At 40.2% G+C, this 119,677-nt stretch overlaps 11 protein-coding genes and 1 non-coding gene across 20 annotated transcripts; 6 read left to right on the plus strand and 6 right to left on the minus strand.

Moving 5' to 3' along the window:
* Window positions 1-7,124: 7,124 nt before the first annotated feature.
* Window positions 7,125-7,919, minus strand: LOC115674473 (uncharacterized). Its single transcript, XM_030596862.1, has 2 exons — window positions 7,767-7,919; window positions 7,125-7,715 (listed from the first exon to the last, which is right to left on the minus strand). Exons 1-2 carry the CDS (start codon window positions 7,917-7,919, stop codon window positions 7,125-7,127), a joined length of 744 nt encoding a protein of 247 aa, XP_030452722.1.
* An 8,951-nt stretch (window positions 7,920-16,870) lies between these two features.
* Window positions 16,871-23,831, plus strand: LOC115674472 (carotenoid 9,10(9',10')-cleavage dioxygenase 1-like). Its single transcript, XM_030596861.2, has 11 exons — window positions 16,871-16,975; window positions 17,081-17,224; window positions 18,946-19,048; window positions 19,382-19,641; window positions 20,768-20,947; window positions 21,065-21,143; window positions 22,373-22,454; window positions 22,912-22,974; window positions 23,059-23,197; window positions 23,354-23,669; window positions 23,776-23,831. Exons 1-11 carry the CDS (start codon window positions 16,871-16,873, stop codon window positions 23,829-23,831), a joined length of 1,527 nt encoding a protein of 508 aa, XP_030452721.2.
* A 5,604-nt stretch (window positions 23,832-29,435) lies between these two features.
* On the plus strand, window positions 29,436-30,698 carry LOC115674440 (E3 ubiquitin-protein ligase ATL42-like). Its single transcript, XM_030596835.2, has one exon. The coding sequence runs from the start codon at window positions 29,436-29,438 to the stop codon at window positions 30,696-30,698; it is 1,263 nt and encodes a 420-aa protein (XP_030452695.2).
* Window positions 30,699-39,979: 9,281 nt separating this feature from the next.
* Window positions 39,980-41,607, minus strand: LOC115674395 (aquaporin TIP4-1). Its single transcript, XM_030596779.2, has 3 exons — window positions 41,404-41,607; window positions 40,961-41,199; window positions 39,980-40,487 (listed from the first exon to the last, which is right to left on the minus strand). Exons 1-3 carry the CDS (start codon window positions 41,570-41,572, stop codon window positions 40,110-40,112), a joined length of 786 nt encoding a protein of 261 aa, XP_030452639.1. The 5' UTR covers window positions 41,573-41,607; the 3' UTR covers window positions 39,980-40,109.
* A 2,784-nt stretch (window positions 41,608-44,391) lies between these two features.
* LOC115674393 (bark storage protein A-like) lies at window positions 44,392-57,474 on the minus strand. Of its 4 annotated transcripts, none has more exons than XM_030596778.2 (5): window positions 57,045-57,376; window positions 46,785-46,852; window positions 46,477-46,632; window positions 45,436-45,687; window positions 44,392-44,965 (listed from the first exon to the last, which is right to left on the minus strand). In XM_030596778.2, the coding sequence occupies exons 1-5, from the start codon at window positions 57,259-57,261 to the stop codon at window positions 44,615-44,617; spliced, it is 1,044 nt and encodes a 347-aa protein (XP_030452638.1). In that variant the 5' UTR covers window positions 57,262-57,376; the 3' UTR covers window positions 44,392-44,614. The 4 variants fall into 4 exon arrangements, with proteins under 4 accessions (XP_030452638.1, XP_056166552.1, XP_030452637.1 ...); XM_056310577.1 differs by lacking the exon at window positions 57,045-57,376 and adding an exon at window positions 47,379-47,955 and having other exon boundaries at window positions 44,392-44,830; XM_030596777.2 differs by lacking the exon at window positions 57,045-57,376 and adding an exon at window positions 47,379-47,943.
* Window positions 57,475-59,135: 1,661 nt separating this feature from the next.
* LOC115674392 (tocopherol cyclase, chloroplastic) lies at window positions 59,136-66,153 on the minus strand. The gene is made up of 10 exons (XM_030596776.2): window positions 65,690-66,153; window positions 65,137-65,381; window positions 64,195-64,274; window positions 63,618-63,694; window positions 62,959-63,128; window positions 61,992-62,089; window positions 61,424-61,531; window positions 60,891-61,007; window positions 60,451-60,600; window positions 59,136-59,729 (listed from the first exon to the last, which is right to left on the minus strand). Exons 1-10 carry the CDS (start codon window positions 66,028-66,030, stop codon window positions 59,553-59,555), a joined length of 1,563 nt encoding a protein of 520 aa, XP_030452636.1. The 5' UTR covers window positions 66,031-66,153; the 3' UTR covers window positions 59,136-59,552.
* A 5,816-nt stretch (window positions 66,154-71,969) lies between these two features.
* TRNAS-CGA (transfer RNA serine (anticodon CGA)) lies at window positions 71,970-72,051 on the minus strand. The gene has a single exon. It is a non-coding gene; the product is annotated as a tRNA-Ser (tRNA).
* Window positions 72,052-73,272: 1,221 nt separating this feature from the next.
* On the plus strand, window positions 73,273-80,778 carry LOC115674391 (uncharacterized). The gene is made up of 12 exons (XM_030596775.2): window positions 73,273-73,457; window positions 74,052-74,179; window positions 74,387-74,449; window positions 75,210-75,331; window positions 75,812-75,927; window positions 76,016-76,823; window positions 77,190-77,921; window positions 78,437-78,658; window positions 78,736-78,831; window positions 78,919-79,113; window positions 79,239-79,352; window positions 80,323-80,778. Exons 1-12 carry the CDS (start codon window positions 73,360-73,362, stop codon window positions 80,581-80,583), a joined length of 2,955 nt encoding a protein of 984 aa, XP_030452635.1. The 5' UTR covers window positions 73,273-73,359; the 3' UTR covers window positions 80,584-80,778.
* Window positions 80,779-81,567: 789 nt separating this feature from the next.
* Window positions 81,568-83,035, plus strand: LOC115674470 (actin cytoskeleton-regulatory complex protein pan1). Its single transcript, XM_056310846.1, has one exon. It carries the CDS (start codon window positions 81,627-81,629, stop codon window positions 82,926-82,928), a length of 1,302 nt encoding a protein of 433 aa, XP_056166821.1. The 5' UTR covers window positions 81,568-81,626; the 3' UTR covers window positions 82,929-83,035.
* Window positions 83,036-86,968: 3,933 nt separating this feature from the next.
* LOC115674303 (L-gulonolactone oxidase 3-like) lies at window positions 86,969-89,229 on the plus strand. Its single transcript, XM_056310940.1, has 2 exons — window positions 86,969-87,720; window positions 88,015-89,229. The coding sequence occupies exons 1-2, from the start codon at window positions 87,007-87,009 to the stop codon at window positions 89,167-89,169; spliced, it is 1,869 nt and encodes a 622-aa protein (XP_056166915.1). The 5' UTR covers window positions 86,969-87,006; the 3' UTR covers window positions 89,170-89,229.
* A 648-nt stretch (window positions 89,230-89,877) lies between these two features.
* LOC115674300 (protein EMBRYONIC FLOWER 1) lies at window positions 89,878-110,880 on the minus strand. 6 transcript variants are annotated; one of them, XM_056310613.1, is made up of 7 exons: window positions 110,442-110,880; window positions 109,299-109,472; window positions 108,318-108,739; window positions 108,155-108,199; window positions 106,655-107,997; window positions 104,600-106,363; window positions 89,878-90,398 (listed from the first exon to the last, which is right to left on the minus strand). In XM_056310613.1, exons 2-6 carry the CDS (start codon window positions 109,388-109,390, stop codon window positions 104,621-104,623), a joined length of 3,645 nt encoding a protein of 1,214 aa, XP_056166588.1. In that variant the 5' UTR covers window positions 109,391-109,472; window positions 110,442-110,880; the 3' UTR covers window positions 89,878-90,398; window positions 104,600-104,620. The 6 variants fall into 6 exon arrangements, with proteins under 6 accessions (XP_056166588.1, XP_030452517.1, XP_030452518.1 ...); XM_030596657.2 differs by lacking the exon at window positions 89,878-90,398 and adding an exon at window positions 103,809-104,418; XM_030596658.2 differs by lacking the exon at window positions 89,878-90,398 and adding an exon at window positions 103,809-104,444.
* LOC115674301 (L-gulonolactone oxidase 3-like) lies at window positions 101,070-103,465 on the plus strand. The gene is made up of 3 exons (XM_030596660.2): window positions 101,070-101,887; window positions 102,180-102,435; window positions 102,550-103,465. Exons 1-3 carry the CDS (start codon window positions 101,183-101,185, stop codon window positions 103,362-103,364), a joined length of 1,776 nt encoding a protein of 591 aa, XP_030452520.1. The 5' UTR covers window positions 101,070-101,182; the 3' UTR covers window positions 103,365-103,465.
* Window positions 110,881-119,677: the final 8,797 nt, after the last annotated feature.

Raw genomic sequence — 119,677 nt, forward strand, 5'->3', positions numbered from 1 at the left:
TCAACTCTTACCTTGGACTAACCGAGATGAGGAGATGCTGAGGGAGAAGGAAATGCTGGGAGCTAAGAGAAGGATGTGGCCGAGTAAGAGCAAGTCTCGGCCTTGGCCGAGAGAGAGAAGTGAGGGTGAGTTGGGAGAGATGGAACAATGGCCTAGCTCCCCTTCTTTTTACCTCACTTTAGCTTCAAATACCTATCTTTGTGGCTCACTCTACATACTGGTTAATAGGGTACATGGGGGTCCCTATCCAAGCTCATAATGGTGAAGCCTATTCTCCAATGGTTTTTCCTATGCATGGGAAGGCAGCCGATCAAAACGGAGTAGTCTATTGCCCATTGGTTTATAACATGCTTGAGAAAGTATTTTCTCCAATGGCGTATACCATGCTTGAGGAAGCATTTTGTCCCTTGGTTTGTACAATGTATGCATGTTCAAGTGAAGCCTTTTATTAATTGGATTTTCAGATGCATGGCCGGCCAAGTATTCCTCCAATCTTGACCAATTTGGTTGGGATCTAACCGTACCAAGAATGTCCAAAAATATCCCCATATGCTTGCCCATTCTTTCCCTATTCAATTATCAACACATAGACAATTTAAAGAGTTAATAACAATGTATAAATTATGAACAAAAGTGGGTGATTGGAGGGTGGCCACAAGGTTGAACGAATCTTGAAAAATTAACCGATGAGAGGGAACAAAACTAAGAAGTGTGAATGTAGGTTTATGCAATAATGCTGATTTTTCTGTTAGGGGTTAAATTCAATTGTTATCGATGAATCCAATCCCAATTTTCTTATGAAATGCATGAGAAGTCGACAAGAAAAAATTCAGGTGTCAACATCTTTGAAAGTTCATAACGAACTCGCACGTGAAATTTAGGTCTCAATAGTTACGTGGCTGAGAAATTAAACATATGTTGGTGTTATGACTTAGACAAACAGTGGAAAGTTCAGTTCGGTAAAATTTTCAGAGAAATCATGGAGATTGTAGACCTGATTCACTTGGATGTTCGCAAGCTATCATGATTTCTTTCCGGGATGAGTGCTAGATTTATGCTAATGGTTGTGAATGACTTCTCGAGAAGGACCTCAGTCTTTGTGTTGAGACACAAGTTTGATGTTGTTATCAGGATTATACAGCTGAGAGCTTTAATCGAAAAGAAGATTGATAAAATGATTAAGTATGTGCAAACTAACGGTAGTATCGAGATATGTTCGAAGTTGTTAAATGAATTCTACATGAAAGAAGGAATAGTGAGATCAAGCACTAGTGCTAGTGAAAAACAATAAAATGTAAAATTGATGAGCAGAACATTACTAGAGACAGTCCATAAAATGCTCTCTAGTGATGGTATGACTAGAAAGTTCCTGACGGATGCGCTTAGCCACTTGGTGAATAGATCCCATCAATTGCGATTAGTTGTCAGACTCCCAAGGAAGTATTATCTTTGCTGATTATTCTATTTTTAGAATATTTGATTGTTTGTATTATGTCCGAGTGTGTGGTAATAAGCTCAATGGAAGGGCAAAAAAGTGCATATTCCTAGGCTATACATAAGGTAAGCAGGGCTATTGTTGGTGGTGCCTGGAATTCACTTGTTACCAACAGAGAAGTTATATTTAACAAGTCTTGAAAAATTCTCAGTAGGAGTGTTATTAGCGGTGTTTATACGGATCTAGACGATGTTCTACTCGAGATGAAGTTTCAACTAGAAACTCTTAAGGTAGTGGGTGCTAGCATGGTAATAAACATAGATGATGGTTATAGCGAGATGGAGCTTATAGAACTGTTGCTATTGCTACTAAGTTTGACAATGTACGTGTGCGATCTCCTAAATGACTTGGATGCAACAATGGTTTTGATTTTTCCGTGATAGATAAGGTTATGTATAAAAATCTTAATGGAGTACCTAAAGGTGCAGGTAGAGTTGGTGTATTGATGAGGTCCACAGTTCTAGTGATGTTCAAGCGAAGCTTGGACTTGGTAAACCTCAGAATAAGTTTGTGGCGATTGAGCCCACAAAGAGTTGTGGGAAGAGTAGCAGTAAAGTTTAGATTCCAACGTAGAGATTGTTGGAAATATTTCTCGAGTTTGAGCTTGAAAAGGAAATAGTAAAACTGATCCGAGTAGGTTTCCCAAATTTGAATAGGTTTCCTAGTGGGAGTAGGTTTCTTGAAAAGATGTCCTATTTTGGATCCAATTCTCTTCTATATGAAAAGTGGGTCTTCTTGATGAAGAGAATCTAAGAGACCGCTTCGTCGTGAACTTAACCCTAAAGTAATCCATGAATGTTGAAGCCGAATAAATTTTGTGATAGGATTTGTTTGATTCGTTTGTGGGATTGAGAGATTATTTCGTAAGGAATTGTGAAAGCTAAACACCGTGTGAGGTATTGGTTGTAATTTGGGGCTAAGAAGCACTGAGAATGTCTGAGCTACTCGAATGTAGTTGTATATTTGATTTACAATGGAATTATGTGCCGCTCTCCATATGAAGCAAGTCTTACCGACTAAGCAACATAAAACCAGAGTCCGATTTATGTTCTCATTTTGTTCATTTTATTGTTCAATCACTTGTTTTCCGCAGCACGTTAACAGAATTACCCCTTCAGCAATCATTTTAACATACTAAAGCTCGAGCATTCAGCAACGAAGATAAAATTCATGATTGGAGATCCAGTTCGTTTAGCGACGAAAACTCGAGCTTGTCCCTGATTGTCCTATATTTTACTATGAAACAGCAGTTGCATCGCTAACAGCTCCAAAAAGCCGCATGTCGCCCTCCACATGAGAGGCGACCGTTCGAATTTGCATACTCATGTCCTCTCGACCTCCCTAGTCACCCTTTTACTCTATAAGATACTATCGAATTTGCGTACCTATCTACCTGCGCATCAAAGTTTTCTCTTAAGTCGGCCCAAAACACGCCTCACACATGAAGTGAATTTTTCTTTATGGAATATGTTTGGAGGATTTGCGTTCTTGTAAATTGAAGAGATCCTAAGAGTGAAACACACATCTAGCACATTCGTTTCTCTGTCTCTTTTGGGGAAGGCTTCATGCATGCATCTGCAGGAATATTCCAACAGTAGTCGAGGGACAGTTCGATTTTGTCAGTTTTCAAGCGGCCAGTTCTTTATTGATTAGACCGTTTGTCATTGCGTATGTCGTCATAGTCACTTACGCAAGGTTATATTTGAGTATGACACTTAATATCTTAACCTCAATATGTGTATCTGAAACCTACAAAGGTATTCTACAGCTTTTTAGCCATTTTGCTTAGTTAGCAACGTAAGAAAGTTATGTGCTCTAGCAATGCTTGGTAGAATCATTCAAAAAACACATATTGAGGTTAGGTAGGTAGGGATTCTAATGCATCGAAAATAGTGATGAACTTCTTGAACTTGACTAAGATTGGCTATTTAATCCTGCCCCCTTCGCCATCCTAGAAGCCTGCTAGGATTCGATCCTTGCTCAGGCCCTTTGGCCCCGGTGACCACTCCCCGCCCTCCTCGGATCGGGTCGTTACAGTTCCACCAGCTTACCTCTGGTTTGCCTCCAAACCTACACACCTACTAGAGAGTTCCATTCTCATGTGGATTCATTTATAGAGGTATCATCCACATCTGAGCACCTCAGATACGCAAAAGTTTTCTCTAGCTTGTCAATCCATGAGGTCGCTTCCTTGAGATCACCCATCAACACTTGAAATACGCATAAGTTTGCACGTTCCTTCGACTCATCAGCCTTGATAGAGCCTTGAAAATGATCAGTGGACCGAAAGCTCTTTAGTGATGTAAAATGGTAATACGACGAAATCAGGTTCATGAGGTAATTCATTATTTTGAAGCTGTTCATGCTTGCTCTTGAGATAGACTTTAATTTACTATGTCAACTTTCTATGGCAATGATGGTTTTTGTTGATTCTTGAATGTTAATTATTTTTGCTGATTGCTAGATGTCTTCATCGACGGATTCTAGCCTCACAAATAGAAGGAAGAGATCCATTATGTGGGATCACTTTAAAAGGATTCCATGTACATATAAGAATCAAGAAAAGGCTGAATGTCTATATTGCGGGGTCCACATTGGTTGTTCTAGTACTCAAGGGACTAGTTCAATGCATCATCATTTATATAGATGTAACGAATATTCATATGCAAACATCGAGAAAAGGCAAAAAAAATGCCTCGGGTCAACCTGTTGGGGTTGGTACTTCACCATGAAAATTTGACCAAGATGCTAGTAGAAAAGAACTAGCGATCATGTTCATTCTTGATGAATTGCCCTTTAAGTTTGTAGAAAATGAGGATTTTCGGCGATTTGTGTATAGAATCCAGCCAAAGTTCTCAATCCCTACGTGTAACACGTTGAGGAGTGATTGTTATGCATTATACGTGGAGGAAAGAACAAAATTGATGAAATATTTTGCCGACACATGTCTTAGAGTTTGTTTGACGACCGACACATGGACCTCTTGTAAAAATTTGACTTATATGTCTCTCACTGCTCATTTTGTTGATGCTGATTGGAAGTTGCAGAAGAAAATTCTAATTTTTTGTCAAATCCCCGGTCATTCTGCCGAGATAATAGGAAAGGCGGTTGAGAAATGTTTGACTAATTGGGGGATTCAAAGTATTTTTTCCATCATCGTGGATAATGCAAGTTCAAATGATTTAGGAATTCAATACTTGAAAAGAAGACTTAATTCTTAGAACACTCTGATAATGAGAGGTGAGTTACTCCACATGAGGTGTTTTGCTCATATATTGAGTTTGATTGTGAGAGAGGGGTTAAAAGACATAAATGCTTCCATTGTTAGAATACGTTCGGCTGTACGGTATGTGAGGTCTTCTCCTGGGAGGTTGAGACAGTTTAAAGATTGTGTTGAACTAGAGAATATTGAGTCCAAGAGTCTTGTATGTTTGGATGTGGAGACTCGTTGGAACTCGACATATATGATGTTGGAGGCGGCTTTGAAGTTTCAAATTTTTTTTTTCTTATTGGAAATTCAAGATAGCAAATTTGTTGAAGAACTGTCCAAGGCGAAAGGATTGTCTACTGGTGATGATTGGGATTATGCTCGTCACCTTCTTCCTTTCCTGAAGTTCTTATTTGATACGACTTCAAAAGTTTCGGGTTCTTTTATGTCACTAGTAATGATTTGGCAAAGGATGTCTATGAGCTTTTTGGGATGATCAATGAATAATGTGAGAATGAGGATAAAAGTTTGCAGGAAATGGCTAAAAGAATGAAGACCAAATTCAATAAGTATTATGGCAATGTGAACAACATCAATCTTAATTTGTTCATTGCTTGCATATTTGACTCTCGATATAAGTGGGAATATGTGAAATGGTTGATTAATGATGTTTATGAGAGCGAGCAAGCAAGCAGAAATTTTACATGATAAAGTAACATCATCGCTGACATCATTGTACGAGCAATACCGCACCGGTAAATGCTCCCAAGGCAATTTTAGATTAAAGGGTACAAGAACAGTAAATGTGTCAAAGTCTCCCATGGTTGGTGCGGACTTTATGACTGCAAAGTATCTTAGCCAAACGGGACAATAAATTTTGGAAGAAAAATCAGAATTGGATAAATATTTGGAGGAAGGATGTGAACGTTATAGCCCCGACTTTGATATCTTAACTTAGTGGAAAGTTAATTCTTCGAGATATCCTATCCTCTCTTCCATCGCTCGAGATATTTTGGCTGTGCCCATCTCGACTGTAGCATCAGAGGCCGCATGCAGCACAGGAGGTCGTGTACCTGATGTCTTTCGTAGCTCCTTGACCCCAAGTATGGTGGAGGGTCTTATATGTGCTCAAGATTGCCTACAATCCTCGTCACTTTCACTTTCAATTGAGGCTGACTTAGAAGAACAAGAAAAATTTGAGTCAAGTCAGAAAACATAATCATGGAATATTTATTCTTTTCTATATTACAATGGATACTTAAGTTCTCATTTTGATTGTGAATTTAATGCAGAGTGTTCAACTACAATTATGGAGCCGAACTCGATATCGATTTCTCTTGATGATTCACGAAGTTGGAAATTGGTACTTGCTAAACCAATTTTTTTTATTTATTGCAAATTTACTTTTTCATATTCAGATTAGGCATTTAGTAATTGCGGTCTTCTTCATTTCTTACTTGCAGGTTGACCTTACTGAAGAATGGTTTCCTTTCTTTCCAAATCTCTGATGTGGGGTTATTTTCACCTGCTTTACTTTTTATGCTTTTGGTCGGGGCAATTAGGAATTCTGCCATTACACTTTTGTGATTGATCATTCCTAAGTTGTGATCGGGCCCGAGCAGTCGTGTACTGCAACTACAATGGTGTGATGGTGTATAGTCATTGGATTTTTCTCGTTTGGCCTTTAGTTTAGTTGTTTGATGTTTGTCACATGCTATGCCGCTGATCCGTAGATACGAGATATTACATGTGGGGTTTAGGAGTCAGATGCCCCTCTGTTCAGCTTTTTCCCTTTTTGCTATATCACTTGACAGTATCTCTTTGGGCTTCTTAACTCTTGTTATCCATAAAAGAAGAAGAAAGGAATGTGTTTGTTGTTCTGCATTCTTGTGTTTGACAATTCAAAGGCCAGATATTAATCCCATGGTCAGGATGAGTTTAAAACTTGTTTATAAATTCACAAACTATTTGTGAATCTATCAGAAAAGTCAAAATGCCTGTTTGCATGTCATATGGATCCATGCCACTTAACAGGGAACTTGACTGTTTATATAGAAAACCCTTGAGGTACGCCATATTATGAATCTTCGAGGTTTTTGGAGATGTGGGACTCCTAAGCGATTGTGGGTGTAACTTAACCTTAATTTATAATAAAAATCCAAAACACGAACCCGACCCGATCGTGTAGCTATATCATGTTCGGATTTTGTTTCGGGTCAGGTCAAGCACACATATTCATTGTTTCAGGTTGGGTTAGGTATCATGAAAACTCGACCCGACCCGACCTGACCCATTGACACCCCTACTAGTTACAACATACACTCTTTCCTATGCCTGTAGTCGGTTCAGATTATTCGGCGGAGTGTTCCTAGCCTGTGGTCCCACTCGTGGTTGTTGCGGTTGCCTTTGTGGCCTAGTTGGTCAGTTCGAGCAATCTCTCACTTGATGACCATGCTGGCCACATCCATAGCAAGCTCCAGTCCTACTTGGGCAAGGGCTATTCCCATGCCTCCTCCCACAGAATCGGCACACGTTACTTGGGTTGTATGCCGGCTTCCCAATGTCGTTCTTCCTGTTGGGAGGGATGTGGTGTTTTCCTCTAGTCATCGGCTCTTTCTTAAACCAATGGTTACCTCGACTTGGGGCATACCACGATCCAGATGCAGTTGCCCTCTCAACCATATCCCTCTCAATCAGTTGGGCATTCTCATATAGCTCATTGTAGTCCTTAAGGTTCAGGGGCACCAACTGACTTCGGATTTCCAGTTTAAGACCATCCCGGAATCTCCTTGCCCTATCCACTGGGTCCTTGGTCATTCTTGGCGCGTACTTTGATTGCTTTGCGGACTCAGCCTCATACTGATCGACTAACAAATGATTCTGGCGAAGTCGCAGAAATTCCGCCATCTTTTGCTCTCGAGCACACTCGGAGAAGTACTTACCATTAAAGACTTCAACAAAGGCATCCCAGCTCGGGACTGTGCCTTCAGGAAAGATCCTTCCTCGAGTGGCCTCCCACCAGTCACTAGCATTACCCTATAGTTGATACATCGCCAGTGTTACCTTGTCCTCCTCTGAGCACCTCAGGAGTGCAAAAGCTTTCTCCAGCTCCTTGACCCAAAGGGTTGCAGCCTCAGGATCACCCGTCCCACCAAACTTAGACGGTTTCAGCTTTAGAAACTGCTCAACCAGCTTGTGCAACAGCAACAGCAGCATTGGCAGCAGCCTCAGCAGCAGCAGCAGCTCGTTCCTGAGCCTACTGACCCATCAAGTTTCCCATCGCTTCAAGAGCTCGCAGAAACCCATCCACACGAGGGTCCTCTTGGGCTCTCACCTGCGAACTAGACTAACCTCGAGCTCCTCTTCCTAGGCTGTTCATCTTACAGGATTCTTACGAAACCTGTTTTATAATTCCCTCAAGGAATTAGAGACCTAAATCGCCTACTCAAGTCAATTAACCTTAAGCAGCGAATCACAAACAAACACCTTATATAACATAAGACGTAATCCAATCACAAACAGCCAAACAATCACAATACAGGCATTACATTCTAAACTTGCGATCAAAGAAGGTTTTCTTTACTAACTATCCCAATACCATTTGCACCTTATCACTCCAGGTATCGACCAAATTCTGATCGAGCTGACCTTGTTCTGATACTAATTCAACATGGATGTCACGCCCCGAACCCTCGAGCACGCGAACATCGTTCCTTGGTCGTGGAATTGCGACGTCTCAAGACGCGCCGCCGATCCATTCATTTTAACTTTGAGTTAAACGCAAGCAAAAGCAATCATAATCCACCCAATCACAACAACATGGATAGTCAGAAAAACATACCTCAATATATACAACATCATCAGTAATACATCGGGTTAACATATTACAAGTCCGCTATGCAGACCTTCTCGATTACAATCACAAAAGGTAGGGGGTTAACCTAGCTCATCTATCTACGATGGCAACCTCAAAAGATGTTCCCCCTCAAAACAGCCGGTTCCCATGGAACGCAACGCGTACTCATAGCTGAGCACTTGAAAAATGGTTAACAACAACAAGTGAGATAAATCTCAGTAAGTTAACAACCTAAGCCTCGGTTAGGAAGTCAACTCGCCTCGGGCGCTCCTAAACATGCAGCAACCTATCGATGGCAGATCAATAGCAAAGCAACCCCTACTTTGCCTTAACTATAAACACAAGCAGATTACCTGGCCCAGCATAAACAAACGTGCCATTAAACAATCGCAGGCATTCTTACCTTACCTTGGCACACACACGCACTGTACATAATAAACAAACATGTGCAATCATAATGCAACAAGCACATAATACAATCAGAACACGCTTAGCAATTCTCATGTACAAGGTATCCACACGAGTCCTAATTATGAAGTGAAACCATTTTGACCCGTCACATACCATACCTCACAATTTCATCCCATAATCAGGTGCAATGCAACATACTCTTTCACGCGAGTTTCGATTACTACGACCTTACAGGGCCACGGCACAACCCGCGTTACTCGCATCAGGTTGGCTCTCTACTAACCATCATAACTCTACAATCGCTCCAATGAGCATATAACAAGATCACATAATTGCATAAACCAGAGGCATATCATAGTGCATAAGCAATCACAACATTAATTTAATAATCCAGACACATATAATTATCACTTTCAGGCACAATGCATTCATCCATGCACGTTGCACTCATAATAGTCCTCTATTAAACGACCACTCAGGGCCACAACTCAACCCCCGCCGGTGTCTTCCGGCATAACCGGGCATCGTCCCGCTCCATCGGGCACGGCAATGTCTGAAACCCCCGCCTAGACGGCATTCCATAAGGAGTATCGGTTCGGCCTCAACCGCAACACGGCATCGTCTAGAACTCCCGCCTAGACGAACTTTCATGTGACCATGTAGGCATACCATCCACTCAAACCAATTCTTTATCTTTGAATTTAGCCAATGTAAAAAGTATATGATGTGCTATTCTCTTATGCACAATGTCACATATTGCACTCACTTTTCGCACAATGTCACGCATTGCATCCCCAAACCCCCGCTGGGTGACAGGTTTCTTTATGTGATCACACGAGCACAACAAACACACAATTTATTTATATCTCAGCATTTAGCCAAATGCAAACATGGTTCGTGCTCACACAACAAATTACTGTAACTTCCACACATAAAAATGCAGTAATAAATTCACATGTGATCACATACACACAATCAACCCATCAAACTTTGTACGATTTCCTTTTTAAACATCCTTGCTCCATTTAATTCATAAAACCGGACATATAAACCCGACACCTTGGGTTTTTCCACTTATATGTGCTTAAAAACCCTTGTAAAAATTAGTAAACAAGGTTTATAAAATGAGCAAGTATTTTTCAAGGCATCACAAGCTTGAAAGCACATAAAACATGCATAGAATCACCACAATTCACTATCACTTATTGCCTAGTTGCGATAACTCATTAAATAATAATCGATAACTTATCGCTCCCCTCGCGATAACTTATCATCCAATTCTCGATAGCCTATTCGGCGATAACTTATCATGAAATTCCTGATAGCTTATCATCCCTTTGGTGATAGCTTATCAACATTTCTTCGATAGCTTATCACCCCTTTGGTGATAGCTTATCACCAAATGCCCGATAGCCTATCACCCCTTTGGTGATAGCTTATCAATCATTTTCTCAATAACTTATCGTCCATTTGACGATAGCTTATCACATTTTCTCGATAACCTATCAAGTCCACTTATCACCTATCGCAATAGCTTATCACTTCTGCCTATCACTTATCGCGGTAGCTTATCAACTAATCCCTCATTAATTAGCACTAAACAAGATTAACTTAGTCTAATCTAACCCTAAGCAAGTTTAACATACTAATCAAGGGATTAGAGCGTTAACTCACCTGGAAACGATTCCGACGACACGAGCGCGAAGGCGGCGACGAGGGCTACGTGTGGCTTGGTCCGGAAACGACATGGGATGACGATGGACAGCTTGGACAGCAGCCAACAGCTTCGGTGAGGGCTGGTTGGCTTGCGGTTTAGGCGGATCGGCGACGGGAACAGCCCGGACGGACGGCACACGGCGACGGGCGATCACGGCGCACGGCTGGTGGCTCGGTGGTGGTTCCACGGTGACAAAACCAGCTGCTAGAGGGGCGGTGATGGTGGTGGCCGAAGGTGGAAGCAAAGAAGAGAGGGAGAGAAAAACGTGAGAGAGAGAAAATGAGAGAAATGAGGAGGAGCGTCTTGCAACAAAAATCAAGAATGGATGGCCAAGATTAACTCTTGCTCACCAAGCCAAGATCGATGGCTAGGATTCCATCTTGCAAAAGCTTCTAGAATGGGTAATTTGGTAATTAAGAGAAGATGAGAGGGGTATTTTGGTAATTTCAGCCCTTGACCTATTCATGGCACTATTCATGTGCACTATTCACACAGGCTTGGGTTGGGCCAACAAACTTGGGCTTGGGCTTGAACGGACCAAATTTGAAGAGAAATGGGCTTGAAAAGGTTAATGGACTTCAAAGGCTTAATGGGCTTAAACTTGGGCTAAGCCCATTCTTCTTGGGCCGAAATCCTCCTTGGGCCCTGTCATTGGGCTTAGTTCCTTGTGAGCTTCTCGTCTCGGGCTTTTCTGGCACAAATTCTCAAAACTTCTTAATTTGGGCCCAAAAGGGCAAAATCGTAATTTCCCTTCCATTGGACCCTCGTGGCAGACTATATAGTCCATGAGGTCCATTGGGCTCTTAGAAATTCGTGGGCCCCCTTGCGGGCCCCAATTTCCGGCCCGAATTTCACTTTTCCAAGGTTTCTCAGTTTACTGATAAATAAGCGATTCCCAGAATTTTTCCAATAATTGTCTTTTAATCGTCTAGAGTCCAATACCCTCAACTGGATTAGAATTCGTGATTAAAATCATTCAAATGCGTCTTTCACATAATTAGAACAATGGGCGGCTTTTAAGGGTTTTGTGTGTTTAACCCGTAGTTGATTCCAAATCAATTCACGTTTAAGCATTCTCAATCCATGGATGACCCTTGGTTGTCATGTAATCGTGAGGGGTCAATAGCCCATTTCGAAGCATACGATCATTAAGGATTGGTCTAGTGTCATTTGGAATCAATATAGTAATCGTACGGAATCACTCGCAATCCGATTCTATACTATTGTCGAATCGATCTATAACCATTCCTGGATCGACTTGAAATGGTTTATGGTTGTTTTTCAACGATCTTTATGGTCGAACTGTCAATCCATGATTGAGTGCTTTGGTTGCACGCAACGAAGTCTTAATTCGCCTTTCCCAAAGCTTGGAATACTCTTGAATGATTCAAGAATCAATTCAGAGCCTAATTCTACTCATTATGCATTGATGAAATAATCATTCATTACATCCTGAATAGGGTTGAAATTTGAGGTTGTCACACATGTTATTGGTTTTTTTTTTTCAAATTAAAAATTTAAGTAACAATAAAGATGTAGGGGATATGCATCCAACTTCTTGGGGCTGGAGATCCTTCTCTATCTCATACAGTGTCGCAATTTGCATCTATAGGTGTATAACTATTAGTCTAAGGAATACAACCATTCCTTACATCAAGGCCAGATGCTTCGAGATCCATCAACACACACAAAAATGGGCAAAAGTACATCACAAGTGCCATAACTTGTGTACGGCAATCACTTTGGTGCCATAACTTTTTTTCGGATCACTTTGGTGCCAAGTCGGAGGAAAATAGTTCACTTTGGTGCCAATTTAGTCGGAAATCCGACGTGACATTTTTTATTCATTTTTTACGCCGACGTGGCTCGCCGGAGGCTGAGTAAGCATGTACAGTCAGCATTTTTTAATTTTAAATAATTTTTTCCTTTTTTTTTCTTTCCTTTTTCTTTTCTTTTCTTTTTTTTCTTTTCTCCCCTCGCCGGCCGGTTGCGGTGGCCGGCCGCCCACCGGTGAAGCCTGGGAAGGGCCGGGCGAGGGCGGCCTTGCCCATGGCCGGCGAGGGGCGACCGACCTCGCCGGCGACAGCGAGGCCGGCCCCGCCGGCGTCGGGCGAGGGAAGCCCTCGCCGGCCCAGAGAGGTCGCCCTCGCGGCTGTCGGGCGAGGGTCGCCCACGCCCGACTTAGGCGAGGGCGACCTCGCCCACCCGAGGCGAGGGCGCCTCGCCCGACACCGGCGAGGTCGCCTCGCCGGATCCGGCGAGGGCAACCTCGCCCGGGCCGGCGAGGTCACCCTCGCCCGAGTCGGGTGTTGGGCGAGGAAGCCCTCGCCCGGGCGGGCGAGGGTCGCCCTCGCCGCATCCGGCGTCGGGCGAGGAAGCCTCGCCGGCGTCCGGCGAGGTCGCCCGCGTCCGACTCGGGCGAGGCGACCCGCCCGCCCGGGCGAGGGCGCCTCGCCCGACTCAGCGAGGGCGACCTCGCCCGCCCGAGCGAGGGCTACCCTCGCCCGACGCCGGCGAGGATCGCCCTCGCCGTATCCGGCGAGGGCGACCCCGCCGGCGTCGGGCGACCCTCGCCCGGCGTCGGGCGAGGGAAGCCCTCGCCCGGGCGGGCGAGGTCACCCTCGCCCGATCGGGCGTGGGCGACCCTCGCTCGACGCCGGCGAGGGTCGCCTCGCGGATCCGGCGAGGGCGACCCTGCCGCCGGGCGGCGAGGGCCGGCCTCGCCTGTTGCCGGTGAGGGTCGGCCACCCCTCGCCGGCCATGGGCAAGGCTGCCCTCGCCCAGCCCTTCCCGGGCTTCGCCGGTGGCCGGCCGGCGAGGGGAGAAAAGAAAAAAAAGAAAAGAAAAGAAAAAGAAAATAAAAAAAGGAAAAAAATATTTAAAATTAAAAATGCTGACTGTACATGCTAAAAAAATTTATTTAAAATAAAAAATGCTGACTGTACACGCTGAGTCAGCCTCCGGCGAGCCACGTCAGCGTAAAAAATGAATAAAAAATGCCACGTCGGATTTCCGGCCAAATTGGCACCAAAGTGATCTCTTTTCCTCCGACTTGACACCAAAGTGATCCGAAAAAAAGTTATGGCACCAAAGTGATCGCCGTACACAAGTTATGGCACTTGTGGTGTACTTTTGCCCACAAAAATGCTAGGGTATAGCGACGAAAAATAGGCGACGAGTATCAACAAAGGTAATTAATTTGTAGCTACATAACATTCATCCCTAAAGGAAAAAAAAAAAGATAATGACACCTTCGATAAGAATTGACTTCTGCTGCCAGAATAACCCCTTTGGGAATGAATTTAACATCGGTACCTGAACAGAAACCTCGTAGCAACGAACTTAAAAAAATTCAATGCTGAAGGTCGAGCATTCCACAACAAAAAATGAAATTCGTCATTGGAGATCCAGTTCCTTTGCGGACGAGAACTTGAGTTTTTCCCCGACGACGGCCTTGTAGTTTTTCATCGCTAAAAGCTCCAAAGGGCAGCATGTCGACCTTCGCATGAGATGCGAGGCATTTGTCGAAGTCCTCTCGACCTCCCGAGTCTCACTCTCACTCCATCAGATATTATCGAACCTGCCTACCTATCTGCCCGCCCGCACAGAGTTTCCTCTTAAGTGGGCCAAAAACGTGCCTCGCACGTGAAGTGGATCTTTCTTTAGTTCACTTTGGAGGACCGTGAAGATTCTCATGGTGACTGCAGATTATTTTGCTGGTTTTTGTGAGATATAACACGTCCGCATGGATCACGTTTGGAGGACTCCGTGTTCTCATATATTGAAGAGAGCCTAACAGCGAAGCACACATCTGGGGTTTTCGTTTCTCTTTGTCTCTTATGGGGAAGGCTTCATGCATGTATTTGCAGGAATATTCCAACACCAATCTAGGGCAAGTTGGGTTTTGTCGTTTTTTATCGGCCAGTTCTTTATTGATTAGAGCGTATGTCACTTTCCATGTCATCATAGTCACTTATGCAAGGTTATATTTGAGTAGTACCCTTGATATCTTAGCCATATATATGTGTATCTGAAATCTGTATAGGTATTCTTCAACATATTAGCCATTTTGCTTAGTTGGCATAGTAAGAAAGTTATGCTTGGGCAATGCTTAGTAGAATCAATCGAAAAAAACATTCTGTTGACGTTAGACAGGTAGCGATTTGAATGCATGAAAGTAGTTGTAAACTTCTTCGACTTGACTAGGCTAGCTATCTGATTTACTCTTGAACTAATTAAACATCGTACCACCTTGATATCTCTGCGAAGGAGGTGATGTTGATAAGCGAATATCTAGTATGTATATCGCTCTCTCTACCCTCCAGCGAAGGATGTATGATATAAAAAGAGTGAAATGAGAACGCGAATCTTGTTAACAATATATTAACAGCTTAATAGACGAGCCAAGTGCAAGGTAGATATATGGTGTGATTTCAAATTCTTTTTTGTGGACCGCCTACTCTTTTGGTCATTCTTTAATATATAGATGAGAATGGGGAAAATTACCAAAAAAGTCCTAAACCTTTTGCAATTGTGTCAATTCAGTCCTAAACCTTTTTTTTTAATCAATTCAGTCCTAAACCTTTTGCAATTGTGCCAATTCAGTCCATCCGGCCACTTTTGGCCGGCCGGCGCTGACGTGGACTCCGGCCAGAGCCGGCCGGCTACGTGGCAATTTTTAATAATTTTTTTATTATTTTTCGAATTTTATTTTTATTTTTTTCTCTTTTTTTTTTTTTCCTATCTTCTTCCCCGGTCGCCTGAGTCCGGCGACTCAGCCGATAGAACTAAGGCCAGCCGAGGTCCACCTCGCTTTGCCATGGGCGAGGCCGGCCCTCGCCGGACCGGGCGAGGGCCGGCCTCGCCGTCGCCGGCAAGGTCCACCTCGCCATGGCCGGGCGAGGTCGAGCTCGCCCGGCGACGGCGAGGCCTCGCCAGATCCGGGCGAGGCCTCGCCGTCGGCCGGGCGAGCTCGACCTCACCCGGCGACGGCGAGGTTGACCTCGCCCGGCCATGGCGAGGCTCGACCTCGCCAGAAGACGGCGAGGCCTCGCCCGGTCATGGCAAGGTCGGCCTCGCCCGGCGACAGCGAAGCCGCCTAGATCTGGCGAGACCTCGCCGTCGCCATGGCCGGGCAAGGTCGACCTTCCCAGGCCATGGCAACGGCGAGGTCTCGCCGTCGCCAGGCGAGGTCGAACTTGCCCAGCGACGGTGAGGCCTCGCCCAGATCTGGCGAGGCCTTGCCGTCGCTGGGCGAGCTCGACCTCGCCCTAGCCATGGCGAGGTCGACCTCGCCCGGCGACGGGGAGGCTGGCCCTCGCTGGCCTCAGCCTCTCGCCGGACCGGCTACTGGGGAAGAAGATAGGAAAAAAAAAAAAAAAAGAGAAAAAAATAAAAAAAGAGAAAAAAATAAAAAAAAATTCGAAAAATAATAAAAAAAAATTATTAAAAATTGCCACGTCAGCCGGCCGGCGTCCACGTTAGCGCCGGCCGGCCAAAAGTGACCGGATGGACTGAATTGGTACAATTGCAAAAGGTTTAGGACTGAATTGGCAAAAAAAAAATGTTTAGGACTGAATTGGCACAATTGCAAAAGGTTTAAGACTTTTTTGGTAATTTTCCTGATGAGAATGCGGACAGAAAAGTGAATATGGACAGGTGCTTTGAGATGTCGCCGAGAGAGGGTTGGTGGGGATTCCTCGCACAAGACTACAACTTTATAGCTAATCAAATCCACATTACTTTTCCGACCAAAAAATTCAACATTACTGTATTTTCTAGAGTAATGCAAAACATATGAAGATTGATTAATATAGATCATATCTGTAAAATGAGCTTGTATTTTGCTCTTACTGTGTTTCTTGATACGTATTGAATATGGTCCGAAAAAATATGAAAGTAAACAAAATCTTTTTCCAATTCAAGATTCTATATTAAGGACCACCTAATCTGTCGGACGATTCGTTTTTTATTTTACACTAGATCGGACGACATAGAATGTAAAATATAGATGCGTGAGCAGTTGGAGAAAGGGTTCTGATGATACCTCGTACACAACTACAGTTGTCTCGAATATGTAGGACAAAGAGATTGATTACGTCATTGGATTTAACTTAGTCACATGCCTAGGTCGTCTATATAAAGGACATGAAACCATGCAACTTGTGCATAGAGAAGCGAAAAATGGCAGTCTCTCCTTTCGCTTTGCATGTGAATGCGTCCGCCAACAGGCACTCTGTTTCTCCTACCTTTGATCACCTTACAAAGTCCATTTCTCCAGCCCTAAAGGTACGCTACACGAAATCCAAATCCCGGAAAAGAAATGAGCATGTGTTTTTCGTCAATTCAAATAATCACCGGTTTGATTTGGATCTGGAATAATTGCATGGGCAGCCTATTTGGAAGGAGTTGCAGCAACAACTGCCGTTGAAGAAGATAGATGTATCCAACGCAGTGAAGAAAGCTTCAGGGATGGTGTTGGATGTCTTAGTGGATGGCTTATACCGGTTTGTGGATCAACCTTATCCACCCTCTCAGGTACTTAGAAACGAGGTTCTCTCTTAACTCATTTGCTCCATCTAAAAGTTTCCAGTTTCGGGATCGGCGTGTGGACGAGTTGACACACACTCCAGAAAATTTCATAGTAAATTTCATAGTTATTTCATCGACAAAATTTCTGATGCGCGAAGATAAGCTAAAAATGAACAGTTTTTTTTTGTCCATTCTTGGTGCGGTTGATAAAACCGCTATGTAACGCAGCAAGCAATAGGTAAACACGAGTTCATCGATCAACAAACACGCACCCAGGCGCACATAATCACATCTAAACCTGTCAAAATGGGTCATAAACCCATTTCTTAATCCATATTTGATGGGTTGGGTTATTATGTGGGTTAATTATATTTAATAAATGGGTTTAGAATAGCGAAACTCAAAATAATATGGGTGTTAAATGGATTCACAACTTACTTAGACCCAACCAACTTCTATAACTCTCTTCACTCTCTCTCACCCTCATTTGATCTCGCGCTCGTTCACTCCGTGTTCTCACCTTAATCTTGGTATGAATTTTTCTAGATTTGGTTAAATATAGATAAGTTTTAGCAATATGGGTCAAGTCATGTATGAGTTGGGTATGGGTTGAATCGGGTATGGGTCACTAGATTTATATTGCAAGAAAATGGGACAAAACATATTAAATTGGTTAATTTGGGTGGGACCATTTTTTACCTAACCTGGTCCACCCATTTGACGGGTCTATGCACACCCACAACAAATAGAGAGAAATCTCTTTTTAATATTTTGTAAAATATGACAAAAGCTGTCTGATCTATGGAAAAGATCAAATGAATACCCTGCTAACTCCAGGTGGCGCTGGAAAACCCAAAAACAACCTTAAGCACTGTAGAATTCGGAAATTAAACCAAATCCTAAAATAACGCGAAAAAATTGACATAACAATACAAAAGTGGCCCAAAACACGCCTAAACAATGGATTTTGAGCTCCAAAACAGTTGCCAACAGGGATTCCAATTTGACTACATCACAATGCTCGGGAATGAACTTTCCATATTGGTATTATGGGCCCTGTAACTCTTTTTGGTTCAAAAGTTATGGCCATTTTCTTGTGCCCCGCAAATTATAGTCCTGAGCCCACCTATTGGATTTATGTCTGTCCAAAGGCTTAGAAAGTTATTAGTAGCCACGTCCGCGTTACTATCGAAGAGAGGAAAAAAATATAGTAGATAATTAATTCGATATCCGGTAGTAATAGGCCACCCTAAGGATACTACTCTTTCAAACATTCACGAACCTTAGATAGAAAAATGGCTAAGAACGGGTTCTCAATAGGCAACTCTATTCAATTCAAAGTTCTATCATCCGATGAAATCATAAATGGAATTTATAACCATATATATCTAACTGAAATCCTAGTTGGTATCTTCCAAATTAGTGATGGTGAAATCCTAACTAGAAACATATAAATATGAAATGACGGTAATATTTAATCTGAATATCTTATATATTGACTATATCAAGAAGGAATGTACCATAATCTAATATAATTGTAACTCTAGAAGTAATCAATTGCGCTGTAGCTCTGCGGAAAACTTGATGGTGTCTTAATTATCCCGCGCCATTGTCGCTGCGCACTGAATCAACATTCTAGCACTACATATGAAAACTATAAGGATGCGCAAGGAAGTACTATATTCTTTTGTGTATGTCTGATTTTTCTGAAATAATGACTTGAGCAGAAGAACTTTGCACCGGTTCAAGAAATTGGAGAGGCAGTTGAAGTTGCTTGCTTGGAAGGGGAATTACCAGCTGATTTCCCTGAAGGAGTATTTGTTAGAAATGGTACATATCCATTCTGAATTTATGTGAAATTTAAGTTTCCCATGTATAAGACTTCAAAACTTAGGTATGCACATATGATGCATATTGTGTGTCAATTTAAGCTTTTTACGAGTAGGATAGCAGCCGTAATAATGTAGATCGGATATAGATCTTGGCAAACGATATTCATTTTGCAGTAGATATACTTACGAAGGTACAGAAGTGTCATGCAATATGCGAGTTGTGCACATGATGTCATATATCCTAGATCATGCTTATATATCTTTTGGATAGAAAAATTTGAAGTCTTATGTCATATTTCAGTTATTAAAGCGGTTCATCAAATTCTTTCAGGTCCAAATCCTCAATTTGGATGTCTACAAACCACAGTGTCACCGTTAGGAATAACGAATGAAACTTGGGTAGAAGGAGAAGGAATGCTTCATGCATTGTTGTTTAAGAAGACTGGTGATTCAGATTGGAGCATCTCTTACAAGAACAGGTACGTCGAGTCCGAGACATTCAAGCTTGAAAAGCAAAGAAATAAACCCGCCTTCATCCCTGCCATTGAAGGAGATCCTTTAGCTATCTCAGCTGCACTTTCTCTGAATCAGGTAAATTGCGAGATGCCTTTTGATATGGAAGTTTGTCTATTTAATTAGTCTATCATTTTGATCAATCCGCAATTGCTTGAAATTCAGATGCCCTTTAGGGTTCTACGGAAGAGTTTTTCTTGTTACATTTGAATAGTCCATGAGGACTTATAAATCATTTGACTCACTTCTACGTTGCAGAAGACCGTGGTGCGACCACGTCACACAGTGCACAACGAAAATAATATAACACTAGGAAATTCTTTTCCCCCTCTTTGTGTGATCAAATGAACACAAACACTAAAGTAGTATAATCGACTAGACAATGCAAAACTGGGACACACAAGATTGAACGTGGAAAACCCCAACTGAGATATAGTCCCGCAGCAAGCTCACTGAAAAACTGCACCACTATGTAAAACAGGATTACCGCACTTCTTCTCTAGTATCACCAGAGGCTACACAATATCACCAAAACAATAATCTCGATTTACAGCAATAGATGCTCTGCACTCTAAGTAGAATACAATAATACAGAGAAAATTGTGGTCAGATCTCATCGAGCCAGGATGCTGAAAATACACTAAGGGAGGAGACTTGTCAACGACTGACACCATCAACTCATAGCACACACCGACATGAACAACACACTAGAATTTCACGAGAATGAAAATAAGTTCGTCATACGAATTTCGGATCTCTCTCGCGATTCTGTCTCACCTCACACTCGGTTTTTCCCTCAACAGCTTTGCTCACAGCACACACCTCCGAATGGGCCACTGTAGAGGCCATGCTGAAGCAAATTCACCTGCCACCAGCATGCTTCAACATGAAGCATCTTTGACTGCCTGAAGTTTAACCGCCTGACTCTTTTTGTATTGAGAATTTTTTACACTTGTGTCCCACTCCAAGTGAGGTTAGACTTACCAACAACTTTAAGCATGGTTGTGATATAAGATAGTTTTCCATGAAATGTGAAATGAAATACTATTAGCCCCAGAGCTCGAGAAGTTCTCTCTTATCGTTTTTCATGAATTAATCAGATAAAATGGGTAAAGCTGATTTAGACAAAATTTTGTAAAGATCCTTTTGTTAAGGGAACTGAAGTGTTTAAAGACCTGAAAATTAAGACTCGGTGCTTCAACAGATTAGACTCGACACTGGTAACAAGTTCTTGTGCAACACAAGCGTGTTTGAGCACTCGGGGAAGCTCTATGCAATATCGGAGAATTACTTGCCTCACGAGGTCGATTCACAAACCCTAGAAACATTCGGTGTTTGGGACTTCAATGGAGATTGGGGTCGACCTTGCACTAGCCATCCAAAGGTTCTTTATTATTCTAATATCTTACCTTAATTTGTTATTAAATCGTTCATGTTTAGAGCACTGATGGATCTTTTTGAGGTTTGTTTGCAAAAAAAAAAAATTATATTTATTAAACAGAAAGCTCCGGGGAGTGGCGAACTTGTAATAATGGGCATTGATGTCAAAAAACCTTTCCTTGTGGTAGGAGTGGTATCTGGTAATATTCTTTCTCTTCTTAGTCCCATGGAAGTGGTAAAATAATTGGTATTACGAGTCTGTTTGAAGAAGTTTCGTATGATTCGAATGACATTTTAATTAGCATTAACGACAACATTTTATGCAAATTTACTACCCAAGTGGTTGATGATTGGAAAACCAAAATTTCAAAAGGATTTTTTCATTTCTCTAGGGTCGTAGGTAGAATTCTACTATTATGAGCCCAAAGTAGAAATTTTTTTCATGTCGGTAAATTGTAATAAGTGTTGGTTATTATAAAAAGCCGTTGATGATAAAAGAATAGACCGATGACTTTTACGATTTGTAAAAATTACCGAAACCAACTTTTGTATTGATTTACCAACTTTTATTTTTTAACTCACTAACTCTTTGAATGTGCTAGCTCTTAAATGAAATTACTAACCTAAATTAGAGAAACTTACCAACTTTTGGCATATTAAATTACCAACTAATTTTGAATTATCTACTATTCAATAGAATTTAATTTTTAATATTTTCCTTGGCTAGTAAATCTTAAATTCACCAACTTTTTTAAGAGATTACCAGCCTAAGTTAGTGTGGCTCTCCAAATTTTCTCCCATTAAATTAACATTGGGTTAGTATCTCTTTTTAGAAACTTCTAACCTTAGTTAAAGGTTAATGAATTCATATAAGAGTTGGCCAATTTAGATCGTTGATAAGAAAAAGCAAACAAAAGTTGGTAAAAGACAAGAATAGTTAGTAAATAAAAAAAACAAATAAATGTAAGTAAGTAAGTAGCTCAAATGAAAGTTGATAATCTAAAACTAATGGGTAATTTAATCTAGAAAAAGTTAGTAAGTCACTCAAATAAAGGTTAGTATTTTTCTATAATAGTTGGTAAACTTAGATGTCGGCAAGAGTAGAGGTAAATGGCAAAAGATAACAGAATTTATTTCTAATTAGACAAAAGAGAAGTTAGCAATAAAAAAAAAACCCGAAAAAGAGTTGATGAAACTGAAATAAGAATTCGTAACATAAAATTAGTTGTTAACTTGATTGGAAAATAGTTGGTGATCACTCTAATTAGGGTTAGTAATCTCTAAAAAGAGTTTAGTAACTTTAACAGTTCGTAAGTACGTCTAATATCTAAAAAGAGTTGATAATTACAATACAGTCGGTTATTTGGTATAGCTATTTTTTATTGAAAATTAGTAGCTTCTAATTGTTCGTCATTTGACCTGTTTTCAGCTGATGGAAAGGAACTGCTTCATAAAGTGGATGTCCAATTACGCAAATGTGTCCTCAGCCATGAGATTGCGGTCTCACAAAGGTTTAAGCAATTTCGTTAACAACCTACATTGACACATAATAGGGAGAAATTTCGAACTACACAAATGCATGTCCAATAAAAACATGTTGAGAAAAATGGCATTGATTGAATATATGCGTAATTTTTCTCCATTTCTATTAAGTTGCAAACACTATTTTAGTAACTATTCATAGCTAACTAAGGTAGTTTAATTACCATTCTATTAAATTTGACCAGTTAGGGAAATTTCTACATCGCAATTGACAATGTGAAGGATCAAATGAAACTATTTTCTTCCTGTTTTCTTCCGCATAAGCCTTCCCAACAAATTTTTCTTTAGGGAATTTTTTACAAATGTGACCAAGAAAGGTTGGCTTTTTTCCCCCTTTTCCTGCAATCTATTTTTCTTCCCGTTATCAATATTATTGTAGTTTCCTGACGAGCATATTTGAGATCGAATCATGTTCTCCTCATTCAGGTACAATATCATAGTGGATCATCCCCTTTCATTGGACGTATCAAGACTCGCCAAGGGAGGCCAGTGAGTATACATCTCATTCAAAAATAATTTTCCCAAATGATTAATTGTTCTTAAAATAGTGTTGTTGTTATTTTCGCAAAATAGATTGTTGAAGTATGATAAAGAAGGAATGACGAGATTCGGAGTAATGCCACGATACGGCGATGCCAATTCTGTCCGGTGGTTCGAAGTAGAAACATGTTGCACACTTCACATCCTCAATACATTCGAGGATGGAGACGAGGTACTAATTGCCTTCACGTCATAATAGTAAAGAGTCCAATGTTAGCATTTTCTTTGAAATTACGAAAGACTGATGATCAAGTGTTATTTATCACTTTGACTTATGAGCACAACCCTTCATTTTCTCCATTTCTCACCAATTAGTTAAGAAAAACAGGTTGTGGTACGGGGTTGTAGGGCCATGACATCCATATTGCCAGGTCCAGATTGGGGTGAAAACAAGTTTGACTGGTACTCAAGAGGATTCAAATTACCTCCAAAAAAGAGGGAAAATGGCAATGAAGAAGAAGGTTTTCTTTTTCATTGTGTGTATGAGTGGAGATTGAACATGGAAACTGGAGAGGTCCAGGAGAGAAATCTCAGTGGCACTCACACCTCCATGGATTTTCCATTTAGCAATGGTAATTTCATAGGATTGAAGAACAAATTTGGCTTCACTCAAGTCGTCGATTCAGCGGCAAGTTCAAGCTGTGGTAATGAATAATGACGGATTTATCCAGTGAAATCGCTAGTGTTTGTTATTGATACCATGTACAATATGTATTATTCTAACTAATTTTCCATTCTTTTACATCTCAGGATTAGCTAAATATGGAGGTGTGGCCAAATTATACTTTGACGAACCACAGGTTTGAGTTATGTACCGTATGAATAGTTAGATCTCTCTAATTTCAATAAATCACTCTTCATCACTCTTCTTGTTGTTGAATCATTCTATATTCGTTTCTTAATAATCTTAGACGTCCGTTAGAATAAGCTAAGATGGGAATAATTTGTTTCATCAACCAGGCTGTACCAGAAAAGATAAGATCTACAAGATTACTGTATCAATGTATGTATGATGAGTTTTGTGGTGATTTTATGTTCATGCGAGGGTAATAGGACAATTCTATTTTTGGCTTTCCGGTTTATAAGAAACTCAATTGAGTGTTAATAACTCAAAGTTAGTTGGTAATTTAACTTTTAATCTAATAAAAGTTGGTGAGTCATTCTAATTTAAGATAAAAATTTTATATAAGAGTTAGTAAATTTGAAGCATTGGTATGTTTTACATATAAAGCTGGTAAGTTAGTATAGAAACGGTCATTCGCAAACTATCGCAGAAAGTTGGTAATTTTATAAAAATATTAGTAAATTATCAATAAATTACCTATAAAGAAATGACATCAATCATTTTCTTTATCAAGAAACTTTTACAATTACCAACACTTATTACAATTTAACCACGGAAAAAGAAATCCTTATTTTTCGACACAAAGTAATAGAATTCTGGGAGGATAATTCAGACCAACATTATTAGGAGCTACAAATCTATGTGATACTAGTCAAAATATGGGAAAATTGTTCAAAAAGTCATAAATCTATTTCACTTTTGTCAATTCAGTCCTAAGCTTTTTAATTCTGTCAATTGAGTCATGTACATTTTCACGTTTTGCCAATTAAGTCTATCCAGCCAATTTTGGTCGGAAATCACTAACATGGACACTGGTCATCTTACGTGGCACGACCGACGCTGATGTGAACAATATTTAATAATATTTTAATATTTTTTCTTTTTCTTTTCTTCTATTTTCCTTTTTTTCTTTTTTTCCTTTTCTCTTCTTTTCTTTTTTTTTCTTTTTCCCTTTTTCCCTCCGCCAGCCATCGCTAGGCCTCGTCGATGGTCAACGCTGGCCTCAGGCAAGGGCCGCCCTCGTCAGACTCGGGTGAGAGATGCTTGGGCCTAGGCTAGCAAGGGCCACTATCATTGGACCGAGCGAGTGAAGCCCTTGCCTGGGCGAGGGTCACCCTCGCCTAGCTTAGTGAGGGTGAGGGTTTCCCTCGCCAGCCCAACCAAGGGCGACCCTCGCCCGATCTAGCAAGGGCGGACCTCGCCTGAGGCGGTTGCCAACCATTGACGAGGCCCAGCGATAGCCAACAGAGGGAAAAAGGGAAAAAGAAAAAAAGAAAGAACAGAAAAGGAAAAAGTAAAGAAGGAAAGGAGAAGAAAAGAAAAGAAAAATATTAATAAAAAACAGAAAATTTGTTAAAATATTATTTAAATTTTTCTACGTCAACGCCAGTCATGCCACGTAGAATGTCCGACATCTACGCCAGCAATTTCCTATCAAAATTGGCCAGATGAACTCATTTGGCAAAATGTAAAAAGATTTAGGACTCAATTGGCATAATTAAAAGGTTTAGAATTGAATTAGCAATAGTGCAATAGGTTTAAGATTTTTTGAAGAATTTTTCCATTGGAAAACAAAGTTATGGTAAAAGTTTGGCATGTCTTTTATTAGACACTACCTAAATGGAAAATGCCCCTTTTGACTAAGGTCATCCTTCACGGGTCAATACCATCTTGACCCAACATTAAGTTTTCTCTCAAGCAAGTGTATTGTAAAAGTAATAAAACACCTATTTCCACCTCTAGCCAAAATACCCTGTAAGCATAATTCGTTTTGTTTCTAATGGATACAGTCTATTGATATTGGACCAGGAGGGAGAGTATGAGCAGGCAGTCAAGGTTGAATATCACGAGTTTGGGGAGAGCAACTTTTGTAGCGGAAGTGTGTTCGTCGCTAAAAATGGTAGTGCGGAAGGAGAAGATGAAGATTATGGCTGGATTGCAACTTTTGTTCACAATGAAGTGTCTGATGAGACTCAAGTAAGTTCTTATCCACCTAAATACTCAACCTATTGCACTTCCTCTTGGCTCGTCCCTAAAAGCATTTAGATCTATATCGCAAGTGATCGTGAGTTTCAAAGAGGAGGCGAAACACCACCACATCATGTCTGGTCATGTTGACATTTTTTTTGTTTCTTTTTTCCTTTTCTTCTTCTTCGTTTTACTCTGGCCATGACCAGACCAGCATCAACTCAGCCTTGCCATCAACTCAACCCCGTCACTCACGTTGCACCACTACCTCACCGCCGTCCCAGCCCTCCGTCCATCACCACCCCACCGCCTTCCACCACCACCCATCCTCCAAGCCCCCTCTCTTGAGCTCAGATTTGAGGGGTGTGGCCTCAAATCCGAGGCCGTCACGCTCAGGCCTGTGGTCACAACGGCCACAACATCAGATCTATAGACCCTCGAATCGGCATGGGATGAGGACGGTAGCTCTCGAGGAGGGGCCATAGTCGAGAGATCTGGGAAGCTCTGCAACGTCGAATATGATGCGGTTGTTGAAGGGCCATTGAGAGGGGGAATCAGGGAATTTGAGAAGAAGAGGAGGAGTGAATGCAAGGCGCAGAGCGGAGGAAGAAGGGAGAGGAGACGAGGATAGTGACAAGAGCGAGCGTGAGGAAGAGCGAAGGGATTGAGCAGAGAGCTTTGAGGGTTGATGAATGAAGGATGGTGCTTGTGTTCTTGAGCGGCATCTGGTGATTTTGCATCGCAACTCTCATCGCCCTTCTCTCTCGGAATCGTGCACACACAAAGATATGTACACATGGATAACATGTCGGAATTCTAACCGCAACATTGGTAGCAAAGTTAACGGGCAGATTTGTGAAGTTCGTGATCTTTTATGAGATAAGAGAAATTTCGGGCTAAAATTGATATTTTTTTAAGAGAATTAAGTCCTTTTTTCTGATTTCACAAGGATTGATGGCGTGCTTCTGCTTGTCATTTGTTAATGTTGGACATGCTCTATGCTTGCAGGTTCACATAATCGACGTGAAGGATTTCGAAGGCGGCCCGGTGGCGAAGATAAGGTTGCCACAAAGAGTGCCGTATGGATTTCATGGCATTTTCATGGCCAAACCTTAATAAAAACTAATTAGCCCGCATGATGCAGACAACTTATGTCTGTCGTCAAGTTTCTGTGGGCTTAATTAGTGTAAGCATGTCTTACGTCTGTGTAAGTATATGGCTTGTTATGACGTTTCTCATTGGGATGTACTTGTCAACTTGTGCGTGTTTATGTGGAAGTCTAGACATATTTGGATGTGCTCTATAAATAAAATCTCTCCCGCTCTATGAGGAGAGGACTTGGGTTTCACATTATTTTATTTTCGCAGGAAACAAAAATGAAAATGAAAGAAACTTCAAAAGACATTACATGCAATTTTATGTAATTAACAGTTATATGTTTCGAAAGATTTTAAATATTTCACACTAAGTAAAATTGAAAATGAATGAGCCACGGTGCTTGGGAAAATAAGAAGTATAAGCAACCGTTCGTTTCGCCAAAAATCAACAATTCCGAAAATGTTTTCCCAATTTTGTTTCTAACTGATGATAACTACTTTAAATGCTTTCCTTCGCCATCTCACGCACATGTATCTATTTTGACAGTTCGATTAGTATATTTCAATGATTTTGTTACAGCTATCTAAGTAATGATGGGAAGAATAGGATAAATGAAATCTCAATTTGTGTTTCAATTCAATTTAGCCACTTTTTTTTTGTCAAAAGTAAATATTTCATTCATATCTCGAGATAATACAAGAAAGGTTCGTAACAAAGCAAATCTCAAACAAAAAAGTAGAACAACAAAGCACAAATTGCTGTAGAAAGCATGCTCTCATCTCACAAGAACGAATCTATCTCAGCATCAAAACAGAACATACGACGGCGACTGATCATCAAATCTCGCATTGTTATCAGTGATGAGCACACACCGAAATCTCCTTTTACAAAAGTTACTGCTTGCCAAGTCGGTGGTGCACACCTAAGTTTAGCGTCCTCAACCATTAATGTACAGAGATACCAAAAACAAATTGAACAGGCTCCCAGATTTAGATTTAGATCAAAAGAATATGGACGAGCATCGAAACTCCTCTGAAAAACCCCCAAATCTAGATCTAGATTGGAAGAGAAGCTCCCAAATCTAGATCTAAATCATCTTATTATGGGAGCTAAGAGCTTCCAAAGTTGGAGAAGCCGTATAACAGCTTCCAGTGCAATAGGAATTTACAGTATTCCTCCTCGATCCTATTGGACTTCTTGGTCTGGAGGATCTGAAAGAGCAAGTTGATTCCTAAATATGGAAGCGGAAATGCACCCAGCAAGCAAACAACAGCATCTGCAGTGCGCAAAGAAAAAACAAAACAAAAACTAGATGAAAATGACAAAACACTCCCAGATCGGATCGGGGGAGAAAATCTCAAACACGAATTGAGAAAATGGGACCTCCCTCGAGTGGAGAAGATAGAGAGTTGAAAGTTCATTTTCTTTCGTTTGTCTAAAATATTGTCAATTTCTTGATTTTCATCTTACGAACAAGGATGAAGATGCATACCCGAACATAGTTTCGATGCGCATTACCGCTGATCCAATTCTTACTATTCTCCGTTCAAAGTTTTGCCACGTATTGCATTGTCTCCTTTATATTAGAGTTTGACCATCAATCTTATGTTCCTTTTATTGAGGAGATAATATTTTTTTTTTGTTCTTAGATAATAATAGTTTGATTTTTCGTTTTACATATTTACATTCCCGGAGAAACTACCTATAAATTAATATTTTAATTTTTACCATTTACTCTAACTGTATGAATTCTTTATTTATATGTTTTTGCTTCTTAATTTTTTTAATAATGTGGGTAAACGTCCAGCTGCTAATGAAACATGAAACACATCAGAAACTCTAAGATTTATACATTTGACGTGACCTTATAAAATGTGATTCATTTAATACGGTCAAGGAATCATGAAGGGTGTATCCCGAAGATGCAATCATCCATTTCCAGAGACATTAAATAATAAATTTCTTGGTGTTCTTTTTTCAATTTCTTATCGTTATTTTAATCTTGTATTTTGTCAATAGCCTTATAGAGATGTATTAGACCCCTGATAAGGACTAAAGCATAATTATCTCTTGCTGTCCCACCATTTAAATGCTAAAGCTACAGGCATCTTTGAACGACAAGAGCCTTGGGGATTGAATTTGACCAATCAATTGAGAAATACAAAATGTTTAAATCATGTAGAATCAAAGCAAAGAAAGCCAGAATCTGGAAAGGTTAAGGAACTCCAGGTTCTCTGCTTAGGACGAAATTTACATTTTCCAAAATATTATTTTAAGTACATACCTAAAGTAAGATGGGAAAAGGAAGACAGATCAAGACATAACATGTACGGACAAAACCCATGAGACAAATAAATAAATAAAATTGAGTCATACATGACAAAGCTCATCCCTATAATAACAACTTTTGAGCATAGTCTGGGATTTAATTAGATTTTATACATATGCTCAGTATTTTTGAAGCTGAAACACAGGACTATCTTACAAGAACGCATCTTCCATGAAGAACTTGGGAGCTTCTTTGGTAATTTTTCTCTTGTTCCAACTTGCCAGAGCTCAAAACAAAGAAGGATCTGACCCTGACCCAGAAATGATCCATCCTGTACATCCTAGCTTGGCAGTCATCGTAGGTATAATAGCTATGATGTTATCTGTGACATTCCTCGTCCTCGCATACGCGAAATTCTGTCACCGAAACCCGTCCCGTCCTTCATATTCCGACACCCAAAACAACCAAGGCCTAAACGGGGCTAGGCCCCGATTCTCCGGGATCGACCGGGAAGTCATTGACTCTCTCCCTCTCTTCAGGTTCTCCTCGCTGAGGGGCTCGAAAGAAGGCCTAGAGTGCGCGGTTTGCATCAACAAGTTCGAGGACTCAGAGACCCTACGCCTGTTGCCGCGGTGCAAGCACGCGTTCCACTCGAACTGCATCGACCAGTGGCTCAAGAGCCACTCTAGCTGTCCGCTTTGCCGGTACAAATTCAATCCTAGGGACCTCACGAGCTTCGCTTATTCGTTGAGCCTGAGATTCTCGCAGCGTATTCCGTCGAATTTGTTGGAGGATGCAAATCTCGAGCTCATCGTGCAGAGAGAAGCGGATAACAACCACGGTTCGTCTCGATATAGCGAAAGAATCAGCTTCCGGTATTCAGAAAAGGGACCGAATTTCGGAGAAGAATGCCTGAATGAGGAGAGTGGTAACTGTGGAAGCGATCAAAAGCTACTCCACAAGTTCAAGCACAAGATCATCGTCTCTGATGTGGTTGCCAAGAGCCGGTGGAGCGACGTCAACTCTTCTGACTTGCTCTTCTTGAACTCTGAAATGATCAATGTTTTTTCGAGCAGAAGATTCGCAGACTCGGAATCTAGGAGTGGAAGATTCAATGGCGATTTCACGGCGAACGAACATTTGGCCAAGATTAAGGAGGACATAGAGAGGAAGAGGTTGTTTCAGTCCAAGGTTGATACAATCGCCAGTTCCAGCAATGCGCTTGCCAATCCTGGAGAGAATTCATCAAAGCTCATAAGCAATCCTGCTGAGAAACGATCCATGTCCGAAATCGTCAACGTTTCAAGGTTCGCATTCAGTACGAAGCACAGAAATAAAGAAGTTCTGGGAAATTATAATGGAAGGGAAGAGAGAATGAGACAGCTTTGGTTGCCGATGGTACGCCGGACAGTTCAATGGTTCGCCGGTCGAGAAAGAGACTCGCGAGTGGCGGAGGAGAAAGCTCACAGATCGAACGTCGAAAATATTTTGTAGTTCTTTGTTGACCAAATTGTTATGAGTTATGTAGTATCAAGCATTTGTGACTAATACTTCAGATCATCTTCGGGCTATAAACTGTGTAGGTTTCATAGATTATCTTTTGTTACAACATTATAGCATTTCTCAAAATCCCAAATGTTACATTATCACAAAAACCTCCAACTAGATACTATTCCTGGCCTGTGCTTCTGCATAAGAATATGGAAGACGATGGATTTTTTAATCCTTTTCTTGTTATATTTAAAAGAAATAGTTGCAAATACACTAATGTTTCATTTTGGACCGAGACGGCCAGGCCTATAAGAACGGACTTTATAAAAAAATGCAAGTTTCAGGCTAGACAAAATTAGGTGATGTAATAGGCGGTGCATGCACATTGGAAAAAGGGAAGGACCCGACAAATTACATAGCTTCGAGATAATTAAAGTTGTTGTCACTGTCTGTCAATGAACAGCAATATGACATCGCGTGATTAAAGACATGAGATTACGAGATGGCAATATATTCTTGCACATATATACGTAACGAAAGTTGACTCTTTTGTAGAGTGACTGCATCTGATGTGTGCGAGATTTAATGATTCTTGTGGTTATGTTTGTCGTGCTTGTTTATCATTACGAACATTGATAATGACAACCAACATTCAACCCAATTTACTTGGATCAAATAGGGTCTACAACCCAATTTACTTGGATCAAGTAGGTCTTTGCAGTTTAACCTAAGTCAACCAATGCTTGATCAGTCATATCAATAGTAAAGATAATTTTGTTATGACAAATGCGGAAGCATGAACAAACGAAACCACTTGAGCAAGCAATGAATTGCAGAAATAACACCTGAGCAAAGTATATTTACGTGATTCGGCGATGTGCCTACTCCATGGAAAGAGATTGAAGAAAATAGTTCCGCTATAATTAGCAAAAATGAGATTATAATCACTCATCACACTCAATCATAAGTATTTCTCAATCCTAGATTAAACCCAAACGGACAAGAATCAATCACGAGAAATGAGTTTTCTCACACTTTGAACTCTCTTGGATAACGGCTCTCAACGCTTTATGTGTCTCTCGCAAAGTTCACACGTATCAAAAGCGCACTCACAATGCACTAGATATTAAACTCAACGACGGGATATTTATATACAAAAAACAATAAGCTCTTCTTTGACATCAACTTGGAAACTAAGAAATCTTATGGGGAATAAAATCCCTTTTTGTGCATCACCGTCGATCTTGTTGGCAAGAGTTCAAATCGAACTTTCCTTATACTGGTTTTGGGTTTCCTTGTGTTAAATATGTCTTGAATTTTATGTTCTCGATTCGGTTCAACACCTGACCTGACATATTTTTGTGCGACCCGAAAATTGAGATTTAGTTCGCGACGCGGAGAGTTGGGCCGATAGGCCCAACTCGTAGCAAGTGAACAAATCTTTATGGCGGTCCGCCCAAGCTAGAGCAACGAACAAATGTCTCGGGGGGTTCGGGGGCTATGCCCCCGAGGAAATTTTTTTGGGAGCACTATTTATACCGCGGCTAGGTTTCTCATTGATGTACAGAGAGAATTTTGTTTTCGAGAGTTTTTGTGAGCCGTGAGCTTTTGTCGTTTTTCGACTTCTGAAAACTGTACTCTCTTTGATTATAGTGGAATCTTGTCTTGCCTCGCCCGTGGACGTAGATCACGTTGTAATCGAACCACGTAAATCCTCGTGTTCTGTGTTTGCTTTTCCGCGTTTGCTACAACAAACTGGTATCAGAGCTGCGTCCGATTCTAGGATTCAAGCAAGATGGCATCTTTGAAGTTTCAGATCTCATCTTTTGACGGACAGAACAACTTCGGATTATGGAGAATAAAGATGAAGGCTTTATTGAGGCGAGAGGGTACGGTTAGGGCGCTGGACGGAAAATATCCAGACGATATGACCTCGGCTGAGATTGAAGAGATGGACGAGAAGGCGCATAGCGCGATCCAGTTGTCTCTTGATGACAAGGTTTTGCGAGAAGTCGCCGATGAAGAAACAGCGGCCGGTCTCTGGAAGAAACTGGAAAGTCTCTATATGAAGAAATCTCTAACATCGAGACTTTATTTGAAGCAGCGTCTTTATACCCTAAAGATGCGTGAAGGTACGTCTGTTCAGGAACATTTGGATGAGTTTAATAAAATTGTTCTGGATATGAAAAATTTAGATATTAAACTCGAGGATGAAGATCAAGCTTTGATCGTGTTATGTTCACTGCCTGCCTCATACAAGAATTTTGTGAACTCGATGCTTTATGGACGTGAATCCATAACTTTAGAGGATGTCAAAACATCTTTGAATTCTGCATAACTGAGAACAAAATTGAATGGGAATACCAGTGAAAACAAAGCAGATGGTTTGTTTGTGAGAGGCAGGACCAAGAGCAGGGATAAAGCTTTTCGAGGGAAATCTGTTGGTCGTTCAAAATCTAAGCCACCTGGAGATAAGATGAACGTTGAGTGCTACTATTGTCATAAAAAGGGACATTACAAGTCAGATTGTCCTTCGCTCAAGAAAAAGGATAAGCAGCATAGTCAAAAACAAGATTCGGCGAATGTTGCAAACGAAAATGAGGCTAATGCATCAGACAGTGTTCTTACAGCATGCTCTGCTGTTAATTTGTCCAATGATGTTTGGATAATGGATTCGGGAGCATCATATCACATGTGCCCAAACAGGGAATGGTTCACCACATACGAGCTATTGAATGGTGGATCAGTCTTGATGGGGAATGACGCTGTATGCAAAGTCGTGGGTATTGGTACTGTTCGGATTAAGTGCCACAACAAAGCAGTAAGAACCTTGACTGAAGTAAGACATATACCAGACTTGAAGAGAAACCTTATCTCGTTGAGCAGTTTGGATTCCATTGGGTGTGTGTACTCAAGTGGAGGTGGAGTTCTCAAAGTTACAAAAGGCAATCTGGTTGTGATGAAAGGAAGCAAGGTGAATCACTTGTATCATTTGCATGGTAGCACAGTTATGGGTCCTTCGATTGGCACAAGCAATTCCGTTTCTGATAATGATAGAACGAAATTGTGGCACATGCGTTTGGGCCACATGAGTGAGCGTGGCATGTCAGTTTTGAGTAAACGTGGTTTACTTTGTGGGGAGCAGACGACCTCGCTAGATTTCTGTGAGCATTGTGTTCTTGGCAAGCAATGCAGAGTCAGATTCAGTATAGGGATGCATTCGACAAAGAGCACACTCGACTATATCCATTCCGATTTATGGGGACCAGCACAGGTTCCATCTAAGGGTGGAGCTCTTTACTTTGTGACGTTCATTGACGATTATTCCAAGAAGGTTTGGGTTTACTTTCTGAAAAGAAAAAGTGATGTGTTTGAAACCTTCAAGAAGTGGAAAGCTCTTGTTGAGAATCAGACAGGGAAGAAGATTAAACGTCTTAGGACCGATAATGGTCTTGAGTTCTGTGGTGGCGATTTTAATGAATTATGTGCAGATGCAGGTATTGTTCGACACCGTACAGTTAGGCACACTCCACAGCAGAATGGAATGGCAGAACGTATGAACAGAACTCTATTGGAGAGAGCAAGATGCATGCTCTCTAATGCTGGCATGGAAAAGGATTTTTGGGCTGAAGCTGTTAACACGGCTTGTTATCTGGTTAATCGCTCTCCTTCAACAGCAATAGAATGCAAGACTCCTTTTGAGATGTGGTCAGGTAAGCCTTGTGATTACTCTAATCTAAAGGTTTTTGGATGCCCTGCTTATTATCATGTTAAGGATGGTAAGTTAGAACCTAGAGCAAAGAAATGTATTTTTGTTGGGTATGCTGATGGGGTGAAAGGTTATCGTTTATGGTGCCAGGAACCTAACTCACCTAAGTTCATTATTAGTAGGGATGTTACATTTAATGAAATGCATATGCTTGATCAAAGGAAAGTTACTGATGAGTCTGCAGGAAAACATGAGAGTGATATGAATGAGGTGGAGGTTCAGGTGGAGCTTCCAGAAAAGACCTCTCAGAATGTTTTGAACGAGCAAAATGCTCCTGTTGATTCAAGTTCAGATGAGGAAGCTGTAGATGAGGTGGAGCAACCATACTCTATTGCTACTGGCAGAGAAAGGAGGCAGACCCGGCCTCCTTAGAAATATGGGTTTTCTGATCTGGTGGCTTATGCTCTTACGACAGCAGAAGATATGGGTATTCAGGAGCCTTCTACCTATACGGAAGCTGTTACTTGCACAAAATCAAAGAAATGGGCTGTTGCTATGGTTGAGGAACTTGAATCACTTCATAAGAACCAGACTTGGGACTTGGTGCAGTTGCCTAAAGGAAAAAGAGCCATCGAGTGTAAATGGGTCTTCAAGAAAAAGGAAGGAATTCCAGGTGTTAAAAATGCTAGATGCAAGGCTCGGCTCGTAGCTAAAGGCTACAACCAGAAGGAGGGAATTGATTATGATGAAGTTTTCTCCCCTGTGGTAAAACACACTTCCATTCGTGTGTTGCTGGCTATAGTTGCTCAATTTGACTTAGAGCTTGAGCAACTTGACGTGAAGACTGCTTTTCTGCATGGCGAGCTTGAGGAAACCATTTATATGGCCCAGCCCGAGGGCTATTATGTAGAAGGCAAGGAAGATCATGTTTGTAGATTGAAGAAATCCTTGTATGGTCTGAAGCAGTCACCAAGACAGTGGTATAAGAGATTCGACAGCTTTATGATTGGGAGCGGTTATCATAGGAGCAACTATGACAGTTGTGTCTACTTCAGGAAGGGTTCAGATGGATCCTTTATCTATCTTCTCTTATACGTGGATGACATGCTCATTGCTGCAAAGAACATGTCAGAAGTGTTGATCTTGAAGAAACGGCTCAGTGAGGAGTTCGAGATGAAAGATCTGGGTTCTGCCAAGAAGATCTTAGGAATGGAGATTCAGAGAGACAAGAAAGGAGGGAAGTTACATCTCTCGCAGAGGAGTTATATTGAGAAGGTACTTGAGAGGTTTGGCATGCAAAACGCTAAGCCCGTGAGTACACCGTTGGCATCCCATTTTAGACTCTCAGCTCTACATTCACCTCAATCAGAGGTCGAGGAGGTTGCGATGTCTCGTGTCTCATACTCCAGTGCAGTCGGTAGCATTATGTATGCTATGGTATGCACTCGTCCCGACATTGCGCAGGCAGTTAGTGTGGTTAGTAGATATATATGGCGCATCCTGGAAAGGTCCATTGGCAGGCAGTGAAATGGATACTTAGGTATCTTAGAGGCTCCGCAGAGTTGGGCCTAGTGTTTGATAGAAACAGTTCCAACGGTACTTCAATCGTGGGATTTGTGGATTCCGATTATGCAAGTGATCTCGATAAGAGGAGATCTTTAACTGGTTATCTTTTCACACTATCTAGTTCGGCTATTAGTTGGAGGTCAACCTTACAGTCGACAGTTGCTTTGTCTACTACAGAGGCAGAGTATATGGCAGCAGCAGAAGCAGTGAAAGAAGGTATTTGGTTAAGGAATCTTGTTCAGCAACTTGGGCTCCAGCAGGAAGACAATTCGGTTGTTTTTTGTGACAATCAAAGTGCTTTATACTTGATTAGAAATCAAGCATATCATGAGAGGACTAAGCACATCGATGTCAGGTATCACTTTATTCGAGAGGCAGTTGCTGAGAGAAATATGACGGTAAAGAAAATTGGTACAGCTGACAATCCTGCTGATATGTTGACCAAGCCAATCCCGGCCAACAAGTTTAAGCATTGCTTGAACTTGATTGGCATGCTCGGTTGAGTTTGCCCCTTCTGGGGCTTTGGTGGAGAGGTAAATGACAGTTCTACATTTGTTTTTTGAAGTGGATATGTTCTTTCGTTGCAGCCCTTGTTTCCTACACCGAGTTAGCTCACGTAGGCTTAGGGATGCCGAGAGAATGTGTTCGGCTTCTTGACTGTTTTATTTGGGAAATTCAAGCCAAGGTGGAGATTTGTTAAATATGTCTTGAATTTTATGTTCTCGGTCCGGTTCAACACCCGACCCGACATATTTTTGTGCGACCCGAAAATTGAGATTTAGTTCGCGACGCGAAGAGTTGGGCCGATAGGCCCAACTCGTAGCAAGTGAACAAATCTCTATGGCGGTCCGCCCGAGCTGGAGTAACGAACAAATGTCTCGGGGAGTTCGAGAGCTATGCCCCCGAGGAAATTTTTTTGGGAGCACTATTTATACCGCGGCTAGGTTTTCTCATTGATGTACAGAGAGAATTTTGTTTTCGAGAGTTTTTATGAGCCGTGAGCTTTTGACGTTTTTCGACTTCTGAAAACTGTACTCTCTTTGATTATAGTGGAATCTTGTCTTGCCTCGCCCGTGGACGTAGATCACGTTGTGATCGAACCACGTAAATCCTCGTGTTCTGTGTTTGCTTTTCCGCGTTTGCTACAACACCTTGCAATTAAAATATGGGTTGGATTTCATATCAATCGGGATCAACTTCGAGCCATAATCAACACACTGGTAATAACAATAATGCGCCATTTAACTAATATCACCTTTATGTCAATACCGGAGGTAATCTATTTCATTTTCATATAGTTTAAAATCTAACTTCTATCACTTCCATAAAGTTTGATGATCAAATACGCTACCGTTGGCCTAATGAGAATGAGTTTATCAACCTAACTAAGGTCCTCCTTATATGGTGGTGACAATGCCTTCCCTTCACAACCAACAACATCAAGAGTACCAACTGCATAGTAATTATTATAAGCTTTGTTTGTACCCTCCGCAGCATGAATCTATCTCAAGAGCATTGTGGTTGGTGTGAGATTCTTGAGAGCCTAGTGGCAAAAGCCCACATTCATGTCGCGAATGATCCACTTCTTTTTTTCCATTCTCAATAGAATAAGCTCAAATAAGTAGGATCTTATTAAACTAACACATAAATCCAAGAAGTACATTACATTTTAAGTCTTATTTAATATGAGCTAGCCATTACTAAAAATCATGCAGTAGCCTCCATTAACAATGAAAGAAACCCCACTATGGTTGTCAAATATATAGCAACAGATGCACACCTCTAACCATATTTGCTTGAGGAGATCTGTTTCTTTTTTCCTGTTTAGAGTTGTGTACAAGTGATATTTCGGATCAACCTCTGTTGCTATATTCAGTCCCCCTATCAAAGGCAACTCACTCCCACCCAACTTGGACATTCGAGAGCGATGAATAATTTTTCTCAAGGTACATGAGCCACAGTAGCAAGAATCAAATTGATTGTCGAGTAGCTCGGAATTCCTTATTAATCGTGAATTATTAAGTAAATTGAGTCAATTACATATCTAGAATAGTGAGACTTACAACAGATTCTATCGAAGAAAGACTTTTTTCTAAGATCGTGCTTAACTCTATCCACCATATCGTCATAAAATATGACGACATGCAATTTTTTTTTTTTTCCTTTTTTCCATGGGTAAGGAAATACCCATGTGGTTTCCTGCACTTCAAATCGCGTACCTACTCTTTTGGGCCACATTGTGAAATTGGACTAAGATTTGAATAAGCTTTTTCTCAACTACAAAATGAGTGATCAAAAGCCCAACCAACCGAGCAGCCTTGCTATAACGCCAGTGCTCGTGCAGATATCTACTGTGAAAAGTGACATTAAAAAAACTTTGCATTCCTTCACCTAATTCGCACTACACAATTTTGGAATGCATTCATTCTTCGTTCAGAATTTAAACTCGCTGCGCTACTTAAAAGTTCGACATGTCGCTGTTCTTTAATTAAATTCATATCTACTAGACCCACCTCTCCAAAATTTATTAATTTCTTTTTACACCTTTGGTGATTTCTTTTTTTTTTTTTTTCCAGAAGAAAGTGAATATTTGCATCATTTTTTTCAATAAGGAAAAATCGGTCCTAGGGAATAAGTAAACGCATATGGTCACATGTCATTTTCAAGAAAATGTCTGTGTAGAGCAAGAAAATGGTTTTCCAAAATGTGTCAATTCTTCATACACAGCTCCAGTTTGATACGTTGATGTCTACAACACAACCAAATTTGCTTAAAGACATTGAAGAAATGCTTTTTTTTTCTTTAGTTTGAAAAAGGGGGAAACTAAAAGTTTCCACTCACGACCCATGGAAAGCTACACCAATGTGTGTAGAACAATTGGCTCGTAGGCAACCCCCCATATTCCTTCCAATTAAAGAAATTGATTGCAACATGTCAAGAAATGGGTTTATCGAGCAAAAATTGATGTTTTCAATTAAGGAAAATTGTCTGAAATGTCTTAAACCTATTATACTTTTGCCAATTCAGTCCTAAATCTTTTAATTGTGTCAATTGAATCATAAACATTTTCACATTTTACCAATTAAATCCATCCAGCCAATATTGGCCGGAAATCGCTTACGCGGATACCGGACATCCTACTTGTTATTAATTTTATTGTTATTTTTCAGGTTCTTTTAACACTCGCCTGAATTTGGGCGAGGGCCCAACGCCTGACGCCCTCGCCTGCCACAAGCGAGGGCCTCCGCACCCTCTCCCAAACTAGGCGAGGGCATCGCAGCCCATGCCCAAACCTCGCTTGGGGCCTCGCCGGCCCACTATTGGGGAAAAAAAAGAAACGAAACAAAATAAAAGAAGAAAATAAAATAAAAAACAAAAAAACTCATAAAAAAATTGTTCATGTCAGTGCCGGCCGTGCCACGTAGGACAGCCGGCATCCACGTAAGCAATTTCCGGCCTAACTTAATCGGATGGACTGTATTCGTCATATTGTTCATGTACAATTAAGTGTTATTTGGATGCAATTTTGTATCGGCGGTTACGACAGGGACTACCATAGTGAAGACGAAGAGGAAGGTGGATACGTACTCGACGACGCCCGAGGGCCTTAATGCAATCGAGCTGAGTGACCTCTCGACTGCTACCTAACACAATTTTCGCCATAACCACGAACCCAAAGAAAAACCCTTTCTTGTTAATTACTATGCTTAGAAAAGATAAAAGAAACCCTCTCTCTACTTTCTCCTTATCGTTTCTCATCCTTCATTTTCTTCTGCCTCCTATCTTATGCTGCTTTTTATCTAATTATTCATTAGTCCCGACTTGGTACGTCTATGATGGATTTTGAATTTCACTAAAAGCCCATGGCACTGTACTTAGAAACGTTATCTGCTAACAAATATTGATTGACCATCTGTGTTAAAAACAATTGTGGACGTTAAGGTGACATTTTTCTTATCTGAACCGAAGTCTTCTTTCGGCCAAATGAATAGCTCATTGCAAATAGATCTTACGACACGACACATCGTCTTTCATTCAGCAGCATAGCAACATGGGATTTTACACAAACTGAGTTGGACTACCAGAGTATTTTTCAAAGCCCACCATACATAAGTCCCTATTACAAACATCACTCAGGATTAGAAAGCCTCTTCCGCAGTCGGAAGAATGGCGTGAGATCTGCAGATGAAGAAGTTCTCGTAAACCAACCCCGCGAGGCTGCCGCCGACGAGGGGTCCGACCCAGTAGACCCAATGGTCTGTCCAGTCCCAGCTCGCCAGGGCAGGCCCGAAGGAGCGGGCCGGGTTCATCGAGGCCCCCGAGAAGGCTCCACCGGCCAAGATGTTGGCCCCGACGACGAGCCCGGTGAGGATCGGGCCTTGGGCCCCGTGTGAGCTCTTCCGGGGGTCCACGATGGTGGCGTAGACGGTGAACAGCAGGGAAAACGTCAGGACAATCTCCCATATTATTCCCTGGAGGTAGGTCATTCCACTTGCAAGTGTATGTACTGGTGTAGCCTGCACAAATTGAGAAAAAAATAGTCATAAAGTTCTGTAAAAAAGTGAAGTGAGGACAAGAATAGACAGCTCGGAGACCCATCATTTGATTGACCTTTCTTACTTTTCTCTCACTTTTAGTTTAAGAAAAGAAATAACGCCCATTTCAAAGAAAATGTGCTAGAACGTGAAGCTTCTTCACAAAAGTATCATTAAGAAATCCATTAGATCGTTAAGTTTGTGAGTGTTGCAGGAAAAAACAGATGATCAAACATAATGCTTTTCGCAAATGCGTGAAGCTAGTGCAATGATAGAATCTCAGATTGCTCAAACACGAGTTAAAGATTGATCTAATGTACAAATAATCTTGTCATCCAAAAGCTTTAGCTTTTAATGTACTGCGCAGTACTTAGTTTCTGATCTTTTATGCGGTCATTGTGTATTGATATTTCGTTCGTGCCTGACAAGACTAGGCTGGAGAGCGAATGACTTACTAGTCCCCCAGTGAGATACTGCAGAAGAAAACAAGCTGCTGCGGAGGCAAGCAACTGGTCGATCATATACAGGATCGATCGGAACACGGTGATGTGACCGCCGAAAAGGAGGCCGAGCGTGACGGCAGGGTTGAGGTGGCCGCCGGAGATGTGGCCGGCGGATATCATCACGGCCACCACGAGCGCATGCGCCATGGCCACGCCGAACAGCCCCACAAAAGCATCTGACGCTAGCCTCTCTGATCAAATAGATTCACCAACATTCTCGTTATCAATATGATCTAATCCTAACCTTATGACCAGAAAAAGAAATATATATTCCCAGAATCTAAACTATATGCAAAAATCTTGTTATTAATATCATCAGGATAAGACGTGCTCTTTAATGACTAAGCCGTCACAAACCATCCACTCTTTCATCAAGACAGACCGAGAGTGATTACCAGCGGCCATGGCAGATCCGACTCCGGCGAAGACAAAAAGGAAGGTGGCGACGAACTCTATGACGAGGGCCTTGAGGCAGTCCGGCTGAGTAGCCTCACGGCCGTCTCCTAATGCGATTTTCGCCATTTTCGAGTAATCGAGTTGGAACAAGAGGCCTCCCGATGACATTCAAAGGAGTACTGGCCTTTCCAAGTACGGTGCTCCAATTTATAACGCTCGTGAGTCTCCCCTTTGGTCCGTGCGCCAAGAATTATGACGGCATGCCTGTAATTGCATGTGCGTTATCTCTATAAGGAAATTACGGGAACACCCAGATACCATTGAAGGAAATAATTTCCCCGTAATCTTTCCTAGAGAAATAGACAGAGAAAAATTGTTATTCCAATCTCTCGACGCAAATTGTTTGCCTTTAACGGACTGGAGAGGTGGATAATTGGTACATGAAAACCAGCTCGAAGTGTCAGAAAATTATTCTTTTCGGAACTCGAACAAAAACTTATAAAGAAAATGATTTCGTCAAAGCACTCATTAACCGACTAATTGAGAAAATTTCGCAGGTTTTAATACACCAACTACATCGTGACAATGTAACCACTACTTTGAAAAGTGAATCCATTCCTTATTGAGTATGCTTTTTAAGTGCTCCGGAGACAATTCTAAAGAAAATCATATTGCCCTTTACATCGTCTTTCGAGATACCGATGCATATAAATCCCTACTTATGAAAGTAGCCTAAAGAAAAGTGCAGAAATGACTCTATCCAAATTCAAGGGTGAGGAAGATAATCTACCTACCACTTAATCATTCCAAATTATACATTAAACTTATAATACGCCTCTAGCATTTTCCCTTTAAAATTCCTAACACCAGTTACACCACCAATCCCAATATCCAGACAGGGGCATCTTTGTCACTAACGAGGCGATTCCTGAGACATCAAACCAGACTTTGATTGGTCAGTCGCACATGTAGTAGAAACTAGTTCGGACATCACATCTTGTCTATACTTGATCATCATCTGTCGATATGTTCCTAGTTTACATTGAAGCACCCACCAACGCAAAAGCTGAGATGCAAGTGCTAGTTCTTCAGCAGCTTAAAGAATCGTCTTAATCCACTCATTGGGTTGCTTGACCTTTTTCTTTCTGGGTTAAAGCTTCTTTTTCCCTACTTATCTATGCCATTAAGTGTGTTTGTCAGTGTGGAGTTCGGTGTCGTCTTCTTCATCGTACCTTTTTCACTATGCTTTTGCGTATGTGGCTTTGACATTAAAATAGTGAAAACCCTCAATCAATCAATCAATTTGTCGAATGCTTTATGGAATCAAGACTCAGATTCAACTTCACATATAAAAAGTATTGACCACGATTATACTTTAAGCCAGCTACCTATTTAAGTGAAACAAATGAAAGAGAAATGGAGAATCGCCGATCGAGCATCGGACGTCAAGACAAACCCAATTCTTTGGCTCGGATCGGAAACAGGTTATTCTTGTCATGGCCTAGGAAATTTGTGAGGACTCGCTGATTAAGACAATTACTTCACCAATTCTTTTCAGCTCAATCACTTTGTGTTTTTTTTTATTAGTATTTTCTCTTCTTCTATTCACGTCGAAGCATCCGGATGTACTTCAAGGAGATGTTTGCTTTCATCAAAGCCTCCAACTGATTGAAGAATGTACTGAAGTGGGACCAAAAAATGGATGGCCTCTGGCTTACATTATTGAAAAGAAGTAGGGAGGGGGCAATTGATAAATTTGTCATCTTGTTCATGATGACTCCCCCATTGCCCATAGAGCTATAATTGACGTTGGGGAAAAAGAAATCCATTTTCTCGAGTCAATGGACATACTCGAGAGCTTAGCTGTGCCACACATGCGACTGCACAAGATTCCCTCCATTAATTGAAGAAATTATGTGGGTAGGATACTGATTATGGACCCACGCCGGGTTGGTGCACTTTTACTGCAAACTATTGAATTTTCTTCTTTTTTTTATTTTTGGCCCTTATGAAGATAAGCTGCTGACAGTTGCAACCTTGCAATTTGCTAAAATCACGGGTCGTCGGCACTATAAAAATTGTGATTGATGAGTATCGATTCATGTGAATTTCATACATACCTTATACAGATCTTTCAAGCAAGCGAGTGAATTGTTGATGGATCAGACCTTACCACTTGAATTCTATTGGATCTAAATGCTTGATATAAGCATCAATTATCATGCGTGGATATACAATATGAGGTAACTTTTGAGTCATGAATAATCAAGTCCACTTATCAAATATTGTTCAGCGGTGCTCAAAATGTTGCGATTTAAATAGCTGGGACTATAACCCATTTGACATGCAGCCTATCCAAATGGTGTGGTTTTGGTGAATGGTGATTAACAATGCCACCAAAATGTTCAGGAGTTGCTTCCTCAAAGCACTTGACCAACTGCTTTTGGGACTTTTGCACCACAAAATAGGCCGAGCATCTCTAATCAAATTGGCCTAGCCCATCATGATATTCTGCCCTTATCTCTCGCTCTATGATTGAAACGAGCCCTAGCTAGGCCCATGACTTCCATTAAGCCTGCCTAGTTGTTTAATAAGTTCTAGCAAAAAATCTATAAAAAAAAAAAAGAGAGAGAGAGAAGAAGAAGAGGAGTTCAAACCTAAAAATACTTGGACGCGAAAAGTTTAAATAAACTCATTGTCAATGTCAAAATAACATAAGATCTGACTTTCTTTTTTATGGATTCAGCTTGAATAATGAAATGTTCTTTTTTTTTCAATGGAAATAAGGAAATGCTGTTTATATTAAAATTTAATTAAAGTTAGACACTATCTTCTCTTTAAGTAGACCGACACACAGTTCGGATTGAAGTAGACCTAAATGTTACCCTCAGTTCTTGACTTCGAGTCCAAATTTAAACGTGACTGAATCAAATCAAATCTATGAATATCCAGTATAATTCAACCCAAGTTAAGTGTGAGTACAACACTTCGAATCACCAAACCCTTTTGATCTTTTATAACTATGAGAGGATTTCAAGTAAGGAAATGTGAAAAATTCAGGCAGTCGGCCACTGCTGAAATTTCTTCCCAAGCTATGCCGAAGTCCAAGGCTCATGAGGGTTCATGTTGCTACACAAATAGATACATACGCAGTCGATCATTGCTTTATTATTGAGTATAGGAGATTATATTAGGTTGTCAATCTTGCCACTAGAACATGCTGAAGGAAAGCTGCTTTATAAACTCCACCACGACCACGACCGTGTTGCCCGCAGCAAGGTTGCTGAAAGTGTTGGCCTCGTTCGACTCAGCAGAACCGCCGCCAGCCAAGTCGGAGAGCGCCCTGATGGCGATGAAAGACGTATTCTGTTGGTAGCAAATTAGGGCGACCGACGCGCTTTCCATGTCCACGGGGCTCACGTTAAACTCGCCATAGATGAAGGTTCGATAAGCAGCATTGTCAAGGTAGATGGCGGCACTGATGCCTCTTTCAACAGTGCTTACTGTCGGCGTATAGTTTAAGCATGTGGTCGCATTCACGCAAGCTTCCAATTTCAAGCCCTAACGAGTCATAAATATGTAAAAATATATATATGTGTGAATGAAACCCTTCATTGTAAAATGATAATTTACTTTGTCTCTTTTCACATTTTTATAATGCCACGTGCGTTCTTCGTTGCAAAAATAGAGTATTGACTCATGAAACTCCATACGATTGTAATACTTTCTCTTCCAAATATCGGTTCGAACTATATGAAGCGGAATTATTCAAGTACTAACAAGAAAGATAAATGCTAATCCATTTTTGCTGAAGTCTTTTTAGTAACTTTTCATGTAAATAATGTTTCTCCATCTACTGATCTCATCTAAGTTTCTTTTGGTTGAGTAAAACTCTTCCGATAACTTTAGAGGTCCCGTAACACTTTCTTTTTCCTGAGATTCTCCATACTCTCACTTTATATATCAATTTTAGTAAAGTTTTATCAGCAGATAATAGATATGACACCAAACCCTAAAAAGAAATCGAGTACCTCAAGCTTCTTGGCCACTGCAAAATAGGTGGAATCGACAGGAATCCAGAACTCATGCTGTCTTTCCTCAGGAGTTCCGGTAACTGGAAACACTTCCTCTGGTTGATACCATATGTTGTTCAAGAGATTGTCGTATGAATCGCAACCCGTCACGTTTGTGGTGTAGTTTGCGAACTTCAAGTACCCAATCTTTCTCGTGTAGTCTCCGTTTGATTCCAATGCAAGCTCATCTTCTGGACCCTGCCCATATCTCTGTGTGCACACCATTGTATTGATCTAATCAGTGTGGATGACCGTATGATAACTAACCATTTTTTATTAAGGAACGATGAAATATTTTATCCATCTCCATAAAATGTCAATGCAAAACCCCATTCAACTTAGGAGGAAAAAATTAAAGAATGACGAAACGCATTGACAGTTTCATTCTTATGTACTTTGAGAACGAGTGAGAGTTTCCCCCACAATTTCAAGGCCAAAAAAAGTAAAATTATCTCCTTCGAAATATACATTTGGAAAAATGGCACAAACAATCCATCAACTTTGGCCCAATATGTAATGTGGTCTATGAACTTTTAATTTGTTCAATATGATCCATGAACTTTAACGCAATATGCACTATGATCCTTGAACTTTTAATTTGTTCAATGTCGTCCATGAACTTTTGGTACATGTTCAATTTAGTCCCTGAACTATATGAAAATGTTCAATGAAGTCATTCCATTAATTCAAGTTCAAGAACTACTTGAATATTTTCATATAATTCAGGGACTACATTGAACATGTATCAAAAGTCCAAGGACCGCATTAAGCAAATTAAAGTTCAGGGATCACATTGAACATTAGGCTAAAATTCATGAACTACATTAAACAAATTAAAAGTTTATGAACCATATTGCACATTGGGCCAAAGTTCAGGGACTGTTTGTGTCATTATCCCTATACAATTTTTGACAATTCCTTGTAGTTCGACCCCAAAAAAATAAAACAATTCCTTGTAGACTTCGATAAATCTAAAAATTGGGTTGATAAGTCGAAAACCTGCCAATTCCAAAGACCAGTATGTGCCCAATATTGGGGAATAGCGACGTCTCCGATGTTCAAAGCAGGGTTTGCATTCCCAGCTATTCCATAATGAATTACTCCCTCTACATCGAAGAAGCTCAACAGAAGCTGTGTAGTGATGGCTGCGTTTATCTGCACCAATTCATATGTACTTTCCCTCAATATCGTAACGTACGAGCATGTTAGTCGCATCCAAATTAAGCCTTTGTCAAGCTGTATTTTGAAAATTTTACAAAAAAGTTATAAGAAAATTCAAGAAAAAAAAAAGGTACAGGGATACATACCACGCTCAATCCTGTCATGACCAGTATGACTTTCCTCTCTTCGACTGTCCCGAATCGAAATCTTCTTCCTTGGAGTCCGTCAAGAAATAGAGAGATTTGTTAGGGATTATTTCCTGAACGTTATTAGGGAAGCTAACCATTTTAATGTCCGTGAAAAGGTTTGAACTTTGTATCAAATCGTGTCACTTTATACACTCCATTGTCAATCTACACATCTCTTTGCTCCAATCCTTCGTTGTTACTGCATTTTCAGTGAAATTTCGCAGTCACACATGCCCGAAAAATTTTCGGGCAATGTCTACTTTTTTCCCACAAGTCATTAAGAGTCGGTAATTAACTAATGGTATGCAAAATGCTACAGAAAACTAAAGTATTTAGTGAAACTTTACTTACTAATCTGATATTAGTCAAAGAACTATATCAAAAAATTGATATGCCCAACATTGCTCCATCAAGGCTCATGATCATTGACTGATCCAAACATTCATATAGGTAAACAAAGAATCCATGTCCAAGTCCGACCAGTCCAACCAAGAAAGCTTTTTCCATGTTTTCTTGGAAACTCTGTAAGTCAAGACATAATACAGTTGTTACCTGCGAAATCTATGATTTCAGTAGCATTGTAGCTCGACGAATTAAGAAGCGGATCCATCTCGAAAAGGTTAGGAATCACGATGCCGATGTAAGGGCCGTTCGCGTTAGCTTCTGCTATCGCTTTTAGGGTCGCAGCTGGTAAAGCACCATTCGCATCCCGTGCACTACTCACCATAATTACTGTGACATAAAGAACCAGCCAATGAGCATCCGCCATATGCTTCTCTATATAGACTTCTTGAGTTCTTGGAGGAAGAAAACAGGCGGAGATAATGGATTATAGCTTTGAGGGTCTTGAATGTTTGAGAATTCAGCAACTCGACATGCATGATATGGGAGAAACTATTTTATGTGGATCAGATGATTGTGATATCTGTGTATGTACTGCACGTGGAATGAATGGAGTATTTCTGAACTCATCAACTAGATGAGGGAAAGGAAGATCAGGACGTGGGGACAACTATCGATAGACTTGAGATTCTACTGATGAGGTGATGAACAAAAGTCGTACTGATGCCGATGCCGATGGCTACATAGAACCAACGCAAGAAATATGCGGGAGAATATGCCTTTTGTTATTGCCTTTGGCAGTATTTTTCACAATATTCGCCCGAGATTGTCTAAAAGAAAAGCCCGTAAAATCATCAGCAGCAGCATAAATGGGAACGTTGGGGTTTCACATCGTACTGCTTGCTGTTTGATGAGGCTGAGCTCTTCCTTTTCTTCTCTATTTGTTCTTTCTTGTGAGTTTTGCGTGCCTTTTGAAGTATTTTTGGTGAAATTTTTGCTCAGTTTATCATGCACGTGTTTCATATTTGGTGAAGTAGGGCAGTACAACGAAGGATTCATCAAAAGAAGACAGGCGATCGAGTTCAAATTATGCAGTGTATGATAAACTTTGATCGGAGGTTCTAAAGTACTGCTATTACAAAAATGAACATGCATGAAGTGAGTATAAATCCCAAAAGAGAAGCAACTGTAGTGTGCACTTGTTCCGGAAAAAATAAATGATTTGGAAAATATTTTTTTGAAAACCATCGCTTATGTCGCTTACAAAAATGATTGTCTAAAAAAATATTTAGATATAAATTGCTTTTGATAATTAAAAAAATTCATTAATTAATTATGTCGAGCAATACAAGCAATCATTCATAGAAAAATATTATCGAAATCATTCACGTTTCATGAAACAAACGAAGCCGTAGGATATGTTTTATGACTCTGTTCACTGGCAAACCATATAAAAGGCATACAATGGGAGATCAGAACCTTATGTTGCGCGTGGTAGAAATTGGGAATTAAGAGGCATAAAATATTGTGCAATGACCGATAGTTTCCCTTTTTCTTGACTGGAGGCCGTGCATCCGAAAGGGCGCTACACTATATGGATATAGGCCATAGCCAACTCTAATTAAAAATAGACGTGGGTGACATTCATATTTATAACCCACCAATCAGAAGGCTTCCTCCAACTGGGGATCAAGGAAAACACGACCGCATCGTGAATAGACCCGAAGCTCGACTGTGACTTTGTTTCGGATATTTTCAAGAAAAACAAAATACAATCTAGCGCATGTGTATGGAAGGGAAGGGAAACCCGGATCGTCCTCGAGTGCATATGTTGGTAAAAGCTAAAGTGAACGGAAAATTTTGATCACGCAGCTTCTTTCACCTTTGAACTTTTAATCTCTCCAACTCTTTGCAAAGCTGGCCGCAGTTCTAGGAAGTGGTCAGGGATGGAAAGTGAATAGGATTCCCTGCTTACATCTTTTTAACATTTCAAGAACCACTTCATTTTGTTAGGGCTACAAACTATAAGATCAGTCTGCAAAATAAGTTTGAGATATAGCAAGTGTTTAGATGAACATGTCATATTTGATTGCTCAAAAGGAGGAATCCACATTGTTCACAAATTGATAGTGTAGATTAATTTTGCCATCTCGGTCATTATTCAATGTGTGGATGGAACCTTGTATGCTCGAAAAGCAATCATGAGGAAAGAAACGGGACGGTTGTTACATAGGGATCGCAAAGATGGGAAAGGAAGGAAGGAAGGTCGCTCTTGATTTTCTTTGGGATGTGGATTGATCCCAAGGGAACTCCTACATCAATCACAATTCCCACCTTTGAAGGGTGAGATACCTGAGTGGCAAGAGCGACCATGCATCCGGACGAGAAACCTACGTATCGTGTTTTCCCCTTTATTTTTATTCTAGACCAATAGCCTAGTAACAAGTACTATGAATCAAAACACCTAATGCGGACGTTAACTAATCCTGGAACTACGTTGGGTATAAGCTACACTAAAGGGCGGGGACCTCTGATTTCCTTGGATTCCTTTCAATCTTTGTATTGAAAGGACTCTGGTGGCATCATGTGTCCTGAACAATGAACATTATTGATTCATGTCTCCACCAGGTGAATAGCACGTGGCGTATTCTGCAACAAAAGCTTGAGTCGGGACCATGAGAGGGCTTTAACTGCGAGCTTGGTCCTCATGAAAAGAGAAAGCAGTAAGCACCAAGTTCCACCATGCAAAGATGCCAATCCTCATTATTGTTGTACTGTGTAGACCCACCAAAACTAGCCACGGAACCACTCAAATCTGATCCGTGTGAGGCCCCGTCCTTTCCACAGGATCGATTAATCTCCATATAGAACAAAAGACGAGAGCATAAAAGACTAATTAAGTTACGTCACTCCTGACATTTTTATTATTAATTAAATAACACTTTATAATCATATTACCCTCTTAACACTTTAACACTCCTCCTCAAGCTGGAGCATAAATATCAAGCATGCCTGGCGTGTTACAAATATACTCAACCCTACTACTCCCTAAAGACTTGGTGAAAATATCATCTAACTGTTCACCGGTCCTAACATGATTAGTAGAAAAAATTCCAGCCTGAAGCTTCTCACGGACAAAGTGGCAATCAACTTCGATATGCTTAATACGCTCATGGAATGTTGGATTTGAAGCAATATGAATAGCTACCTCATTATCACACCACAACTCTATTGGCGCAGGATCTTTGAATCCAAGTTCAACTAATAGCTGACTCATCCAGACTCACTTACAAGTAGCTTGAGCCATAGCTCTGTATTCAGATTCTGCACTGGATCTAGCCACAACGCTTTGTTTCTTACTCTTCCAAGATACTAGGTTTTCTCCCACAAATGTGCAGAAACCCAATGTAGACGTCCTATCTATAGGAGACCCGGCCCGATTAGCATCCGAAAATGCTTCCACCTTTTTGTGACCATGATCCTTATAGAAGAAACCGCGACTTGGAGCTTTCTTCAAGTAACTCAAAATGCTAACTACAGCATCCCAATGAGAGGTACGGGGGGAAGACATAAACCGACCCACAACACTCACAGGAAAGGAAATATTAGGTCAAGTGACAATCAGATAATATAATATTCCAACAGGCCTTCGATACTTTTTCGGATCATCTGACAACTCACCGTCCTCTGCCACCAATTTCGAGCTAGCTTCCATTAGTGTATCTAGTGGTTTAGCTCCTAGAATACCTGTCTCAATAAGCAAATTCAAAACACACTTGTGTTGTGAGATATGAATACCTTTCTTCGCCTGTGCCACTTCAATACCCAAAAAATATCTAAGTCGTCCCAATCCTTTGTTTGAAACTGCTTTTGTAAATATAGTTTCAACTCATCAATCCCTGTAGAATCATCTCCAGTTATGACAACATCATCCACATAAACGACAAGAAATATCTGACCAGCTCCGGAAACACGATAAAACATAGAATGATCTCCACTACATCTAACCAGTCCAAACTAGAGCACCACCTCGGTAAACCTCCTAAACCAGGTTTTGGGAGACTACTTCAAACCATATAAAGATTTCTTCAAACGGCAGGCATGACCATACTCCCCCTGAGCAACAAACCCGAGCAGTTGCTCCATATACACCTCTTCATGTAAATCACCATGAAGAAAGGAATTTTTAACATCAAGCTTAGAAAGAGGCCAGCATGCAGAAGTAGCCAAAGAAAGTAACAGGCTAACCGAGGTCATCTTAGCCACTAGAGAGAAAGTATCACCATAATTGACCCCATAAACTTGTGCATAAGCTTAAGCAACCAATCTAGCCTTGAGGCAAGCAAGAGAACCATTGGGATTAACCTTGACAGTAAACACCCATTTACATCCAATTGATGTGTTCCCTGCAGACAAAGGAACAAGATCCCAAGTCTGGTTTTGATCTAGTGCCAATAGTTCCTCCTCCATCGCTATCCTCCAACCTGGAACTAGATAAAGCTTAAGCAACAATTTTAAGAATAGGATGTGTATCAATGATGACCACACTAGCCCAAAAAGAGGCAAACAGACCAGAATAGGAGACAAATTGTGCAATAGGGTGCTGGGTACAACTACGAACTCCTTTGCGATGTGCAATAAGGATATCAAGGTCAGTATGTGATAGGCTTACCTCAAAGTGTTACTAGCTGTGTTACTAGATGAGGGTGGTTAGCCTCTACCAAAACCACAGCCGCCACCGCTACAACCTCAACCATCACCACGATTTCCTTGGGCTGCCAAAGCTGAGCTATCACCATTAGAGAATGCATCCTTAGATGGTTCATGTGAAACCCTCAAGACACAAGTAAACGTTTCAATAAGTGAAGTCACCTTATCTCCCCAAGTATTTGGGAATGGACTGCATCATACTCCGGTCCTAGTCCTCCCAAAAAAACCCATAGGAGCCAATTTCTCTCGTTGCTCCTACATCTTCTTAACATCGGATGTAATGGGTAATAGAGAATTAAGCTCCTTATACATCCATTTAAAATTAGCAAAAAACTTGGCGCCCTTTCTATTATCCCTATTATAATCAAAAGATACTTCATAAATCCTTAAAAGATTATTTTGTCCAAAATAAAGGACATTCAAGTAGTCCCACAACTCCTTCACTGTATCAATATGTGTAATCAAATCTGCAACTTGGGATTCCATGGAGTTCAACATTTGACCAAGATTTCTAGCATCTACAGTCTCCCAATTTCTATCAAAGGCAGAACTGTTACCTGTTAGATGATTCCGTTGCTTTCTCCCAATCAATACTAGCAACACGATATTTCTCCATTGCTGGAAATTGGTGATACCTTCTAACTTCTTCTTTGTCAAACGACTAGAGGATGTAGACACAACTTCAGCCATTACACCTTTATTCTCTACCATAACCCGATGTGTACCAATATGACACAAGAGTTTTCAGTGCAATAATCAGATTCAAATCCCACCGACCAGAATTCAATTCAACAAACTATCGCGATTTTTTTCAAACAGTCCAAATCTCCACGACACTCCAATCAAATTCATCTATTTCATCAAAACATACACCGAAACTGTAGATTACATCTAAACAGAGACCACCTCATCCAACATCAATTTCAAGGTGAACAGGGTCAGCAGCTCCATCAAGCAAGCTGTTGCGTTTTTTTTTAGAATATAGAGAATAGTAAACACACGAACGAACCTAGAGAACCAAGGAGCTCAGATCGGCAATCACACGATGCTCAAAATGTTGCAATTTAAATAGTTGTTACTATAAACCACATTTGACATGCAGCATTTCCAATGGTGTGCTATTGGTGAATGGTGGTTAATAATGCAACCAAAATGTTCATGGTAAAAGCACTTGCCAACTGCTTTTGGGACTTTTGCCCCATAAAATAGGCCGAGCATCTCTAATCAAATTGGCCTAGCCCATCATGATATTCTGACCTTATCTCTCGCTCTATGATTGAAACGAGCCCTAGCTAGGCCCACGACTTCCATTAAGCCTGCCCAGTTGTTTAATAAGTTTTAGCAAAAAATCTATTAAAAAAAAAAGAGAGAGAAGAAGAAGAAGAGTTTGAACCTAATAATACTTGGACGTGAAAAGTTTAAATAAACTCATTGTCAATGTCAAAATAACATAAGATCTGACTTTCTTTCTCATGGATTATGCTTGAATAATGAAATGTTAAATGTTCTTTTTTTCAATAGATATAAGGAGACGTTGTTTCTATTAAGATTTAATTAAAGTTAGACACTATCTTCTCTTTAAGTAGACCGACACATAATTCGTGTTGAAGTAGATCTAAATTTTGCCTCTGGTTCTTGACTTTGAGTACAAGTTCAAACGTGACCGAGTAAAGTCAAATATATGAATATCCAGTGTATAATTCAAGCCAAGTTAAGTGGGAGCAGAGCATTTCGAATCACCAAACCCTCGCAACTGTGATCTTTCATAACTATGAGAGGATTTAAAGTAAAAGAAATGTGAAAATTCAGGCAGTCAGTCACTACGGAAATTTCTTCCCCAGCTATACCAAAAGTCCATAGGCTCGTGAGTGTTCATGTTGCTACACAAATAGGTACAAACGCAATTGGTCATTGCATTATTATTGAGCATAGGAGATTCTATTCGGTGGCCAATCTTGCCACTAGAGAATGCCGGAGGAAATAGGGATGTAAACAGTTCGGTTTGGTTCGGTTTTTCAATTCGGTTCTGACACTCCTAGGAGGAAAGCTGCTTTATAAACTCCACCACGACCGCGACCGCATTGCTCGCAGCGAGGTTGTCGAAAGTGCTAGCCTCGTTCGACTCAGTAGACCCACCGCCGGCCAAGTCGGAGAGCGCCCTGATGGCAATGAAAGACGTATTCTGTTGGAAGCAAATTAGGGCGACCGACGCGCTTTCCATGTCCACGGGGCTCGCGTTAAACTGGCCGTAGATGAAGGTAGATGCCCGCACTGACGCCTCTTTTGACGGTGCTTACCGCCGGCGTGTAGTTCAAGCATGTGGTCGCATTCACGCAAGCTTCCAATTTCAAGCCCTAGTGAGTAATAAATATATTTAAAAAGATATGTGCGAACAAGACCCTTCATTATAAAATGATTAATTTGGATAGACAAGAAAGGTGACCAAACTTTGTCTCTTGTCGCATTTTTATAATGCCATGTCTGTTCTTCGTTGCAAAAATGGAGTATTGACACACGAAACTCCGTATGATCGTAATACTTTCTCTTCTGGATAACGGTTCGAACTATTTGAAGCGGTATTATTCAAGTAATAACAAGAATGATAAAGGCTAATCCATCTCTGCTGAAGTCACTTAGTTACTTTTCATGTAAATGATGTTTTGCCATCTACTGATCTCATCTAAGATCTACTGATCTCATCTAAGTTGTCTCCTGAGATTCGCCATGCTCAATTTATAAAATCAATTTTAGTGAAGTTTTCTTTTCTCAACAGATAACAGAGATGACACGCCAAAACCTTATAAAAAAATCGAGTACCTCAAGCTTCTTGGCCACTGCAAAGTAGGCGGAGTCGACGGGGACCCAGAACTCGTGCTGTCTTTCCTCGGGAGTTCCGGCAACGGGAAACACTTCCTCCGGCTGATACCATACGTTGTTCAGGAGATTGTCGTGCGAATCGTGACCCGTCACGTTCGCGGTGTAGTTCGCGAACCTCACGTGCCCGACCTTTCTCGTGTAGTCCCCGTCCGATTCAAACGCGAGCTCGTCTTCTGGACCCTGCCCATATCTCTGTGCACACAACCATCGTGTCGATCTAATCAGCGTGGATGACCCGTATAATGTACGACCAATTTTTTTATATGGAAACCATGAGATATTGTGTACAGGACTAAGTCAAAATTGTACTAAACTACACTAAGTCGTTCGATGGATGCTAGAATAGAACGGATCGCCATAGAGAACACACTAAAGAATAAGTATTTTTTTTTTTCGTTAGATCCGGCTATCTTGAGATGTCATCGGTCCGATGTACTCCTCTTAATATCTCGCTATTCACTAGCAACATATGATTTGTATGTTCATATACTTTGACGGGATTCGTGCATGTTAAGTGGGGAGAATTACCATAAGTCCTAAACCTATCACACTGCGATCAATTCAGTTTTGAACTTTTTAATTTGACTAATTTAATCCTAAACCTTTTAACGATTTTTCAACGTAATCCTTCCGATTAATTTTGACCGAAAATCACTGACGTGGTGGTCCAATCAAAGTCGGTCGTCTACGTGGCACAGCCGGCGCTGATATGGATATTGTAATTTTTTAAAAATTTCCTGAATTGTTTTCTTTTTCCCCTTTTCTTTTATTTCTTTTTCTTTTTTTATTTCTGTTTCTTTTCCTTTTTGCCTCTGGCTAGTATCGGCGATGGCCGGTAACCGGCCATAGGCGAGGGCCGCACTCACCTAGACCTAGGCAAGAGATGGTCACCGACCATCTCCGAGACAGGCCACGGGCGGAAAGGACAAAAAATGCAAAAAATGTATATGTCAATGCCAGCGGTACCACATAGAGTGGATGGGATCTACGTCGGCGATTTTCGGCCAATTTTGGCTGGACGGGCTACGTTGGAAAATCATCAAAAGATTTAGAACTAAATTGGCCAAATTAAAAAAGTTCAGTACTCAATTGACCACTGTATAATAGGTTTAAACCTTTTTGGACAATTTTCACTTCTACCCGCATTGTATGAAAGCCACCCTATTGCTATTATCTTCTTAGAACATACCCAAGAGCGTGTTAGAGTGTGCTACCTTTCGTGCCTATATCATTATCATCACAAGCGTGCACGGTAGACTTATGTACGTAATAAACTAACCAGTCTCTCTCTAAGTCTCACCATCTCCATAAAATGTCAAACTAATAAAATCCCTTTCAACTTAGGAGGAAAAATAAAGAATGACGAAAACGCATTGGCAGTTTCATTCTTATGTACTTTCAGAACAATTCTATAGTTTCCCCCACAATTTCAAGGCAAAATAAGTCAAATCATCTTCTTCGAAATGTGCATGTTTTAACCATTTTTGTTTAGACATCGATCGAACTAAAAATTTGGGTTGATAAGTCACAAAACCTGCCAATACCAAAGACCAGTATGTGCCCAATATCGGGGGATAGCGACGTCTCCGATGTTCAAAGCAGGGTTTGCATTCCCAGCGATTCCGTAGTGAATGACTCCCTCCACATCGAAGAAGCTCAGCAGAAGCTGTGTAGTGATGGCTGCGTTTATCTGCACCAATTCATGCGTACTTTCCCCTCAATACCGTAACGTACGAGCACGTTAATCGCCACCAAATTAAAGTCGTGGTCGAACGATATTTTGAAAATCTTACAAGGCGGGCACTGAATCATAAGAAAGTTTAGGGAAAAAGGAAAGGAAAGAAAAGGTAAGACGGATACATACAATGCTCAAACCTGTCATGACCAGTATGACTTTCCTCTCCTCGACTGTCCCGAACCGAAATCTTCTCCCTTGGTGTCCGTCAAGAGATGGAGAGATGTTAGGGGTTAAGTGAAAGATTGTTTCCTAATACGTTGTTAGGGAAACCAACATCTTTAAGTCCGTGAAAAAAAGTTAACTAATGGTATGCAAAATGCCGCACAAAATTGAAGTATCTAGTGTGACTTTACTTGCTAATTTGATACTAGTCAAAGAACTTCATCAAAATCTTGATATGTCTAAACATTGATCCATCAAAGCTCATGATCATCGACTGATCCATATATTCATATTGGTAAACGAAGAGTCCGTGTCCAAGTCCGACCAAGAAAGCATTTCCCATGTTTTCTAGGAAAACCTGCAAGTCAAAGACATAGAACAGTTGTTACCTGCGAAATCTATGATTTCAGTAGCGTTGTAGCTCGACGAATTAAGAAGCGGATCCATCTCGAAAAGGTTAGGAATCACGATGCCGATGTAAGGGCCGTTCGCGTTAGCTCCTGCTATCTCTTTCAGGGTCGCGGCTGGCAATGCACCGTTCGCATCCCACGCATTGCTTGCCACGATCACCGCAACATAAAGAACCAGCCAACGCGCAACCGCCATTGGCGTCTCTATACAGACTTCTCGAGTTCTCGGAGGAAGAAAGCAGGCGGAGGATGATGATGATGGGATTAAAAGCTTCGAGGGTCTCTTGAATGTCTGAGAATTCAGCAACTCGACATATAAAGAACATGCCGGGAACTATTTTGGGTGGGGATCAGCTGAGCGTCACATCTGTGTGTATACTGCACGTGGAATGAATGCAGTATCTCCGAACTCGTCGACGTACTGATGCCGATGGCTACGTAGGACCGGCGCAAGAAAATATGCTAGAGCTTTTGGGCAGTATCTCCCTCGATGTTCGTCCCAGATTGTCTAGAAGTAAGCCCCGTAAATCAGCAGCAGCTGCTACGAAATGGGGGATTCTTTCTTCTTTCCTGGTGAGTTTTGCGAGCCTTTTGAAGTGTTTTTCGGGTTTGAAATTGCTGTCGGTTTATCATGCCCGTGCTTCATGCTTGGTGAAGTGGGGGCAGTACACGTGTTTCATTGGGTTTTCAATTTCACGTCGGGCCGCTTGCTGTCGGATGGGTTGGTGAAGTTTTTGTCGGTTTATCGTGCGCGTGTTTCATGCTTGGTGAAGTAGGGCAACACAGCGAAGGATTCATCCAAAGAAGAAAGGATAATAACATAAAGAGCCCCTGAATTTTAACGCAATATGTTATTTCATCCTTTGACTTTTAATTTATTCAATATAGTCTATGAACTTTAGCTTAATATACAATGTGGTTCTTGAATTTTTAATTTGTTCAATGTGGTCTCTAGACTTTTGATACATGTTCAATTTACTCCATGAACTATATGAAAATGTTCAATGTAGTCCCTACTACATTGAATAAATTGAATATTTTTATACAATTCATGGACTAAATTAAACATGTACCAAAAGTTCAGGAACAGCATTGAACAAATTAAAAGTTTAGGGATCACGTTGAATATTAGGCTAAAGTTCAGGGATTGTTTGTGTCATTTTCCCAAGGAAGAAAGGCGAGCAAGTCTTTTTTTTTCTCTTTTTTTGGTCAAATAAGGCGAGCTAAGTTCAAATTATGCAGTTGTATAAGGAGGTTCCAAAGTAATGCTATTAGAAACTACCAACATACATCGAGGCTCAATTCATTTCGCGAAAAATAAAAAAATTTAAAAATATTTTCCTAAAAGCAATTGCTCGTATCGTTTGAAATAATTAGTTAATGAAAAATATTTTCATCCTCAACAATGACTCATGTCTCAACTTTTTTTGTGGACAGTGAAAATATTTTTTTGTTTATTCAATTTTGTAAGTGATACGATCAATCATTTTAAGAAAATGTTTCCAAAATCTTTCATTTTCCGCTAAGCAAACGGACCCAGAGCAAGTGAAGAGAAGCATTTGTAGAGAGCATTTGTTCCATGAAAAATAAATCATTTGGAATAATTCCATTGTCCAATAAAATATTTAGATATAAATTGTTGTCGATAATTAAAAAGGAAAAATTCATTGATTAATTATTTTAAGCAACATAAGTGATCATTTTTAAGAAACTATTTTCCAAATTATTCATTTTCATGAAACAGTCCTAAAATATGTTTTATGACTCCGTTCACCAGCAAACCATATGAAAGAATCATATTGTTCAACCACCCGTATTTTGCTCCATCCCTCGTCGGAGACCATGCTTAGGATTTGTGGGTTACATACATTAGCTACACCCAATCCTAACTAAAACATAAATTTGTGTAACGTTCATCCTTGTAACTTACAAATCGGAAAGCTTCATCCAACCAAAGATGAAGGAAAACACGACGCAGCCATGAAAAAACCGAAGCTCGACCGTGACATTGTTTCCGGTACTTTTGAGAAAAAGAAAACACAATGTAGCGCCATGTATATAACCATAAGATTAGTCTGCTAAATGATCTTGACATATAGCAAGTGTTTAGATGAACAGGAGGAATCCACATCGTTCACAGATCAATTCTATGCTCGGAAAGTAATCGTAAGGAATGAAATGCTTCTCGACAATCTCCCTACGGTGTCGAGCAATTTTCCTTACAGAAATAATCACCGCACGCACCGGGTAAAAGACCCGAGAAAGAAGTCATCTATGTGTTGTTTCAGTGAGATGGTGCTCCGAGACAACAATGACAGGAAAATGTAGAGAAGCATTGTTCATAGATTGTCTTTAATCTCAACCTGTCCTTCTAAATCAGAGGAAATGCTCTGCATAAAAGCGAACAGTCACAAACAGCTCTTCCCGCGAACCTCAATGGCATTTTCATTGCTCAATTTGCTCCGCAGGCTGAAGAGGAGCCATCAGCTATAGACCAGGAGGCTTGAAGAATGGAGCCAAACCGAAAAACCCATCGACATCAACGGGAACGCGTAAAGCGCGACTCAGAAGCTCCGGCGTGGAGGTCTTGCCTTTCCAAGTGTTGAACCACGGCCCTCCTCCAACTTCCACCGCCGCCATGCTGCTCGTCACGTCCAAGATCACCTGCAGATCGTATCTTCCAACTTACAAAAAAAGAAAACAAACCGTATGGTACGGGATCGAGAGCTGGAATGCCCGGAGTTGACATAAACGAACTTTATGGAGCGAAATATAGGAAAGATTAGTTCAACCATTCAAACCAATGATTTTAATTGAATTGGTCCCAGATTCACTTCCCCATTTTTTGGCATAACTCACTTTTCTGCCGGGCATTGAACTAAGACAAATGTCACTTTTCCAGGGGTTTTTGTTGTTCTTCGCCTTACGGAGTTGGTAATATTATCTACACCCAAAAGGACTCTACCAACAGTTATTGCCAAGAGTTCATACGTTCATATCTCTCATTTTTTCCAACAGCTAGGCCATCAAATGGGAGGAAGATAGCCTTAGCCCTGCTAACTCTTAGGATGATGAAATTGCAAGACATATTATTTGGATGAAGTACTTAACAATATACAAGAGGATTTATCTTTGATCCCTTCCGTACTGCAATGCCGAGGAATATCTTATGACACTCCCATTATATTATTCGGTTAAACAAGAAAATTTGCAGAGATGCAAAACTTACATTTAACTGTCCATAACTATTGGTGTTGGAGGCTTCCATATAAGAGGAGGTTCTAGAATCAGTTAACGATGCAGAATCGATTTTATAGCACAAAGTGAAATGTTAACAGCGTTGCTACTTCAATTGAGGATGATCAGTCTAAAATATGAAACACACCTTTCCCTTACTTCCATCATATCTCCGTTCCCATATCTGCAGCTTTAGATCACCAAAACAAGAATCTTTACAAGCTGGAGCAAGGCCAGCCTCTGCAGTCGGAGCACGCAATGGCGTACCAGGATCCTTTGTTGTTGCCTCCACTACAACCTGCAAAGAATCAACAAATTCTGCTCACTTCACTTTACTTATCACAATCAGATACGTTGTTCTTGCCAAGAAGGTCTAAAGCCAATTTACGACAAATGCACATACTGTTAAACAGGCATGTGCTGCCGGACAATACAAAGCAATTTCTGCATAAAGTTTAGGACTTTACACAAGATGAAAACTATAACAGCCTTCAACACACCTTTGGCCCTCTTAAGTGCCTTAGTCATGGTTGTGGCGAGAGACTCTACATTACAATTGTATAAGCTATAACAGAAAACTATATTTACCTTGTGAGTCTCATTTTCTGCTTCCATGTACCAGGAGCCCCATGGAGCAACTTCCCAGCTGGCATGGCCATTCCAAGGCACAAATTCATAGAAAATCCCATCATAGTGAACTCCAATCTGCAACAGGAGAAAGAAGGATGATACATCATGAGAAGAGATCTCTCATTCTGAAGTTCACTCCCTAACAAAACCCACATCCAAAAACATATTAGGGGACAACACTCTAAACGAGAAAATGGGTATTGATAAAACCAGATTTTCACCATCACCATCCCAACTCTCCTATGTGTAGTCCAAGAAAGCTCTAGTGAAAATAGAATCTAAGGGATTGAAACATGCCATTACCATGGGTTCATTGCAGATATCGTCCCCTGTTTTTTTACAAACTGAAAGGCCATCAGGGCCATTTTCCCAAGACTGCTGTTCTTTTTTATTTTCATTCTAGTCAGTGATTCCTCCTCTTTCTTTTGTTCTTTTTTTCTGGTTAACCATACAGACATTTAAACAGATTTTAGATCCCAGGGGAAAAGTACCAGAGCCGCATTTTCAAACGTCTCGGTTAGTCCAGGTAGCTGCCTCAAACCACCAGCAGCAGTCAGAGCAACTTCTCCACTTGCACCTTCAAAGATGTTACACTGAACCTGTATAAAGAGGCCAATAAAGAAGCTCCAAATTAAAACAATTAGGCAGACCACATGATGACATCACTTCAGTGCCAGGATAAGAAGCAGCATCTAGTCAAAGCCTAAGATGGAAGGCTCCTTTTTAGAAGCTTACAATATTAGTTAATTCAGATCCATTTTGCCAATTGGCCCAATGAGGAAGTTAGTTTTATCACCAAGAGAGTTTCTACAGCGCTATTTATCGACATACAACTGCCAGCAGATATCCATTCTGCATCTTGTTTTTTCTTGCAGCTGTCAACTTCATAAGAAAAGAGGGATGCTCTCAAAGCCAGTCCCATAATTAGGAAATACGGCCGAAGCCTAACTTACCCACATAGTCCATCTATGCAACGGAGACAGGATAAATAATCAACTAAATGAGCTGACCTCTCCTCTCTTTTTGGCTCTAGTCAAAAGGACGATGTGAAATACTTACCCAAAACCACTTCCTTGGGAAGGCCCCACCCCAATTCTTTTCTGAATAAGAAGGCGCATCTTGGAACTCAAATCTTTCTCCTTCCCATTCTATCCAACCTAGAAATACAAAAGGAAAGGTTCGAAGGAAAATGTCAGTGAAATGCATGAGCAAGAACCAGGATACCGAACAAATTCCAAATACTAATGAATCTACCATTCCAACGCTACTACAAGCAAAATAAAAATAATACATGCAAAAAGGAGCATTTGATTGCTATAGTTAGTTACAGTTTATAGTGCAACAAAATGAAGAACGTCCCAAGGATAAAGCATCACATTATGCACAGTCAAAAGATTATTCAACCCTTCATATGTCCCTCTAATAACCAAGGGAGGGTTCAGATTTTTATGACAAGTAACTGCTTCAACACCATGAACAACTTAAAAAACATCGAAATAAACATAGAATGAGGATAGCATGATGATCACATCCATATCACTTTACATCATTAAGTTTGTAGAAGCTCTACTCTGTCATGGTTATCGATCCTTCAACTTAAAGGATCAATCACTATGATTAAATTTAGAAATTGTGTTTTATCAGAACAACAGAAAGTAAAACTCTTTCTAAACTTGCTGGTTCTATTAGTCAATACTGTTCCTATAACTTTCCATATGCCTATCAGAAAAGAAATGGTCCTTGAATCAGATTCATAGTCAAGGTACATATAAAGCCTGTTCCTTTCTGACAAGAGTTTAACATGGTAATCCCTCATTGTTGAACCTACAGATTCGAGAGTCCTGAATTGAGAACTGGATGTATGAATATAGCCACAAAACACAACTTCTGATTCAGTCAGTACAAACAGAAAACCATTAGAACGACACTTGAGTTTAAACATTTATTAGAACAATAAACAACATCAAGAGAATGGGCCAATCTGTCAAACATATCAACTTTAAAAGGTTAAAGACTAGATTCTAACCAGTTGACAGCCCGCCTGCCATGCAAATTTGCCAATGGGGTTCGAATACAGGAAAAGCTGCTAACCACCCCGCGGTTGACTTCTGTTGTGATCCAACATTGCCCCATCCAAAGACAGGGCGGGTACTATACTCCCAACGTGCAGTTTTCACAGTTTTCACATAGTTTGACCTGTCATTAGAATCTAGGTCCTGTGAGAAAGACAGATATTAGGCAGACAGTGAAACTGATAAAGAACAGTCATAGTCAAGACTAAAGTACTATCTAGCAGATTGAATCCCTCACCTTTTTTTTTTGTTTTCGGAATGATAGACCTACGTCAATTAAAACATAGAAAGATACCGATGAAACAAGTCAAGAACAAATTGCTCTGTAGAACATGGAATATTACAAATCTGCTACAAGCATAGGCTAGCCATTTCCTTAGATCATTCTATAATTCCTCTGTCCCTTACAAATAGCTATAACCATCACTTTCTATCAATCTGTCCAGAATGATCGAAAGCTCATAGGAATTGTGCTTTGGAAATCCAAAAATGTAAATTGCATTTCGTGCAATATAAGGGTATTGTGTCCAATGCATGATGGACGATCTAACAAGCAGCTGGATTTAAACCAGTAAATATCAAGACAAAAGCAATGGAAAAGCAGAATAACAACCTGCCATCATCTCGTATGAAACCTTGATGCCAAAGTGGGCTGACTTGAAACCCTTCCGCCACCCTTCTATTAAAATCCTGTGCAAAGCAAAAATATTAAGTGCCATGCATATAATGAAGACATCCATTTCGCTCCACTTTTCACCAGCATTTTTCTCTAGGATCATCACTCATCAGAGCCAGTAAGGAGGGGAGCTAGACAGAAGACAATATTAGAGGAATAAAAAATTTACTCGACGAAAAAATTTACTTCCAGCATCCTCTTTTAAAATGTCATTACAAACTAAGAGAGTGTAAAAAAATTAATTAAACCTTTGCAAACTCGAGGAATTTAATCAAACAACAGTACCTTAGAAAGAACATCCTCTATCAGAAATATTGCAAGACTAAAAAGTCATACTACAATGGCAAAGTCAATATTATAATTTGGCCTTCAACTAAACTGAAGAAAAAGAAAACTAAATAAGGAAGAAAGTCCCGACGTCCTCTTTTAACTTGTCATGAAACCTTAAAGCGAGAATAAATCACAAATGATAGAAGTTTTGCAGAATTGATGAACCCCAGTGAAAAAAGAGTACCTGAGGAGGAACCTCCTGGTTCGGAGGCTTCGCATCTTTTTCAGCCATAAAAGTATTCCCCAATACAAGCTCGTGCCTACCTAAGCATTGAAAAGCAAGCCATTAGAAAACAGTTGGTATGACACATGACATCATTGCCTGAAGAGTGAAGAAGACAATCAATTCAACCCAAAAAAATGAGACAATCCCAAACAGAGAATCAGAATAGACCTGAAATATAACGGAATAAAAATAACATAATTCAAAGAAGATAGTGCGATATAATAGATTACAGTGCACGCAGACCATGTGTGAGATACAGAAATCCAAATTTAAATAAAGACAACTTAAAATTCTGATCTTTGTCTTCCTAGATGGAAAGGGAAGTATGGGATCACCCTTGAAGCAACAGCAAAGGTCCAAAGTGCTATTCCTTTTCTCCAGTATTCATATACTTTGGTGCACTATTAAAAAGCTCACAGCCAGTTCAAGCAGAGTGCTGCTTGCATGTTATTGCGCGTGGGGTTTGTCATGTGTTAAGTCAGCAGGAGATCATAGCCAGTTTTTCTGCATAAGACCCCAAGTTTACAGGCTAAGAGCAGGTCCAAAGGGCTCTACCTAGGTGAATTATGGGTAATCACAAGCCAAAGTTGTTTCCTATTAGTAAACCATAAATCACTCCACTATTCATCCAAAAACCATGTTGAGAGCTTAAATAGCTCCCCATCTTTTTTTTTTTTGTCGAATAATAGCTCCCCATCTAGTAATTGAAAAAAGCACAGTTTACTAGCTTACCAATTTCCACTCTTTATTGAGTATAAGATGTCTCTATTTTAAAGGCATATACGTTAAAGGCAGATCTTGACAAAGTTGACAGCAAAAGTACTGCTTTTGCCGGGTGAGCGTACACTATTAGCGCATACTCCGTATCAAGAATTACTGTACGAAACATCAAAGCCTTACTTCCCCAAAAGTTGGCAGATTCCTCGGAGAATTGGCAAATATACTTGTCATCAGCACCAAGAATTTGTGCACCAACTCCAGTATATCGAGATCCATACTGTGCCACTTCTAAAGCACTGAGCTTCTTGGGAAATGCAGGATTTTCCACAGAGTACATGAAGCAGAAGCTCTGTCTCCTCTCAGGAATAGACACTTTAAAGTACCATCCTTCAAAAAATTTCCGGCTACTCCCATCAAAATGGTACCTAATTCAATAAGCGACAGATTCATCAAATAGCATCTCAACAAAGCAATGGTTATAAACTATTAAAATCATTCACGAAGATCCTGAAAACCAATGTACTGGAGCTCGAGGAAGCAAAAGCATATTATGATATCTACGACTCCGAGATGCTAGTTCAATCAAACGCGGCACCTAGAACAGGCAAAAAGCCTCAATCAGATTTACCCGAATCCCCTCCAGCACAAGCAAGCACCTCACACTCCAACCACAACTTCGACCACAGAAAAGCAACAACAACAACAGACACGACCCTAACGCCGCGCGATTTACCCGCTGTGAGGAGTCCGCGACTCTCGATTCGGCGGCGTGGGCACGTAAACGGGGCCCGCGGAGGCGGGAGGACGAGGAGAAGACGGCGCGGAGGAAGCCGTCTTGTCGCTCTCCGCCTCTCTCCGGTCGAGCGTCGACGAGGAGCCGTAAGCGTCGCCCACGGAGGCGGACGCGAGAACGACGGCTTTGGAGCTCCTCCGCGGCCCTAGCCTGAGCGAGCCCGGCCTCGGCGATGGGCACCGACACCGGCCCCGGCTGAGATCAGGGCCGGTCGACCGGAAGCCGCGCCGCCTCGGCGCGAAGTGGCGGACATCGCAGAGCACGATCGAGGTCGCTTCCATCGGAGCCTGGCCGCGGTCGAGGAGCGATCGATTGCGGAGAGAAGGAGGAGGATCTTCTGCAGTTCTTCCTGAGATGATGGTGTTTGCGTGTAGTGTGGTGTTTCAGGCTGCAAGGTGAACAAGTGGACGACAGGACGGCACGTGGCGGTTAAATTGAGGAGGAAGAAGACGACGGGGGATTTGGGTTTGGTGGGTCCGCGAGTTCGCGCGAGCCGTTAGATCGTACGGCTCTTTGCGGGAGAGGCTATCCATCTAACGGTGCGTGTGGATTGGGCGCACACCAACCGCTCACGTGGCGTGCGGAAAAATCCTACATGGGTTTTTGTACTTTTGTCCACGTGGGAATCGAAGCTATTTGCGAGATTTTGACTGGTCTTCTTGCTATTGGTCTATTTTTCAATCGGGACAAATACCGCCAAAATTGCTAAATTGTTTTATTTCGTAAAAAAATGGACGTTGCATCTGCTGCCGCGCCGCAGTGGCCCACCAATTTGGCAATTTTCTTTTCCTTGGATAATGTTGCCAATAACCCTTTTGGTTGTTGCCGTACCGTAGCAAAATACTGTAGCAAGGTACGATGGTACTGTAGCAGTCACTGTCGTTTATATTTTTTGCAATAATTTTCAAAATAAAAACTATTTTCATTATCAATAATTATTTATATCTAAATATTTTTGTGAATAATGAAAATATTTTTTGTTCACGTATATTTTAAAGCGATGCAAACAATAATTTTAGAAAAATATTATCTAAATTATTTATTTTTCGTAAAATAAAGAGAACCTTACACTTTCTGCCTTATACGATATGGAAGGCCAATGTTTGAGAATTCGATGTGTACTGACGTGATTGGACACACTTGAACCTCACAAAACAACATATTTATAGATGAAAGTGGTGAAATTGGAAGTAAATGAGAAGATCTATCGTCCGGCTATGCTTTTGGTGTTTAAATTAGTTCGGTCCGATTCTTTCGCTCACTCATAAGTAGGGCCGTCAAATGGGTGGATCGGGTCGAGTTTGGGTCAAGTCAAATATGGTCAGACTTATATTGACCCATTTTAACCCATTTTCATGTAATGCAAATAGTGATCCATACCCGACCTGACCCATATTACCAGAACACATTAATATTTTACGGAAACCTATACCCACCTATTTAACTCACTCTAACCTCTTCACATGTATATTTTACAAAAATAAAACTTCGCATCAAATTAAAAAAGCAAATTAAACAATAAAAATTTTAGTAAATAAAATATGCGAAAAACCTATAAATTGAAATACTTAGTATAAAGAAAGACTGGGAAAATGGGTTCCAAATCATTTGTTACTTAATTTTAATGAGCCCAACTTCATATGGGTAACTCATTTTTTTCTAAATAGGTTATAAATGAGTCCGAGAAAAAATAAAAAGTCAAAAGTGACCCATATTTTAACTCATTTTCCAAAATCCACTTCCACTCAAGCAAGTTATGCGGTTCTAATCCTATGAATGGTTCAGACGTTTTCAAGGATCGAACCGAGGATCATAAGTTCCTATATTTGTTGACTCCGAAAGATAGCCCGACATAGTTAATCGTGTGAGCTAGATACCTTCGACTCTCATATCATAGAGCACATCGATCGCTTCCTCATTCGTCCCATTCTAAACATAGCCACTAAAATAAAGTTCCAAGCGACCACATTTCTCTTAGGTATAGAATCAAACACCTTCCATGCGTCCTACGACAGCCTCCACTCCCCGTAAAAATCAATGAGACACTACTTGCCACAAAAACACATCCACCAAGACCCATCTTCTCCACATATCCATGATCCCCTTTATCAAACCCAATCCACATCTAGGCCCCACAAGCCTTCAACGAATTCGGGACCATGAAATTATCTGGCAAAACACCATTTTCCTACATTTCGCAATATCCAATCAAAGCCTCCTCACAGAGCCCCACTCTACAACGCAGCAATCCCAAAGTTCAGCAAAGCAAAATTGCTCCGAGAACTTCGCAAAAGTAACAAGAATCTTCACAAATAAGGCAACGAAGGCGAAACTGAGCTGAGTCCCAATCACAGGAAATCGCAACAACTGCATTGGCGAAGAGCAAAGTAGGGTCATTGACGGGGACGACCGGGCTCCACGGCCAGTTGACGTGCCTCCTCCCTCGACGAGCTCGATGAAAGTGTCCCGCACCGGGCTCGCGGGCAACTGCTCCTCCACTTGCGGCATGGCGGCGTCACCACGCAGTGGCTTCGCTCGAGGGGATTGCGGTTGCTGCGATGGCGTCCGGTCGGGGATGGAGACTCGCGGCGGCGGCGATGAGGGAAACCAGAAGACGATAGGAAGCGGAGGGACGGAAGAAACGGAGAGGGGGCGGCGAGATTCCAGTAGGGGTGTGCAAAAGAACCGGGACCCGCCCGGACCGCCCGGAACCGGTGGTTCCCAAGGGAACCGGTCCGGTTCCCGGTTCCAATTTTTTGGAACCAGTACTATTTGGGCCGGTTCCCGGTGTGGAACCACCCACCCGGACTGGACCGGTAATATAATAATAATATATTTTATTTTTTAAAATTTTTAATTAAAAAAATCTGACCAAAAAAAAATTTAAAAAAAGAAGAAAATTTATTATCATGTCTGAAGCTCTTGTGTAATTGGGATACCTTGATCATTTTTCCCAATAATTAATGGACGCCCACTTGATTTATGGATGATGTTGTTAATATAATCGATCATAGTATAGGAATTGTATGAAAAGTTATGTTCTTTTCCTTTTGTTCTGTTGATCCGATGTTGGTCCACAGATTTTTTTTTTATTTGTCCAGGAAAACTTGTTGGGACCGGTTCCATGGACCCGCCCAAGAACCGGACCGGACCGACGGTCCGGTTCTCAGGCGGGTCCATGGAACCGACGGGCGGTTCTCGGTTCCAATTTTTGGAACCGATCCTGTAGCGGGCGGTCCACGGTTCCGGGGTGGAAACCGCCCACCTGGACCGTGCATACCCTAGATTCCAATGAGAGAGAAGAGAGGACATGGAGTCAAGCTGGGTTGAAAGTGGGTTTGTTGCTCAACCCATTAAAACTCATATTTTTTGGGCCTTTTTTCTTTAGAACCCATGTTGACCCATATTTTAAAATTAGGCTGGCCCACTTATGACCCATTTTCATAAATATAGATTAAGATTTGGGTTTATTACCCATTTTGACAATCCTACCGATAAGTAAAAATAATATCGATTTGGAGGTCTAAATATCTTATCGGAATTATGAACTTGAATGACATTGCTGCAGTAATTGATGTAGTAAATGAATGTGTGGCGAATAGCTCTGCCGAGTGACTCTGAATGGCTTGGCTTTACTGAATACCGTTTTCTTAAGTATAATTCTAGGCACGGACTGCACAGCACACGCAGGTCCATTACCTGGTTCGCCACTGATAAGCAAAACCTGCAAGAAAATATAACTTTCAGCTTTCATCTGTCATGAACAGTATCGAAACTTGCATTCTGATTCGACAGCAACATCAACACTTGGGACTTGAATCATGAGCATCAAGAAACCAGCATCCTGGTTCAACAGCAACATCGAAACCAGCAAGGTCACGTATCCCCATCTAGTCACATCATCTGAAAATCGGCAGCAAAGTACTTACATCAATGTCTAGTTAAATCTAGTTACACATCATTTCCAATCCAGTACAAAGCAACATTTCTTGCCGCATCTGCAACAAGTATGATTTATTTTCCGCGTCCAATTACTTCGCAAGTTTAATTTTCGACCTCGGTTCACACGTACGGTGTTTAACAGCCAATTGGGACGGACGTGTAAGTGGGAGATAAATTTGTCCAAACAGTACCACTTTGAGTGTTTTTATAGGTTCATAAATAGTTTGGGATATATGTGTTCAAGTGGTACTAATTTATGGTTTTTTGTGGTATGGACTACCCATATAAATTGTGTGCATTATGTCGTGTATATTTTAATTTTAATATTTTCGACAAAGACGTGTTTGATTGTGTTATATATATAATCCTCTTTTTCTCTAATACCATAATGACTCGAGGACCTCGGGATCTATATAAAGAAGATATTTAAACTTAGAAGTGATATGACAAGATGGCTAAAATGTTGATGATATCCTAAAAACGTCTATGTTTGTGATTTAAAGAAAGGAGATAAGAAAATCGAAATCTATTAAGGGAAGATAAAAATTAAGTTCTAAAATATAAAAGCTAGGTATTCTAAAATGATTATGCAAACATAACCTAACACAAAGAAAAATAAAAAGAGTTACTAAGCGATTCATAAATAAGCAAGAAGGAAAGGTAAGGCGATTTATAAAATGATAAGTATTGCTATTTAAATTGCAATATAAAAAAGAAAAACCATCCGTAAGGGCGATAATATGCACTCAAGAGAGGTACGTAATGATATTTAAATTGCGATATAAAAGTGAAACCATCCGCAAGGGCGGTAGTCTGCACTTAAGGGAGGTATAACTTGATAAAATAAAATTACAAAGTGATTCGCAACGTTAAGAAAGCTTACACAAAATATGGGATATAAACTCGGAAGGAAAATGTTGCAGCATGTCAAGAGAAATGATTAGAAGAGAGAGATATGGCTTCTACAATTTGGGAAAAGAAAAGGTCGTGCCTTCTATGTGAAAGCCAACATCTACATATAAGATCATGTGTGAGTGGTAGTACAAGTAATTGGACAATAAATACTGATTGATATGTCATAATAGGACATTGAGTGAACAGTATTTTATCTGTCATGATTATATATGTGCGTGTCCTACGTACTCCTATTTTTTCCCTTCAGGATTGGACTGGATCACACACATATATAGACATTATCCACGACCGCAGCATACGAACATGAACCGGTTTCGTTAATGTATGGCCTCCTAATAATTTCATAATTGCCGGGGGAATTTAAATCGCGATCCCTACAACTTGTCAAACTGATACTATTGCTCGAAAGTTATTTCATCATATTAGACGAAATAACACTATTGATCAACACGAATATGACGGCGCAAGAATATTATCGTCACACCTAGAAGAAACTGTCTGCTACAAGACCTTCACAGCCTTCCAACAGAGGCATGAGTCGACTTTGAATAATTAGCAAGAGTCGATCACAAATGTATCTTGACGTGCAGCGAACGCAACATACATGCGCTTCCGGAGAGGAGATACGTCCCCAGAGAATTCACGAAAAACGGCTTCGAGCCCGCCGCGCGGCTTCAGTCGATGCCCGAACCCCGCGCTCCGCCCACAGCTTCGGCGGGGAAGAAGCAGCAGAAACCCCGCATCGCAGCGCCGCGCAGAGGAGGAGGCCCAGGCCCAGCTCGACGTCGGCCTTCGCCGCGCCGAGACCCGAGGACAGCAGCCGGAGCGCGCAGCACGAGTCGACGGCGACGATCGAGAGCAGCCCCGCGGCGAACGCCAGCGCGAGGCCGGCGAGGGCGAGGAGGACCGCCGCGACCAGGACGCCGGCGACGAACGTGCCGTAGAGGAGCGCGAGGAGGATGAGGTCCAAGTTGGGTACCATATCGGCGAGACTGATGCTGTTGCAGCAGTGCTTTGAGGACTGTGATCGAGAGGGCCAAAAGAATGGAGATCAACGAAGGCTCGGAAGCCAGGACTAGGGAGAGGAATGGAGTGAGGTGCACTTATTCTTTTCTGGGTCGCCTGCAAGATGGAAGCAAAAGTCGCTTGTGCTGAAGCCATGGAGAGTTTGGTCAATCTCGAGATTTGTAGCTCTCAAGATAAGCATTGATACCCAAAAAACTAAAAGGGAAATTAAAAGAATTTTAGAAGGAAATAAAAAGGAATTAAAAGAATTTTAGAAGGGTCGAAACTTATATTCTCAAAGGAAATGAAAAAAGAAAAAAAAAAGGGAGGGGGGGGGGGGTGTGGGAGGGGTGGAAATCGTCGACAGCAGGATTCGAACCTGCGCAGGCAAAGCCCAACAGATTTCGAGTCTGTCTCCTTAACCACTCGGACATATCGACGGTTTGTTAACTTCCTCAAATTAAATATTATATAATATTATTATTTTACTCTATGCTCCTTATCTGCAGTGAACGAGGTAATATATCAAGGTTAGGTTTTCGATCGTTGCGCTTTCTGTTTTGCCTGCGATTTGAAAATTTTAATTCGGTGAAACGCGAGAACGTATTTTATATAGCTTGTGTATGCGGACGCGTTACCGCGATGCCGTATATCTAATTAAATATCTTTTGATCCATCGTGATTTCAAATATAAATGGCACTTATAATAAATTGGATCGATGACGCTGCATTCATAAACGTCTCGAAAAATGCCTATACATAGGCCGTCTGAAACTCTTGCATTGAAAAAAACTAGTATACTCGGACAAGTTAAAGAAGGAATTAAAGATTAGTAATCTCTTATGTTTTTTTTTTATTTGTGAAAGTGAATCTATACTGATAAAATCATATTACAGTGAGCAACAATTTGCATTGTGTCTCTGAGATGTGGATTTACCCATAGTATTTTATATGATTTTAGGCTTCGGGTGTTTTGCAATAAATATTTTTCTCATTTTTTGGCATTTGAATTGCTTAACAAAATGAGTTAGCGTAAAATTAGCCAACGGAAAATTATGCTTGAATTCAGAAAAATGATTTTCTCTTTAAAAAATCGAAAATTATTTCCCAAAATATGATTAGACATTGGCACTTGGATGAGAGACTCTACACTTGAGCACAAGACCCTAAGACCTATTATCGAGTCTTTAGTAGCGGGCGGTCTAGAGGCCGAGGTCGGGTTCACTGGGCCAGCCTAACCTTGGTTTCAAAGAGGTCGGGCCCAAGACCTCAGTGCTTGAGCCTAGTTCCCCAACGCTCAGGCTCGGGTTCACAGTGTCCGAGCCCGGGTCCACAAAGGTTGGGTTAGGAATGCCGGCGCTCGTGCCCGGGTCCCCGGCACTCGAGCCCGGTCCACAAAGGCCGGGGATGGACTTATCATATAATTAAACTTACATTGTTTCCCAAAATATCAAAACATAGATTAACATACAATTTTTTTGTATATAATTCTTCACATCGGCTCTCGTAGAGTTTTGCGTTTTCTCAACCGTATCCCACGTCGTTTAAAGTACAGGGTCCAAAGTGATATTCAGTCAAAAAGCTGAGGCCTCGTTCATAATTTCGCCGTCTTTGTACTTTTTCCTTTCAACTCTCGTAACTGAAACCACAGTGCTGCGCTTCGACTTCTCAGATCCGTCCCTTCGTCGCACAGACAGAGGCGGAGAGAGAGAGAGAGAGCGAGCTCGCGACGTCGCCTCAGCGCAACCATGGCGATCAGGACCTTCGTCCTCTTCCTCGCGCTCTTCCTGTCGTCCACGAACCTCGTCTCCTCGCTCTACGAAGATCAGGTCGGCCTCATGGACTGGTAAGCCTCGTTTCCATGGGAGAATCTGCGGATTTCGATTTGGCTTGCTGTTCGTTTGACCTCCATACCTGCTAGAAGTCGCTCGATTCTTCGCCCGTGCCGTGGCGATGCTTCGTCTCGGTTAATCCGCTACTGAATTTCCCGCGGCGTGTGGTGCTTTTTGAATCGAGTCTGTGAATTAGGTCGGTTTTTGGATGTTGTCGAGGTCGGTTCTGATCGATATGCGAAATATACGCGGTTCAGACCGGACATGCGTTAGCTGAAATCGCAGTTTACGGGCAGCTTTGATTGTAGAGGGAGGTATCCTCTGAGTTGAACGCATAGGTTGATGTATTTTCTCGTGCAAGACACTAGTTTATAGTTAAAACTAGCTGAAGATGTGGCTTTTGATCGATAAATCGATATGCGAAGTTGAGAGTGGTGATTGGTGGTGTTTTCAGCGTTGCGTAGGTGATGCGGAAGTGGACGCCAGTGTTGGTAGTTTTTGTCGTACCTTTGTTAGTGGCTTGCGGTCTAAAAATGCAGTGTGCCATACATGATCAGCACCTGGCTTATTGATTTAATTTAATTTTACTTGCGAATTGATAATCTTAGGCATCAAAAGTACATTGGGAAGGTCAAGCACGCGGTGTTTCACACTCAGAAGGCTGGCCGAAAGCGCGTCGTGGTGTCAACGGAGCAGAATGTCATAGCATCGCTTGATCTCCGCCATGGTGATATATGTGAGTACTCCTCATCATGGACAAAATCCAATGTCATTTATTCATGTGGAGGGGCTATCTGTAATTCGACACGGTTTGTAACTTCTATTGGCAAAAGAAGACCAACTGATGTTTAAGAAGACTTCTAATTTTGACACACTTACTCTGGTCTGGTACTTGGATTTTATTTTATGAAACTTATGTCTCTTGCGCAATGTTTGTTTGCAGATTGGAGACATGTTCTCGGTGCTGATGATGCCATTGATGGAATTGATATTGCTCTTGGAAAATGTACAATGGCTATGTCTTTTGCCTTTTATGTTGTTTTTCATCGTTTTCTCTAAACTCCATTCTAAACAAGTCAATTCCTATATTTGCTTGTGGTATTTCTTTGAGCTAACTGAGTTTCTCCTTCTTTTGGGTATTCGGGTTTTTCTATAAGTAGCTCGCCTACTTGTTTTGTTATGTGTTGCAGTTTAGCCTGTCGCATCCGGTAATATGAATTCACTGTTGTATAAGTTAAGATTTGTCATTGTTTCATTTCTTTTTAATGAAGAAAACAAGTTATTCAAAGAGAACAAGAGCAGAATGACCCAACAGCAAGAGCTATTTTTCCAGACACTCAAGTTGACTGATGACATAGAAGTTTATAATTCTTTTCTACCTGTAGTTTTCCATATAGCAGCGTTAGGTAAGTCCACCCGCATCATAGGATACTCTGGTTAGCAGGGTCATCAATTCCATTGTTAGATAAAAATAGTTCTACCTTAGTGGCTACAACTTGAAACAAAGTTTCTGGACTTAAAGGGTGGGATCCTGTTTCTTGTTCGATAGAGTAGGTTCCTTAAATCTGATAATGGCGTGCAAAGGTTACTTAATTAATCATTTTAACAGCTCTATTGCTTTTGACACAAATGTATCTCTTCATTCCAGTTTTCCATTCTCGTTGTCCGTAGCTCGTCTGCAACCATTTGCCATTACAGGCTAATGCCTGCTGGCTTCACTTTATGATAGTGTATACTTATTGTGCTTCTGTCTTCGTTTTTGGCAGATGTCATTACCCTATCATCTGGGGGAAGTATTCTAAGAGCTTGGAATCTTCCTGACGGACAATTAGTTTGGGAGTCCGTTTTGAAAGGCTCAAACCCCTCAAAGACAATGTTAATCGTGCCAGTATGTGACTATCATCTTGATGCAGCAGAATTTTCCATTAACATTTTCAATTGTTATTTCTTTTTCCGTTTGAATCGAAGATGTACCTGCCATTGAGGTTAAGCTGTTCATGCTTACAATTTAGTTATTGGTATGCTATGTTCAATACGGTACTCTGGGCTTTTCAGCCTTGATCATTATGAAAGAAGATGCTAGAAAACAGAAAGTCTATACGTCTGTTATCTAGCATACCCTTTTGAAGAGGGTTATGGAGCCACATATTAGCCCCGTTGCTGTCTATCTATCTTCGAAATAGTCATATTAATAACATTGTAATGTGAATACCTTTACACTTGGCAGAAATATAGGGTGCCATACTAATAACAATAATTGTAAAATAATAATAATGCTAATGTTAATTTACCTCGCATCACTGCTTTGATCTTATACTGTTGTGATGCTATTTTGTTCATTACTGATATATAGAGCCATCTTATGCAGACAAGTTTCAGAGTTGATAAGGAAAATTTGATTTTTGCTTTTGCCGAAGGGTGTCTCCATGCTGTTTCTAGTGTTGATGGTGAAATTATTTGGAGAAAGGATTTTGCCGCTGAAAGGTTCGGTTTATTGGTCTTTCCTGTATGTGCTTTTCGCTGAATTGAACAAATGGATGATCTTTTTTTCTTTCTCTGTTCCTCTTTATAGCTTAGAGGTTCAGCAGGTTGTCCAGTCTCCTGGAGAGGAGACTGTACGTGTTCTAGGATATCTTCAATCTTCCCAGTTTCATGCATATCAAATCAACCCCAGAAAGGGAGACGAGATAAAGCATGTAAATGTAGATTTTCCTGGTGGCTTTTCTGGGGATACAGTGCTAGTTTCAGATGAAGTACTTGTGGCATTGGATGCCACTAGATCAGTTTTACTAACGATATTCTTCCAAGATGGAGAAATCAACTATCAAAAGACACAGATCTCGAGTTTAGTTGATGATTCTCACGGGGTGGTAGAGATATTACCTTCCAAGCTTGCTAATATGTTTGCTCTGAAAACAAATAAGTTCCTAGCCCTTGCCAGAGTGACCGATGGAGGAAACGTGGAGCTGGTTGAAAAAATTACGGAAGCAGCAGCTCTCAGTGATGCTATTTCATTATCAGAGAGCCAGCAGGCTTTTGCACTCATTCGACATGAAAATGAGAAGCTCCACGTTGTCGTGAAACCTGTTCATGACTGGAATATGGATTTGCTGAAGGAGACCATTAAGATCAATAACCATAGAGGTCTGGTCCATAAGGTCTTCATAAACAACTATGTTAGGACAGACAGGTCTCATGGGTTTAGGGCCTTAATTGTCATGGAAGATCATTCATTATTATTGATCCAACAGGGTGAGATAGTTTGGTCTAGGGAGGATGGCCTTGCATCAGTGATAGATGTAACAACCTCAGAACTACCTGTGGAAAAAGATGGCGTTTCAGTATCAAAAGTGGAACAGAATCTCTTCGAATGGCTTAAGGTATGTATATTATGTAAAAGATGAAATGTTTGCCCCATTTAGATGCACCAAACTCGTTTGCAAATTTGTTTTGGAAAAATTGAATCCCAATATTACCCTACATGTAGATTCTCCTTATAGTAAGGGCGTTTTGATGGAGGAACCAGGGATCGGCCCAGTGGTCATCTTTCCTTACCTAGACCGTCTTGGGTTCTATTCCTACCTTATGGCATTGCCCCTTTGCTTGCTTGTTTTTCGAAAACAAAAAAAAGAAAGAGAAGGGGGCTTGATGATCAATGCTGTGAAGAACTTTTAAATTATCTTGAGAATATATCTTTTTGTGTATTCTTTTTTTCTGATGGTCTTCTTTTCTCCCAAAACCCAAAGGGGCACATTCTGAAGCTCAAGGGGACTTTGATGCTTGCAAGCCCCGAGGATGTAGCAGCAATACAAAAGATGAGGTTGAAAAGCTCCGAGAAGAGCAAAATGACCAGAGACCACAATGGTTTCCGCAAGTTGCTCATAGTGCTTACTGGGGCTGGCAAAGTCTTTGCATTGCACACAGGAGATGGAAGGATTGTTTGGTCTCTCTTCGTACAATCACTCCATAAATCTGGGGAGTGTGTTTATCCAACTGGGCTCCGTATTTATCCATGGCAGGTTCCTCATCATCATGCGATGGATGAGAATCCATCTGTTCTCGTTGTTGGTCGGTGTGGACCAAGTGATGATGCACCAGGCCTTCTCTCTTTCATTGATACCTACACGGGCGAGGAGCTCAATTCTTTGGTTCCTATACATTCTATAGTGCAAGTTATTCCTCTGCCATTGACAGATTCAACAGAACAGCGTCTTCATTTACTTGTAGATGCAAACCAGCAAGCGCACCTATACCCTAGATCTACAGAGGCTTTAAGTATCTTCCGTCCTGAAATCTCGAATATTTACTGGTATTCAGTTGAAGCTGATAATGGCATCATCAGGGGGCATGTATCTAAGGGTTCTTGTAGTCATGATGAAGAGGATGAATACTGTTTTGGTCCCAAAGACTTATGGTCAGTTGTACTCCCTGCAGAATCAGAAAAGATTGTTGCAACGGGGACACGTAAAGTAAACGAGGTAAGACAGCTTTAATTACTTATAGTTGAGAATTAGCAAGAAGATGTAGTGTGGATACCTTACCCTATTTATTGGAGTTGTGGGAAATGATATATGTGGCTGGCTCATGAAAATGTGTTTTAGCTCAGCTGGTTGAATTTATTTCACATTCTGTTAATATGACTCTGGTGTTAATATCATTCGTGGAAGCATTGGCATTCTGCATTTTTTCTATGCCTTGTCTTTCTGCTGATACTTGATTTATGAGTAATCTTTGACCAAAAACAAAAACAAAAAATAGGCCTTATTCCAGGAAGGGGGACTGTCATACTTACATGTGTGCAGAAACAGAAATACAAACACGCACAATGTATATCCCACTGTTGGACATGGTCATTTCTTAACCATCTAATCTGAACAACTGTTTCCGTGGCCTTCCCTATTGCTCATGCTCTCATTCTTTGCTCTGTTTCATGTTGAGGCGGTTCTCTGCTGCTGTATATTTATTGTTTTACTTCTTTTCGTGGGTTATCTAGGTGGTTCACACTCAGGCAAAGTTGATAGGTGACCAAGATGTGATGTACAAGTATATATCAAGAAATCTACTGTTTCTGGCAACAACTGCACCAAAAGGTAGCGGTGAAATTGGATCAGCGACCCCCGAGGAGTCATCGCTGGTAGTGTATCTTATTGATACCATAACTGGTCGTATATTGCACCGCATGACTCATCAGGGCTCACAAGCTCCAGTCCATGCTGTAAGCTTTCTGTCATTTCTTTTAGTTGGTTCCATCACTGAAAAATATGGCTCCTTACGTATGTACTTTTGTTCCAGGTTTTTAGCGAGAACTGGGTTGTCTACCACTATTTTAATCTCAGAGCACACAGATATGAAATGTCAGTTGTCGAGATTTATGATCAGTCTCGAGCGGTAATTTCCTGAACATGTTGTTCTGTGCAAATATTTTATAGTTCCTCGTGCGAACTTAACTTTATATTGTACTGATATATGCTACAGGATAACAAAGACGTTTTGAAGCTAGTTGTTGGGAAACATAATCTTACTTCACCTGTATCTTCGTATTCTCGGCCAGAGGTTATAGCAAAATCACAGTCTTACTTTTTTACTCACTCAGTGAAAGCTATAACTGTGACATCAACTGCCAAAGGCATAACTTCAAAGCAGCTTCTAATCGGTACAATTGGTGATCAGGTAGGCTAAAAGAGTTACCGTATTTTTTTTCTTTTCACACCCTAAAAGAGCTCACACATATGTGCACATCTGAAGGTGAATATGCTTATAAGGCTTTGTATCAAATGCCTGCTGTTCCTGTTCAGGTATTGGCTTTGGATAAGCGATATTTAGATCCTCGGCGTACTGTTAATCCTACACAAGCTGAGAAAGAAGAAGGAATTATACCCCTCACGGATTCTCTCCCAATTATACCTCAGGTGCTGTATGTTAGCTGTAATTGTCTTGAACTATTGTTCATTATTTCTGATAGATGAATGAGCGAACTTTCTTCTTCTGTATGTATCGCATTAATTATGAGTATAACCATTAGCATAAGTAGAGAGTAATATGTATGGAGGTTGAATATCTGATTTTCTTTGCCGTTTTCTGAGTCTCATAAGGAGTGTTTTTGTAGTAGAATTCACTTTCACCAAAAGGGATAATGACGCAAACGGTTCTTGAAGTTTGGCCCAATGTGCAATGTGGTCCATGAACTCTTAATTTGTTCAATGTAGTCCCTGAACTTTAGCCTAATGTTTAACGTGGTCCCTGAATTTTTAATTTGTTCAATGTGGTCCCTGGACAAATTAAGAGTTCAGGGACCACATTGCACGTTGGGCCAAAGTTCAGGGACCGTTTGTGTCATTATCCCTTCATAAAATTAACAGCAAATATAAGCAATTGATATATAGTTATAAAATGGACAGCGATCTTCAGCTTGTGGTAAAGTACGGTACTACAAACGTGCAACTCAAATTGATGTTAGGAATTTCACACTAGTCAACCGGGCTGAGTCTCGTAGAAAGTTTTAAATCAATTTTTTGTTTGCTGAACAGAAGTTGCATATCAAATAGATTGTATGGCTTATTCTTATGCAGTGACAAACTAACATCTAAATCATTTTAATTTCTTCTCTGCGTGTTTACACGGCATGTGTATTTGGGGTCAATTTTGAGCTTCTTAGCATGGAGTATAATTCTCGAGAGAGGTCAACATGGTGGAGAGGAATGGCAGGATTACAACTTAGATATTGACAGCATCCTAGGCACCGGAAGTAATAGTACCCTCATTCTTGTTTAGTAAATACTTGATGCAAAGTTCTGGTTCTTCGAACACTTATTTATCATCCCTTACTCTGGCACTCGATTTCTGTGAGCCCTTGGACTTACTGTATACTCTCTTGTGCAGTCTTATGTGACACATGCCCTTAAAGTTGAAGGTCTTCGAGGCATAGTTACGGTACCTGCAAAGCTGGAGTCAACGACCCTTGTCTTCACGTACGGCGTTGATCTCTTTTTCACCCGGCTTGCACCGTCAAGGACCTATGATTCACTCACCGACGACTTCAGCTATGCTTTGCTTCTCTTGACAATAGCCGCGCTCATCGCGGCAATCTTCGTAACGTGGATCTGGTCCGAGAGGAAAGAATTGCAAGAGAAGTGGAGGTGAGGGGAGCCTCCATCTTATTCATTCTCTCACTTTCACATGTACTAGGGTTTTTCCTATTTCTTCCCCGATCTCAATAGAAGACTTAACTTCTAATTTGTAATCTACAGTTATCAGTTTTGTAGCATGGTCTTAGTGAATTTTTCCTTCTGGCAATATGACTGGCCGAAAATAGATATAAATTGCGAATTTCCACTATGATTGGTTTGAGTACTTTGCTGCTTGATTCCGGAAGTTTTTTTTCCCTTGCCAAAATCGTCTGATTGCACAGGCACATTAGTGTCACCAGCACGTAATTCATATTAGACGGTTGTACCTGAGCTTTTGCCTTTTGGGGCAGCTGCAACGGTCACGCCATCCGGATTCGTCTCGGACGAAAATTATCACACAGATGAAGTAATTGAAATCTAAAGCTGTTTCCTGAATTCACAGATGATAACAGTCGGTAAGGCGGTTGGTAATTGCAACGGTATCGAATGGGGAAGTAAAGCCAAATTCGTGCCTCGGCGACGCATTCGATTCGGAACTCCTCCAGTACACGTTATTTGCCATAGAATTTTGGTGAGGGGTAATCCGTAGGTTCTCTCCGGGAGAGAGAGAGACGTGACCTGGGCCGAGTTTATGAAGGCAAATCTCCCGATCGCATCTTTGTTCAAGGAACATGGTGTTTTCTTGCACAACAATAACATCGAACCTGATCAAAGAGCGTGCGGTTCCTTCTCTTGCGTATATACCTCTTCATGTAACCGTGGAGCTTGGGCTTACTGTTTCTCTCTTTCTTTCGTTTTTTGGGTATGGGAGGGAACTGTTAACGTACACACGTTCATCTTTTTTGGCGGGGTTCAGTGTTGCAGAGACCAGAGTAGTCGTAGTGGCCCTAGTTGTAGTGTAGTGGGGACCTCTTCCCCTGACTCTTTGGACTCTCTCTCTCTCTCTCTCGAGCCTAACTCTTCGATACTGTACACCGTACACCCTTCTCTCTCTCTCTCTCTCTCTCTCTCTGTTGTCTTTGCTCACTGGCTATCCCGCATGACCGGCACGTGCCAATGCTTCTCCTTCACTCTCACTCTCACTGTCACTCTCAGTTTCCTTGCCTGCATATTCTCTCTAATTGGAGCACTCCCCACTTCCTTCCCTCACTTTCTTTCCCTCCCTCACCAACCAAACCATCAACTCTCTCTCTCTCTCTCTCTCTCTCTCCAACTTCTTTGATTTTGTGGAAATTCCATGTTGAGGCCATTAAGGAGTTTCACAGCATGAAGCCTCACCCCCAAAAGCTCAAAACCCAACCCTCCCCCCGCCCCATCTTCTCCTGCTCCTTCTTCCGCCACTGCACCCAGACCTCCCTCAGCCCCACCGCCCCAACCCCTCCCCCCCTCCCCCTCTCCCCTTCCGACCCACCTCCTCCGCCCCCTCCCCCTCCTCCTCCTCCTCCTCCTCCTCCGCCACCTCCATCCCCTCCTGCTCCCCCTCCTCCGCCGCCCCCGCCGCCCGCCACCCACCCTCCCAAGAAAGCCGAGACCTCCTCTTCCTCCTCCTCTTCCTCCACTTCCCAGAGCTTCACCCTCTGGAAATTCCCTCTCAATTCACCCCTCCACCGCCACCACCACCACCCCCCGCCCACTCAGCAGCCGCCCCCGCCACCTCCGCCGCCCATCTCGCCCGCCGTCCTCCAGGATCTCTTCCACTCGGCGGAGCTCCGGCTGACCACCGGTTCCGGCCCCGACCAGCTCTCGGCCCTCCACCTCCTGGAGCGCTCCCTGGTGCCGAACCCGCCCCTCGAGCCCACTTGCCCGTTCGGGCTCATGCGCGCCGTCGTGAGCTGCATGCAGGCCCACGTGGGCCCCAAGTCGGCCACCAAGATCCTCTTCGCCCTCTGCCTGGCGGAGGACAACCGCCGGGTGGCGGTGGAGGCGGGGGCCGCCGCGGCGGTCGTGGAGTCGGCGATGGAGCTGGAGGTGACCGCCGCGGAGAGGGCGCTCGCGGCGCTGGAGTTGATGTGCACGGTCGCCGAGGGGGCGGCGGAGGTGCGGGCCCACGCCCTGGCGGTGCCGGTGATGGTGGAGATGATGGGGAGGATGGAGGGGCGGGGGAGGGAGCACGCCATCAGCGTGCTCGCCGTGATATTCTGCGGCGGCGGCAGCGGCGGCGGCGGCGGCGGGGGGGAGGCGGCGGCGGTGGCGCCGCCGGAGGAGGTGGCGCGGGCGGTGATGCTGGCGCTGCAGGGGGACTGCAGCGCCCGGGGGAGGAGGAAGGGGGCCCAGCTGCTGAAGGCGCTGCAGGAGACGGTCGGATACGACTCGGGGGGGAGGATGGACGGCTGCGATCTGTCGGCTGTAGGAATTTAGACGGTGGGGATTTGATGTGAGCTGCTGCTGCTGCTAATGGTGAAGTGTATGTAGCGTAGGAAATGTAGCAAGAGCTTCTCTCTTAATTATTAGACACGGTTTAACTACATTAGTTGAGTCATTGCATATAAATATTAGTCATTCTTTTTTACAAACATAAGTTAATAAATTTGGACTTATAATAGTTAAAATGAAAATATAAGTAAGAAAATCGAAGTATGGAAACGCCCCAAACATGCCCCTTTTCACTTTTTACCCGCTTTCAAGTTTTAAAGCTTTAAATTAAGTCTGCCATGATACATAATCGATGATATGATTGGAAATTAAGATGGAGATCGTCGTGTACCCATGGTCATTAGTGGTATGAGAAAATGACACAATTGATTCTCGCAATGTGGATCCCTAAATTTTAGCTCAATGTGCAACGTGATCGTACGCTTTTAATTTGTTCAATACAGTCTTTAGACTTTTGGCACGCGTTCAGTGTAGTCCATAAACTTATTAAAAGTTGAGGAACAACGTTGGACATTGAGTTAGAGTTCAAGAATTAGATTAAATAAATTAAAAATTGATTGATTAAATTACATATTAAATTAAAATTTGAAGATCATTTCTGTCGTTATCCGTAATCACGTGGAGTGATATCGATGTGAATGTTTTGGTTTGTGGACCGACCGCTGGATACTGTGGATGGGCCATGGTGCGGCAAACCAATCAATCGATGGGAACGAAGCCTTTGCTCTCTGAATTTGGGTGTCAGATTCACATGGAGTGTGGGGGCCCAAGAGTCAAAGATTCTTTGATATGGAGAGCCAGAGAGAGAGAGAGAGAGAGAGAGTCATGTCATATTTTCTGGCAAAAGAAAATTTTACTTTTGATTTTGATTTTGATTTTGATTTTCCCTCCACAGCGTTTATTTTCCATTGAATTTTCAAAAAAATCATGGATAATTTTTAACATTTCGATAGTCATACTGAATAGAAGTCAACTTTTCAGGTGTATGAAAAAAAGATGAAATAAAGTTAATAAATTAAAAACCACCCTCGGCGCGTCCTTTAATTAAAGATGCTTGTTTAAACCGTCTGTTTGTTACTGTTCGTCGTCTCTTTGTTACGTAGATTGGCGATTCTCATCGACTCGCGGATATTGCCTCACGGTATTCATATGCGAGATGTCGTGTGTTTATGTATCCTGTCTATTAAAAGTCGTGGTAAGATTTTCAAGATTCCATTTTCCGATCGGTGCGACGATATATACGATTTGAACCGTCATTACTCATTTGATTCGTAACTCGAATTGAATATGGAGGGAAGAAAATGGCAAAGTTGACATTCAAATATTGTTAATTTCAATGGGGGAAGCAAAGAAAAGATGAAGACGAATGGGGCTTGTTAGGCTTTCAGACTTTTCAGAATTCGCCTAATTCTGGTTAAAGCAATGAATTCCTTTCCTTCCAATGTTCATTGCAACCTTAGAATTTTGCCCAAAGTTCCCATGAAACCCATGTTTGCTACAAGATAAATATTAATGGATATTACTAAACAATTGACAAATTGGTGATTAAAAAATATCAGTACAACTCACATCTTATCTCCTAAATTCTATGTTAGAGGTGCATTTTTCCCATACTGCAATCATTCAAACCAGTTTCCTAAATTACTCAAGCTGCACCTTTTCTGTTCATTGACTAGTTCCCTAGAATTTGTGAAAGATGAGCAGAGTTGTGATTTGTGGAGAGTTTGCAAGGTGTACTATACTTTTTTATGATACCAGGTACTCCAACTATTCAATTCGATGAATCACTACAACCGTACACAAATTAACCCCTCCGTGTGTACCAAGCAGACCGACGGGGTGACGAATGTGACCTCGAAGTTATTCTCAGTGAGACACATAGTGATTTCACCGCGGAATCTACATTTAATATATATGCACATATAGGGAGCGTGTGCTCTTCATTTGGAAACACGCGTCGTCACATTTTTCTCTCTTCTACCACAAATCTCAACTTGCTCAATTATTTCGGCATTAAATTGTCTTTAATGTTGGGATATGGTCCAAAACCAAGTGTTGGAGTTGGGTAGGGAGATTCCTAATTTTGGATGAACAGAGGTACAGATGCTGTGACTAGATAGAGGGGAGAGGAGATATGAATACCAGCTGGTGGATGAGGCCACCAATTCAAAAGTGGAGCACTCAAGGTATTGCCATTAATTATTTTCCTTACGAAGTAGGCCATCTTACATAAGTAAGCTCTAGTCTATGCCCCACGATATATTAGGTTACCTTAGTGATTCGGATAATATGGGAGCCAAAATATAAAATATATTTTAAGCAAAGAAAAATTGAAACCTCAGTTTTTAAACTTATTGTAAGATGGCTAATTCAGTCATAAACCTTTCAATTGTGTCGGTTTAATCATAAATTTTTTTATGATTTGCCAATATAATCCTTCAGACCAATTTTGGCCTTGACGTGTATGCCGACTGTCTTACTTGGCGCGGCCAGCTGCTAGCAAGGACAATTATTGTAATTTTATAAATTTTTTTGATATTTTTAATTATTTTTTTTTGTCTTCGTCGGCCTAGAGTTGGGAAAAATAAGGAAGGAAAAGAAAATAAACAATAAACAATAAAAATGGCAAAAATTGTCGATGTTAGCGATTTCCAACTAAAATCAGCTAGAAGAACTACATTGGCAAATAATCAAAAACCTTAGAGCTAAATTGACACAATTAAAAGATTTAGCACTGAATTAGCTGTCGTTCACTAGGTTTAAGACTTTTTGGCAATTTTCCCACTTTTGAAGCGGTGATCCACTTGTAATTTGCTGTAGTAATGAGTTCTTTCTTAAAGTTTAGGTGAAGACAACATTTATTATGTTAATGACAATTATTATGTTCATTAAACCCGTTTCTCTACTCTTGCATGTTTAACTCACATGAAAAATAGTATTTTGTGAGTTATAGCAATGACAAAATAATCGTGAAATTGTAAAAGAAAATCACTTGAAAAATATATATTATTTGGAAGATAATTAAATATTATGGGCTCATTTGCCTCATACATAAATTCACATTATACTTACCAAACATCTCCTACATCATATTTTACAAAAATTGATTTATCAGGAACTAATTTCTATATAATTCGACTCGATTGTGTAACATTAATTATTAATTTTTAATTAATTTTTACTCTAACATTGTATTTTACTACATGTTGTATTGGATAAAATCAAAAGGAATCTTATTTATGGTGTATTATATTGCAAGCGTGTAAATCAATTTTACCTCTTCATATTCTCATATAGACAAGAGTAGATTTTTTTCTTTATATACATCATAGAACATATCGTGCACAATATAGTCAATTTTACGTAAAATTATCGACACAATTACTTTTTCATTCTCGTAGAGTTAATTCGACTACTTATTACCATAGCTATGCGAATACTTAAAAAAAGAACATCCTAGTTTTTTAAAAATGTTTTCTCATTCTCAATGGTCAATTTCACCACTTATTATCAAAATATTTTTCTCCAAACTCTTGCATTTTCTTGGAAAACATTTAAAAATTTTATTTGAAAAAGAAATGACGCCCTTCATTAAAATTTAACACATTTAACTTGCAAAGTCGCTTTTAATACAATATATAATATTACATGGGTCATTACCTCTATTGAAACAATTCGTTTAAGAAAACAGTAATTACGCATCACGAGAATAGTTGGTACATTGGAAATTTATAATATATTCGCGATTAGTTACTTTGTAAGTGCTTGTGCATGGGACACTCGCTAATAAAATCTTCATATCTTCCAAAAATATCTATTCAAAACTAGATCAAGATAATGGTTAAGGCTACTAATGATATTGAATCAATATTCTTAAACTTTTACCAAGAAAAGAAATTTTTAATTGGTTTATTCAGTTAGTAAGGAAAATTGCATCTCGTGGACATGCCAACTAATATATATTCCAAAACATTTCAACACGAAGTACGCGACCCTATCATTTGACATTTGCAATCATCCTCATTACCGTTCCAAGAACAGGACACTCTTGAAACTTTCTTCAATGGCCAACTCTCAGTGGCTCCTCCATGCCCTCCTCCTCCTCCTCCTCCTCCTCCTCCTCTTTCACATGGACTCGATCTTGCTCAAAGCTGCTTCCATGCCACCACCTTCCCCTGTCATGTGCAACAGTCCCGCCGGTGGTGATGGTTGCATCCTCCACAACTCGTATGGTGCATGGAATGACAGATTGGACTGCCATGTCCAAAATGTCACGTACCCTTCGACCGAGGAAGAGCTCCGCTCGGCCGTGGCCTATGCGACTCGCAACGGACTGAACGTCAAAGTCGCGAGCAAGTTCTCGCACACCATGCCGAAGCTGGCCTGCCCCGGGAGGACTCAATCCGCCAACTCGTACTTGATAAGCACGGCGAATTATGCCTCGAGTATTGACATCGATGCGACCAATTTGGTGGTCACGGCCGATGCGGGGGTTCCGCTGCGGGAGCTGATCAACAGAGTAGAGGGACGAGGGTTGAGCCTGGTGGCTGCAACGTACTGGGAGGGCGTGAGCGTGGGCGGGCTGATAAGCACGGGAGCGCATGGTAGCTCGTGGTGGGGGAAGGGCGGGGCGGTGCACGATCACGTGGTCGGTATTAGCCTTGTGGTCCCGGCCAAGGAATCGGAAGGTTTTGCCAAAGTCATCAGAATTGAGGCACAGGATCAGCTTCTTAATGCTGCTAGAGTGTCACTGGGCATGTTGGGTGTGATCTCCAAGGTATGTTGATTTCATGGTTGCACTCGGTATATGGTTGAGTTCTTGAAATTTAAATTTTTTACTCTGTAACATTGAGTTTCTCGCGCTTTAGACCGAAATGACTACATTGAACTTTCGTGCTGCCAGAAATTTCTTTAGCTTCAGATGTTCTGGGGATTAGTCTTTGTTCGGTGTAAACACAACAATCCCCAGATAAATTGTCTAGTGAAGAAAACAAAAAAGGAGAAGCGAAAGATTGTCGAGGATTGATTCATTATAGCTTGTTTCTGAATCCTAGTATAACATCGATTTCAGGTGAAATTTTCTCTCGAGGGAGGGTTCAAGAGAAGCATAACCTATAATTTCACGGACGATGCTCGGATCGAAGAGATATATAGGGACCATGCCATGAAATACGAATTCGCCGATATCACTTGGTACCCATCTAAACACACTGCCGTTTACAGATACGATAATCGAGTCCCCCTAAACACGTCGGGTGATGGCGTTTATGACTTCCTAGGATTTCAATCCAACTCAGTTGTTGTCTCTAAATCCGCACGAGCAACAGGTAATGCTTCTCTTGTTCTTTCTTTCTTTTATACTATGCCTGTTTTTTCCTATCATGGCATCGGCATATCATCCTCAAAACTAATGTACGCAGAGAAGTTACTGGAGAACGCAAGGAACGTGGATGGAAGGTGTGCATTGGCATCAACCGCGGTGGGATACAGGAAGCTGGTTGCCAATGGCTTGAGGAATGGCCTGATCTTCACTGGCTATCCGGTTATCGGTACCCAGGGAAAAATGCAAACTTCTGGTTCATGTTTATATTCACCTCCCTTGAGAACTGACCTTACTTGTGCTTGGGATCCAAGAATTGACGGGCTCTTTTTTTACGACGTGGCGGCGATATTCCCTGCCCAAAGATTCGCTGATTTCATTCGAGACGTGAAGAAGCTCAGGGACATGAATCCAGAGAACTTCTGTGGAGTGGATGTCTACAATGGGTTTCTGATACGTTTCATTAAGGCCTCCAAGGCGTACTTAGGCCAATCCGAGGACTCGGTCGTGGTGGATTTCAACTATTACCGAGCCGATGACCCCTCAACCCCGAGACTGAATCAAGAAGTGTGGGAGGAAGTGGAGCAAATGGCGTTCTTCAAGCATGGGGCTAAGCCACATTGGGCTAAAAACAGGAACTTGGCATTCTTGAATGTCCGAAACAAGTATCCCAATTTTGGCAGATTCATGGCAGCTAAGAAGCAATTGGACCCACAAAACATGTTCTCAAGTGAATGGTCAGATGAGATATTGTTTCGGAATGAAGCAGCAAAAGGTGATGGGTGTGCCCTAGAAGGACAGTGCATATGTTCAGAAGACAGCCATTGTAGTCCAGCAAAAGGTTATCTTTGCAAAGCAGGGCTTGTTTATAAGGAAGCTAGAGTTTGTAGGTATACACAATCTTAAGTGGCATAAGATGTCGTATCGATTAGAAATATGCTTTTCTATCTTTATCCATGGATCCTTTACTACTACTCATTAAATTGGAAGTATTTATCTTGCGTGTCTTATTTAAAAGCTGTAGATTGGCCATATTTGTACGTATACATAATCTTTATACAGGTTTCCATTGCTACATTTGAGTTATAGCACACAAATTATCAAGCTTACGCAATTCTTTCGTCATTCAGACAGAGGACAACATTAGTACAATGGGCAAATCTCAATAGGATCCGCACTCGAGACTCGATCCCTTGAGATCTTGATACTGAGTTTATTCCTATTATCCTACGATGAAGCAACAAACGGGTTATGGATCCCCCTTAGCCAATTTGTTCAACTGAGAAAATAGTTGGACTTATTGTCTTGAAATCTAAATTTCGTTTGTGCTTTAGCTTCAACCAACACCACTCTACATGGAGAGAGCAAGCCAACCAATTACGTGCAGATCATCTAGACAAGCTCGTCGTAAGAGTATAGCTGCATCAGAAGACCAATGCTTAAACTGGAAATAGGACACTATAGAGAATGTACAAGTAGCGCGTATCCGAGTGGAATGGAGTATATATCTGGAAAAATAGTATCCCTACTCAAATAGCTGGCAGTCTGTCCTAAGTCGATCTTAAGATGGTAAGCACGTCAATTAAGTTTTTCTTGTACAACGAGAAATTCAGATATCCAAAATGTAATGTTTTCATTTTTCTTTTCCTTTTGCTTCATTTCAACCCAACAACATTTCCAGGTCCTCCCTTTCACCGTAGCCAAACACCCTTATTACAACTGCTGAAATGAAGAGAAAAAAACAAAAGAAAAGCACAAACTTGCCGTGTGCCTCACTCGGCCAAATAGTTGTGTCGATGCCCTGCTATTGTTCCTAAGCACATTCATTGCCAGGGTAAATCACAAGACAAAACATGGAGGTACTCTCATAGGGTCAAGCATCTACTTCCTGCATAACCACTGGAGTCTCGTGCTGAGAACTCTGAGAGGGTCAAACTTCTCGCAGTTTTACAGGCCTTATCTGGTTGTATTTTCATGATGCTGGCTTAGAGAGGGATCTGGAGTCAGAACTAACAGCAACTTTCCCGACCACAAAACAGCTCGCACATTCTGTACACTAGAGCCCCCAAAACCCGTTCAAGATGCTCTTTTTTGCAGCAACTAAGCAAGAAAACCAAGATGCTCACCTGTCGGAACTAGAAAAATAAAACCTTGACTTAGTAAAAGTATCGGGAACATGGCTAGAATCTGCAGGCGAAGCAGCCTTAGAATCTAGCCGGTTAAAGAGAACATAAGGATGCCTCTACCTGAAGAACTATATAAAAATCTTTGGAAGCACTACCTTATGAATATGAGGAGGGATTCAACCAAGCTGATGCTGGGGAATTCTAAATCCAGCGGTGAGCTTCATGCTACTCTTTTCTTTCAAACCATCCAAATTAGCTAGGCCAGACTTCTTCAGAAATCGGACTTTCTTTTCAAATTTTAGGTCATTACGTCCGATTGTGTAGATATTTCCTGCTTCTGGCGAGCTAAAGTCTGCAGGGTTCTGATTAATCGTGCAAATTCCAGGCCCAGAACTGCATCTCGGATGCCAAATGGTTTCACTTCTATTATGGGCATCCATTTTGGCCTTTTCAGAGTTTTCCTCGTGCGGTGAGAAATTCCTAGGATTTGGCATGCCAAAGATATTCCCTGATTTATGATAGAGATTGCCTCCGTGACTCATTCCTGAATAGGCACTTCTGACTAGAGGTTTAGAGAATGTAGAGCCTCCAGTCGGTCCAGCTAGATCGGAACATTTTCTCTTTCCTTTATCACGGACCTTGAGAGGGAGACACGCTTTACTTTCATTATCCCCCCCAAAAAATTTATCAGGTTGAACAAAGGAAGCAGATGCACTCACGATCGGAACAGCAGAATGTTCGTGGTATCTCCCTGGAAGGAAATTTGTAGGACAGTAACCTGAAGATGAGCATTTCAACGGATCAGATGGCTTGTGCAGTCTCAATGCCTGCCCAGGAATATCCTTTGAATGATAGCCACGCTAAAAGGAAGGATATTTCGGGAACCTATCATTTCCGCCCAAATCAATGTTTTGACCAGAACTAGGTCCAGCATGCAAGAGACTGAGTAAATGCATGGCTGGTATAGTTTCATTAGAAGGAAAATCAAATGAGTCATATCCATTTTCAACCACGGTTCCCTTATGTCTCGATGCATACGGGTTCTCCACACATGTTCTGCTGAGAGAATGGAAATGAAAGTCCTTACTCGGCCTCTCAAGGTTTGTAGCACTGAAGCTAAATAATCTTGGTAGGTGGCGTTTTGGGGCGATATGATTGAACATCCATATGATTAGAGTGAAGTCCCCCGTTTGGAGGGATACTGTACACAAAGGGCATGTGGGTTGGTATCATGGATGACGATAGACGAACCGGTTCGTCACCTTGTCGGGAACATGGGTTCTGCTACGTGTCTCGAAATTAGTATCGAACATGGGCTTGATTCTGGAAATATCCTCGTTCATTGTGCCATTCAAAATAGTACCCTGCCTCGAAGGATCCGTAACGCATACTCGGACCTTAACTTACCTTTCTTGGTCCTGGGAAAACATAACATGCCTTGCAGTATTAGGAGTTCCTTCTACATGGCCATCGCTTGCATAATTTGTGATCGGGCAAGAAGAGTTCTGAACAAACTTTTGCATGGGCGATCTGAAATCTTATCCAACTACAACACTACGGGGATTTCCATAGTGAATTTGCCTCTTCGGAATGCTTTCCTTTTGCGATAAGTTCAGCTCCCTGTTTCCACATTCCTTCACAATCCTTGAACTGCCAGAATCCATTGGCTTACTTTGTTCTCAGCAGGAGTTTTTTTTTGCCACGAGTTCAACAATTTCCACTGGTATGTCATCTACAGTTGTCTGCTCAGAAGCTTTAACAGATTTGTCATCATGATATTGCTTCATTAATTGTTGCAGAGAACTCCTGAGATATGGTGGCTTTCTCTCTGTTACTTGTCCCAGAAAAATCCTGCTGTAAAAGCCAAAAAGCAATTGTTGAATTCTGAAAATCACTGAGCAAATCACCTAATATTACAAGAGCTCAAATGTAAATAATGCTCTGTGAATCTGGGTGTCAGATTCACATGGAGTGGGGGGTCCAAGAGTCAAGATTCTTGATATGGAGAGCCACAGAGTCATGTCATATTTTTGCGCAAAAGAAATTTTACTTTTGATTTTGATTTTCCCTCCACGGCGTTTTTTGCCATTGAAGTTCTAAAAAAAATTCTGAATAATTTTAACATTTCGATAGTCATACTAAATAGAAGTCAACTTTTCAGGTGCATAAAAGAAAGATAAAAAAAGCTGATAAATTAAAATTACTCTAAGCACGTCCTTAAATTAAAGATGCTTGTTTAACCCGTCTTTTTGTTTATGTACATTGTCCCTTTGCTATATAGATTGACAATTCTCATCGATTAGCAGATACCGCATTGTGGTATTTATACATTAAATGTCGTATTTTTATGTGTCCCGGCGTCGTGATGAGATTTTACGCCCTCATTTTGCGATTGGTGCTACGGCATATATGATGTGAAATGTAATTATTCAGTTGATTTGAAACTCGGATCGAATATGGAGGGAAGGAAAGAAATGGCCAAAATTGACATTCACAGATCGTTAATTTCAGTTGGGAAGGAAAGAAAAGATGAAGACGAATTGGGTTTGTTGGGCTTTCAGACTTTCAGGGTTGGCCTCAATTCTGGTTAAGGCAATGAATTCCTTCCCTTCCACTCTTTCGTTTTTTTTTTTCACTCTTCTTCTTTTTGTTAAGGGAAAATGACACAAATGATTATTAAATTTTGACCCAACATATAATGCGGCCCCTTAATTTTAGCTCAATAAGTAATATCGTCCCTGAAATTTTAATTTATTCAATGGTATATGTTTAAACTAGTCCAGGAACTATATGAAAATATTTAATGTTATACTTGAATTGATTGAAGGATGACATTGAATATTTTCATATAATTCAGGGACTAATTTGAACATTTACTATAAGTTCAGGGACATTACATCTTGGATATTTTCATATAATTCAGGGACTAATTTGAATATATTGTCCAAAGTTGATCTTAAGATGATAAGCACCTCTAATTTAGAATATTTTTTTTTTATCTTTTCTTCTCCTTTCCTTTTTTACTTTTTCTTTTTTTTTTCCTTTACACTTCTCTTCTTTTTCTTTTCTTTTTTCCCTTTTCTCTCCACTGGCCTCAAACAAGGGCCATCCTTGCCAGCCTCGGACGAGGGCAGCCCTCACCTAGGTGAGGGTCGTCCTCACTAGCTTGGCAAGTGCCACCCTCTTTTGGGTTGGCGAAGGCAGTCCTTCACCATATCGAGCGAGGGTTTGTCCTCACCTAGGTTGGTGAAGGGCTAACTTCCCCAAATCAGGCAAAGGCGACCCTTGCCTGAGGCAGGCGGAGAGAAAATGGGAAAAATAAAAAAGAAAAGAAAAGAATAAAATTAAAAATTAAAAATTTTAATTTTCAAAAAAATATTAAAATATTATTAAAAATTATCCATTCCAACGTCGGTCATGCCACGTAGAATAATCAATGTCCACAATGGCGAATTCTAGCCAAAATTGACCATATGGACTCAATTGAAAAAGTATGAAAATGTTTAAAACTCAATTGATACAATTAAAAAATTTAGGACTCAATTGACGAAAGTACAATAGGTTTAAGACTTTTAAGACAATTTCCCAAGATGAGCAGAATAGTGATTTGTAAAGAGTTTGCAAAGTGTATTATACTTTTTATAATACCGGATACTCGAAGTATTCAATTCATGAATCGTTATAGATGTACCCAAGTTATTCCCTCCGCATGTATCAAGTAGACCGATGGGGTGACGAATACGACCTCATAGTTACTCTCAGTGGGAGACATTCTAATTTAACAACGGAATCTATATATATTGGATCATTGAGATTAGATTGATTGTAGTTTGCATTAGTTGCAATTAAATTTTAGGGTTAATACCACGAAAAACCTAAACTGGTACACTTGTGACACATTTATCGCAAACTATTTTTTTGACCATAAAAAACCCCAAACCGGTACACCTGTGACAATTTTACCCCAAACATATCACAAAAAACCCTAAACTGGTACGCATGTGACAATTTTACCCCGAACTAATTTTTAATATTATTTTTTGAATTTTTTCTTTTTTCTTTTCTTTTCTTTTCTTTTTTTTTCCTTCACCTTCAACCTCTGGCCGGCGAGGGCCACCCTCGCCTGCGTCGAGCCAGGGCCGCCCTTGCCGGATTTGGCGAGGGCGACCCTCGCTTGCGTAGGGCGAGGGCCGCCCTCGCCTGAGTCGGGCGAGGGTCGCCCTTGCCCTGGGCGGGCGAGGGCGGCCCTCGCCCGACGCCGGCGAGGGCGGCCCTCGCCGGCTTCCGCCTCTGGCCGGTTGCCAGACCGGTGACCGGCCAGGTTTTGAAGATGAAAAAGAAAAGAAAAGAAAAGAATAAAAAATAAATAAAAATTCGAAAAAAATAAAAAATAATATTAAATTTTTAATTCATGGTAAAATTGTCACATATATATCAGTTTGAGGTTTTTTTTTGTAAGTTCAGGATAAAATTGTCACAGATGTACCAGTTTGGGGTTTTTGGTTGTCAAAAAAATAGTTCAGGGTAAAATTATCACAGGTGTACCAGTTTGAGATTTTTTATGGTAAAAAAAATAGTTTGGGGTAAATGTGTCACAAGTGTACCAGTTTAGGGTTTTTCGTGGTATTAACCCTAAATTTTATTGTCTTCTCACCCTATATATAGGGGGCTTGTACTCTTCATTTGAATGTACGTATTATTACATTTTTCCCTCTTCTACCACAAATCTCAACTTACGTAGTTATTTTGGCATTAAATTGTCTATAATGTATCTCTGAGTGGGTGCAACTTTGGACACAATGCCGACCATGTTCATGCTTTAAAGTTGGGATATGGTCAAAACCATGAGTTGGAGTTAGGTAGGTAGATTCCCAATTTTGGATGATCAAAGGTACATATGCTGTGACTAAATAGAGAGGAGAGGAGATACGAATACCAGCTGGTGGAAAGGCCACCACTTCAAAAGTGGAGCACTAAAGGTGTTACCGTTAATTATTTTCCTAACGAAGTAGGCCATCTTACATAAATAAGCTCTAGTCTATGCCCATTATATATTAGGTTAGCTTAGTGATTCGGATAATACGTGAGCCAAAATATAAAATATATTATAAGCGAAGAAAAGTCGAAACCTCAGTTATCATGTCTCAAGAGTGAAATTTCTTGAATCAAATGTATATCAGACGCCTAATCCACACACACTTTACTTGATATAGGCTTGCGCTATTTTCGCCCCGTGGCTCCTAACGCCCTCCTTTCACATCAAATTGATTACATTATCTATTGCGGGTCTCACTCTTGATTTAAAATTATTTCTTATATTTTTTTCTTTTTTTTGTTTCAAATTTAATAAAAAACAAAACTACCCAAATCTCTTTAAAACAATTTTTTTTCATTTAAGCCACTTCTTCAGCAATCATTACATTTTAGCATTTCCCTCATGTTTGTCTTTTTCTAAACTTATGCATTGTTGTGAACTGAGCAAGCACTAATTATATATCGGATTAAAGAAATGTTAGTTTTGTTTGCAAATTATTTATTTTATTTCCCTAGATTATCCTCACAATCGTGAATTTCGACTTCAATATTGTGGTTGATATATGCATTATACACAATTTGTTCATCTTGCATTACACTCTTTTTGTAGTGCATATGGAAGACAATATCGTTTTTTGCTTAAATATATCCATTAATGATATAATTGCGAATGGAGAACATCAATCAATCATGTCAACAAGTTTATTTGAAACTTTACCATGTAATTTTTTAACGCCAGAGGATCTTTTGAGTAGTGCATCTTCTTGTTCAAAGTTATATTGTCTCTATAAAAAGGTCAAAGAGAGACAAATATGTTCTTCTCGGTTGCGATAGGGAAGGTAGTTATTGTGATCGACATAATATTTCTATTGCACGCCAGAGAAAAAAGACCAGATCGGATCTCATTTGATTGACTATCCTTTTGAAGTTTGTTGCTATAAATAGAATAACGGATTAGGGTCACTCAAAATATTTAATGCATCACACAATAAATAATTAAAAATTTGACAATTAGATTCACTTAATAAGATGAAAGTTGAGCGATTAAAATACACGGACTATAACGTAATAACACATATTAAAGTTATAATTAAATGAAATGCATACAAAAACTGACAGATGATTCTTTTCACTCTTAATTGTGCTTAGGCTATTTTTTGAATAATAGTTTCCTAGTCAAATAAAAAGAAATATAGAACTTGTTCAATTAGTTTTTTTGTCGGAATCAAATAATTAGTTATCTATTTACCAAATAATTTTTTTTGAAAAATCTAGAAAAAGAAGAAAATAAGGCAAGCAATAATTTTAAATCAAGAGTAGGCTCCACATTTTAATAAATGTTGTTTGATAGGAGCATGGGTAGTTTCGTCTACAGTAAAATTGAAATAAAAAAAAATTAAAAAAATAATTTTAAATCAAGAGTGAAATTGAAAACGAAAAATTTAGCCACTTTAATGTGAAAGGGGCTGTCAGAAACTAATGAGGGGTGGAAATAGAGTGAGCCAAAAGATTGGGGGTGATCCACTTGTACTTTTCTTCAGTAATGAGCTCTTTCTTAAAGTTTAGGTGAAGACAACATTTATTATGTATTTAGTGACCATTATTAGGCAAGCCTTGTGGTCAGGATCTAACTTCTTTTTATTATGTTTCTAGTATATTTGCTCATGTTTATGTTCACTAAAATTTCTTCTCTACTCTTGCCCGCTCAACTTATTTGAACATAGTATTTTTGAAGTCATAGTAGTGACAAAATAACCTTATAACTCTAAAAGAAATATACCTTTAGTATAAAATATATTATTTGGAAGATAATTAAATATTATGGGCTCATTTGCCTTATACATAAGTTCCCATTACGCTTATCAAACATGTCCTACGTCGAAATTGAATTTATCAATACCTATTTCTATTTAATTTGACTCGATTGTTTTGTCATTTCTTTAATAGTAACTATTATCCTTTAAGTAACTTTTACTCAAATATTGTATTTTACTACATGTCGTATATCATAGAATCGAAGTAATGTTACTTTGTGGTGTATTATATTGCAAGTGTGTAAGTCAATTTTTCTGTCTATATTATTCTTTAGACAGAGAGTAGTTTTTTTACATATATCACATGACATATCATACATAATAGAGTCGATTTTTATGTTAAATTATCTATTTCATTACCTTTCATTATCATGGAGTAAATTTTGCTACTTTTTACTATAACTATGTTAGAATTTTTTTCAACCAATAATTCTCTAATTTTTTTTGAAAAAATAATTTTCTCATTCTCTTAGCTCAATTTTACTACTTAATGTCAAGAGATTTTTATTTTTAACTTTCGCTTTTCTTGAAAAAAAAACTCTTAAATTTTATTTGGAAAAGAAAGGACTCCATTCATTAAAATTGAATGCATTTAATGTGTAAAACTCACTTTTTCGTATAATATCTTACGTTATATGGGCTTTTAAACGAGTACCATAAGTTACTTATTAAGCACACTCCACAGAAACAATCCACTTGAAAATTACCAAATGTTCTCGATTAGTTGCTTAATAAGCGCTCATGTTTGGGACACTCACCAACAAAATTTATATCATTTATAAATGTTGGTTCAGAATTAGATCAAGATGATTCTTAAGACTACTACTAATAATAAATCCAATATTCTTAAACTTTTACCAAGAAAAGAAATTTATAATTGGTTTACTCAGTTAAATTGCATCGCGTAGACATGCTAACTACGAAAAAAAAAATATGTCTGGATATTCAAGCCATTCAGGCTGATTAAATTAAGGAAAAACTCACATCCAAAAATTTACAACTGAATTTACGAAAAATCGAATCACAGCTGAGAACCATTTGAACCTTTTCCTTCTATTTTGATAGGATTTCATTAACAATGCCTTTAATATACCGGTCAAACTTTTTATAGGAATTTTCGAATTTCAAACCATCAATTTTTCTTGTGATCACTACTCAATTTGTGGCCCAACCATTTAACATAATTTATTTTTAATAAGAATATAATCTTTGATGGGGAAGAGATAAAATGGCAAAAATAAGCTTCCACAAACCATGGAAACGTTACCAATTTAGTCTTAAACCTATAGTATGGTTGTCAATTCGATTATAATATTTTCAATTTTGTAAATGTAGTCCTAAACTTTTGCGTAACAATCTAATGTAACCCTTTGAACCAATTGTCGTTAGAAATCGCTGATGTGGCGATCCACAAGTCGTTCATGTCAACGTGCCACGTAGGATGGCCGATGTCACGTCAGTGATTTTTTTGTGGCAATTTGCCAGAAGCACTACATTTGAATTTCATACTATATTGGCGAATTTAAAACGTTTAGAACTGAATTAGCATTTGTCCAATATATTTAGAACTTTTTGGGCAATTTTCCTCGCACACCATTGATTCTTTCATTATCTTTTATTTTCCTTGATTTGACTTTAGCAAGCGAATGACTCTACGAAATGCATGATTCATTACCACTCTTAGAAAGTCATAAAGATAAAATATTAAAAGTATGTCACATCGCTTGTTTATGAGGTTTATATGCTTTTCATGTACACTTGATCTTCCTCCACCTATCGGTTTAAACTCTTGTCATTGATCGGTTTGACGTTTTATATTTAATTGACTACATTGTCCCGTGTGGGTCCCACTCTCGATTTAAGATTATTTCTTACATTTTCTTTGCTTCTTCTTCTTCTTTTGTTTCAATTTTATAAAAAGACAAAACTACCCACATCATTTTCAAACATTTTATTTTCATCCTAGCCACTGCTTCCACACCCATTACATTTTAACTTTACTTCATGTTTGTCTTCTTCTAAACTTATTCCGACAATTATTAACTTTATTTTCCTAGATAATCTTCATGGTCATGAATTTTCTACTTCAATTTTCAGTACAAATATACGAGAATTTACTCAAAGATTGAATATTGCAGTTGATCAATGCATTATACACAATTTACTCATCTTTCATTGTGTTGTTTTCAGTAGTGTAGTCACTATGGAAGACAATATTGAAAAGGACCCAAATTACTTAAATGTATCCATTGATAATGAAACTACAAATGGAGGATAGCAATCAATTATGTCAACAAATTCATTTGGAGCTTCTCGCACTAAACATTGAAAACTGTTCCTTGATATATATTGTTTTAAGTGAATAATGACTCTTTTGTTGATGTAATTAAAAACTTTTATTATCTGATTCAGGTAAAATATTTTTTTTCGAGTGAGTAACATTTTTAGGGTGGCCAAGCAGCTGAACAGGCAATATCTTTTGTTAAGTTGCATATGCAACTTGTTATTATTGCGGTACATTTGTATTTTGAGGATAATTTTCTTTTCATTGATGATTCTAAGACAATTTTTATGCATTTAAAATTTCAAAAAAAAAAGCGTTTTCAAATGGTTTGAATGGGTTGTCTTATAATGCTATTACAATTATCATAATTTTTTGTCAACAACTAATTATACCAAGTAATCAAGGCAAATATAGTATTATATGTAATAATGTTTTAGGGAGCACTTTCTTTTGCATTTGCATGATAATAATGGATGTATAGAACTTTTTATGTACTTAACTTTATCAATTTTTTTTGAAATTATCTTTTAAAACATCATGCAATGATGACATAAAAAATAATTAAAAATTCAACTATTAGATTCACTTAATAAAATGAAAGTAGAGTAGTTAAATTACATAGACTACAACGTAATGACATATATTAAAGTTATAATTAAACAAAATGCGTACTAAAACTGGTAGAGGGTTCTTTTTACTCTTACTTGTGTTTAGGTAATTTTTTAAGTAATAGTCTCCTAGTACAAAAAAAGAGAATATACAACTCATTAACATAATAATTAGTTTTTTTGGTCGAAACATAATAATTAGGTAGCTATCTACTAAATAAACTGTTTTTAGTAAAAGAGGGACACCATTCCAAATGGAGAAAGAAAAGGAAAACTGAAAAAAAAGAAAAGAAGGCAAGAAATCTTAAATCAAGAGTGGGCTCTACATTTAACCTTAATAAATGTTGTTTGAGAGGATCATAGGAAGTTTAGTCTCTAGAAAATTGAAACAAAAGAAAAAGAAGACAAAAAGGCAAGAAATCGTATTAAATCAAGAGTGGGATCCATAAAGGATAATGTAATCAATTCAATGTGATAAGGGTGTCAAGAGCCATTAAGGAAATGGAATTAGCGTGAGCGTATTTTAAACCTTAGAAATCATCCTAGAATCGGTCACTCAAGATCTTACAAAAAAAGTTTAAGAAATGACTGCCGTTGTCGTTGCATCGTGATAGATAGCGTTCACATGTCGTTTTGGATTTTGTTCAGCTAACAAATATCCACGGCCGTTTAATTATGCATTTGGAGTCAAACATCTAAAACGTGGCATCGTTTAGAAGACAATTTTGTCCCCTGTTTTTCAAAATAAAATCAAAATAATGGTGTGAAAAGTAGAACAATACTAGCTTCATTATTATTTAATTTTCATGATTTAATTTTGTTTTTTTTTAAGTGTTTGTTGTTGTTGTTTCTCTTCTGTTTGTTTCCTTTCAAGAGTGTAAAATATGTATAAAATATGTATCTTTGGATACAATGCAAGAAAACTTGCCCCTTCCGAGTTTTGTCTAGTGTGTCTTAGAAGCATTGCCTTCTCATTCAACCAAGATCGACCCTATAATTTGCTATCGTCCTCATTAACGTTCCAAGAACAGGACACTCTTGAAACTTTCTTCAATGGCCAACTCTCAATGGCTCCTCCATGCCCTCCTCCTCCTCCTTCTCCTCCTTCACATGGACTCGATCTTGCTCAAAACTGCTTCCATGCCACCACCTTCCCCTGTCATGTGCAACAGTCCCGCCGGTGGTGATGGTTGCATCCTCCACAACTCGTATGGTGCGTGGAATGACAGATTGGACTGCCATGTCCAGAATGTCACGTACCCTACAACCGAGGAAGAGCTACGCTCGGCCGTGGCCTATGCGACTCGCAATGGACTGAACGTCAAAGTCGTGAGCAAATTCTCGCACACCATTCCGAAGCTGGCCTGCCCTGGAAGGACTCAATCTGTCAACTCGTTCTTGATAAGCACGGCGAATTATGCCTCTAGTATTGACATCGACGCAACCAATTTGGTGGTCACAGCCGATGCGGGGGTTCCACTGCGGCAGTTGATCGACAGAGTCGAGGGACAAGGGTTGAGCCTGGTGGCTGCGCCGTACTGGGAGGGCGTGAGCGTGGGCGGGCTGATAAGCACGGGAGCGCATGGTAGCTCGTGGTGGGGGAAGGGCGGGGCGATGCACGATCACGTGGTCGGGATCAGCCTTGTGGCCCCGGCCAAGGAATCGGAAGGTTTCGCCAAAGTCATCAGAATTGAGGCACAGGATCAGCTTCTTAATGCTGCTAGAGTGTCATTGGGCTTGTTGGGTGTGATCTCTAAGGTATGTTGATTTGACGGTTGCAATCGGCATATATTGAGTTCTTGAAATTTGAATGTTTTGCTCTGTAACGTTGAGTTTCTGGTGCTTTAGACCGAAAAGACTACATCCAACTTCATGCTGTCAGAAATTTCTTTAGCTTCAGATAGTTCGGAGATTGGCCTTTGTTCGATGAAAACACAACAATCCCCAGAAAAATTGTCTAGTGAAGAAAACAAAATAGGAGAAGTGAAAGATTGTTGAGAATTGATTCATTATAGCTTGTTACTGAATCCTAGTATAAAATCGATTTCAGGTGAAGTTTTCTCTCGAGGGAGGATTCAAGAGAAGCATAACCTATAATTTCACGGACGATGCTCAGATCGAAGAGATATATAGGGACCACGCCATGAAGTACGAATTCGCCGATATCACTTGGTACCCATCTAAACACACCGCCGTTTACAGATACGATAATCGAGTCCCCCTGAACACATCGGGTGATGGCGTTTATGACTTCCTAGGATTTCAATCCAACTCAGTTGTTGTCTCTAAATCCGTACGAGCAACAGGTAATGCGTCTCTTCTTCTCTCTATCTTTTATACAATGCCTAATTTTCCTATCATGGCATCGGCATATCATCCTCGTCAAAAACAGAATGACTGAAGAAAACTGATGTAAGCAGAGAAGTTACTGGAGAACGCAAGGAACGTGGATGGAAAATGTACATTGGCGTCGACCACGGTGGGATACAAGAAGCTGATTGCCAATGGTTTGAGGAATGGCCTGATCTTCACTGGCTATCCGGTTATCGGTTGCCAGGGAAAAATGCAAACTTCTGGTTCATGTTTATATTCACCTCCCTCTAGAACTGACCTTACTTGTGCTTGGGATCCAAGAATTGACGGGCTCTTTTTTTATGAGACGACGGCAATATTCCCCGCCCAAAGATTTGCAGATTTCGTCCGAGATGTGAAGAAGCTCAGGGACATGAATCCAGAGAACTTCTGCGGAGTGGATATCTATAATGGGTTTCTGATACGTTTCATCAAGGCCTCCAAGGCATACTTAGGCCAATCCGAGGACTCGGTCGTGGTGGATTTCAACTATTACCGAGCCAACGGTCCCTCAACCCCAAGACTGAATCAAGATGTGTGGGAGGAAGTGGAGCAAATGGCGTTCTTCAAGCATGGGGCTAAGCCACATTGGGCTAAAAACAGGAACTCGGCTTTCTTGAATGTCCAAAACAAGTATCCCAATTTTGGCAAATTCATGGCAGCTAAGAAGCAATTGGACCCACAAAACATGTTCTCAAGTGAATGGTCAGATGAGATATTGTTTTGGAATGAAGCAGCAAAAGGTGATGGGTGTGCACTAGAAGGACAGTGCATATGTTCAGAAGACAGGCATTGTAGTCCAGCAAAAGGTTATCTTTGCAAAGCAGGGCTTGTTTATAAGGAAGCTAGAGTTTGTAGGTATACACAATCTTCAGTGGCATAAGACATCATATCATTTTGCTGGTCATGTTTAAAACCTGTAGATTGGCCATATTTGTTTGAATAATGTACCTCATTATCTTTATAGAGGTTTCCATTGCTACATTTGAGTTCTAGCTCACAAATCTCAATATGATCCGCGCTCGAGACTTGACTCCTTGAGATCTTGATACTAGGTTTATTCCTATTATCCTACGAGCAAGCAACAAACAGGTTATGGATCCCCCTTAGCCAATTTCTTCAACTGAGAAAAGAGTTAGACTTATTTTCTTGAAATCTAAATATCGTTTATGCTTAAGCTTCAACCAACACCACTCTACATGGAGAAAGCAAGCCAACCAATTATGTGCAGATCATCTAGACAAGCTTGTCGTCAGAGTATATCTGCATCAGAAGACCAACGCTTAAACTGGAAATGGGACACTATAGAGAATGTACAAGTATTGCATATCCGGAAAAATAGTATCCCTACGCAAATAGCCGATCGTCTGTCCAAAGCATCTTAAGATGTTGAGCACCTCGATTAAGTTTTTCTTGTACATCAAGCAATTCAGACGAATTCCATATCCAAAATGTAATGTTTTTAGTTTGCTTTTCCTTTTGCTTTATTTCAACCGAACCACATTTCCAGGTCCTCCCTTTCACTGTAGCCAAACACCCTTATTACAACTGCCGAAATGAAAGAAAACAAAAGAAAAAACAAAAGAAAAGCACAAACTTGACGTGTGCCCCACTCGGCCAAATAGTCATGTCGATACCCTGCTATTGTTCCTAAACACATTCTTTGCCAGGGTAAATCACAAGACAAAACATGGAGGTACTCTCATATAGTCAAGCATCTACTTCCTGCATAACCTCTGAAGTCTTGTGCTTAGAACTCTGAAAGGGTCAAACTTCTCGCAGTTTTACAGGCCTTACCTGGTTGTATTTTCATGATGCTGGCTTAGAGATGGATCCGGATTCAGAATTAACAGCAACTTTCCAGACCACAAAAACAGCTCGCACATTCTGTACACTAGAGCTTTCAAACCCGGTCAAGATGCTCTTTTTTGCAGCAACTAAGCAAGAAAACCAAGATGCTCACCTGTCAGAACTAGAAAAATAAAACCTTGACTTAGTAAAATTATCAGGAACATGGCTAGAATCTGCAGGCGAAGCAGCCTTAGAATCTAGCCGGTTGAAGAGAATATAAGGATGCCTCAACCTGAAGAACTATATAAAAATCTTTGGAAGCACTACCTTATGAAAATTGGGAGGGATTCAACCAAGCTGATGCTGGGGAATTCTAAATCCAGCGGTGAGCTTCATGCCACTCTTTTCTTTCAAACCATCCAAATTAGCTAGGCCAGACTTCTTCGGAAATCGGACTTTCTTTTCAAATTTTAGGTCATTACGTCCGATTGTGTAGATATTTCCTGCTTCTGGCGAGCTAAAGTCTGCAGGGTTCCGATTAATCGTGCAAATTCCAGGCTCAGAACTGCATCTCGGAGGCCAAATGGTTTCACTTCTATTATGGGCGTCCATTTTGGCCTTTTCAGAGTTTTCCTCGTGCGGTGAGAAATTCCTAGGATTTGGCATGCCAAAGATATTCCCTGATTTATGATAGAGATTGCCTCCGTGATTCATTCCTGAATAGGCACTTCTGGCTAGAGGGTTAGAGAATGTAGAGCCTCCAGTCGGTCCAGCTAGATCGGAACATTTTCTCTTTCCTTTATCACGGACCTTGAGAGGGAGACGCGCTTTACCTTCATTATCCCCCCCAAAAAATTTATCAGGTTGAACAAAGGAAGCAGATGCACTCATGATCGGAACAGCAGAATGTTCATGGTATCTTCCTGGAAGGAAATTTGTAGGACAGTAACCTGAAGATGAGCATTTCAACGGATCGGATGGCTTGTGCAGACTCAATGCCTGCCCAGGGATATCCTTTGAATGATAGCCACGCGAAAAGGAAGGATATTTAGGGAACCTATCATTTCCGCCCAAATTGATGTTTTGACCAGAACTAGGTCCAGCATGCATGAGACTGAGTAAATGCATAGCTGGTATAGTTTCATTAGAACGAAAATCAAATGAGTCATATCCATTTTCAACCTCGATTCCCTTATGTCTTGATGCATACGGGTTCTCCACACATGTTCTGCTGAAAGCATCAAAATGTAAGTCCTTACTAGGCCTCTCAAGGTTTGTAGCACTGAAGTTAAATAATCTTGGATCCCGACTCCAGTTCATCTCCACCTTAGGTGGCGTTTTGGGGCGATACGATTGAACATCCATATGATTAGAGTGAAGTCCCCCGTTTGGAGGGATACTGTACATAAAGGGCATGTGGGTTGGTATCACGGATGACGACAGACGAACCGGTTCGTCACCTTGTCGGGGAATATGGGTTCTGCTGTGTGCTTGTAAACGCTCGAAATTAGTATCCGAGGGCTTGTTTCTGGAAATATCCTCGTTCATTGTGCCATTCAAAATAGTACCCTGCCTCGAAGGATCTGTAACACATACTCGGACCTTAACTGACCTTTCTTGGTCCTGGGAAAACATAACATGCCTTGCAGTATTAGGAGTTCCTTCTACATGGCCAACACTTGCATAATTTGTGATTGGGCAAGAAGAGTTCTGAACAAACTTTTGCATGGGCGATCTGAAATCTTTTCCAACTACAACACTTCGGGCATTTCCAGAGTGAATTTGCCTTTTCGGAATGCTTTCCTTTTGCGATAAGTTCAGCTCCCTGTTTCTACTTTCCTTCACAATCCTTGAACTGCCAGAATTTATTGACTTACTTGTTCTCAGCAGGAGTTTATTTTTTCCTGCCCCATCTAAAGACCTTTCATATTGATTTTTTGCCATGAGTTCAACAATTTCCATTGGTATGTCATCTACAGTTGTCTGCTCAGAAGCTTTAACAGATTTTTCATCATGATATTGCTTCATTGTTGCAGAGAACTCCTGAGATTTAGTGGCTTTCTCTCTGTTACTTGTCCCAGAAAAATCCTGCTGTAAAAGCAAAAAAGCAATTGTTGAATTCTGAAAATCACTGAGCAAATCACCTAATATTACAAGAGCTCAAATGTAAATATACTGAGAGCGCTTGGTAACATCTAATGACGTCACAGAAACATATAGTCATAACAAGACGAAGAGAAGCATCCAAACAAATATTCGAACAACCAACTTGAGGAAATGCGAGACTGTAAGACCAAGCCTAAGAACTAACCGAGCACATGACGTCACATCTAGAAGATCCAAATCAATTAACTCTAATGAACTAATGACAAGATTGTATACCATTTGTGGCTTCGTATAACAAAATGCGCTCTCTAAATTCAAGGCATGGCTTTGCTTCTCAGTCTGAACTTTAGGAATCTTATGAATGGATCCCTTGCTAACGACATCACGGACCCCTTTACTCGGGAAAGCATCAGATCCACATCTAGAAGGGCGCTTTGGCTCTATGTGTCTGGCTTCCCTACTTCTGAGCATAAGTGAATCTTCTCGAGCACCTTCCAGCCAATGGAATGAAGAAGCCAAACCAAATTGAGTGGCATATGCTTTGTCGACTTTGGGAGGAAGCATACAGCTTTTGGTAGATACATGGGATCTATTTTCTACAGAAGCATCACTGGTGGGTATGAACCAAAAAGGTGGAGGACTGGCTTGCATGACTCCAGAGTCTGTCCTCATAAACATTCCTCCTGAAGTATTGGTGTTACTGCTAGGAGGAGTAACTGAAACCTGGCCACACTTTTCTTGAGACATTTCTGTCTTGTCCTTGCAAAGCAAACTTCTTTCATTCTTCGACGCAGGAATAACAAAAGAGCTCGTTTCTCGGGCTGCACTTGCAGGTGTCTCATGTCCAAATGAAAACATGACATCAGCCGGTTTGATCACGATCTGTCCAGATTTATAGTGGAAATAATCTTCAGTAACATGGTTCTTCTTTTTCTTCTTGACGGTTGCACATATTACTGCATCCTCCTTGTGTTTAGCCCAATGATTCTTTCTGACAGTTTGTGAATCCATTCTAGCAAGTTCATTATCTTCAATTTGAGAATCAACAATAGCACTGGAATTTCCAGCACCATCTTTGAAGACAATTTCTTTCCCGCTTTCCTGGCTAGGAGTCATAGAATCCATCTGCTTGCTGTCCGGATCAAAAGGTGAACTCCTCTTCCTTTTCTTAAAAACCTTTTTAACATTATCAGGGACCGCCATAGGACGATCTGTTGCATATGCTATACCTATCTTTGCAGACTCATCGTATGTAGCAAGACAAGGAGCATTTACTTTCCGGGTTTGATCCGGATGCATATTTTCATCGTTACCCAACAAGTCAGTTAGCAGACGAACCTTCCGATTTTTTCTACGGCGTAAACCAGCGTTTTTAGTATGAAAATAATCCTCAGAGAGGTCACCACTGTCAGACGATAAGCAGTCATGTTCATCCAGTTCTTCTGAAGGATGTTTCTTCTCTTGAACTGTGATAGCATCATCCACCCCATCAATCAAACAGACCCCACTGTACTCAGAGCCATTGGCTGCCTTCACAGAATCAGGATTAGATGGTTGCTTCCCCAATTGAATGATTTCGGAAGAACTTCCACGGCCAACAACTTCATGAACTCCACAGTCTAGCATAAACAAATGAAGAGACCCATTGCCGTTTGGCTGGTTAAGTACTGATTCAGCATCCATATGCAGAAAGAATGTCGTGTTGCACCAATCTAACATCAACTTTATGCAGGTAATTGAACTTGTAGTTAGTAGCCATATTGGAAATGAACATACCTGTGTCATCTGCATCCTTCCCCTTTCCCTGGCTGACGCCAACTTCTGCAAAAAGAATCACTAAAGTATTGAGAGTTCCTAACTTGGATTATGGTCCCATACTTATCATCAAGAAATATCGAGCTTTCAGATATAAATGACTCACAGATATATGAAAATTTACCTTTGGAGATCAGTGTGCAAGTTTGATCCTCTTTGTCTTTTTTCGCGTTAGAATCTAATGAAGCACGAACGTCATTGCCATTAATTTGAGGTAAAACAGTAGCATCGGATTTTCCTGTGCTGGCAATGCCTACACTCATTATCTGCTGAAAATCAGAGGCAACAGTTGCAGTTTGACTTTGGCTCAACAGATTGGTCCTGGCACTCTCACAATTGCATTTAAAACCAGAATTATCAACGACTTTTTCAGCAGGAGTAGATTCAATGCATAAATCCGGAACGCAAGTTTGGCATCTCCACCATCTGAACTTTGGAACATCTAGTGGTGGAAGCATGTCTTTTGGCACTTCTGAGGTGTCTTTCTCCAATTTAAACGGCCAACATAGCTTACTTTCTTTTTGCCGCATCCCAGAAACATATTTACTGATGGAAGGATGAGTCAGATAATATTTAAGGAACAATTCAATACAGTACGAGGCATTACAAGAAGTAGCAAAGAACTACATTAGACATGTGTAAAATGCAACACCGTTCATCTTTATTGCCATCAGTCACTTCATTTCCAGCAATACCAGAAAAGAGTAATAAAAAGAATAAATGAAACTAATTCTTTGAAAGATTGGAGAGAGAAAAATATTGGTCTCCACACCTCATGAATCAAACATTAAAATATCTATAAGCTTATTCTTCCAGCAGTACTTTTGCCACTCATTAATATGAGGATAAAGCTGAATTTTTCATTTGGTTCATGCATTTGAACAAATAAAATATGGATGAACGTTGCTAAAAGAGCGAAACCTAGTTGATGTGGACTGGATCCAGCAAAGAAGAAGCTCAAGGAGCGTCACACACAGGCTACCGGCAACTAATTATTCCAGTACCATACATTATAGTGCAGGTATATATATTTATATATACAATAATTGCAGCACATATGAGGAACAGCATGTGTTAAATACAGGCAGAAAAAAGTAAACCTTACCGGATTGAGAAGTGCTCGCACTTAGTATTACTTTTTCCAGCAACTCCACGAAGATTTATTGATATTGAGTCAATTTGGGTGAATGATTCCATTGACGTTGAGATGCGAATGACAATGCGGCCACGTTGGCTGTTCGTGCAGTCATGCGATCATTTCACTTCAAAGCAAGCTGACCTAGGACAAGCCATGTGCATTCACCAATCTTAAAAGTTTTGAATGTCATACGTAGAACTAAATTGCAATCAGAACCAGATGATCATACAACGACTCACTAAAAGAACCAATACCAGAAAAAGTTTTCAGAGGATCAATATAAATCATAGTATTTAAAAGAACAGATTAACACAGTGAACCCGTAAGTAACATCGGGCAATTACAAAACAGAAGAAAAATGTGATAAGTTTATTGCTGATATGCCGTTGTTTAAACCACCAGACCACGAGCTTACATCCATTGTGCACATAAAATAACAACTTTTTTCACATGAATACTCATGAAATAATATTAGAAACCCTAGCTAATGAGCATGTAGTTGTATCTTGCAACACTCCATCCCATGAATGAACACAATCTCTCAGGCAGAAAGAACCACCCAAGTTAAGATGTGAGGAAGTGATGATGAGATTTCAGCTACAAGACAAAGGCCAGATTAGGGTTTTGCCCATGAACTGGACATAGGCCCCACCAAGAAGGAAAAGGCTGTATTTAAGCCTTGGGTTATTGATTATGAGCAAAAACCCACTAAGATATCACCTCAAACACAACATTCACACCATTAAATTATACCCATAAACTCTGAAAAATAAAATGATTCCTAGGGTTTATTTTACTCACTAAATTGCTACTGTGCCAACAATAATCGAAACCCCACTCTAGAAGAACAAGAAAAATCATCAAACTGAATCAAGAAAACCACCAAGAATTATTTCCTGATAATCGAGAAAGATCCAGATCGAGAAAAACAGTTGAAACTCCACTTCACGAGCAAAAACGAATTTCAAGCATCCCCCACAAATCAAGAATCGAAAACCCAGCTCGCAGTCAGCTTTGTGGTAGAAACAGATCCCCCCATCAAGAAAAGACCCAATCAAGAACTGCACGACCCAGAAGAGAAAGCACCGATTCGAGCTCAAAGAAACCAACCTCGACCTCTCAGAGACCGGAGTCAAACTGTGCCCTATCCGCACTCGACTCGGAATCTCCCCCACGGCCGCTCCGGATGAAGACCTCGCCGAGTAGAGAGCCTCGCGACGGAGCAGATGGTCCCAGATTCAAGAAGAGATCGAGCTCAAGCAGCGCAGAATTTGGGTGCGCGGATCGAGAGAAACCCTAGCCTTCCCGATGCTGGGCGTGTGTGCGCGCGCGGGGGGCTTGCGATTCCTCAGAGAGAGAGAGAGAGAGAGAGAGAGATGGGTTTCTTTTTTTTTCGTCTTAAAGTCATGAAATGTTTCTTGTTTTTGGCCACATGACACCTCTCTCTCTCTCTCTCTCCTTCTTTGCCTTCTTTTTTCTTTGACACCTCTCGCTTCTCTACGCACACACAAGCACGAACCCACTTACATCGGTAGGATAAAAGAAAGCGGAAAAAACCAAGAAAAACAAAGGAGGAAAAACTCTTTTATTGCGAGGGTTTGCGAAGTGGAGGGACAGATTCGAGGCGCGAGGGCCACTGGGGGGCCGACACGTGGCGGGTTTGTGCGGATCTTATCACTTTCCATTACGTCTCTCTCTCTCCCTCTCTCTCTCCGTGTGCCTAAGGCTGAAAGAAAACCCTAGGACGAGGACGAGGAGGAGGGAACAGACAGCAACGCTTGTGTGTCCGAGTTCCTTTGTTCTCTCTCTCGAATGTTTTTCCCTAAGATGCCTCCGCATGAAGGCGGGACGCGATTGGTGCGTGGCGCGCACGGCCTCCCGGGGCGAGTGGGGGTAGTTAAACGCAAAAGCCCTAGCTTTTAATGGTAAAGAACGGTTGGGGGTGCAGGAGAACCCTTAGCCGGCTCCTTGAGTGTGTGGATTTAGATTAAGGTTAGGCGGAATGAAAACCCCATTTTCTGTTTTTTAATCTTTTGTTCGTAATCCAAGTTGATGCATTATGCCATGGTTGGGCCTATTTCGTCACTTATTAATATGTTCATCATGAAAATCGATGTTAGTATGCCTTGCGCTGTTCTAAACACGAAAGGAACAAAATAAGTGAAAGAATTTAACCCGATCAGTTACGAATTGCGAACTAAAGATTATTGAAAGTGCTTTGTTTTAATCTACATCGAATGAAATCTAGTTGTTAGAACATGCATCGTAGAAGAGAAAGAAGTGAGTTCTAAAAGTCATGTGTGAATTTTAGAATCGTGAAGCATGTTCTTTGGAATTGTAGTCGAATTTTGTATTCCTTTAATTCCCATGTTTGGCTAGAAGAGGTTTGCGTGAAGAGTAACTTGAATGAGTATTCTAAAAGTACAATGACAAACTTAAAGTTGGGCGACTAGCTAGTCTTACAATCAATGAGAACCTATTTATAGGAAAAACTAATAGGTATAATTACATTCATCGATTACCCAACGTGCTAGTCACATGTGATCTTTCACAACGCCACTATTTCAAGCCATCCACGATGTCACTAAACCAAGTCACATCGGGAACAAACTTTTCATCAGCTCACATGTCTCAACTATTTGATATCTCATGCAGAAAGATTCTGAAATTTATAAAAGGCAGGTGGGCGCTGCGATAATAAGGTTGTTTAACCTCAAACCTTTACGTCATGGATGGATAATTAGTCATGACTCAAACAGTACACTTCATAATAAGTTTGAGACCCTTATGAAAACGCATCGGAGGGGTAGCTACAATAATTGGTCCTCCAACCCTTTTCTTAAAAAAGGCATTGCTTTCATCAATTTAGCAGTTCATTGAGCATGAGCACATTCGTAATGTGTGTCCCACAAGAAATATAGAGCTTTAGATGAATGAAATACTCGCATACTACTAATTCAGAATCTTGAATTGGAGGGGAAGTTAACTTGCAGCATACTTGCAAGGAAGGACAAAGCTCGTGCCAACTTGCTTGCTAATTTTGCTTTTTCACTTTAGTTCGACAGTATAATTCCTAAATGGTCCGCCAATTGACATTAGTCTTTTGTCAGCAGATGACTTTAGGGCCTTGCCTACTAAGGATCGTGGTAGCTTTTGATGTAACAAAAAGAATTTTCAGGGTTAGTTAATTATAAAATATTTTCTTACAATTAAATTCCACATATAGATTGAGAGGATTCTATTCTTAGATTTTTTTTCTTTCGAATTTTGTAGTGCAAGCATTTTTATGGGAAATAAGCTGCAAAATTTTAAGTATTAGCGCACACAGTACGCCACGTAAAATCCCCATCAAACTTATTGGCTCTTTCGGAAAAGGACTTATTGGCGTATGCTTCCATATTTTTTTGACCCAACATATTCTGACAAAAATCATTACAAAATATCCAAAACCAAAAGAAAGCCTTCTAAGTTTTATTTGATTTTGGGATCTTGGCAGAAAACTTTCCGACTTTCTGCACTAGGTTTCTTGTAACTTTACAGCTCTCCTTGTCGTCTTTTGGACTCCCCTGTTGCTAGTTGGAGATTACAATGTAATGATATAAATGTTTGGTAACTTTCGTTTAAAAATATAAATGATATTTTTGGGAATAAAGGATTTGTTTTGGGGTGATTTTTTACTTTTAATTTCCGTAAATATTTTTCTGTTATTGCTTTGAAATCTGGCTTTGGTCTGATATTGGATATCCAAATCTTTCAAGATATTTAAGTGCTAATGTGTGAAGTTATTTAGAAAGTTATTAAATTTTTCATAATTCTAGAGAGAAATATGAAAAGGCCCTTTTAAGACGAGACTAAAACGCTTGATGAGGTAATAATCATTTCCTTTTTACCAAATTAACAAGGTGATAATTGCTTCACTTGCGTGTTGGACTTGCACTAATCAATTTTGGGCCAGCGCTGAATAGGATCTTATGAGTGTTATATGAAAAGGTATTATGACATAGCTCAAGTTGTGGCGAGTGTAAGACCGTTATGGTCGCGCCATTAGTGGGTCGTCTCTCCACCCCTTTATTAATATGAGCTCGTGTGTTTTTTACGTGCAAATTTCCATTTGCGTTGGCAACTCCTCTATAAAAAAGGGACACCAATTATTTTTGACACGGGGCTTCTTTTAGTATATCCCAAATAAATAAATAAAAAGGGGTCTTGAGTGTCCCCAAGCCTCTTGTGGAACATGCTTGAGGAGGAAAATATTCGGTTTTTCAAGGCATTAGTTGTCGTATTTGTTTAAGATAAGTACCGGGAATCGAAATCTTAAATTTACAAATTATGAATCAAGAATCAATTAGAATTGTAAGTTTCGATTACACATCTATGATTAGCATTTTGTGTCATAGATACTTATAAAATTTTTAAGAGATAATATAAGATATGAAATATTAAGCAAGTTTAGTGATTTATGGAAAATAAATCTTAATTTTGAGTAATTTTTTTTTTTGGTCGGTTCTTAATTTTGAGTATAAATGATGATTTTTATGCGTAAGAAGATATTATTTCACATTTTTTAAAAATTACATTTATATATAAATTACAAATCTTTATCTGTCATTTCATTTATTATTGTTTTGTAAAAGTGCAAACTTTACTTTCAATATTTTGAAACTATCAAATGTAGCATATTAATACGAAATACAACAAATTATTGATTAGATAAGCATGCAAACAATTGAATTCTTGAATCAATAAATACGTATCCAATTATTGATTCGCGTGTAATTTAGGAGATTAACCATTCACCTATATATGTACGTATATATATATTGCTTAGAACTCGCCTCGTAATGAATAGTACGACACGAATCGGGAATCGACTTATTATGATATTTATGTTGATTGTGTTTATCACGAGAATAATCGGTGTGTTACAAATCATAATATATATATTTTTAATTTAGTCACATAACAAAAGCTTAGAGACTCTTTTTAACAAGATCTAGTATAAAAAATCATTTCATTGTAAGAGTAGGAGAAAATTTAAACAACTTTGATGTTTTGTTTTGGAGAGAAAGGAGAAGGAGGAGAAAATGTGAGGTGCGTGTTAGAAATTCAAACTTAATTAACTTCAATTACCAAAAGTACAAGGAGTAAACTTAAAAAAGTGTAAATCACTCCAAAAACACACTAAAATTTCACTTGTTCAAAGCAAAAAAGAGAAAAAAAAAACTCTGGTTCTTAAAGTCTGCAGTTTTCGACCAAATGGCCCGACCACATCTCTACTTATTATTAAAAGAATTGATGATGATTATGGTTTGTCAACTTTGGCCATGCAATTCCAAGTGTTGCCAATTTCTGGCACCTTACTCATTTTTTTAAAGCCACTGTCATTAAGTAGTTATCACTATTTCCTCCGCTACTCTGAGTACTCTCTCTCTCTCTCTCTACACTTCTATTTTGCAACTCACTTACAATTATGATTGAGATGATATTACGATAAGTTTGGCAAATGGAATAATATTACGTCGCAAATTAAAATACTTTGATAACATGCTTCCTCTTTTTAAGATAAGAGAGAATCGGAGTGCTTAAATCATCTTTTTCTTCGATTATTTTTACGATACATAATATGAGTCTTTTTCGAGTTAAACGCGCGATTAAATCGGGGTATAAGCAATTAAGGAATGCAATATTACAAAGTGGCATATATATAAAAAGACAGGGATATCATTTATCGATGATTTGCTAAAAAGAGCAAACAAGAAAGTGATGGTACGAGGTGTGTTTCACTGAGATGTGTCCCATGGAATTGATTGAACATGACAGAGCTCAGGAATTCACATCACCTCGGAAACAGACACTTTTCCTTTCTAATTGTAAATGTAATGGCTGAAAGCGATGCTTCACCTCTCTCTTAATTAGAAGCAGACCCTTTTTTCTATTTCTCTAATATTTTTTTAATGTTGAATTTCGATGTAGAGGAGAACTTTAGCCAATAAACTCATATTGACCTTTATTACTCTTTTCATAAACATTCTTTTATACCAAAAAGAAAAGAAAAGAAACAAAAGGAATTATGTAGGCATTTGCTGATGGCCCGTAGCCAAAGGCCGAGTCGAGGAGGAAAGGAGTCCCTTTCAAAGAGAGGTGACATGGTCGAGCGATTTATGATCTGGTCCCGCGATTTTAAGGTCCCATTGTTTGCTTGTGCCCAGCTTTGTAAATCCTCTAGCAATTCTTTTTCATTTTATTAGGTTTCGCATTCTAATAAATTCACTTTGATCTCTGTCATTTTTTTGCAAATATTCACTTATTAAAAAACTGTTAATTATTACATCCTTTTGTATTTTCACTCGAGAAAAATAGAGGGCAAAATGTCCTCGGGAAATATAGGAGTACTAGCCGCGGTGTACAGTAAGTGGCGAATCCACTTGTCTTTTTTTGGGGGGGATAACTGATAAAAAAGGTGAATGATAGTTGAACATAAAATTAGACGAGTGGCGTAAACTATTTCAATTCTTGAGCTTTTCTTCTTCTTTTTTGCTTCCAAAAGGCAAGAAAGTCCATATTAATTAAAGAAACCCTAACCCTATTTAATACTCAATTAATTTTACGGATCAAATAAGACTCGAACTAAAACTGGGGCGATGGCGCAATCATTGAACTGTTTATACAGTGCTAAGAAATAATTTCTGAAGACTTGTTAAATTAGGAGAATGGTTGTTTTAGAGATTAAAATGGATGTTGTTGGATGTGATTAGCCGAAAGCGTTGGGAAACAAAAGTTCTCCATTTGACCATGAGTCTTCCAATGTGTATCAAAGGGAACTTTTATCTAGCATGTTAAGCTGTCTGCTTTCTTTTTTATCAAGCTTAATTTGATCTCGAGAGATGCCTTTTTTTCTTTTTTGCTGTCAGATCTTAAAAGGGTACCTGTTAATTTAACAAAAAGATCCAAATCCATGGAAATTAATTTTATCCAAGCTTTTGTTGTAAGATAGATGTAGGGTTTTCAAATGTTTCAAAATACGTTACATCAATACATGTTGATAGACGTGCTTAATCTAGGAACGTGAGTATGAGTGTCCTAAGAGCATGTCGATAGATTTGGGGTACCTTTAATCACCCATGATACGAAGAGATTGCATGAGACAACAACCCATTAATTCTCTTTTTTTCTTGTGTGTGCAATCCGAGCCCTTTTGTCAAAAAGACTTGAACAGATGGGGCTACTGCTTGCCAAAGCTATTTACCATTTAAAAACTCTTGTATCCACGAGAGTAACGACAGAAATGGGCTTATCCTAAAAGAGGTCTATGATATGGAGTGACAAAATTTCAAGACCGATATGTCATTTCACAACACGGCTCTTTTCTCAACCTTATAAGAGACTGCCTTTTACTTTTCAGAATACCATTAATCTATATCTTAAGATTTTCAAGTCTTAAAAACTTTCTGATTGACGAGATTTATAAAGTGGCGAAGCGCATACTCGCAAAAATTAACTTATTATAACCAAACTTTTAACCTAACCGAACGAGAGTCGAAAGAAAAGATACTCATGTGTCTCAGTCTCACGTACCATTCGTTCATCGGGCTTTCTAAAGTTCTCCTAGCCAAATGATGGCGCGGTCGAAGATTCTCCCATGCCACCCAACAGGCCACGTGGTTGACATTTTGCAAAATTAACAAAAGAGGGCATGGTTGGTCGTCGGCATAGACGCCCCCATTGGAGGGCAATTGAAAAAAACTTAAAATAGAAAAAAGGTGAGTCGTGCAAAGAATTTATTTAAAATCAGCAGCAATAATTACAATTGCTGAAGAAATTCGCTTCGATGTGATAATTGCATGACTCTAGAGATTTGGGGAAATTTGATAGTGTATGAACAGCTCAAAAAGCTAATCCACAACTCTTGATCATTATCAGTAGATGATACAGATTCGTTCAAGTAGTTTGCACCTGTGTCATCTTAAGTATTTTCTCGAAGAAGGAAGTTCATGCGAACAACCGTTTTGGTTCGGTTCATCTCAATTTGATTTTGGCACAAGGGTTTCTATTAAGTAATGCGCGTACTCTCTCTTTGTCTATTAAGCGAGAATCATGGCACCTGCATGGGATTTTTCCTTTATGGTCTATGCAAGCTTGATGAAGTGGGTTTGCTATTGATTGGCCATGCCCGAAATCTCCTTATTGAGAACATGATTTGAGCTTTGACTCCGTTTATTTCACGGAAAATAAATTATTTGGAAAATATTTTTCTTGAAAATCATCATTTGTATAGCTTAAAATAATTGGCCAATGAACAGTATTTATATTATCAACAACAATTTATATCTAGACATATTTATAGACGATGAAAATACTTTTTATTCGTTTATTTTTGTAAGCAATATAAGCGATCACTTTAAGAAAAAAGGTTGATCATATCATTCATTTTTTGCGAAACAAATGAAGCTTTAATTGAGTAGCGTAGTTGATTCAGCGCATCATCCGAGGACGGCAGAAGGTCGAGAACAAAGCGTTTCGAATGCTTTATTAAAGCCAAAGAATCTCCCCCATCTTACATTAAGTTAAGGAAGTAGGCAGGAAAAGAGGAGAATCTGATGTGAGTGTGATGGCAACCAGACGTGTGGAGTTGTCCCACAAGGTTGACGGTGTGTCCCTAAGACCAAGAGGCCTTTAACTCGTACGATTCATCATGGTCCATGCCATGCATCTTTTGTTTTCACTAAACCCTTTGAACCCTTTAACCTAATTTTGTTCTTTTCTATTCTTTCGGGGGGAACCAAAAAAGAAATCATAAGAGGGAGAAGAAGAAACCCTCGAGCCCTTGATGGATCTTGAAACTATTTGTTTTATTTTTTATTTTACCTTTTGAAGAGAAGAAAGCTCGACTCTTGAATTGACGGTACGTAAGTTAAATTTCGAGAAAAGGATATGAGTGATATATGAATCGTAATAATGAAGAAACTCGATTGCGGATTGCAAATATATGTATCGATTGCATATTATTAGTGTATGTAGAGAAATGGCCGTCGAAAAAAACCCTCTCTCCCGCCATCCATTGGTCGGCATGCTCATGCACCGTTCCCTTTCCATTGATACATTGTCAGGCGAAGCATTCGATCATTGTTCACTGGATACAAAAGAATGTCGAGGTCAACTCATATCGAGGGTTAGCTTGCTCGTACCGCATGCGACGTCCACTTTTTTCCAATTTGATCAAGGACAAATCGTCGATGCATCGAGATCAGGGAATTTGCCGTGAATTGGGGCCCTCAACCCCAAGAAGATCGTCCATAGGATATCAAATTCAAGACGTCTGTGTTTCTTAAAGATGGACAAGGTCTCGATTGTTTTTACCAACTCATATACATTCGGTACCTACGTATTAAGCTAGTTTTCGTTCAAGACATCTTTGAAATAGACGCGCGCATCAATCTAAAGGCTTTGAGAGAAGAAGTCTGGTTGGGTTTTATGTTGCATTACAAAACTTTCTCGAGACTTTGGACAGCGAAGAAGTATTTTCTCCTGAGCCTGCGAATAGCTAATTTTACCTTAGAGAGAAAATGAATCTTATAAGGTGCAAAAGAATAAAAAAAAGTACATATGTAAGTTAATTAGTTCCGACGTCAATGTAGTAAAACACAACTTACACGTCGGATGATAGACATGTAAAAGAACTCAATTGTAAACCTCGTACCAAACAAATGTGTCAGTGATCCGACGATAAATACGTAACTATTTGTTACACCGGCGATGAAGCTAGTAACAATTATAAAAGGGGGTTTATTAGTTTCGCCGCTAGTGTAAAATATCGATTACACATTTGAGATTAGACAGGCTGACATGTAAAATAATATAATTGTATATATTATTTTATTCGATTTGATGCCACTTGGATTAGTCTCTATCACCTTCAACGTATTTGGCAAAAAGTCGGGCAGCATAGTATAGGCACCTTTCTCTAATGGAGTAGTCAATTAGAGTGCACCTTAGGCATCTTAGCTTCATACATTCAGGACTAAGGTGCTCAAGGACAATGCACTAAAGGGAGAATCTGAAAATTTTCATAATACACAAATAATTCATGATTAATCTAATTTGCTGATAAGATTATGTGAAAGAGTGCCCTAAAAAAACTTACTAAGCTAAAGAAGTTTTACCCATTCTCACGCATGTAATCATAACCTTGGAATGTGAATTACGTTCCAAATTCAATATGTTTAATAAGCATCTCGAAGGCACTTGTCAAATATAATCCTTATTAACACTCATATAAATCTACACAAGAAAACATAGAGCGAAAGGACGACGAGTAATTGCCACGAGTGCTCATATCAAATTACAAC

This window comes from Syzygium oleosum, unplaced genomic scaffold, assembly GCF_021117445.2.
Source record: "Syzygium oleosum isolate NSW1041296 unplaced genomic scaffold, Sole_v2.1 Sole_v2.04, whole genome shotgun sequence".
Taxonomy (NCBI): Eukaryota; Viridiplantae; Streptophyta; class Magnoliopsida; order Myrtales; family Myrtaceae; genus Syzygium; species Syzygium oleosum.

Coding starts and splice junctions, on each gene's coding strand:
- LOC115674473 (XM_030596862.1), bottom strand. CDS start 7,919: ATGCTGCTGTTGCTGTTGCACAAGCTGGTTGAGCAGTTTCTAAAGCTG. Junction 7,716..7,766: donor GGTGCTCAGAGGAGGACAAG/GTAACACTGGCG, acceptor GACTGGTGGGAG/GCCACTCGAGGAAGGATCTT.
- LOC115674472 (XM_030596861.2), top strand. CDS start 16,871: ATGGCAGTCTCTCCTTTCGCTTTGCATGTGAATGCGTCCGCCAACAGG. Junction 21,144..22,372: donor TGTGGTAGGAGTGGTATCTG/GTAATATTCTTT, acceptor ACCTGTTTTCAG/CTGATGGAAAGGAACTGCTT. Junction 22,975..23,058: donor AGACTCGCCAAGGGAGGCCA/GTGAGTATACAT, acceptor TTCGCAAAATAG/ATTGTTGAAGTATGATAAAG.
- LOC115674440 (XM_030596835.2), top strand. CDS start 29,436: ATGAAGAACTTGGGAGCTTCTTTGGTAATTTTTCTCTTGTTCCAACTT.
- LOC115674395 (XM_030596779.2), bottom strand. CDS start 41,572: ATGTCATCGGGAGGCCTCTTGTTCCAACTCGATTACTCGAAAATGGCG. Junction 41,200..41,403: donor CGGATCTGCCATGGCCGCTG/GTAATCACTCTC, acceptor CTATTTGATCAG/AGAGGCTAGCGTCAGATGCT. Junction 40,488..40,960: donor AGTATCTCACTGGGGGACTA/GTAAGTCATTCG, acceptor CAATTTGTGCAG/GCTACACCAGTACATACACT.
- LOC115674393 (XM_030596778.2), bottom strand. CDS start 57,261: ATGGCGGTTGCGCGTTGGCTGGTTCTTTATGTTGCGGTGATCGTGGCA. Junction 46,853..57,044: donor TGAAATCATAGATTTCGCAG/GTAACAACTGTT, acceptor ACGGACTCCAAG/GAAGAAGATTTCGATTCGGG. Junction 46,633..46,784: donor TCATGACAGGATTGAGCGTG/GTATGTATCCCT, acceptor GAATTGGTGCAG/ATAAACGCAGCCATCACTAC.
- LOC115674392 (XM_030596776.2), bottom strand. CDS start 66,030: ATGGAAGCGACCTCGATCGTGCTCTGCGATGTCCGCCACTTCGCGCCG. Junction 63,695..64,194: donor ACCAGGAGGTTCCTCCTCAG/GTACTCTTTTTT, acceptor TGCTTTGCACAG/GATTTTAATAGAAGGGTGGC. Junction 63,129..63,617: donor TTCATACGAGATGATGGCAG/GTTGTTATTCTG, acceptor TTCTAATGACAG/GTCAAACTATGTGAAAACTG.
- LOC115674391 (XM_030596775.2), top strand. CDS start 73,360: ATGGCGATCAGGACCTTCGTCCTCTTCCTCGCGCTCTTCCTGTCGTCC. Junction 75,332..75,811: donor AGACAATGTTAATCGTGCCA/GTATGTGACTAT, acceptor CATCTTATGCAG/ACAAGTTTCAGAGTTGATAA. Junction 79,114..79,238: donor TCGGTACAATTGGTGATCAG/GTAGGCTAAAAG, acceptor GTTCCTGTTCAG/GTATTGGCTTTGGATAAGCG.
- LOC115674470 (XM_056310846.1), top strand. CDS start 81,627: ATGCTTCTCCTTCACTCTCACTCTCACTGTCACTCTCAGTTTCCTTGC.
- LOC115674303 (XM_056310940.1), top strand. CDS start 87,007: ATGGCCAACTCTCAGTGGCTCCTCCATGCCCTCCTCCTCCTCCTCCTC. Junction 87,721..88,014: donor TGTTGGGTGTGATCTCCAAG/GTATGTTGATTT, acceptor CATCGATTTCAG/GTGAAATTTTCTCTCGAGGG.
- LOC115674301 (XM_030596660.2), top strand. CDS start 101,183: ATGGCCAACTCTCAATGGCTCCTCCATGCCCTCCTCCTCCTCCTTCTC. Junction 101,888..102,179: donor TGTTGGGTGTGATCTCTAAG/GTATGTTGATTT, acceptor AATCGATTTCAG/GTGAAGTTTTCTCTCGAGGG. Junction 102,436..102,549: donor TAAATCCGTACGAGCAACAG/GTAATGCGTCTC, acceptor TGATGTAAGCAG/AGAAGTTACTGGAGAACGCA.
- LOC115674300 (XM_056310613.1), bottom strand. CDS start 109,390: ATGGAATCATTCACCCAAATTGACTCAATATCAATAAATCTTCGTGGA. Junction 108,740..109,298: donor TGCGAGCACTTCTCAATCCG/GTAAGGTTTACT, acceptor TCCTTCCATCAG/TAAATATGTTTCTGGGATGC. Junction 107,998..108,154: donor GAAGGATGCAGATGACACAG/GTATGTTCATTT, acceptor TGTTTATGCTAG/ACTGTGGAGTTCATGAAGTT.